This window comes from Silene latifolia, chromosome Y, assembly GCF_048544455.1.
Source record: "Silene latifolia isolate original U9 population chromosome Y, ASM4854445v1, whole genome shotgun sequence".
NCBI classification, from domain to species: domain Eukaryota; kingdom Viridiplantae; phylum Streptophyta; class Magnoliopsida; order Caryophyllales; family Caryophyllaceae; genus Silene; species Silene latifolia.
Genome location: NC_133538.1, coordinates 329838664 through 329982842, shown reverse-complemented (window position 1 = coordinate 329982842; position 144179 = coordinate 329838664). Strand labels below are relative to the sequence as shown.

Below are 144179 nucleotides of genomic sequence, written 5' to 3'. Positions count from 1 at the left end.
GGGACGAACCTTAGCAGGCAAGTCAACAAGATCCCATACGTTGTTCTCATACATGGAGTCCATCTCGGATTGCATGGCCTCAAGCCATAGCTTTGAGTCGGAACTAGCCATGGCACCTTTATAGGTTGCGGGTTCACTACTCGTTAAGAGCAGAATGTCATCTATGTCATGTTCCTCGACCATACCAATGTATCTGTCCGGAGGAATAGAGACTCTTCCCGACCTCCTAGGTTCCTCAGGAATACTAACCGCAGTCGGGATTGAAGGAACTGGTTCCTCCAATGGTTGCTCGGCATTTGGTTATGGAATCTCCGACAACTCGAAGGTTCTATTACTCTTCGCGTTCTCGAGAAACTCCTTCTCTAAGAATGTCGCACTAGCCGCAACAAATACACGTTGTTCGGTTGGCGAATAGAAGTAATGACCAAATGTTCCTTTAGGATAACCTATAAAGTATGTCTTGACCGATCGCGGGCCGAGCTTATCCTCGTGTCTCCACTTGACATAAGCCTCGCAGCCCCAAACCCGTATAAAGGACAAGTTGGGGACCGTTCCCTTCCATAGTTCATATGGAGTCTTGTCAACATCTTTAGACGGACTTTGTTAAGTATTAGAGCGGTGACAGAAGAGCATAACCCCACAATGAATCAGGCAATACGGTGTGACTCATCATGGATCGAACCATATCAAGTAGTGTTCGATTTCTCCGTTCGGACACACCATTCAACCGAGGTGTTCCGGTGGAGTCAACTCGTAAGACAATCCCACGATCCTTAAGGTGTTGATGAAACTCGTGTGAAAGATACTCGCCACCACGGTCTGATCGTAGTGTTTTAATCTTTCTACCCAGTTGTTCTCAGACCGATTCTCGGTATTCTTTGAATTTCTCAAAGGACTCACTTTTATGCTTCATTAAGTAGACATAGCCATATCTACTTAAATCGTCCGTGAAAGTGATAAAATACCTATAGCCTTCTCGTGCGGTGATTGACATAGGTCCACACACATCCGTATGTATGAGTCCTAATAGGTCAGCAGCGCGCATTCCAACACCTTTGAAGGAAATTCGAGTCATCTTACCTATGAGACATGATTCACACGTGCCAAATGATTCAAAATCAAAGGCCGAGATAGCTCCATTCTGTATGTTTGTTTTAACGCGTATCTCATTAATGTGTCCCATACGGCAGTGCCATAGATAAGTTTGATCTTTGTCACCAACCTTTAACTTCTTATTCATTACGTGCAATATTTCGGTTGTCTGATCTAAAACATAAATTCCATTCATGGAGACTGCCTTGCCATAAATCATATCGTGTAACGAGAAAACACAACTATTATTCTCTATTACAAATGAAAAACCAAATTTGTCAAGTGCAGAAACTGAAATAATATTTTTAGATAAACTGGGTACATAATAGCAGTTATATAAAAATAACTCAAATCCGCTAGGAAGCTGGATCACATATGTTCCCCTCGAGACGGCAGCCACTCGTGCTCCATTCCCAACACGCAGGTCCACCTCACCCTTTACGAGGGGTTCGATGTTTCGGAGCCCTTGCACATGATTGCATAGATGAGAACCACAACCAGTATCTAGTACCCAAGTTCCGTAACTTGCATGGTTAATCTCAATCATATGAACAAAAGTAGAAGAAGAAGAAGACATACCAACAGGAGTAACGCGACCTGCTTTTATGTCCTCATGGTATACAGGACATGTACGCCTCCAATGCCCAGTCTTGTGGCAATGGTGGTATTCCATGTTACCGGTCTTGCTCTTTGTCGTGCCTAGTGAGGTGCTCGACTCACCAGGCCCACTCTTACCCGATCCCGACTTCTTAAACTTCGGACACCTCGCTAGGTCTGCCTGAGCTTTGCCCTTACCCTTGCCCTTGTTTGACACAACGAGAACATCCTGTTTCAGGCTCCCACTAAACTTCATGTCCTTCTCGGTCTGCACGAGAAGGGAGTGTAGTGCATGAGGACTTTTCTTCAAATCATTCATATAGTAATTGGCTCTAAAGAGCGCAAAACCATCGTGGAGTGAATGAAGCATGCGGTCAATCACGATGTTCTCGCTGATCTTACAATCAAGTGCCTCCAGTTTCTCGACATTCTCAATCATGCTGAGAATGTGTGGGCTAACCGGTTGGCCCTTCTGGAGTTTCGCCTCAAAGAAGCGACAGGTATGCTCATAGGTCACGATTATCGGTGCTTTCGAGAATTCCTTAGTGAGCGTGGTGAAAATCTTGTTTGCACCTTGGGCTATGAAGCGTTTCTGCAAATTGGATTCCATTGCAAAAATGAGTACGTTCTTTATCGCACCCGCTTCCATGACGAAATCGCTATACGTGGCGATCTCGTTAGCTCACCGTGGGGCACGGGTTTGGCGGGATGGGCTCTATCGATATTTGAGCTTCCCGCCAAAGAATGAAAGCATTCCGTAATGCCGCCTCCCATCCGCGAAGTTTGATCCATCATTCTTGATCGAGTAGATCGATTCATCCGATTCATGAAGATCCGAAGCCAGGACTCACGGTCCAATGTGGCACTTGGCATTGGGTCGTCCGTACGGCCAACCATTTTGTTATTAGCAGTTTAAATGATCGTGTTCTACACTGAAAAAGAAAGAAAAACAAAACGAAATAAGCAACTCATCGAGGTGATTTAAGTCTAATTAAAATTCATTTTAACGTGTAGACTCATTGCACTTGTATAATCGATCTACCTCAAGAATTATACAAAAGATCCCAAGACTCAATTTCCGTAAATTGATAAGCCAACTGTTTGGCTAGTTCTACCGTTAGAACTCTTGGTCGATAGATTTCCGTAAATCCTATCTTTAATCCAGCATAATCACAGGATCGTACGAGTGACCATAGTGTTGAGATAAAATAGGTCAATCAGTTCCAACTTACCCGACGTAGAAGGGGTCATATTATGCCTACCGACGAAGAAGGGGTTCATTGGAGTTTGACCTATAAAGACTATTCTCAATTTTTGGTTATACGAGGAAGATCCCATCAACTTAGTTTTAATTCATTTAAAGTGAACGAAAATCTAGCATTACGTGAATGAATTAACTTAGGTGATGGCTTATTAAGTCCGTGTGACATCTGTATGTCATAGAAAACTAACGCGTAACCTCTATATGAGTCAGTTTTCATGCAAATATTAGGTGGTTTGGTTTTAGGCGGAAAATGATGCAAACTATCGTTACGATGAAAAACATAAAAAAAACAAAACGTAAATAAAAGTCCTAGTGTGGCCTATCCTAGCAAGATAAACATAATACAACTTTGGAATCCACCGTTGGTGTGACACCTCTCCTTCTAAGTTTCGAGGACAAAACTTTTTAAAAGGAGGGGTGACATAACGCTAATTTTTAAGGGTGTCACAGTTGGACCCGAGAAGCTTGTCTTGATGTTCCATCTTGATCCATGCAGCGGGAGTGAGCATCCGATCTCCATCTTTGGTCTTCTCAAAATTACAATTTAAAATTTACAAAATATAAACCTATTTACATTCTAAATTAAAACTGTAACTACAAGGAAAAATCCAAAACGGAGATGCGAGATCTCAAAATACAACCAAGACCGTGTTCCATCATTACGGTAACACATTCTACTAAGGCCACACTAAGTTACAACCGTTTGTAAAATTAAATACGTAATAAAAACATTCATGGCATTCAAAAGTAACGATAAATAAAAGATGCATCAACTAAAACAAAATTATTCGTGACATAATTCCGTAATTATGTTAAATTTATCCAAACCACCTTTTAACGCTTAAAATTATATGACAAAACCGCTTTTATCAACTTAATTTTAATCCATTACAATCCGTTACTTTAAACCGCTTTAAAATAACTAAATGGTACGTGTGTGAACCGTTTCACAATCAAGTGAGTGCACAAAATCCGTATTATTTACATTGTATGGCCGAAAAAAAAAAAAAAAAAAACACGAATTTTTTTTTTCTTTTCACCGCGGCACTCAAGAAAACGATTTGACAAAAACAAAACCAATTGCAATTTTGACCTAATCCGTATTAAATTAAAACTTCAATTGACAAAACCTTAAACATATTGCTATAATAATCGTTTATAATAACAATATGCAAAAACAAATCGAAAACAAAACCAATCGATCGAGACACAAAAGTCCTCGATCGACTGATCAGCCGTGAACATGCATTTCACGGTTTTCAAGGCAAAAAAAAATATCGATTCAAATCGTTTTATGAAAATCACGATGAAAAATTTACGTGGCCTCGCTCTGATACCACTTGTAGGGTAATATCCGTATAAAACCCCTTAAAATTAAGGACTATAACGTAATTTATCATGTGATTAATGGTCATAAACGAAAAACTAGAGAAACGATAAAAGAATAAGAATCAACCTCGGGTCCTGTGCAAAACGGCCTAAGAACAGAAATCAACGCAGATTTCCTCCTAATCGTTGCACCCAAGATCGTCTGAGACTATGCCTCTTGTGCTAGAAATTGCTCTCTGATTGCCTTGCAATATTGAGAGAGCTTTTTGTGAGGTTTTTGATGTGAGATCTAGAATTTCAGAGAAAAAGGCTCCAAAACCCTAATTTTTCTTCAAATGAGAAGGATTAGGTCAAAAGGAGAGAAGGACTCTCCTTTTGTTCTACTCGGTCGACCGAGTGCTAAGGGAGGGAGTGGGCTTTCCACTTTCTCCTTATTTAACTCGTGGTCCGACTCGTTTTGCTAAATGTATATGACGGGTTTTAATCATAAATTGTTATCCGTTATCGGATATTAAAATATCGACTAATAACATGAATCAGTCGACATGTTAATACTTGTCCGACAATGACAATATTGTATAATTAATCAATTCAATATACATTAATTAAATATAACCGTTTATATTCAATTTACGAATTAACCGCTTAATTCACCTTAGCCAGTATTATTTAATCCGTATTAAATAAATATCTCAACATCGCGTTTGACTAATTATTAGTCAATAACTCCGACTAACCGCTTAGTCATATTAGGCATCAACATGACTGTATTTTCATGCCGTCACATCTCTCAAACGTATCCTATAGGTGTGACTTTTAGGGACCAGTTGATCACCGCCATCTGTATGACAATAACGTCAAACTTATCTAGCAAGCCAACCGTTATTGATAAACGTGGACCAACTGATAATAATACAAAAGTATACCCTTTGATCCTTTTAGAGATTTATATGTCATTGCACTAACTGTGGAGGACACCAGCCCCAACACCGACTACACCCCGAAGGGTGTAGCCCTGCCAGATTACCCATCGCAACAGGTAATCCTCGCCGCCAGTGGGTGACCGCAGCCCATCCCACCTAGTCCAGCTCATCAACGAGCGACTAACAATCCCTGTCCCTTAATGTGCACATCCCCTCCCGTGGCGGGTTCCACGGAGGGCGAACTAGGGTGTGAAGTCACTCCCGCAAGTGACTCCACCACCATCACAACACACACAGCCTCACAGCTGTCACGACACCATATCCGTCACAACACCGCCACAATACCACCGTCACCACTATACCAATACTCCGATGATCAGCAGATAACAATCATACACAGTACAATTACAATCTAAAATCAATTAACAGTAAACTGAGTAGGGAAACCCTACCTCGTCGTTAAGCATGTAAGACCTCCATACACAGCCACGCACGGCTCCAATACGCATCCTAACCACGATAACCACCTCCTATTACACAGCTATACTCAAAGAATCACTCAAATGAACACAAGGCAGAAACTTACCTAACATTACGCATCGACGACGACATAGGCGACCACCACCCACGTCATCCTTCCTCAGCGAATCCCGTCATTCCCATGGTGGAGGTTTAGGCTAATTCCATTAAAGTGTGAAGCTATGGAGTGATAGAGGAGGGAGATAGGCTAGGGTTAGAGAAAGAGAACTGTCGAGGAAATCAGAAAATGAAATGAATCTCGCGAACTTGCGTTTATATTAACGTATCGACAGCAGCCATACTCGGTCGAGTACAGGAGTACTCGGCCGAGTAGGCTCTACTCGGTCGAGTATGGGTGATACTCGGCCGAGTAGCCTCAGCTAGGTCGAGCAACTAATCCTATAAACCTCATGTTACAAGCCTGATCCCTCCCCATTCATCCCTAAGGTCTGTTTGGTCAACAAGATCGGTCAACAACGTTCCTATATATCCTGGGTGTTACATTGATGGTAGGATGTTGGGCTATATGGGAGCGTAGAAATAAAGCAATCTTTGAAGATGGTGAATGGCGTGCTGACTGGGTTGTTAACCGGACGAGGGAGTTGATGGGGGAAATGATGAACGAAGTTGAGGGACGGAGTTTAAGAGGTACGGGGAGGTATGGTGTGGGTATAGAGAATAGGGTGGATGAGGTGGGTGAGGGAGGTGGACGTAGGCAGCAATGGGAGAAGCCGATGTATGGTGTATTAAAGGTGAATGTGGATGCGGGTTTGATGAGGGGTAAAGGGGTTGGATGGGGTGTTGTGTGTCGGAATAGTTATGGTCAAATTACTTGCTGCACAGCAATACAAGAGAAGGAGGAGAGGTCCCCGAAATATGCGGAAGCAATGGCGGTTTTCCATGGTGTGCAGGAGGCTCGGAGTATGGGTGCGAGAAATATTATTATTGAGAGTGATTGCTTGGAAGTGGTTGAAAATTTGAAGATGGGAAATGAAGGACGAAGCGACATTCATCTCGTTTATTTGGATATTTTTTCTATTTGTTCGTTTTTTGATTCCGTTGTTTTTTCTTTTACTCGTCGTTATTTCAATATGGTAGCTCACTCGGTTGCTCATTACTATCCGTGGTCTTTAGGACGAAGGGTGTGGTAAGACGATGTACCTTATGACATTATGGCTTTAGCTGAGAAGAATGTGAATGAAATAGTATAAACCTTTTTTGGGTTCTTTCAAAAAAAAAAAAAATGTAAACTATTGACTGAAACAATTAAAAAAGAAAATATAAACTATTGTATAGAGAAAACAACCTATTTGGGCCAGGCTGAAATCACAACTCAGTCCAATATAGTAACCGAATAAACAAGACTCCTATAATATCCCCCCTCCAAAGCCCTCTCTCATTCTTTTCCTCTTCTTCCTCCCAAACTACTCCTCTCCGTCGAAACCAAATCTCAAAACCTTCGCAAACCTACAAAAATGGCGGGAGGAAAGATAAGGAAAGAGAAACCAAAAGGAGGAAGTAGCAGCCATTTTCAAGGAGGAATACCATTTCACAAATCAAAAGGACAACATATTCTTAAAAATCCAATGTTAGTTGAATCAATTGTTCAAAAAGCTGGTATTAAACCTACTGATGTTATTCTTGAGATTGGTCCTGGTACTGGTAATTTAACTAAGAAACTTATTGAAGCTGGTAAAAAAGTTGTTGCTGTTGAATTGGATTCTCGTATGGTTCTTGAACTTCAACGTCGCTTTCAAGGCACTCCTCTTTCTAATCGTCTTCAGGTTCGTTTGACTGTTTTTGGTGTCGGAGTTGGGATTTATAGTTGTGTTTTCTATTACTCCTTCTGTCCTGATCATTTGTTTACTTTTTATTATAAAGGTGAATAAATGATTAGGAGAGAGATAGTATTGTAGTAATATTGTTTATTAATTCCCCTTGGTCTTGATCATTTGTTTACCTTTTATAATAAAAGGTCAAAAAATGAATGGGACGGAGAGAGTAATATTGTTTATTAATTCGTGTACGAGACGGTCTTGCAATAATGTGTGAGGGTAAGACCTTACTTCCTACGTCAATCATTTTAATTAAAGATATACTAATGATTGGGATGTAGGGAGGGGATTGATTTATAGTTATGTTTGCTGAATTGTTCACTGATTCTCATGTTAAGACGGTTTTGCAATAATGAATAATTGTTGTCCCGAACTAATTTAATATGAGATGGGATCTTAGGAGACTTGCGCAAAATTGCTAAAAGGCGCGAATTAGTGATAGGATAAAGTAAGTTAGGAAAAGAAAATCGATAGTTTTAGCTAAAGTCTCGATTTTTTTCATTGTTTAGGGAGCGATCGTCTCTGCTAGCCTCCAGTTGTTTTTAGCTCAGATACTTTTAATTTGATGTTTGTATGTTTTGGTATAGGGTTAGTTTACTGTGTTTGGAAAATTAAATTTCTTGATTGTTGTTTATTGTGAATATGTTAAGAAGAGGGGATTTTTGGAGCTTAACTTGTATGGCTTGTCGAAAGTTCGGGTTGGTTTGTTTGGTGTCAATTAAGATTTGAGTAGGGTATGCATTGGGTTGTGACTTGTGATGTATGATTAGCGACATTTTGTGTGATTTTGTTTATGAGTCTCTGAACTACTAAGCTGGTGTGGGAGCGGAGAGGTGGTTTTGTACCTGCAGAAAGACTTCAGCTTTCGTGTTGTTTAGAGTAATACCAAGCTGCTAAATGTGTGTGATGATCTCGAGTCGTTGATGTTGGAGTTTGGATTGGGATTTGGGAAAACTATATGGAGCGTGTTTGGCTGGTGGTAGTGTAGCAGCTTGCTTTCATGACAGTGTCATTGTAAAACATTAGATGTAATGCAATTGACAGGCTTTGCAGTCGTGCAATTAGACTTGCTTGAGGAGGACTTTGAACAAAAATACGAGTTTGTAACAGAAAAGTTAGACATCTATCTCAGTGAGTTATGCCCCCTTTTGACTGTTTTCTCCTTTAAAAAAAGTAGCGTTGGGCTTATTCACTTAGATGGAGGGAGTAGCCTGTTAAATGGTTGTATAGGTATTGACTAGCATGCTTCACGTTTGTCTAAAAAAAACTAGCATGCTTCACACCCACTATCGTTTCGGAAAAGTATTTAGTTCTTAATACTACAACATTACAGTATTTAGCTTTTGAGAAGCTTTAACACTATGATAACATCTGTGATTCACATTCAACTGTACTACCATAGAATAGACGATTGCTTGCCATTAATGTTAATGTGATACAGAACCGGGATTTATAGTTATGCTTGCTAATATTGTCCACTTATCTCGTGTGAGACGTATTCACAATAATGTTAGGGTGAGACCTCTCACATTATAGGAGACTTGCTCCCTAATTTAATGTGAGACAGTGCTTGCTCAAAATTGTCAGGGGCACAAACTAGTAATGGGATAAAGTGAGCTAGGAAAAAAGGGATAGCTTTAGCTGGAAGTTTCGAAAATTTTCAATTGTTTAGGAGGCAATCGCTCGTGTTAGTCCCCCTTATTTTCAACGCTGGTAGTTCTGCCGGTAGTTCTTATTTGATATAGTGTAGCTTGTTGCGTTTGGATAATTGAAGAACTTGATTGTTGTTTATTGTGATTATTGTTAAGCGGAGTTTTTTGGAACTTAACTTGTATAGCTTGTTGAAAATTCGGAAAGTTTTATTTGCTGTTGATTAAAACTTGAGTAGGGTATGCATTGGGCTGTGATGTATAATTAGTGACATTATGTGTGATTTTTTTTTATTTTTTATTTTATTTTATGTGAGTCTTAACTACTAAGCTAGTGTAAGAGCAGAGAGGTGTTTTGAACCTGCAGAAAGACCTCAGCTTTCGTGTCGTTTAGAGTATTACAAAGTCAGCATATGTCTATGATGATCTCTGTGTCTTTGATTTTAGACTTTGGATTGTGAAAGCTATATGGAGTGCGTTTCACTAGTGGTAGTGTTAGCAGCTCTCTTTCATGACAGTGCCATTGTAAAAACCATCAATGTAATGCAATTGACGGGGTTTTGCAGTCATGCAATTTGAGTCGCTTGGGGACGAATTTGAACAAAAATACCATTTTTTGCCAGAAAATTACTGCATTTATCTCAGCGAGTTATGTCCAATCAGACTGTTTTCTCCTCTTAAAAAGTTAAATGGGGCATATTGACTTAATTGAAGGGAGTAGCATGTTAAATGGTTTGATAGGTATCAACCAGCATGTTTCAGGTCCACTATTGTTTAGTAAAAGTATTTAGCTCTGAATACGGAGTAATACATTACAATATTTAGCTTTTGATAAGGTTTAAACATTGGGATAGAATCTCCGATGCATATTCCACTGTACTAGCGAAGAAATAGATGATAGCTTGACATTTAAAGGTCATTTTTAATTAATTTTGTTTCAAGATTACAAGCTATGCATATCGTCTCTTATAGTTTGCTGATCAACTGCTTCATCCATCATGATCTGCAGGTTATCCAGGGCGATGTCCTTAAGTGTGATCTCCCATATTTTGATATTTGCGTAGCCAACATCCCTTACCAAATCTCGTCTCCACTAGTGTTCAAGTTGCTAGATGTCAACCAGAGGCAGAACTTTAGATGCGCTATCATAATGTTCCAAAGGGAGTTTGCCATGAGGCTAGTTGCTCAACCCGGTGACAAACTGTACTGTCGTTTATCTGTTAACACTCAACTCCTTACTCGTGTTAATCATCTCCTCAAAGTCGGGAAGAATAATTTTAGACCTCCACCTAAGGTTGACTCCTCTGTGGTTCGTATCGAACCTAGAAGACCTCTTCCTATTCCGGCGGGTAAACTCAAGGAGTGGAATGGAATGCTATCACTATGTTTTAGCAGGAAGAACAAAACTCTCGGTTCAATATTTGCGCAGAAGAAAGTTGTTGCAGCTCTAGAAAAGAATTACAAGACATTGGAATCATTAGGGCAATTCAAGAATGAAGACGACGATACTGTGACTATTGATATCTCTGACTTAGTCGACGAAAACGTTGATAAAATCCTATTTATAGATCAAAATGGGGACGAGGTTATGGAGGTTGATGGCGGAAAAGAGGGTGACGATGAAATGGAGGTAGAAGCTTCGGATGACGAAGCAGATGATTCGAGTTTTAAAAGTAAACTTGTGGGTGTGCTGAAGAAGTATGATTATGCTGACAAGAGATCCTCCAAACTCACTCAAAATGAGTTCATACATCTACTCTCAATATTTAACCAGGCTGGTATTCACTTTACAAGCAGTAAATAACGGTACTCTGATACTCAACGATGTTAGAGCATTCTTATTTCGACCGGGTTAGCTTTTTTATGGTGTTTTTCAGGCGATGTACAATAGTATATTTCCCAGTGGCGTTATGACTACCCTATATATTATGTCGAGAATTCAGCATATGTTTGTCTCAGTGAGAGGCTGTTTCCAATTTTGTTTCATGCTTTGCTAGTGTGTTTTGATTATTAATTCTATTTAGCAGCTCTATATTGGAAATTAATTCCTTTTTCTCGGTCTTGTTCCCTATTGCGTGATTAAAAATATAGGGTAGTTAATAGACCCTCTAATATCAATAGGAGAGTAGAAATTTTTAGTGTCTTTAGGATTCATCCGGTAACTCTGGATAGAATTTTACCTAAATATACTCCCTCTGTCAAATCACATAGCCCCACTATGATCCACAAAAGGTTGCCAAAAATATAATAGAAATAGATAACAATTAAAATAAAAATAAATAACAATTCAATGATTATAAGATTTCCAAATTCCATCGAGTTTATTATACACTCAGCTGTTGTTATATATTCATAGATGGACGCCAAAAATTAGAAAATTTCCGTAATTTTTTTTAAATATCGAAACTTTTTAGAAGTTTGGCGGTAGCCTTGCTATATCTTTTCAATTGATTTTCTCGCCTCCGCCATTGCTGTCGATCCCATAATGAAGAGAAAGACAAGTATTGTTGTTGAAGCTAAGACGAGTATGGTTGTTGAAGCTGTTAAGGACGAGCACAATATGTATTCATACGCAGCCAGGCGGCCTCATAGTTTAAGGAAACAACGTCGATCAAAGGGGTTCATGATGTTAGCTCGACTCCAGAATCCTATACCTGCTTCCATGATGCGATTCCCTACAACAATGCAGCCATTTATTATCCCGCCCTTCTCCTGATTTCGCAACAAATATCATCTCAATCAACGACTTGACCTCTAGAAAATCGTGTCAGCCGACCGCAAAGAAACCACTAGTTTGTTTCAAGTCTTTTTTTTTTTTTTTTTTTTTTTTTTTTTTTTTTTATAACGGTGTTTGGGTCTTGTTTCACCGGCTCGAAGCATTGACGGCACTGCTGATTGCTAGTTTAGTTAGGACTTGGTGATAGAATAGAAATCAGTTGTATAAAGTAAACCATGTTAAAATCAATTACATGAGTTTTTATGATGCGGTTAGTCGGTTACCATGTCTCATAATTAACGAGTTTTTCTTATGACGGTTACTAGCTTGTGGCGTAGAGTTCCTTTTCCTTTTAACATTATTTATCGACTGTAACTTGTGAGAGCTGTCATAACTTGTGACCGTCACAAGTAAGAATTTGTGTTTTACTGTTATTATCTCTTAAATTATTATTACGTGCTTTAGGCAAAATAATCTTACGATATTGTTTTAAGATGGTCTCATACATTATTTTGGTGACACTATACAAGTATTTGTGCCACAATCGATCACCAAGCCCATCAATTGTAACACAAATTCTCATTATAGACGTACACTATCCGTTTATACGTATAGACGGATATCACTTTCCCTCACAAAATACTCATTTGCCATAAAGTGGGAAGCACATGGGGGTGCCCCACCTTGTCCCCCTACCCATTTTATTAGAGGTCTTTACCCGTCTGTTCGCCCCACCCGTCTATACCAAGACCTATTGCAATTGTAAATTTAATACGTGCCAATTAGCAATCACTTTCTTTTACATACCAGTTTTTAAAAATAATTAGTCTCATTATAGACGGGCATCCGTCTAAAGATGTAAACGGGTCAAATATATCACCACTTTCATAATAGACATAATAAGACAATCCCATCATCCCACTTGTTTGACATATTTAACCCGTCTACAAGTTTAGACGAATAGTGTCCGTCTAAGGTGAGATTTTGTGTTTCTAAAATAACTCCCTCTTTATTTTTTTATTTTTTTTTAAAATTACTCCTTCAAAATACACTTTTATCAAAAATTTATTCCGTCTGTTTTTTGAACTTATTATGTCAATGGATAATAAGTTACAATGGATAGTAAGTTCAAAAACAGACGAAATTTTTTTATAAAAGTGAATTATTTTAGAAAACTGGTATGTAAGGGTGAGTAATTGTTAATTAACTCTTATTAAAACCTACTTTTAGTCAACAAAAAAAGTAACACATCCTTTATAACATTATTTAAATCGATGTGAGACGTTAGAAGCTTATAAACGTCACCAAATAAATATTCGGAATTACTTTTTCACATACGAATTTTACTCTTTCAGATACATTTTTTCATTAATTTTCCATTTATTACCCTTCTCACCTAAAACTTAACGAAATTAACCGCTATGTTAACATTCCCTTAATCCAATCGTTTGGTTTGAGGACTTGCTTGCAATTTCGAAAAATTACAAGCTAGTAGCTCAACCATTGGAGGCTTCCATTTATACTAGCTTAGTTTGGTCTAGTAGCTTTATGAAGCTACTAGCTTAAGTTGGCCCACAAAAATAAAGCAACCAATAGGAAAATAGTGTTCACTTAAATAAATAAGAAAATATGATATGTGGTTTTCATCTAAGCTACTAACATTGGCTAAACCATTGGAGTAATTTGTATCTTAAAATTATTGTAGCTTAAAATCTAATGTGGCAAAGTTAGGCTAGTCGATAATTGTTCAACCATTGAACTTGTCCCTTTCTATAAAAGCTACTCCCTCCATTCAACTCCACTTTGCAACTATGCTTTTTGCGCGGGTATTAAAAAACGGATTAAAAAAACTATTAAAAGTACATAGGGAAAGAGAATGGTGGGGTTAAAGATACTAAAAAAATATAAAGGTGAGTTTTATGGTGGATTTGTGTGGGGTATGAATGACATTTTTTGTAAATATAGATTTTCAATAAGGATAAAAAGGTCTTTTACACGTCCAAATAAGGAAACCTGTAAAGTGGAGTTGAATGGACGGAAATAGAATACTTGTAAAGTGGAGTTGAATGGAGGGAGTAAAACATTTAGCTTCTTCCTATAGGTTCCTGATATTTTGGAATGGATTTTTTTTTTTTTTCTTGCAATGTAGGGACCCCACTATCTTTAGTTGATTTAATTACACTCCTATTCTTCTCTTACTCTTATTTAATTAATGATTAAATATTCACACCAAACTATACATTATACAATTACAAACTATACATTATATAAATACAAATTAATAAATTACAAAATAAAAATTACAATTACCAAAAAATTAATAAAAACTTCAAAAAACAATTCTTTTTGACTTCTACCCTATTTTTTTCGGGGAAAAAAATTACAAAATCAGTTCTTATAATCTTTAAAAAATTACAATTACACAATTTATTCAAAAATTCATCCTCTTGATTCAAAAAATTACAATTACACCAATTTATAAAAAAAAGAATTATACGAGTATAATCTTTAATTTCTGTATTTTATTAAAAAAATTAGTTTGATGAGAGTTAACATAATCAATATAGTAGATCTGAAAATTTTCGGAAAAAAATTGATATGAGATGATTAAAGTCGAGTATTATTTTTAATTTTTGTAGTTTATAAAAAAAAAATTGATGAGAGTTAACATAATCAATATAGTAGATTTGAAAATTTTCTAAAAAAAAAATGATATGAGATGATTCAAAATCAGAATAAAAAAATCAAAAATAATTAATGGGGTTTTTGCATGAGAGATATTGGATGGAGAAATTAATCTGCAAGTGAACAAGAAGCGGTTGAGTGTTAGTGAACAAGGAAGGCGAATGACGAATGAAAGAGATGTGATTCAACTGAGGAAGGAATTAGAATTCTAATTTTGGTAGAAATAAAAGAGTAAATGATAGCAACCTGATTTCTGAAGAGTTAGATCAGTTAATGTATTATACAACCAGTTGTATATACAACTTATTTAGTGTTGTGGAGCTTTGTTACAAAGTTGTCGAGCTCTATTAACAAAATTATCGAGTTATGTTACAAAGTTGTTGAGCTTAACAGAATAATTATTAAGCTCAATAAGTTCGTAAAATAGCTCAATAACTTTTAAAATAACTCAACAACTTTGTGTGAGAGCTCGATAACTTTGACGCGGTTGTACATAGCTATTATACAACTAGTTGTAGGATAGTATTTGTGGAGTTAGATAGGGTTGGAAATAGTTTAATGTGTACCTATTTATGAAGAACTTCAGGCCCTATTTGGTAATCAGCAGATTGATATTAGCAGAAGCAGATTGGTCAAGTAGATTATAAATGACAGATTGGATTAACAGGTTTGGCTAGTATATTTCAATTAGCAGATTTAGTAGAAATGTTTGGTAATTAGCAGATTTTGGTTAATAGAATGTTGTATCTATGTGTAGATTGTTGACGGATTCATATTTCACAATCTACTAATGTGAATATGCTGGGTAGAGCAGCATATTGAAAAGCAGTAGATTGAGCTCCAATCTACTATTTCAATATGCCATTTACCAAACACTCAAAATAGTAGATTGGTGAGTCAAACATGCTAAAAGCCTTGAATATGCTGAAAATTTTTCAATCCGCCATTTACCAAACACCCCCTTAATATGAAGTAGATGATTGGGCTTTAACCTATTTTTTTAAAGGGTTATTTTATAGGAATAATCCAACCTATTACCCATCTTCTCAAAATAATCTCAATTACATTTAATCCCATATTAATCCCAACTTTGTGTATCCTATTCTCAAAATAGACTTGGTGACTTGCAACCTGATAACTGGTCATCTCCAACTGTTACTCTAAACACCTCCCTCTCAAAATCAGTCATCAGTCATCACTCATACTACTCCCATCATCCTTGTGAACATCCCTACTTTTCCAACCATCATGAATAATCATTGTATATCGTTAATCATGTCCCTCTCAATGACATCCGTACACCTCCTCTAGTCATAAACAAGTAAGAAGGCAAGTCACCGTAATTTGCCTGGGATTGGGAACAATGCAAGTGATGAAAATCAATGCTAATAAATCTATCTAACACAATCAACAAATTGAGGAGGAGATAAGTAACCGTGATTTGCCTGGGAATAATCAAATGTATCTTTAGCAACCAGGTCATGGCCGCCGACATTACATGTGGCCACCACAGACGCGGTCAGATCCGATCACTACAAGACCTCACAACATCAATCAGGTGGACTGAGCCACACTGCTGGGGGCCACGCCGGCGACATCAGGGAGAGAGAATAGGTGACACATTTCATGGTGGTGAAAGTGGATGCTTTAGAGTCACATCAAGGTGACGGAGGCTGAAGTGGTGGCGCCTGGTGATTTAGGTGAGATATGGAGTGAGTGCAACGACGGAAAGGTAAGACGAATCTGGCCCGGAGCATGGAGGTGGAGTGATTCACGGCAGCCGGAGAAGACATGGGGTTTGATGGTGTGAGGTGGTGTCAATGGAGGGAGGTGTTGTAATGGAATTATTGTAGAAGGGGATTGCGGTAACTGGTAAGGGAAGGAGAAAGGGGAGATAGAAAGAGCCAGTCACTTTTAACCTGATATAACAGGTGGAAATTTAATGGGTGTATTATAAGAATACAGTATCGAAAGTTGGGATTAATATGAGGTTAAATGTAGTTGGGATTATTTACAGAAGATGGGTGATAGGTTGGATTATTCATATGAAATAACCCTTTTTTAAATATAATTTTATGGGTTAAGTCGGATGAAGAGCTTTAATATGTGTATTCTTATTGTATTCAAATATTAAATCCCGTGTATTTACATCTCCACGAGCTAAAATTTGTAACAATGTTATTATTATTATTATTATTATTATTATTATTATTATTATTATTGTTATTATTATTATTATTATTATTATTATTATTATTATTATTATTATTATTATTATTATTATTATTATTATTATTATTATTATTATTATTATTATTATTATTATTATTATTATTATTATTATTATTATTATTATTATTATTATTATTATTTATGCATCATATTATTTTATCGTCACTTGAAAATATTACGTCTAACTATATTCGTATTATTAACATACTTAAATTATATGTACGTCGAATCTCTAATCATAGACTTATTTTTATTGTCATGACGCCTATTTTTACGACCCGCGCATTTTTTGCACAAGAATTGTTGAGTTTATCGATCCGGTACTTAAGAGGGGGAGGGGATGAATTAAGTACCCTTTTTAAATTAAAGCAAAATTAAAGCACTAGGTCGTTCACGAATTTCCTTCTGAAATAATACACAGGCTAATTGAACAGTCTCGGTGACTGTTCAAACAATTAGAGTTGTGCTGTATTGTTCGTTTGAGTAAATACGTGAACCCAAAAAGGAAAACAACTAAAAACAAGAGCAAACGAAATAAAAGAAAGCAAGAGACACACGATTTTTAACGCGGTTCGACCTACTTTCTAAAGGTCTACGTCCACCCTCTCTCTTATTAATATTTCCTTTATAACCAAACTCGATTACAAAGAAAGCCCCCACGATCAACCCCGATCGTGCGACTCGAGTACAACCTCGTACCCCAATAAACGCTCTCTCACAAAAAGAGAAAATTACAACACAAATTGTCTCCTTATATGGTTCAACAATTGGAACAATGGAGAACAAAAAAATCCTTATGAATATAAGAACTTGTGTATTCAAGAACAATCCAAAACTCACGGCTTTTGAAATAAACTTTGCAAATAAAAATAGAAAGGAATGTTTTCACCAAATTTGCAAAAGACGATTTAAAAACCAGTTCGACAAAGTTGACTTTGCGTTAAAACCTTTTGGATTTTTTTAACTCTCCGTATATGCTGCGCACTCTTGCAACCAAGATTTGTCCATCTTATATATTTTCAGATATTGACCAAATCAAATCTTTTTAATCAAGCAACCAACTTTAAACAGAATCTTTGACTATGATATTTTAGTTGCCTTCAAAGACACGAACTCCTCAAAAAAGTTAAGATATTATTTAGAGAAAATTGAGGAAATTCCAACGGATTGAATTTTTTCAAAATAATTATTTAGAAAAAATATTTTATCTTGAAATTATTTTGTCTAAAAAGATAAGCCGTGATTTATTGGACCGAATAAGAATAAGCACAAGATATATATTCTTACAATTTTTCTAGACACGAACCAAGACTCATCCAACGCTCTACCCGTCTTCATTTCCGAGCAAATATGAAATACTTTTGGACCTGTCAGACACAGGTCTAGCACACACCATTAATTTAGAGGGATACATAAAAGTGAAGGACTTGTCATCATCAATAAAATAGATGCAACAAATTCCCCCTTTGAAGATGGCAAGTCCCTAAAAAAGTTCCCCCTCAATAATGGAATACTTCTGCAAACATTCAAAAAAATCCAAGACAACAATAACAATAGAAGTAGGAAACAACACAATCAGTAAAATAACTAAACCAAAGTTCATGAGAACGCAGTGAGAAAGATCGTCACAATCAAAAGTCTAAGTCCAGATAGCTACTAAGTACTAGAAGTCCTAAATATTTCCCCCTCTTGACATCATCAAAAGGAGAGGGACGATCAAAAAATGTTAGCGCAGAGTACCGAAGTCAAGGAGGTCTCAATGAAACTACCGGACACAGTCAAAATAGACATCATCGTAGCTAGTACCGACCATGAGACAGAGTATTAAACATACAGTCTTAGCATAAGAAAGCATAATCAAAATAAAAGGGTGAGGTCAGGACAAATCAAGGTGGAGGGGGTAGACGAGCTATAAAACGCTCAAGAAGGTCAGGTAAGGCAAGGAGTGGGGTAAGGGCAGATTTGATAAGCTCGATGTCAGTTGCAATTGTTCCCAAGCGACCAGCCAAGATGTCATGAAAAGCCCTAAACTGAGACGAGATACCACGAATGGTACTAGCACTGCAACCCGCCCCTGCATAGCCATCTCCACTAAACCCAACCAGCTTATCATCAACAATGCGAAGATGCATTTGACCCAGCAACCCATCCGTCATACAATCCTTCATAGAAACACAGTATCCATCAGAAGGCAATACTTTTTTCTGCCACATGATGTGGGACAACCACATACCACACGGGAGCTCTCTTTTAGTCTGAGTCACCTTCCTCGACTTCTGCTTAGTGACAACGATCACACCCGTCTGTACCTTGGCCGCAACTTCCTTTATGTGGAAGAACATGAGAGAAGCCAAGTTCACAGGCCGCCCCGTCGTTAAGCAAAACAGAACCCACAGATCGGGGATAGAGCAATAACCGCGAGAGTGTGTGCGGGGTAAGATAGTGCGACGAATGCAATTAAACAAGAACTGATGTGGTCCATACAAACGACTAGGAGGAATACGGGTTTCCATAGTAGCAGACGGGTCAAAAGATCGTAAGACAACCAGAGAACCAAGACCGTCTATAGGAGGCCACCCGTTTGAATCGGACAGCTCAAGACCCGTATTTGGAATATGTAATATTTGGGCAACCTCATCAGTACTGACCATAAACGATTTCCCATTTACCACCGCGATAAAAAATTCACCAGAGGGATGCACAGTAACAGACTGGTAGAATTGAATAATTTCGGGAACAAAAACCACAGAATAAACAGAAAACATACCAACCCAGTTTTGAGCTTTAAGAATTTCCAAGAAAAAATTAAAAGCTTGCTCAGATTGTAGCCAATGTTGCGGGTAGTAGCGACCCGGAAGGATAGAATGCTCAACTAGGCGAATGCACTGTTGTAGCACCGTCTCTGACAGTCCCACACCTTTTAGAATTTCAATAACTCGGTCTTGATCAACCGAGGTGCAAAGAGTAGCAGATACATCATCATCCGAATCATCTTTAGCCCACTTTCATTTTAAAGATCGGCCCTTGCTTTGAAATCATCTTTAAGCACATCATCGTTATTGTCATCATCCCAATCTTCATCACAAATATCCTCTTCCTCCACAATTTTTCCTTTCCCTTTACCCAACACAACCAGATCTTCCTTTCGGTTCTCAGACTCAGTGGGTTCATTTATGATAATCCCTTTTCTTACCCCCTTTCGAGTTCTCGTAGCTTTTGTGACTATGGGTGTGGTGCTCCTTGAATCTGGTGCAGACGGCTCCTCGACTTCTGTGACTGGCGGCTTAGTTTCAATTGCATGCGATTTTTTCGAGCGAGTGAATACAAAGGAGGGTGAAGGGTTGGGTTTTGAAGTTGGGATTTTTGATTTGGGAGAGGTGTTGATGGGTATGGTTTCGTTTTTTTGTGACGGGGTGGTGTCGGGTTCAATTGGAGTTTCGGGATTGTCGGAGGGAGGAGTGTTATTGGCGGTTTTGGTGAAGGCGGCTTTGGATCTGGTGGTGGTGGTGTTTTTGGGGGTGGTTACTTTGGTGGTGGTGGATTGGGTTTTCCTCTTGGCCATGGCTGCCGTCGAAGAGGTTAGGGTTTATGATAGATTTTTGTGGTTTATTTGATTTTAGGTGGAGAGTTATGAGGGCTATGGTAGATGGAGAGTTATGAGGGTATTAGGTGAGGTTTTATGAGGTGGGTCAGCTGGATGGCGTGTTTAGGAAGGATTTAAGAGAGATTTTTATTTTGCCATAAAGATATATGCATAAGACATGTACATTAATATTCAACAATGGTCAACTTGCTACTAATCTATATGAGACACAAGAACGACTAGAGTAAGAAGATTGCACCTCAACCTTAATGACCTAGGACAAATTGCAAACACATAATCACGATTGCTCCAAATTAGTCAATCATTGGGATATAGATTTTAGGAAAAAATAGACTACGAGCTATCATTAAAAAGTCCCAATTCCAACCGAATTTTCTCAAATTGTTCTCTAGCCAAAGGTTTAGTAAAAATATCGGATAACTGATCTTCTGTTTTACAAAATTTTAAGCTTATGTTTTCTTTTTCTACGTTATCACGAAGAAAATGATGACGAATGTCAATATGTTTTGCCCTGGAGTCTGAACGGGATTTTTAGAAATATTAATTGCGCTAGTGTTATCACAAAGAATGGTTCACACAATTAATGATCATACCGTAATCCCGCAGCTGTTGTCTTACCCATAGGATTTGAGCACAGCATTGAGCAGCAGCGACATATTCACTCTCAGCAGTAGATAGAGCAACCGTATTTTGTTTCTTGGAAGCCCAAGAGATAAGACACGGTCCTACAAAGGTGGCAATACCATATGTACTCTTTGTTTCAACTGAGCAACCTGCATAATCTGCATCTGAATACCCCGTGAGAATGAAATTATAGTCCATAGGATACAATAAATATAAGTCCTGAGTACCAATCAAATATCGAAGAATACGCTTTACAACTGTTAAGTGTGATTCTTTGGGATTTTATTGGAACCGGGCACACAAACATACACTATAAAGAATATCCGGACGACTAGCTGTGAGATATAAAAGTGAATCTATCATACCTCGATACACCTTTTCATCTACACTTTTACCTTTTTCATCTTTGTCAAGCTTGAATGTAAAACACATAGGTGTAGGAAATGGATTAGCTGTAGTCATACCAAATTTTTTTAGCATCTCCTTGATATATTTTCTTTGATGGATCATTATGCCATGTGTGGTTTGCTTTATTTGAAGACCCAAAAAGAATCCTAGCTCGCCCATCATGCTCATCTCGAACTCCGATTGCATAAAATTGTAAAAATATGCACATAAAACATCATTAGTTGATCCAAAAATGATATCATCTACATAAATTTGAACAACTAATAAGTCCTCCTTCACCGGTTTTAGAAATAGTATTTTGTCAACGGAACGTCTTTGAAAACCATTTTCAATAAGGAACTTTGATAGTCTATCATACCAAGACCTAGGTGCTTGTTTAAGACCATAAAGTGCCTTATCTAATTTATAAACATGATTAGGAAAATTACTATCTAAAAAACCGGGAGGTTGTTGAACATATACTTCCTCTTGCAAATAGCCATTAAGAAACGCGGTCTTAACATCCATTTGAAAGAGTTTGATACCCATATGAGCGGCAAAAGCAATAAGGAGAAGAATGGCTTCAAGTCTTGCCACGGGTGCAAAGGTTTCATCGTAATCGATCCCTTCCTGTTGATTGCATCCTTGAACTACAAGTCTAGCCTTGTTTCTCACAATCACACCTGCATTATATAATTTGTTTCGAAATACCCATTTCGTTCCTATGATGGAACGATCTCTTGGACGTGGTTCCAAATGCCACAACTTGCTTCGCTTAAATTGATTTAGCTCTTCCTGCATAGCAATAACCCAATCAGGATCAGTTAAGGCATCATTAACATTAGAAGGTTCCAATTTTGATAAGAATGAGTAATGAGCACAAAAATTTCTTAGAGAAGATCTAGTTTTGACTCCCTCATGGATGTCAGTCAGAATGTTATCCATTGGATGTGAACTTTGATGCTTCCAACGTCGAGGAACAAATGTTTCTGTTTCTGGTGTAGCTTGAACAGTACTGAATTCTGTTCGATTTTGCTCGACATTCGTATCTGTAAATTGAACATCACTGTATTCTGTTCGATTATGCTCAACATCTGTATTCGTCTTTCTTGACGTATCTGAGCTACTGGAAGCCTGATTTGTCTTATTAGACGGTGCAGATGTCTGTTCAGATTCGCCTGAACTTGATGATTTTTCACGACTGGACAGATCTGTTGTAATACTACGGTTTTATGAGTCTCTGGGTACTCTATCGAGTAGGCCTTACTCTGTCGAGTAAGGGTGTCTTGCGTTTTAAAATAGTTTCTGACTTGTTGGGTACTCGATCGAGTAACGTAGATACTCGATCGAGTAAGGGGGCACTCGATCGAGTACCTTAGCTACTCGATCGAGTAGCCGGTTTACGGGGAATGATTTGACGGGTTTTGCTAATAACGCGAGTTTGATATAAAAGGTTTCCGTCAGTTTATTTAATCACTTTTAACCTTTCTAAACCCTTCAAAAGAAAAAGGAGTTACGTAGTTCTCTCTCGTCGCGTTGTTGGCAAATCCCCAAGGCTAGTAGTGTCGGATCATCTTGTTCTTTGCATCATAGTGTTCCTTGCGTCAAGGGTAAGATCTACATACCAATTTTATACTGTTTCTTCGAGTTTGTTTAAAACCCTAATTGGGTAGATTTGGAGGTTTTGGGAGGGTTATGTTGATTAGGTGATAATTGTATGATTATGTGTATAGGAGAAGGGTTCGTAGAGGAAAGGTTTTGAGACAGCTGCTAGATCGTCTGATGTTTGTGTTGCATTCCAGGTAAGGTTTCCCTACTCGCATTATTAGTTACATAATGTGTGGTGATTGTCTTGTAATTAGTGCTTGTTGATTGGTTTCGTGACGGTTGTTGATTGATTGTTGTTGATGGATGTGATTGTTTGTCTCTGGTTCTCGAGATGCGTTCTCGGCTGAGTGGAGTCACTTGCGGGAGTGGCTTCACGCCCTAGTTTCGCCCTCCGTGGAACCCGCCACGGGAGGGGATGTGCACATTAATGGGACAGGGTTATCGCTCGGTATGATGAGCGGGGCTTAGGTGGGAACGATCGCGAGTCCCCCGCGCGAGGGTGGTCCAGTGGACAGTCGGTGACGGAGATTGATTGGAGTGGGTGTGATTGTGTGTGTGACTGTTTGAGCTATGTTGTTTGTTGTGTTGTTGGATCATATAAATTGTGTGATTAGTACTGACCCCGTTTTAAATGTTTTAAAACTGTGGTGATCCATTCGGGGGTGGTGAGCAGTTATTGAGCAGGTATGAGACGATGCGTATGGGATAGCTGGGATGAGTCACCACGTTGCAGTTTAGAAGTCTTCCGCTGTGTCTGACGCTTGATAGTATTTTGATAGTAGATAGTTTTGAGAACTTGTTTTTTTTTTCCTTTTATCAGTTTTGGTTTTGAGCATGTAATCACTTAAACTATAATTAATTTTAAAGTACGTTTCTTTATTGTCTTATGATATTCATTGCCTCGGGCAACCGAGATGGTAACATCCTTATACCTGGGTGGTCCTGGTAAGGCACTTGGAGTATGGGGGTGTTACAAAATGGTATCGAGCGACGATCCCGAAACTCAGTAACCAATGAACCCAATAAACATAGGGAGTCAAATAAAATGAACCCGGGGTAAAAGTTGTAGGAGCTAATGCAAAGACTTGGGAGACGTCCTAAAGTCGCGAACTCGCCCTACAATTTTGAACCGGTCACTATGGGATATGAGTCGGGATCGTTATGTGTTTACCTTGTGTATTGTGTACCTATGTAGTGATGTGTGGCATGAATCAGTGGATGTACGTATGTTGAGAATGGGGAATGTGTAGAAAAGATGGTGATGATGTGATCTCGTAAGTTATTGATTGAAAGTATGATAGTTGTTTTACGATATGGCATTATAGAAATACGGAAAGAAAATTTGTTTGACTGGAGTTATACATAGAGTTATGTATACATATATGTTGTTGGTAGTATTGTACGAGTTTATATAGCTGAAAGTTTGAGTAAGAGCATGAATAATTGGTGGAAAAAGATGATAATTGTTGCATGATAATATGATTTTTTTTTTTATAACGCATGTTGTATGATGAAAGAGATTTTATAGGGTTATTATGCTAGTAACATGTGAATATGATACTTGATGTCATATAATTGTGATTTTGTTTACGTAAAGTTATATAATAAAAACATGTGGGTAATATGTGATTGGTAAGTTGAATGATATATGTGCATCGAGTTATTTGTTGCTTGGCTTTTGAAGTTAGTAACATGTGGTTAGGGAAACTGGTTTTATGAGCATCGAGTTGTTTTTGTTTACCATGTTGTCGTTTAAGTTGTTGGGAAGTAAAATCAAGTAGTTGTGTTTTCGATTATAGGGAGGTTGTCTTTAAACTGTTATAACTTGAGATGCATAAATTATTTTAATATGATTCCAATTGGAGGTGATAGCTTGTCCTTTTACTATTCTAACGATAGGTCACACGCCCAAAACGACCAAGAAATGAGTGAGTTATGACTGCATTTCTAAAACTGGACAGTCTTTGAGAAATGCGTAGGTACTCGATCGAGTAGCCTTGGTACTCGATCGAGTAGGGGGGACTCGATCGAGTACGTTAGTTACTCGATCGAGTAGCCTTGGTAATTTGTTTTATGTGCTTCTGATCTTCACCTACTCGATCGAGTAAGTCACTTACTCGAACGAGTGTCCTGTACTCGATCTAGTGACCCCTGTTTTGGGTCATATGCTTATCTTTTGAATTCGTTGCATATTATGTTTAATTCAAAGTTGTTATTTTGCTTCTTTATGCATTGTTTTACATGTACGTTGGTCTTGACGCGTAAGTTACCCAATCTTGTGGTGTAGTGAGTGGCACCTGTGGTGAGTATGAGTTCGGTGGGAGGACATGAGTTATACGTGGTTGTGATAGATAGTGGAAAAATAAAAGGAAGATCGTTATGGTTTATTGAGACATAGAGCATGTTTTGTGAGATGAGATGAGCGATATGTTTGTACGTTGAGTAATGCAAAAGTAATTAAATGTGGGCAAGGGATGATGTGAGTTGATGGAACGTTAGAATGAAAAGATTGAAATGAGGGACGCAAATGGTGACATCTTGAGATGTGTAAAGAATCATGGAGGGGGATGGTTAGGAGTCGTGTGGGTTAAGAATATACATAGTGAAAGTTCGTTTTAAAAGGGTTGAGAAGAGTAGTATATAGTGAACTTTGTAAAGACATGTCGCGAGGTGGATTTGTAGACAGTGAATGAGTTTGGGAGATTTGGTTTATTAAGAGATGAAACTACTGTGTGATTTCCTTGGGCAATTAGCGGTATGAAAGGAATTTTGATTTCTAGAGATGTAATTGTTGAACAGTAAACGTTGATTATATGGATGGATTAGTGGCAAGGGTGATTGATGACATAAGAAGAGAATATTTGTGGTAAGAAAGAGTGAGATGATATCGATATGAAATAATTAGATGTGAGTTTTGGAGCAGTGAGAAAGTAACCGGAACACTAAAGAGTTAGGTAGAAGTGATAAGGAGTTGAATGGTTAATTGATTTTGTAGAGTGTAAAAGAAAAGAATGAGGGGAATAAAACTAAGAAAATGTTGACCGGAGTTATGTGGTATAGAGATAAGGAGTCATCGAGATGTGTGTTACCAATCATGAGGATGTTAGTTAATGGTTATAGAGGAGTTTCGGGACAACATGATTAGTCTTGAGTTTTGAGGAATTCAGGAAAGTAAGAAGTTGGTAGAATATCTGCATGATATGAGATTTTGGTGGAGATTTAGATGATGATACAGTTAAGAATGGTATTGGGAAGAATGTTGAAGTAATTTTGTTGATGGATTTGATGTTCGTTATTTGGGATGTTAACCAAAGATAGGAAAGAAATCGTGATATTTAGAGATGAGTGTAAGGATTTGATGTCCGGACAGTGGTAGTGTTATGGTTTGTGACTAGTGGTTAAGGGTGATGGTATATTAGAAAGGTAACAATTCTGAAGCGGTTGATTTTGCAGAGACCAGGTTGATATGTATGGTTGTGAGAGAGTGTAAGAGGTGGTTATATGAGGCGGTTGTTAGTAGTTGAGTATTAATAGTATGGTTACATTTGGCAGGGGGTGATGGATATGCGAATGGGAGAATATGTTATGATGGGCATATGAGTTAAGCTCGGGCGACAGGTAACCTTTGTTGAGTGGTAACTTACGTGACCAGGATTGACTAGGTGGATGTGATTACGGGTCTATGATACGTGTAAATGTTTGTGTGAGGTTCTGACCTCACAAGAAGTTGTATGGTGTGATAACTATAAAGTTGTTATATGATTGTTTTGTAATTTATGTTGGGTACGGTATACTAATGGAATGAGGTTCAAAAGGTAATAATGTGATTGATCTGGCATGGATAGTTAAAATTCTATGTGTATGGATGATACTTGTTTATTCCGTGAAATGGTAAGGATGATGTTCATGAGATTATTATCTGTTTAATTCATATAACATGTTGCATTGTGATTTAGTAAAGTGGATTTGAGTAAGTTTTTCTTGTCCGAGAAGTTATGTTGGGTCAGTGTTTATGGGATTGTGTCTGTTGTGATGTCTATCGGTGTAGTTGTGGTGCCTCGGGTGATGATCCGGGCACGGTACCTAGTGTTGTGATGCAGGTATTTTCGCACTGTGGTGTGGCTGTTGGTGGTGGTGTTGCGATGTCGTCACCGGTTGTGGTGGAGTAGGCGGGATGATTATGATTCGAGTTTCGAAAGTACATACCAGTTACACATAAATTGTTGTTTTGTTTGATGTTGCTTCCTGTGAGTTTCGGTTTTACAGATAGATAGACGGTTGTTTTGTTTATTGATGTTTCTTACCGGTTAAGTTTTGGTATGAGGGTAGAGTATGATATGAAAGAGAGTTGTATATGTTTTCGTTGTTGTCATGGTATAGTGACATTCTGTTGATGGGACACGGTTGTCGAAGTTGTTCTGATACTTTTGATCTTGTTTTAAGATGAGGCTTTAGACATAGTCATGGTAAGTGATTGATAGAACATGTGTTGTATTGATCGGGACTGCAGTGGTTCATAATCGATTTTGGGACAGTGAGTGTAGGGTGTTGGGAATTAGTGTCATGTTATGTTTTGTATGAGTTTTGCGGTAATAAAGAAAAGAACTTGAGGATTTAGTGTGAGTGTACGTAACGAGTGTAGATCGTGAGTTATGCTTTTGGGAGATAGGTGCCTTACATAGAGAGGTATGTTGTTTTGCAGTAAGAATGGAGAGTTAGTATGGTGATTTTGCTACGAGTTTTATGGTATAGGTTAGGTGGTGTGCCGTATGAGTTGAGGTACGAAAAATGTTTAAGTAAGAGAGCCTTGGATATGTTCATGGCGAGTGTTTAGGTTATAGGTGGTTATCTTTGACATGCGGTGGTGATGAGGATAATGAAAAGATATATCTAGGATTTAGTATTAGTGAGTTACGAGGACGTAACATTTATCGTAAGAGGAGTAGGATGCGATAAAAGAGATTTTGATGGTTGTTCATATGGTAGTATATTTGGAAGTAGAGTGTTGGTGTAGCATAAGATATGGATTTGTATATGTTGTGGTTGATAGTGTTAAAAGGTCATGGACGTGCTTCTAGTAGTTCGATGTTAGGAATGCGAGAATACTTCGATATCATTGATTGAGTTGGATGATGAGGTTATGAGTGTGAGTAAGCTTCGAGGACGAAGTTCCTTTTAAGGGTGGTAGAATGTAACATTCCGTTTGATGTTTATGTAGTTGGTTATGTATGGAGTTAGTGTTGGGAGAGTTTATGATGTAGTTGATACGACATCGTGAGCGAGGTGTGGAGGTAGGAATAGTTGGTAGAGTTGGTGTTAAGAGTTCATGGTTTCATGTTTTGTAAGTTGGGGTTTTGTTTTGAGTTCTTAGTAGCTTTGTTGCGTTTTGACCGAGTTAGTATGTTGTTTTTATGTATGGGTTGAACTTCGGGGACAAAGTTCTTTTTAAGGAGAGAAGACTGTAATACTACGGTTTTATGAGTCTCTGGGTACTCTATCGAGTAGGCCTTACTCTGTCGAGTAAGGGTGTGTTGCGTTTTAAAATAGTTTCTGACCTGTTGGGTACTCGATCGAGTAACGTAGATACTCGATCGAGTAAGGGGGCACTCGATCGAGTACCTTAGCTACTCGATCGAGTAGCCGGTTTACGGGGAGTGATTTGACGGGTTTTTGCTAATAACGCGAGTTTGATATAAAAGGTTTCCGTCAGTTTATTTAATCACTTTTAACCTTTCTAAACCCTTCAAAAGAAAAAGGAGTTACGTAGTTCTCTCTCGTCGCGTTGTTGGCAAATCCCCAAGGCTAGGAGTGTCGGATCATCTTGTTCTTTGCATCATAGTGTTCCTTGCGTCAAGGGTAAGATCTACATACCAATTTTATACTGTTTCTTTGAGTTTGTTTAAAACCCTAATTGGGTAGATTTGGGGGTTTTGGGAGGGTTATGTTGATTAGGTGATACTTGTATGATTATGTGTGTAGGAGAAGGGTTCGTAGAGGAAAGGTTTTGAGACAATTTTGCTAGATCGTCCGATGTTTGTGTTGCATTCCGGGTAGGGTTTCCCTACTCGCATTAGTTACATAATGTGTGGTGATTGTGCTGTAATTAGTGCTTGTTGATTGGTTTCGTGACGGTTGTTGATTGATTGTTGTTGATGGATGTGATTGTTTGTCCCTGGTTCTCGAGATGCGTTCTCGGCTGAGTGGAGTCACTTGCGGAAGTGGCTTCACGCCCTAGTTTCGCCCTCCGTGGAACCCGCCACGGGAGGGGATGTGCACATTAATGGGACAGGGTTATCACTCGGTATGATGAGCGAGGCTTAGGTGGGAACGGCTGCGGTCCCCCACTGGCAGGGCTGGTCCAGTGGACAGTCGGTGACGGAGATTGATTGGAGTGGGTGTGATTGTGTGTGTGACTGTTTGAGCTATGTTGTTTGTTATGTTGTTGGATCATATAAATTGTGTGATTAGTCCGACCCGTTTAAATGTTTTAAAATCGTGGTGATCCATTCGGGGGGTGGTGAGCGATTATTGAGCAGGTATGAGACGATGCGTATGGGATAGCTGGGATGAGTCACCACGTTGCAGTTTAGAAGTCTTCCGCTGTGTCTGACGCTTGATAGTATTTTGATAGTAGATTGTTTTGAGAACTTGTTTTGTTTTTCCTTTTATCAGTTTTGGTTTTGAACATGTAATCACTTAAACTATAATTACTTTTAAAGTACGTTTCTTTATTGTCTTATGATATTCATTGCCTCGGGCAACCGAGATGGTAACATCCTTATACCTGGGTGTTCCTGGTAAGGCACTTGGAGTATGAGGGTGTTACATCTGTGTTCTGTTCAGTTCCCCCTGAATTTATGGACTGTTCTGCACCTGTTCCTTCCAACGATGAAGGCTCCTCCTCTAGTTCAGGTGGATCATCTCTTACAAATCCAATCTCAAAGTCATCATCATCCTGCAATTCAGCGTTAAACACATTAGTTTATCGAAAATTACATGTACACTTTCCTCAAAACACATAGTTCTTTTATTGTAAACTTTATAGGCCTTGCTTTCGTTTGAATATCCAATGAAAACCGCCTCATCGCTTCTTGGATCAAATTCTCCCAAATTATTTTTGCCATTGTTATGAACATAGCATTTTGATCCAAAGCAGCAGAAATGTGAAATGTTTGGCTTTCGCCCATATAGAAGCTCATAAGGCGTTTTCTTATGCATAGATCTAATAGCCACACGGTTACGAATATAACAAGCTGTGTTCACAGCTTCGGCTCAAAAGTTTCTGTAATACTCCGTATTTATGAGTCTTTGGGTACTCTATCGAGTAGGCCTTACTCTGTCGAGTAAGGGTGAGTTGCGTTTTAAAATAGTTTCTGACCTGTTGGGTACTCGATCGAGTAACTAGGATACTCGATCGAGTAAGGGGGCACTCGATCGAGTACCTTAGCTACTCGATCGAGTAGCTCGGTTAGCGGGTGATAATTCGACGGGTTTTGTTAATAACACGGATTAATATATAAATCTTTCCGTCACTTTCATAATACACTTTTACAAACCTAATAACATTAAAAGGGAGATTCAAGTTACGTTCTTCGCATTCATCCGTGTTGTTGACAAATCCCGGAGCTTGAGAGGTCGGATTCCATCGTTCTTTATACCTTTGTGATCCTTGCGTCGAGGGTAAGATCTACATACCAATTTTATAGTATTTCGTCAAGTTTCGTTAAACCCTAATTTTGGGATTGGGGTTTTGTGTTAGTTTTGTGATTGTTAGTAATTATGTGATTATATGTTAGGAGGAGGATTCGTAGAAAATGATTTGTGATACAAATTTGTTGAGACCGTCGATTGTGTTCTTTGTTCCGTGTAGGATTTCCTACTCGCATTAGTCCCATAATGGGATATTGGTTGATGTGTTGTATTTGGTTGTTTGATATAATAATTGTACCGTGTTTGTGGTTGTGATTCTTTGTTGATGGTTCGCGAGGCGTGGCCTCGGCGAGTGAGGTCACTTGCGGGAGTGACTTCACGCCCTAGTTTCGCCCTTCGTGGAACCCGCCACGGAAGGGGATGTGCACATTAATGGACAGGGTTATCGCTCACTATGTGGAGCGGGGATTTGGTGGGTACGGCTGCGGTCCCCCATCGGGGTGGTTGGTCCAAAGTGGACGTGATCAAGATTGAGATGATGGGAATTGGTTGGTTGTGTGTGTGTGTGTGTGACAGTTAAAGCTGTCTGTGTATCTTATTGTTGTTATACCTATTGATTGTGTGATTAGTACTGACCCCGGTGTTGTTTTGTAAACCTGCGGTGATCCATTCGGGGATGGTGAGCAGATATTGAGCAGGTAATGAGATGAGTACTGGGATAGCTGGGATGCCACGACATGATGATAGGAGTCTTCCGCTGTAGCCTTTAGTTTAATTACATTTCAGTTAGAACAGTCATTTTGAAATAATGTATCGTACTTTTGGTTTGGTTTTGAGGATTGTAACTATTCGCTAAACTATTTATATTAAACGTTGTTTCTTCATTGTTGTTTGATTATCATTGCCTCGGGTAACCGAGATGGTAATGTCTTCATACCTGAGTGGTCCTGGTAAGGCACTTGGAGTATGGGGGTGTTACAAATGGTATCAGAGCGACGATCCTGAAACCTGTAACCAATGAACCTAATGAACATAGGGAGTCAAATAAAATGAACCCGGGGTAAAAGTTGTAGGAGCTAATGCAAAGGCTTGGGAGACGTCCTAAAGTCGCGAGGTCGCCCTACAACTTTGAACCGGTCACATGGGGGGAGTGTTTGTCGAGTCGTATGTGTGTTTGGTTAACTTGTGTAAGAATGTGATGAAGTATGTGTAATTGTTGGATGTTTGGAGTAGAAAGTTGAGAATGTGAAAGAAAGATTGATGAGATATATAGAACTGTGGTTGGAATGAGAAACATGATGGATGATTCATAATGTGACATAATAATAACATGTGAATAGAAATGTTGTGTTGTATACGTATATTTTGTTTGCATAGAGTTGTATGATAAGTTTATGTACTTGTCCACGATTGTTCATGGGTATATGTTGTAAGAAGTGTGTAGCTGTAATGGATGAATTAGTTGGAAGAGATTAAGTAAGTAATTGCATAAGAATATGAAATTCATGCGTGGAGCATATTTATGTGGGTAATGGATTGTATAATATTGCGATGTTAGTAACATGTGAATAGGGGATTTTATGTCGTATATTATATTATTGTGTACGTAAAGTTATAAAATAAAAGCATGTGGGTAAATCGTGATTGACAAGTTAAATAACCTATGTGCATGATGAATGTTGTTGCTTGGCTTTTGAAAATAGTAATATATGATTATGAATACTGGTTTTATGAGTTTTGGACTGGTTTTGTTTGCTTGGTTGTTGTTTAAGTTGTTTGGAAGTAAAATCAAGTAGTTGTGGATTATAAAGAGGTCGTCTTTAAACTGTTATAACTTGAGATGCATAAATAATTTTGATGTGATTCTAATTGGAGGTGATAGCTTGTTCTTTTACGATTCTAACGATAGGTCACACGCCCAAAACGACCAAGAAATGAGTGAGTTATGCCTGTTTTACGAAAAACGGACAAAGTCTTTGAGAATTGGGGTACTCGATCGAGTATCCTTGGTACTCGATCGAGTAAGGGGGTACTCGATCGAGTACGTTAGTTACTCGATCGAGTAGCCCTGGTGATTTGTTTTACGTGCTTCTGATCTTCACCTACTCGATCGAGTAAGTCACTTACTCGATCAAGTGGCCTGTACTCGATCTAGTGACCCCTGTTTTGGGTCATATGTTTATCTTTTGACTTCGTTGCATATTATGTTTAATTCAAAGATGTTATTTTACTTCTTTATGCATTGTTTTACATGTATGTTGGTCTTGATACGTAAGTTACCCAATCTTGTGGTGAAGTGAGTGGCACCTGTGGTGAGTAGAAGTTCGGTGGGAGGATATGAGTTATACGTGTTGTGATAGATAGTGGAAAAAGAAAAGGAAGATTGGTATGGTTTATTGAGACATAGAGCATGTTTTGTGAGATAAGATGAGCGATATGTTTGTATGTTGAGTAATGTAAAAGTAAATGAATGTGAGCAAGGGGTGATGTAAGTTTATGGAATGTGAGAATGAAAAGATTGAAATGAGGGACGCAAATGGTGGCAGCTTGAGATGTGTAAAGAATCATGGAGGGGGAATGGTTAGGAGTCGTGTGGGTTAAGAATATACATAGTGAAAGTCCGTTTTAAAGGGGTTGAGAAGAGTGGTATATAGTAAACTTTGTGGAGACATGTCGCGAAGTGGATTTGTAGACGGTGAGTGAGTTTGGAGAGATTTGGTTTTTTAAGAGGTGAAACCACTGTGGGATTTCCTTGGGCAATTAACGGTATGAAAGGAATTTTGATTTCTAGAAATGTACAAGGGAGATGCAATTGTCAAACAGTAAACGTTGATTCTATGGGTGGATTAGTGGCAAGGGTGATTAATGGCATAATAAGAGAATATTTATGGTAAGAAAAAGAGTGAGATGATATCGATATGAAATAATGAGATGTGAGTGTTGGAGCAATGAGAAAGTAACCAGAACACTGAAGAGTTAGGTAGAAGGGATAAGAGTTGAATGGTTAATTGATTTGTCGAGTGTAAAAGAAAAGAATAAGGGGAGTAAAAACTAGGAAAATGTTGACCGGAGTTATGTGACATAAAAGTAAGGAATCGTCGAGATGAATGATACTATCAAGAGTAAGTAAGTTAATGATTATACAGAACTTTCAGGACAACATGATTAATCATGAGTTTCGAGGAATTAAGGGAGTAAGAAGTTGGTAGAATATCTGCATGATATGAGATTTGAGTAGAGAGTTAAGATGATGACACAATTAAGGATAGTATTGGGAAGAATGTTGAGGTAGTGTTGTTGATGGATTTGATGTTCGTTATTTGGGATGTTAACCACCGATAGGAAAGAAATCGTGATGTTTAGAGATGAGTGTAAGAGGTTTGATGTCCAGACAGTGGTAGTGTTATGGTTCGTGACTAGTGGTTAAGGGTGATGGTATATTAGAAAGGTAACAATTATGAAGCGGTTAATTTTGCAGAGACCAGGTTGATATGATATGTAAGGCTGTGAGAGAGTGTAAGATGTGGTTATATGAGGGGGTTGTTAGTAGTTGAGTCTGAATAGTATGGTTAAATTTGGCAGGGGGTGATGGATATGCGAATGGGAGAATATGTTATGAGGGGCATATGAGTTAAGCTCGGGCGACAGGTAACCTTTGTTGAGTGGTAACTTACGTGATCAGGATTGACTAGGTGGATGTGATTACGGGTCTATGATACGTGTAAATGTTTGTGTGAGGTTCTGACCTCACAAGAAGTGGTATGGTGTGATAATTATAAAGTTGTTATATGATTGTTTTGTAATTTATGTTGGGTACGGTATATTAATGGAATGAGGTTCAAAAGGTAATAATGTGATTGATCTGGCATGGATAGTTAAAATTGTATGTGTATGGATGATACTTGTTTATTCCGTGAAATGGTAAGGATGATGTTCATGAGATTATTATCTGTTTAATTCATATAACATGTTGCATTGTGATTTAGTAAAGTGGATTTGAGTAAGTTTTTCTTGTCCGAGAAGTTATGTTGAGTCAGTGTTTATGGGACTGTGTAAGTTGTGATGACTATTGATGTGGTTGTGGTGCCTCGGGTAGTGATCCGGGCACGGTATTGAGTGTTGTAATACGGGTATTTTCGCACTGCGGTGTGGCTGTTGGTGGCGGTGTTGTGATGTCGTCACCGGTTGTGGTGGAGTAGGCGAGATGATTATGATTCGAGTTTCGAAAGTAAATACCAGTCATACATAGATTGTTGTTTTGTTTGATGTTGCTTCCTGTGAGTTTCAGTTTGTACAGATAGACAGTTGTTTTGTTATCGATGTTTCTTACCAGTTAAGTTTTGGAATGAGGGTAGAGTATGATATGAAAGAGAGTTGTACATGTTTTCGTTGTTGTCATGGTATAGTGACATTCTATTGATGGGACACAGTTGTGAGAAGTTGTTACAGTAATTTTGATCTTGTTTTATGATGAGGCATCGGTAGTCATAGTCATGACAAGTGATTCGTAGAACATGTGTGGTAATGATCTGATATATGCAGGTGGTTCATAATCCTTTGTTGAGACAGTGAGTGTAGGGTGTTGAGTAATTAGTGTCGTGTTAAGTTATGTACGAGTCTTGCGGTAATGAAATAAAGGAACTTGAGGATCTAGTGTGAGTGTACGTAACAAGTGTGGATCGTGAGTTATGCTTTTGACGATAAGAGTTTTATGTAGTTTATATAGAGAGGTGTGTCATGTTGCGGTAATAGGGAACAAGTGAAGTTTTGGATTAATTTAAGGATTTTGTGGTATAGGTTAGGTGGTGTGACGAGTGAAGTGAAGTATGAGAGTTGTTTAAGTAAGAGAGCCTTGGATATGTGCATGGCGAGTGTTTAGGTTCTAGGTGGTTATCTTTGACATACGGTGGTGATGAGGATAATGAAAAGATATATCTAGGATTTAGTATTAGTGAGTTACGAGGACGTAACATTTATCTTAAGAGGAGTAGGATGCGATAAAAGAGATTTTGATGGTTGTACATATGGTAGTATATTTGGAAGTAGAGTGTTGGTGTAGCATAAGGTATGGATTTGTATTTGTTGTGGTTGATAGTGTTAAAAGGTCATGGACGTGCTTGTAGTAGTTCAATGTTAGGAATGCGAGAATACTTCGATAGTGTTGATAGTTGGATGATGAGGTTATGAGTGTGAGTAAACTTCGAGGACGAAGTTCCTTTTAAGGGTGGTAGAATGTAACATTCCGTTTGATGTTTATGTAGTTGGTTATGTATGGAGTTAGTGTCGGGAGAGTTTATGATGTAGTTGATACGACATCGTGAGCGAGGTGTGGAGGTAGGAATAGTTGGTAGAGTTGGTGTTAAGAGTTCATGGTTTCATGTTCTGTAAGTTGGGGTTTTGTTTTGAGTTCTTAGTAGCTTTGTTGCGTCTTGACCGAGTTAGTATGTTTGTTTTTATGTATGGGTTGAACTTCGGGGACGAAGTTCTTTTTAAGGAGGGAAGACTGTAATACTCCGTATTTATGAGTCTTTGGGTACTCTATCGAGTAGGCCTTACTCTGTCGAGTAAGGGTGAGTTGCGTTTTAAAATAGTTTTCGACTGTTGGGTACTCGATCGAGTAACTAGGATACTCGATCGAGTAAGGGGGCACTCGATCGAGTACCTTAGCTACTCGATCGAGTAGCTCGGTTTGCGGGTGATAATTCGACGGGTTTTGTTAATAACACGGATTAATATATAAATCTTTCCGTCACTTTCATAATACACTTTTACAAACCTAATAACATTAAAAGGGAGATTCAAGTTACGTTCTTCGCATTCATCCGTGTTGTTGACAAATCCCGGAGCTTGAGAGGTCGGATTCCATCGTTCTTTATACCTTTGTGATCCTTGCGTCGAGGGTAAGATCTACATACCAATTTTATAGTATTTCGTCAAGTTTCGTTAAACCCTAATTTTGGGATTGGGGGTTTTGTGTTAGTTTTGTGATTGTTAGTAATTATGTGATTATATGTTAGGAGGAGGATTCGTAGAAAAGGATTTGTGATACAGCTGTTGAGACCGTCTGATTGTGTTGCTGTTCCAGGTAGGATTTCCTACTCAGTATTAGTCCCATAATGGGATATTGGTTGATGTGTTGTATTTGGTTGTTTGATATAATAATTGTACTGTGTTTGTGGTTGTGATTGCTGTTGATGGTTCGCGAGGCGTGGCCTCGGCTGAGTGAGGTCACTTGCGGGAGTGACTTCACGCCCTAGTTTCGCCCTTCGTGGAACCCGCCACGGAAGGGGATGTGCACATTAATGGACAGGGTTATCGCTCACTATGTGGAGCGGGGATTTGGTGGGTACGGCTGCGGTCCCCCATCGCGGTGGTGGTCCAAAGTGGGATCGTATTGAGATGATGGGAATTGGTTGGTTGTGTGTGTGTGTGACGATTAAAGGTTGCCTCGTGTATCTTATTGTTGTTATACCTATTGATTGTGTGATTAGTACTGACCCCGGTGTTGTTTTGTAAACCTGCGGTGATCCATTCGGGGATGGTGAGCAGATATTGAGCAGGTAATGAGATGAGTACTGGGATAGCTGGGATGCCACGACATGATGATAGGAGTCTTCCGCTGTAGCCTTTAGTTTAATTACATTTCAGTTAGAACAGTCATTTTGAAATAATGTATCGTACTTTTGGTTTGGTTTTGAGGATTGTAACTATTCGCTAAACTATTTATATTAAACGTTGTTTCTTCATTGTTGTTTGATTATCATTGCCTCGGGTAACCGAGATGGTAATGTCTTCATACCTGAGTGGTCCTGGTAAGGCACTTGGAGTATGGGGATGTTACAGTTTCTAGGTAACTCGCTACAAAGTAACATGGATCTGGTCATGTCTTCCAAAGTTCTATTCATTCTTTCCACTATACCATTTTGTTGCGGTGTCCTAGGAGCAGAAAAGTTATGATCAATACCATGTTCCCTGCAAAAAGATATAAACGAATCATTCTCAAATTCTCTTCCATGGTCGGTTCTAATGGAGATCAATTTGTGACCAAGTTTGTTTTGGAGTTTCTTAATCAAAACATGGAATTCTTCAAAGGTTTCACTTTTAGCATGTAAAAATAAAGTCCAAACAAACCGTGAATAATCGTCCACTAGAACACATACATAAAGACTTCCACCTCGGCTTCTAATCCTCATCGGACCACACAAATCCATGTGAATGAGTTCTAGAGGCTTGGTGGTGCTAACGAACCTTTTAGATTTAAAAGAACTTCAGACATGTTTGCATCGAGCACAAACATCACAAACTCCGTCAATTTCAAACTTCATAGGAGGTAGGGCTTCCACTAAATCGAGTTTGTAAAGTTTGTTTAGAGATGAAAAGCCAACATGTCCAAACCTCTTATGCCATAGATTCGGATCGTTTTGCCTTACGAATAAACATTTAATGGTTTCCCTAGGAATGCTTCCTAAGTCAGCCACATAGATGTTATTAACTATCTTACCTTGAAGAACAATTTTATTAGTACTTTCTTTTATTACATAACAAAGGTTTGCATGAAACTCGACTTTATTTCCTTTGTCACATAATAGAGAAATACTAATCAAGTTGTGTTTGAGACCCTTTACAAGCAGCACATCATCAATGGAATGTGAAAGAGACTTACCGACTTTGCCAATACCAATTACTTCACCTTTTTTGTTGTCTCCAAATGTCACATTTCCACCATCGTAGGCCGATAATGAGAGGAATTGGTTTCTATTACTTGTCATGTGTCGTGAACATCCGCTATCAAGATACCAATGGCTGCCTCCTCTCATGTGGCCCTGCAAAAGAGAATTAGTTAGATGATTTAGGAACCCAAACAAGTTTGGGTCCCTTCTTATGACGAACGGTATCTAAAACATCTTTTCTAATCGACATTTTCTTAACAACTCTTATGTTTCGATCCAAATGACCTAAGCGTTTTTTACAAGCATTAAATACGTGGCCGGTGTGTCCACAAAATTTGCAAAGAATGTATTCAGGTAGACCCACATACTTATGCTTGCGAAAATCTCTCTCAATGGGTTTAGGTATTTTAATCTCAACAGTACTGGCGTTAGTCTGAATTGAACAGTCGGTAGGAGTGTTTACTTTCTGTTCAGGGATCCAGACAGTACGATACTGAGAACCGTTCTGCCTGAAATCAGAACGTGAGTCATAGCCTAATCCAAGTTTATTGTTGTTCTTAGATTGATTAACTAGAAAATCAAGGACTGTAGTACTACCTTCCCATTTAGCAACTACATTTCTCGCATTACTTAAATCAGTTTCAAGATTGTTGACTACTACGAGCAACTTTTTATTCTTAGCAAGGAGAGCTTATTAAGTCTATCAAACTTAGAACAAACTTCAGAATAAGAAGTTGAACTAGTAACATGCAATTTTTTAATCTCATCTAGTTCATTTGTTAAGACGTGGATTTTATTAATAAGACACTCGTTTTCAGCAGTGAGTTCAGATTGAACAGTCTTAACTCTATATTCTCCTCCGCAATACTTTCAATTTCAGATTGCATAGCCTCAAGACGCTTGTTTTGTTCATAACTAGTATCCAAAGTCTCATCAAGCAATCTTACAATTTTTTATTTAGACAAAGATCTAATCTTAATTTTGAGATTTGAGAGATTTACCTCATCTTCGAATTCGCTATCCGATGCATCATAGTGAGCCATGAGACACCTTAGAGAGTCGTCATCCCTTTTTCGTTGAGATCTAGGCTTGTAGGTAGACCGTAGGCAGAATTTCTCATCTTTCTCATTTTCAGAAGGTTCCTCGTCCTCTGAATCGGACTCACTCCATACAACAGCTATCATTGCACGTTTGTACTCCTGCTTAGACTTTTCACGTTTATCCTTAGCTTTTTCTTCTTCCCATTTAGGGCAATTTCGGATCTGATGATCCCGTTCACCGCATTTGAAACATCCCATTCTAGATATAGAACGAGATGAGGAAGACGAAGAAACAGATTTCTTTGGTTTATAACTTTCGAACTTTCCTTGATTTTGCTTTCTAATTATTTTGGCAATTCTTTTAGACAGCAAGGCAACTTCCTCCTCAAGATCACTTTCATTATCACTTGAGATGGCATTCAAGGCCATACCCTTAGCTTTGGGTTTCTCTTCGACATCATTTTCAAGTGTTATTTCGTGTGCCATAAGAGATCCCATTAAAGCTTCATAGGTAAGAGTGGCTAAATCTCTACACTCTTCAATGGCCGTGACTTTTTGTCGCCATTTCTTGGTAAGACTTCTTAAAATTTTACAGATAATGTCCTCAGTTTCAAATTGTCTACCAAGATTTGAAAGTTCGTTAGTTATACTTGAAAAACGTGAAGACATGCTTTTTATAGGTTCATCCTCGTGCATTTTAAAGTTTTCATATTGTTGCATTAAGAGATCAATACGTTGTTTCTTTACTTGCACGGTCCCCTCATAGGCTAGTGATAAACTGTCCCAAATTTGTTTAGCGATTTTACATCCCGCACCGACCGGGTTTCGATTCACCAATTCCGGATTGCGGGGAGTGATATAGCCCTAGCATTCTTCTCCGCCTTTTTGTAATCATCGGATGTGTAGTCCTTGGGCTCTTTTACACTAGACGCACCATTGGCATCGGTGGTAGTGATAGCCAGGGGACCATTTTCGATGATTACCTAACATTCATAATATGTTCCTTGTATGAAATGCATCATACGATTTTTCCACCAGCCATAGTCCGTGCCATCGAAGACAGGACATTTGACAGATTTGGAATTCATTGAGAAAAAGAAAAGAAAAACTGATAACCTCAAAAGGATCAAACTCTTTGCGATAAGGCAATCAAGAGCACGAGGCTCTGATACCAATTGTTGAGTTTATCGATCCGGTACTTAAGAGGGAGAGGGGGTGAATTAAGTACCCTTTTTAAAATTAAAGCGAAATTAAAGCACTAGGTCGTTCACGAATGTCCTTCTGAAACAATACACAGGCCAATTGAACAGTCTCGGTGACTGTTCAAACAATCATAGTTGTGCTGTATTGTTCGTTTTAGTAAATACGTGAACCCAAAAAGGAAAACAACTAAAAACAAGAGCAAACGAAATAAAAGAAAGCAAGAGACACACGATTTTTAACGTGGTTCGACCTACTCTCTAAAGGTCTACGTCCACCCTCTCTCTTATTAATATTTCCTTTATAACCAAACTCGATTACAAAGAAAACCCCCACGATCAACCCCGATCGTGCGACTCGAGTACAACCCCGTACCACAATAAACGCTCTCTCATAAAAAGAGAAAATTACAACACAAATTGTCTCCTTATATGGTTCAACAATTGGAACAATGGAGAACAAAAAAATCCTTATGAATATAAGAACTTGTGTATTCAAGAACAATCCAAAACTCACGGCTTTTGAAATAAACTTTGCAAATAAAAATAGAAAGGAATGTTTTCACCAAATTTCCAAAAGACGATTTAAAAACCAGTTCGACAAAGTTGACTTTGCGTTAAAACCTTTTGGATTTTTTTAACTCTCCGTATATGCTGCGCACTCTTGCAACCAAGATTTGTCCATCTTATATATTTTCAGATATTGACCAAATCAAATCTTTTTAATCAAGCAACCAACTTTACACAGAATCTTTGACTATGATATTTTAGTTGCCTTCAAAGACACGAACTCCTCAAAAAAGTTAAGATATTATTTACAGCAAATTGAGGAAATTCCAACGGATTGAATTTTTTCAAAACAATTATTTAGAAAAAATATTTTATCTTGAAATTATTTTGTCCAAAAAGATAAGCCATGATTTATTGGACCGAATAAGAATAAGCACAAGATATGGCTGGGCTAGAATTGGTACCTATTGCTTGGTAAAGTTGGAGTGATTAGGACTGTGGTCTGCTTGTGATTTATTGAGTTCTGATCAAGTCTAGGCTGGTCTAAGCTCAGTCCAGAAATGTCATTGACCCCATAGACTACCTCAAAGGGACTGTGACCAGTAGCAATAGAGGGTGCTCTGTTTAATGTAAATTCAGCTGCAGCTAGCTTCAGATCCCAATCCTTTAAGGTCTTGCTGACTAGACACCTTAGTATCCTTCTCAAAGTTTTGTTAGTGACCTCAGTTTGGCCATCTTTTTGAGGGTGGTGGGTGGTATTGAACAAAAGCTTTGTCTTCAGAAGCTTCCATAGGGTCTTCCAGAAGTAACTCATGAACTTGGTATCCCTGTCTAAGACAATTGTCTTAGGTACCCCATGGAGTCTCACAACTTCCTTGAGATATAGCTCAGTAACACTGGCAGCATCCTTAGTCTTATTGCAGGCTACAAAGTGAGGCATTTTACTGAACCTATCCACAACCACCATGATTGAATCTTTCCCTCTTTGTGTCCTAGGAAAAGCCACTGTAACACTACGGGTTTCTAAGTCTGTTACTCGGCCGAATATGGATTACTCGGCCGAGTAATGCGTCTTGTATTTCTGGTCAGGTTACAGTCCAGGAATACTCGGCCGAGTATGGGAATACTCGGCCGAGTATGGGAATACTCGATCGTGTAGGGGATACTCGGACGAGTATACTCTATACTCGACCGAGTATCCGGTCTGACGGTGATTATTTCCGCCGTTTGATTTAGAGAGGATTAGAGTTATATAAACGAGATTTACAGTTTCTTAATCAGTTTTACCAAAAACCTAAACGTACAACGTAACTAAAATCATCTCAAATCTCTCTCAAGTTCGTAGATTTCTCGCGAGTCTTGTTCATCCTTCTTTTGCGTCGATTGTGTCGGTAAGCCTCTAGTTCTATGAGTTTTGTCATTTTGTCTTTTAGGGTTTGCTTTAGTTTTGTAATTTTGGGGAAATGGGATTTTGTTATGATCGTAATTAGAAGTGTATGGATATTGGTAGGTGGAGATTTCATAGAGGAGCCGTTTTAGCTTACGTGATTGTATCGTTCAGATTGTGCTAAGGTAGGATTTCCCTACTCAGTTTACTGTATAATCGATTTAATGCATTGTTGTGATTGATTAATTTGATTCATGCTGTTGATTGATTGTTGTTGGTAGATTGGAGTATGGGTGTTGGAGTTGAGATGGTTGTTGATGTTGCGAGGTGCATCCTCGGCTGAGTGAAGTCACTTGCGGGAGTGGCTTCACGCCCTTGATTCGCCCTCTGTGGAACCCGCCACAGGAGGCGATGTGCACATTAATGATCAGGGTTACCGCTCGTTGATGAGCGGGGCTTAGGTGGGCAAGGCTGTGGTCCCCCATTGGCTGGGCTACACAATTTGGTGTGTAGTCAGTTATGAGATGTGATTGGGCGTTGAAGGTGGATTGTGAAACAATTGTTTATCTTTATCGTACCTTGTGTTATTTTGATTATGCAGTGTACTGACCTCGTTGTTGTTTTGTATAATCTGTGGTGATCCATTCGGAGATGGTGAGCAGATTGTGACAGGTGATGATGGTCTTTAGCTATGGGGACGAGATGGGGAGTCATCATTCGAGTCTAGCTTCTGATGTCACGAGACTAGTTGTCTTAGATTCAGTTCTTTGAGTACTAGTGAACATTTGTTTTGGATTTGGTTTTGGAACTTGTAAACTTTAACTTATTTGCTTTAATAAATGTTGTGGAATGGTTTCTTTTGATATACTAACCTCGGGCAACCGAGATGTAACAGTCTCTCATGCTAGGGTGGTCCTTGGTAAGGCACCTTGGTATTTGAGGGTGTTACAAAGTGGTATCATAGCGATGATTCTGGAACCTAAACCAATGAACCTAATGAACATAGGGAGTCTAAATAAAATGCACCCGGGGAGAGTTGTTTGGAGCTACCGCAAAGACTTGGAAGACGTCCCGAAGTCGCATTGAGGCCCTTAGGATCTCGAGCCGGTCACATGGGGGAGTCTTGGGAACCGTTGTGTATTTAAAGCTATGTGTGTTGTACTTGCAGTTGTGAATCTTGTGAAGTTGTTGGATGAAATGAAAAGTGAATTGCGTAGTTGAACATGATAGACTTTGAGCATGATATGTGGTTATTACTTAGATTTTGAAAGGGTAGTGAAGTATCGTGTATATAGAAATGTATGTTTAAGTATGTTAACGTAAGTTTATAGCTCGTTTTGGCATGACTCGGCCGAGCAGGGCGAGTACTCGACCGAGCAGGGGATACTTGACCGAGTAACCAAGCACTCGACCGAGTGTTGGTTGGTGTGTACGTAGCAATAGCTACTGGTTGTGATCACTCGGCCGAGTAGTAGGCATACTCGACCGAGTGAGGCATACTCGACCGAGTATCACCCATACTCGATCGAGTATGTTCTCTGTGTTTTTGACGTTGGCTTCTAGAGTGGAACACTCTGTCGAGTAGTAGTATTACTCGACCGAGTAGTCTATACTCGACCGAGTATCTCACCATACTCGGCCGAGTGCTTCATTAACGGAGGGTCTTGTTTATTTTGAGCCGTAGGCTATGTGCTTACGTTTCCTTGCTTTTATCAGCTTAAAATGCCGCCAAAGAAGTCAACAGCATACATCCAAGCCACTGAGATGACTGTGGATGAGGTCGCCCGTATGATTGAGTAGCAGGATGCACTCATGGAGGCTCTTAAGAATGTGAGAAAGGGAGGTGAGAAACTGGTGGATGTAACCCATCTAAGCACCATCATTGCTCACTTCAACCCTTCGACTTATGAGGGCATTGGAGAGCCTAAGCTGCTCGATAACTGGCACCATGAGATGGAGAGTCTTCTTGAGGTTCTGAAGTGTCCGGCGGAGTTGGCGGTCGAACATGTGGCGTACTACCTAAGAGGTGAGGCTGGGGTTTGGTGGCAGAACATGAAAGAGGATGCCAGAGCATACTAAAAGGACGAGGGATACGATACTATACCGTGGTCAGGTCTAAAGAGCGCTATGAGAGAGCATTTTATGCTGGAGCATATCTGCCACAAGCTAAGGGTTGAGTTTGATTGTTTCACCAAGGCTGATGATATAACTGTCATAGAGTACTATCACCAATTCCTAGAGTTGTCACGTTACGCAGAGGATATGCAGCTGGGTCAACGAGGTTTGGCTCTTCGTTTCGAAAAGGGGTTGACACCTAAGATCATGGATAGACTACCAATACTTACCGATCTGAAGGAGGTATATGCACGAGCTGGGCATGATGAGAGGTTGGTGGAGTTGGCCAAGGAGGCTAAGGAAAGAAACACTTAAAAGAGTAAGGCAGAGAGTGAGAGTGGCAACCAGTCGGGCCACAAGAAGAGCAATCATGGGCAGTCCAGGGCTTTTTCTGGAGGGTCTGGGTATACAGGAGGATCTAGAGCGTGGGGAAGAGGTGGTGGTCCGAGTACTAGTGACAACTCTAACCTTACCTGCTTCAAATGTGGCTGAGTGGGTCACAAGAGGCACGATTGTACCAGTGCCAGAGTTGACGGAGGCTTTTGGGAGCTTACCAGGGGAACTTCTCTCAGGCTCCGTGCCAGAGGTTTGCTAGCAACATGCCATCTGGGTCATGGGGCAATCATGGAGGGCAGAACAACAACAATGGCGGTTTCAACCACAATAGTGGAGGATCCTATCAGCGCCCGAACAACAGTGTGACTCAGAACTCGGCAGCTAAGCCGACTACTTCGAATACCTCGGTCCAGGGTAGAGGTCAGAAAAGCAGCGGGAAGCTCTTTATGATGGGCAAGCGGGAGGTAGAGAACGATGCTCATGTAGTTACCGGTACATTTCTTGTTCATAATACACCGTCTTTCATTTTGTTTGACTTAGGAGCATCCCATTCTTTTGTGTGTAGGGGTCATGCCTTAGCTATGGGTTTGGGGGAGTGTTTACTTGTAAAAGATAATGTGTTTATAGATTTTGGGGAGTCGGTGTCTTGATCTAAGTTGTATAGAGATGTGTCCATGTTGGTAGGGGAGGTAGACTTACCGGTCAACTTGTTAGAGTTTCCTATGAATGGGTTTGAGGTCATCGTCGGGATGGACTTGCTGGGTAAGTATGATGCTAAGATAGATTTCAGACTAAAGAAAGTGTCCTTAAAGGGTCCCAAGGGTGTCAGGGTATCATATAAGGGGTTTGTTGTGAGACCAAAGTGTAAGTTCATAGCCGTGATGACTTTAAAGTCATGTTTAAGGAAGAAGTGTCCCTTGATTCTTTGCCAAGTGAGAGATACAAGTGTGGAGAACCTGACGGCGTCTGATATACATGTGGTTAGGGAGTTTAGTGATGTCTTTCCAGATGAGATACCGGGGTTACCATCTAAGAGGGATATCGACTTCAATGTTGAACTCAAACCGGGGACGGGTCCTATATCTAAAGCACCGTACCGTATGGCACCAAAAAAGTTGGAAGAGTTGAAGAAGCAGCTGAATGATCTGTTAGACAAAGGATATATCCGGCCTAATGTGTCACCGTGGGGAGCACCAGTGTTGTTTGTGAAAAATAAAGATGGGAGCATGAGGCTATGCATCGACTATAGGAAGCTAAATCATGTCACGGTGAAGAACAGGTATCCTTTGCCAAGGATTGATGATCTTTTTGACCAGCTGAGTGGTGCACGAGTGTTTTCAAAGATCAACTTAAGGTCGGGTTATTATCAGTTGAGGATAGCAGATGAGGATATCCCTAAGACAGCTTTTCGGTCACGTTATGGTCACTATGAGTACGTAGTGATGCCTTTTGGGTTGACGAATGCACCAGCAGATTTCATGGATCTTATGAACCGGATTTTCAGCCCATTCTTAGATAGGTTTGTGGTCGTCTTCATTGATGATATCTTGATCTACTCTAAGACTAAGGAGGAGCATGAGGAGCATCTGAGGTTAATTTTGCAGACCTTGCGAGATAATCAGCTATATGCCAAGTTATCTAAGTGCGAGTTTTTGTTAGAGAAGGTGGCTTTTCTGGGTCACGTGATATCTAAAGAGGGTGTGTTAGTGGATCCTAGCAAGATTGAGACAGTGACCAAGTGGGAATCACCAAATAATGTTGTTGAGATTCGGAGTTTCTTGGGTTTAGCTGGCTACTACAGAAGGTTCGTGAAAGACTTTTCTACGATCGCGAGGCCTATGACAGCATTGATGAGAAAAGAGACCAGATTTCGTTAGGATGAGAGTTGTGAGACGGCGTTCCAAACCTTAAAAGAGCGTTTGAACACAACTCCTATCTTATCTCTACCAGAGGGAAGTGAGAACTTTGAAGTATACACCAATGCTTCAAAGAATGGTTTGGGTTGTGTTTTGATGCAGAATGGGAAGCTTATAGCTTATGCATCGAGGCAGCTGAAGCCGTATGAGGAGAACTATCCTACTTATGATTTGGAGCTGGGTGCAGTTGTTTTTGCTCTTAAGATTTGCAGGCACTACATTTATGGGGTAACCTTCAAAGTGTTTTCAGACCATAAGAGTCTGAAGTATATCTACACTCAGAAAGAGCTTAACATGCGACAGAGGCGATGGATGGAGTTGATTGGGGACTATGACATGGAGATCATCTATCACGAGGGTAAGGCCAATGTTGTGGCAGATGCTTTGAGTAGGAAGAGTGTTCATTCGTTGTGTGCAGCTATGTCTTTACTGAAGCTGAGGGATGAGATGTCCAAGATGGGGATTCATATGTTTCGGAAAGGGGATACCACCGGGGACTTGACGATCGAGCCAGACTTGTATGACGATATAAAGAGGAAATAAGAGTTTGATCCAAAGATTCAAGAATGGAATTCAAGGGTGGAGAGTGGCACGGTTTCTAGGTTTTCTATCCACATTGATGGGAGTGTTCATTTTGATGGGAGATGGTGTGTTCCTAATGATGCAGATTTGAGGAGGGTGATCATGACAGAGGCTGATTGCACTCCTTATTCAGTTTACCCAGGGAGTGACAAGCTTTATAAGGACATAAAGAAAATGTTTTGATGGCCTAATATGAAGAGGGATGTAGCCGAGTTCGTGGCTAATTGTCTAACTCGCCAGAAAGTGTAACACCTCCATTTATTCAAGAGCCTTTAGCTAAACATCCCAAGTAAGTGAGAGCGTTACCATCTCGGTTTCTCGAGGTAGTGAATAACAAAGTACAACAAAGCAAAGTACTTTAAATAAAATTTTGCGATTACATGTTTATTACAACTCAACCAAACTAAAAATTAATATAAAATTAAATACAACTCGCATCGGAAATAAATAAAGTGATTAATAACTATATGATCTACACTTCTAGGGAGACTGGCCAAATCCTCATGCATTGCATAAGCTCCCAAGTCAACTAATCTTTAGCATCTGCGAATCTTCTCCCCATTTATGGTTCATCACAGATGTTCACGTATACACTGTCAACCACGAGGTTGAGTAGGAATAAACTAAACAACAATAATAATCCAACCAAAATAGACATCCTTCAAGTTCTCATCACTTCATTCGTACAACTCACTTACATCACTGGCAGTAGCACAACCCCCTTAACACCGTGCTATGCTCAACCCAACTGGTAGTGGTACTCTCATACCATGCTCAACTGGCAGTAGTACCCTCCGTACTCTGCACAACTGGGAGTAGTTATCACTTACTATGCACAACTATCTGGCAGTAGCAATCACTTGCTATGTGCAACTGGCAGTAACAATCACTTTTTATCCACAACTGGTAGTAACACAATCCGTTTTATGCTCAACTGAACAACCATCGCACCACACCATATATAACCAACAATAATGAACAATAACAATCCAGTCATACGGCTCCGTCAACAACTTAGCATACACATATACTCCGTCTCCAATACTCTTTCATAATATTAACATTAACCTCGTCATCCATCACAATTCAATATATGTTCACATAATAATATCATACGAGTTGAGTAGGAAATTCCTACATGATAAGCAATATTCCAGTAAATGCAATCCAACCAAATGAAGCCTTTCAACAATTCCGTCACCTATCATAAATAATTATTCCATTATTATGAACTCATTATTATTAATTATCTGTGGACATGGGCCACCCGCGCCGCGCGCACCCGCGCTTTGGTTTCGAGGTGGAAGCACTTCTCCCATGGAACCTTGATTTGTCAAAGCACGTCATGGGCCGTTACCGATTGGTGAGGCATTGAAAGCGGTGAAAGGTTGAATAAGCCTGCGTTTGTGGAGTCGCAACCAATTTATTGTGGATAAATTGGAAACCGTTCGAATAACTCGCGTCATGTCAAGACACAAAGTATTGACTTGAACACTAATAACTCGTTACCCTTAGCATTCTATGTCTTGAATGACTCTCAAAGATGCCAATGGACACGGATGTCCAGAGATAACTGGAGTAAGGGGGTGAGGGTACGTATTAGGAAGTTCTTTAATTCGAGCACCTAATCCCGCCCGCCTCGATTGCGGCCTCTACTAATGATTAAGGAAATTGTTCATATTTGATATGTCGTCGATGTAATTCATGCAATACAACAAACATAGATTAATCCTAGCATGTGAAATTAGACTATGTCGGTTAACACGTGTTTTAGCAAATAATTGGGTCAAAGTTGGAAGTTAGATTCAATACATGTGAATGCCATGCAATTAAATCATACATAATAATAATAAATAAAATTACAAGCTTTATTTGATCTACGCCAAAAGCACGCTCAAAGATGGGATTTCAAAGAAGAAAATAAAAAGGAAAATAAAATATGAAAATACGTCAGATTAGAGGTGATAATATGAATAATAGTTGATTTAAACCGTAATTAGGAGCTACATCAAGGCGAAAAAGAGTTCAGGGACAGAAACCAACCCAGAATAGGCGCTGCATCTGCTGCATCCTCTGGAAGAGGCGCAACACTTCATGCGTCTGTTCTAGAGCTGAGTTCTGGCTGTGAAGTCAAAACCGCAACACTGTTATCGTTTGTTGGTAGATTTAGGAGGAATTATCGATATTATACTCGAATTGAAGTGTTTTAACCGATTATATTTATCTGGGCAAGTCATAAAACGAATTAAAAACGAGAAATTACAGCGGTTTACATGATTATGATTAACTCGTGTCGGAAATACAAAAGGAAGAAACTTGAGGTTAAATTAAGACGAAATTAGACAAACAAAACTTGAAAGAAAACTTATGTATCAAGTTAGGATTCCAGAACCTCGATATGAACAAGTCGAAGGTCGATTTGAATTAAAACGGCGAAAACTCGCAAGTATTGGATTACTCGGGATTAATGATGAATTAAACATTGTAATAAAAAGGATTTGTTAAAAACACGATTTATATACTGAACAACAAAGAAACAAAGAAAAACGAAAGAAATAAGAAAAAAGAGAAACTTGCAGGAAGTCGAGGAACGAGATGAAGAGCAGGAGCAGCAAGCAGCCTCTGGAAGAGGCGCAGCTGTTGCTGCGTTTCTTCTCGACATCTGATCTCTGCTGTTTCGTAAAAAACGGTGTTAAAAGATGGAATTTAAATAGGTTTTCGAACGTGGTTTTGATATAGATCTACATTAATTGATACAAAATAAAAAGGTACAATAAAAAAAATGGGATTTACACCCTCAGACTTACATGTTTGATGAAACGAGATTGACTAAAGTTATTGTTTTAGTGATTGCTTGACTCGAATATGCGTGGAAAGTGCCCTCATTAGAGGATTTAGTAGATTGATTAGGTTGATTAAAGGTGGAGTTGGTGAAATTGGTCGGTCTATGCAACGTGATTGGGACTCGGAATGATCTGAGCTTACGTGGTCGATTGATAAGTACGTAGGCGTCGAAAGCAATAGCGTAGTCTAGAATGAAAAGAGAGAGAAAGAAGGGGCGGAACACTCGCGTGCCAAATATGGAGGCCGGGGGCCTGTATTTATATTAAACATATAGAAGAGTTTAGGAATGCCACGGATTTGGAAACAAATCACGGAAATATTCTGGAAAACGTGAAAAGAAGGATGGAGAAGAGGCACAACCTCTACTGCGACCATTGGAAGAGGCGCAACACCTGCTGCGTCATTTCCCCAGAGGTTTCCTCCTCAGCAAGAAAGATTTCCGCGTTTTATTATGGAATTTCGGTAGATTTACACTTCCTTATTCCATAAAACACAATATACGGAATATATTTACTTAAAACATATATTTTAATTAGGAATAAATATCTAGAGAATTCTAGAACATTCCGGAATATTCCGACTCGACATTTAAACGGTTTTTAGAAAATGAAGTTGTTTTTTACCCGAACTCCAAATGAACTCTAATTACTGTCAAAACAACCGTATCGGTACGTAGATGACGACCAAGTGGTTGACTCGAGTGTTTGAGCTATCACTTGTCGATGGACTTAGGGACTGTCATAAATCGTTCCTCGTAGCAAACATGCGGCCCAATCATCACTGGGTGGTTGGCGGGAAGTGTAGAAATGAGGTATCTACAGAGCCCCCAGTTTGACTGAGGCTTGGACAAGGCAAAAGTCAATGTATAGCCATCAGGTTAATCGAAGATTACAACCTGACGACTATGGCGACGCGAGGCGGCTCAAGGGGTCTGAACGAAGGACTTGTCGTCGGAAACATTTTAGAGTTTGTCGACTATCGGGGAGGGTCATTTAAATTCAATTAAACTACGTAAAGAAGCTCTCTAGCCATAAGAAGAAATCATAACTGAGACACTCCTAGGTGAAGGATTTGAAGGTACTCATGCTCTCCGGAGAATTTTATCTTAAACTTCGTGGAGAAGAATCATATGTTGAGTCGACAACGGCGCGCCCTTGTTACTCCTAAAGAGAAAATAATAGATTGACAACGACGCACCCTTGGCATCGCTAAGGAAAATAAAGGTGTTTGATCGACAACGGCGTGCCCTTGGCACCGCTGAGCAGAAAATCCGCTCGGCTCGTCGTAAGCGAAATTCCGATAAAGAGGAGAAGCCCATGAACTGTATTTAGTGATCATGAATTCTTGCTGGGGAACCAAAATGTGGTGGTTGTTTGCAGTCTGCTGAAGAGAAAATGCCGATTCGGATGAAGAGAACACCCAAAAAGGAGCCATATGTTGAGGAAGAGGCGCATGAAGCCCGGGCCCACAAATAACGAACTTATAACGAACTTTATCAAAATTCTGAGGAAACCCACTGAGGAAAAGGCGCAGCAAAAGCTACGAACTTTGGAAGAGGCGCAGCAAGTGCTGCGTCTTCTCCCGAGCTCACCCATGTCTGGGTAAAAACCCGACTTAAGCCGTGTTTTGTTTTCATTTCAAAACACAAAACTATTTCAAAACTCAACCAAATCCCAACCAAATTTAGTCAAAACTTGATCAAAACTTGCCATAAACGATGACTAATCGAGGTATGTGTCTTGTACTTGCTTTATTTTGCATTTGAGCTTTGATTTTGGAGTGAAAATTAAGGTTTACACACCCATTTATTTCGAAAATTTAGGGCTTTCGTCCCAAATGAATTTTTCTCATGAAATTGACATTAGAAATGAGTAATTGATCATGTTAAGAACATGACCATGTATCCCTTTTGAATTTTCATCGAGTATTAAGGATTTGAGCGCGAAATGTGACGATTTCTTGCTAAACCATAAAACCCTTTGAAAATGGCCCTACACTAGCCCATTTTTGATGAAACTTGATGTTTTGGAACCCTTGAATAATGGGTAAACTTTCTATCATGCCGGATTTTCAATTCGTGACAGCTCCTCCGGGACACTTTTGTACGACATAATTGCTATTGTAGCGAAATGCTGTCGAATTTTTGACTCAAACCCGCAACTAGGCTAGAACTTAGACTCTTCTTGACTTAACCTACCACATGCGTGGTCGGGCTTTGAAAATATGGGCCATGGCTAGAAATGCCGTTTTTAAATGCTTGAAACGCTTGAAAATGCTTGAAAAAGGTTGACATTGCTTTGTCTACTTCGATTTGCAGAGGATACGCCTTTTACATCGGGGAGAGACCCCATGGACACTACGTTGACCCTTCCACTGATCCGGGAGCGACCCAGGAGATGAAGGAGGATATAGAGGAGGAGGCCGCGTAGAGGGCCAATGTAGGACGAGGCGGTCGTCAGCTCGTAGGAGCGCCTGAGTGGGTCGAGAAATGGGATGGTAGACATCTCATTTGGGCAGCGGAGAGCCACCTGTCGTACATGACGGCGAGGAGCATGGTAAGCCTTCAGCCTGTCATTCCTTTATTCATTTATTTCTTTTACATTTCTATGCTTAAGAAAGCTTTCTTTTGAATTGACGCAGGAGGCTGGGAACATGATATCCTTTTCTGGTTACACAACGATGATGGATGCCTTTGGGAAGCTGTCGGAGGAGGATAAGGCTATCATTGAGCGGGGAGCCTTTGTTGCCTTGGTACGAGGCTGGAGGGAGATCAAGGAGAGGAAGATTCGGGCTAACCTTAGCCTGATTCGAGCCATTCTTGATCGGTTCTGGGACACGACCTCGACTTTCCATATGCCTTTTGGAGAGATCGGGGTCACCTTGGAGGACTATGGCATGATCTCGGGTCTTCCGTGTAGAGAGGAGCCGTTAGTGTGGCCGTTGAAGGTGTGGACGTGGGCCCACCTGCACGCCCAGCCGATTTGTGGACATGCAACGGTCTTTTGAAAGCCACGCTCAGCGGCGTAAAAATATGCTTTCGACCGGATCGTTTTAGATCGGTCGGTTTCGTCTCGGCAAGGGTCTCAAAACGATTAGAGATGTTCGGAGTCGCCACCAAGCATTTATGGGATGCTTGGAACCCGTTCGAATCCACTTTATACCTTGGTCAAACGAAGCACAAAGCAGTGTTTGACATAGGTACTAAAGACAAGGAATCGTCTCTCTTTAACATCCTATCTCTAGAATGACTCTCGTACGCCCTGGATAAGGTCGTCCACTATTCAAAGTTTCTGAGTAAGAGGTGAAGGTATGTATTGGGAAGCCCTTTAATCGGACACCCAATCCCGCCCGCGGTAGCGGCCTCTATTGATCAATCTTGGTTGGTTAAATGCAAAAGTTGATAAAATGGGTAAATGCATGAATGCGCGATCCACAAGTTTAAACCTAACATGTGAGCTCTCTATCGCAGTTGTTTATCCAAATATCAAGTAATTGATGTCAAGTTGGATTTAATGTTGATTTGCATGCAAGACAAAAATTAAACATCCATTTACCGAGTTAGGTTTATGGTGCATAACGTGATCCATTTGTCTTAGAAAAGCGTTTTGCAAATACGGTTTTTCAATGAGCAAATTAGTCGTCTGATCCGTCCTATATCCGGGTTAGCCAAAGTCGGGATCGTCCTAGACCAATGCTGGAAGGGGAACAGACCCTGCATCAGGCAGCCAGAATTGGCGCGAGCCTATTGGTGATGTAAATGGGTCTCCCCTGGTTTGAAAATAGGAAAAGAAGTGGCCTGTTTAGGCGCGGGTCAGTCAACGGTATATGACGTGTTCTGACCATTGAAAAACGTTTATAAAACGTGTTAAAAGATGGGTATTTGAACCTGTTTTGGTTTGAAAGGGACTGTTTAGGCCGTATTCGCGTTGATTTGAAGAACGAGACTTGAATAATCGTCATTGTTTTGATGATATTCGATGTCGGGTTCGACTTTGTAAGCTTGACATGAATAGTTTTGAAAATGAATATGGACTAATTGTTTTAAGTTCATTTGAATATAACTAGTCGATACTCATCATCGTAATCGGATTAAAATCCGACATGGTATGTAGAACCAAGGATGACTTTGTGTTGGTGACTAATACATTTATTTTGAAAATGTAAAGAAATGATGAAAGGCTTTAAAATACCTTCCAAAATGTAAAGAAATGAAATAAAAGACTTTAAAATACCTTTTAAATGTAATTAACCAAATATTATCACCGAAACACGGACTAAACCGTCATGGTATTAAGAACCAAGGGTGAAAAATATTTTATGGTTAAAACTTGTAGAAAATAGTTTGAACATACTTGAAATGGTAAAAACCGATTACAAATATGAAAATGAAAATAGAGAAAAAGAAGAGACCAAACACGGATTGGACTTAAGGCTGGGCAGGGTGCTTTAGGCGCGAGCCTATGTGCTACGTAAGTAGCCTCTACCTCAACCAAAAGTCCGGTTTTGGCTCATTCTTCCCATGTTTTGGACCATGTTATGCATGATTTAGCATGTTAAAATCATAAAACAAATGAAAACATGATAAAAGAAAATTTTTACACCCTCATACTTATATGATTGGCTTATGGCGAGAAATCGACGTAAGTGTATCAACTCGTTTGGTCGGAAAACTCGGTTTAAAACCGTTTTAGTAAGTAAAAAGAGTGTTTTGTTAAGTTTAGTGATGGTGTAGTGGTCGAGATGGTCGGTCAAGTGGTTTAATGCACGATGACGGTACCAAACAATGTGTAAGGCTTGTGTTTACGATCGGTAGGTTGTAAACACGTGTCGGATTGTGACTTAGGAAGTCGAGTCGACAATTTTAATGGAGAAAAGAGGGGGCGGACGCTCGCGTAACTCTTAAATGGTTGCATTTGAGGGGTATTTATAGGAAAATGAGTGGTTGTGTGAGTTTTGAGCAACGTGGCCACCTGGACTGCTCAAAGAGGCGCGAGCCACATCGCACGTCTTCGAGGTGTCTTGTCGCTTTCACACAAACGCAATCATGATTTGTTCTATCCTAGGATTTGTATGCACATGTTTGGTACTTGACCATGCATGATCCCGGGAAATCTTAACATGGAAGCATTTGAATGGTTTGTTTTTTGTGTTTGACTCGGTTTGACTCGTTGTTGGAGTCGGGATTTGAATTTTTGAGTCGGTTTTTGGTCCGGTGTCGGGTTTGACTCTAGTTAGTGTCATTGCGACCCCGTCGTCATGCATTAAACACTCCAGGTACTTTTGAAAAGTTTTGAAAAGTTTTATTTTCGAAATCGTTTTTAAGTTTTCCGACGTAAAGTTATACACAATCTGTCGATCGAACGCCGCGATTCCAAAGCATGTTGTAGTCCGATAATCATCGGGTGCTTGTTAGAGTCTCAGCAGATACTGGGGCATCTACAGAGCCTCGACTTTGACTGAGGCTTGGATAGGGCTAAAGTCAATTTAGAGCCCCCAGGTCAATCGTAGATTACAACCTCGAGACCCAAGCGACGTCAAGGCGGCTCGAAAGGATTCGGGCCAAGGACTCGCCGTCGAGAAGGGCGACGCCAAGGCTACTCGAGGGTACGAGCCAATGAACTGTCGTCGGGAACAGTTTAGAGTCTGTCGATTGTCTATGCGGGTCGTTTAAAGTCCGTTAGACTACGTACAAAGGCTCGCCAGCCATAAGAAGGAGTCATACCTGAGGCCTATTCGGATATGTCCTCGCGTGTTTGCGGACAAAGGCTCGCCAGCTGTATTACGGATATGAAGGGCTTGGCCCGCCGCGGTGCGTTGTAAGGCTCGCCAGCTATGGTGCGTACATGAGGAGGGCTCGCCAGCCGCGGTGCGTACGTGAGGAGGGCTCGCCAGCCGCGGTGCGTACATGAGGAGGGCTCGCCAGCCGCAGTGCGTAGTAAGGCTCGCCAGCCATCGTGCGTACATGAGGAGGGATCGTCAGCCGTGGTGCGTTGTAAGGCTCGCCAACCATGGTGCGTACATGAGGAGGGCTCGCCAGCCGCGGTGCGTTGTAAGGCTCGCCATCCATGGTGCGTACATGAAGAGGGCTTTGTGGTAAATATCGGTATACTTCCATTAACATAATAAGGATTATAACGAAATTATTAAAATGAAAACTAGTCATAAAAGAAATTTGCATAAACAAAATAGAGAGATTATGAAATCAACCTTCGGTCCTAGCAAAATCGGCCTAAGAACAATATCGCAATGATATTCACCTATCAGTTGCACCCAAGATGATACGAGATATGCCCTTTTCTTCTTGCTAGAATCGACCCCCTTTTACTTGAAGAGGAACCCTAATTTCTAAAATAAAATTTAGGGTTTTTTTTTATGAGAGTTTTGTGAAAAAAAAACAAGTAAGAAAATAATCCTCCTTTTACTCCTATTATAACCGAAAATATGGAGTGAAAATAGGGAAGATTTTTTTTCTTTTTTTCCTTCTCTAATTTGGCCAAAATGGGAGTGAAATGGGAAGCTTTATTTCTTCCTTTTTTATCTCCCTTTGATCGAAAATTCACCAACAATAAGGAGAAAAATATCTTCTTATTTTTGGTTGGTTTTCTAAATGTACAAATGTGTATTAATTATAAATTGTCATTAATGTCGTCCTGTATTAATAAGTCCACACACTTAACACCGATCCGTCATCATTTATTATGACAATATCGTATAATATATACATTAACTATAAATATCGCATATTTATAATTTGCTAATTAAATATAATTGATTACATTTAATTACGAATTAACATCTTAATTCGTTTAAGCTAACATTATATACATTTATTAAATATAACCTATTATATTTAATTTACGAATTGACAATTAATTCGTCTCAGCTTATATTATTTAATCGGCATTAAATAATCGTATCAACACGTTGACTAACTGTTTAGTCAAATACTTGAACTAACCTTTTAGTCATATAAGGCATCAATGTGATTATATTTCCATAATCACATTTCTCAAACACATCCTTTAAGTGTGACTTTTAGGGACCAGTTGATTACCGCCATCAGTATGATAATAACGTCAAACTTTCTAGCAAGCCAACCGTTATTAGGTAATCGTTAATCAACTGATAAAATACGAAGTATACCCTTGTGAACCTATAAGAGATTTATAAATGTTATCACACTAATTTGTGGAGGACACAAGCTCCAACAAACTCCCACTTGTCCTCACAAGTGTATGTGCGATAACCGATTCTCATATCCTAAAATTTCTCCCACTCAATGTAAAACAATTTGCAAAATCTGTATTCACAAAGGTCGTATTTTACAAGTGATCTGTATCAAGAGTGGTTTCCCCGACTAGAGAGTAACTTAACTGATAAATGAATCTTCATTCGAGTATGGCCATGCATTTCAGTTACAACTCCTCGAGTGGCCCTGAGAAATAATTATACCTGATAAGGGTTGGATATTTTCTTCAACTCGAATCCTGCAGATGTAAGCACAAAGATGAAATGACCAGAAAAAATCTACTTAGTCTCCGATTCTGACGGACCATGAGAAAGAAACCAAGGTCACCCAAAAACTGCCTTAATCTCAAGAGACAGTCGATAGTCAAAAGAATCGACTCTAGGAACACAATGGACGTCCAATCCACGACCTGGCACCGAATGTTTTTAAACATTTAGGACTCCAATACGTTGTCACCAAAAAATAATTGTCCTACGAGGTATCGTTATAACCCGTATTTGTGATCGATCAGCCAACTGATTGATTATGGCTCGTTGAACCCACCATCAATCGACTGCACAATATAATAGCCAGAGTTATCAGCTTATTAAGGCGATTACGGACCAAAACAAATATAATGTAATTCAGTTCACTTTGTGGCGTTCAATGTTGTCAGTACAATCCACATGAAAAATAGAATATTATAAAAACGATGAAGTTATAAATAGTATATGAAAAAGATAATGTATCAAATCCATAATCAACTACTACAACTCAGGAACACGTTTAATTCCCATGGAAATAACGTTCCCTTCATGCTTATAACAATTCAACGGTTTAGTGAGAGGGTCCGCGATGTTATCATCCGAAGCTATCTTGTCAATCACTATCTCTTCTTGCTCCACATAATCACGGATCAGGTGAGCTTTCCAATGTACATGTCTAGATTTGTTGCTAGACTTAGGCTCCTTAGCCTGGAAGATGGCACCTCTATTGTCACAATAGATGGTGATCGGGTCATTCGAACTAGGAACTATCGTAAGTCATTGTAAGAATTGACGCATCCATATAGCTTCCTTAGCTATTTCCGAAGCGGCACATTACTCTGATTCAGTGGTAGAATCTACTACAACACTCTGTTTGGAACTCTTCTAGCTGACCGCAGCACCATTAAGAGTGAAGACGAACCCGGACTGAGATTTTGAATCATCTCGATCCGTTTGGAAGCTAGCATCTGCGTAACTGATTGCGCATAGCTTAGTATCGCCTCCATAAGTCAATACCCTATCCTTAGTCCTCCGTAGGTACTTGAGGATGTTTTTAAGAGCTATCCAGTGTGTTTCACCTGGATTCTTTTGGTACCGACTCGTCATACTCAATGCATATGCCACGTCTGAACGTGTGCATATCATGGCATACATGATTGATCCTATTGCAGATGCATAAGGAACACGACTCATGCGCTCAATCCCTTCAGGCGTCGTGGGTGAGTGAGACTTGCTCAACTGCATCCCAGACGTCATTGGAAGGTTCCCCTTCTTGGAGTTGGTCATGCTGATCCTCTCAAGAATCTTATCCAAATAAGACTCCTGACTAAGTGATAACGTCCGTCGTGATCTATCTCGGTAGATACGGATTCCCAATATGTGTTGTGCCTCACCCAGATCTTTCATCTGTAAATGGTTCTTCAACCATCCTTTAACCGAAGATAAGAGAGGAATGTCTTTCCCAATCAAGAGTATGTCATCGACATACAATATCAAGAATACAATCTTGCTCCCACTCGACTTGATATATAAGCATGGTTCCTCGACCGATCGAGTGAAACTGTACTCTTTTATCACCTGGTCGAAACGATGATTCCAACTCCGAGAAGCTTGATTAAGTCCATAAATGGAACTCTTAAGCTTGCATACTTTCTTAGGATGTTCAGGATCTATGAAACCTTCGGGTTGCACCATGTACAACTCTTCCTCTAAATAACCGTTTAAGAAGGCGGTTTTCACATCCATTTGCCAAATTTAATAGTCATGAAAAGCGGCAATCACTAAGATTATCCGAATGGAACGTAGAATGACTACAGGTGCAAAAATTTCATCATAATGCAATCCGTACACTTGAGTGAAACCTTTTGCCACTAGTCGTGCCTTATAGGTATCTGGTTGCGCGTCTACAGAATGCTTTATTTTGTAAAGCCATTTGCACTGTAGAGGTTTTACCTTATTAGATAAATCAACAAGATCCCATACGTCATTCTCATACATGGAGTCCATCTCGGATTGCATGGCTTCGAGCCATAGCTTTGAGTCGGAACAGGCCATAGCACCTTTATAGGTAGCGGGTTCATTACTCTCTAGGAGCAAAACGTCATTCTCCTTGACCATACCAATGTATCTGTCCGGAGGATTAGAGACTCTACCCGACCTCCTAGGTTCCTCAGGAATATTAACCGTATCATCAGTTGGAGGAACAACTTCCTCCATCCTGTTCCTCGGTTGTTGGTTGGAATCTCCGAGCACTCGAAGGTTCTATTACTTGTCTTGTTCTCAAGAAATTCTTTCTCTAAGAACATCGCACTAGCCGCAACAAAAACTCGATGTTCGGTAGGCGAATAGAAGTAATGACCAAACGTTCCTTTTGGATAACCAATATAGTATGTCTTGACCGATCGCGGGTCGAGCTTATCCTCGTGTCTCCACTTGACATAAGCCTCGCAGCCCCAAACCCGAATAAAGGACAAGTTAGGGACCGTTCCCTTCCACATTTCATATGGAGTCTTGTCGACAACTTTAGTCGGACTTCGGTTAAGTATAAGAGCAGGTGACAAAAGAGCAAAACCCCATAATTAATAAGGTACTACCGTGTGACTCATCATGGATCGAACCATATCAAGTAAGGTTCGATTTCTCCGTTCGGACACACCATTTAATTGAGGTGTTCCAGGTGGAGTTAACTGCAAAATGATTCCACAGTCTTTAAGGTGTTGATCAAACTCATTTGAAAGATATTCGCCACCCCGATCTGAACGGAGTGCTTTAACCTTTCTACCCAGTTGGTTCTCAACCTTGTTCTGGTATTCCTTGAATTTCTCAAAGGACTCACTTTTATACTTCATTAAGTAGACATATCCGTATCTACTCAAATCGTCCGTGAAAGTGATAAAATATCTATAGCCATCTCTAGCGGTAATAGACATAGGTCCACAAACATCCGTATGTATGAGTCCTAATAGGTCACTAGCGCGCATTTCAACACCTTTGAAGGAAATTCGAGTCATTTTGCCAATGAGACATGATTCACACGTGCCATATGTAAAAAAATCGAATGTGGGAATAGTCCCATTATCGACGAGTTTCTTCACGCGTTTTTCATTTATGTGTCCCATTCGACAATGCCATAGATAGGTTTGATCTTTGTCACCAACATTTAATTTCTTATTATTCACGTGTAATACTTCCGTGGTTTGATCTAAGATATAAATTCCATTCATGGAAACTGCTTTGCCATAAATCATTTCATTGAAAGAGAAAATACAGCTATTATCCTTTATTAAAAATGAAAAACCGTCTTTATCAAGTACGGAAACTGAAATAATGTTCTTAGACAAACTGGGTACATAGTAATGTGATTATTTAAAAATAACTCAAAACCACTAGGGAGTTGGATTACGTATGTTCCCTTTGAGACTGCAGCAACTCTAGCTCCATTCCCGACTCGCAGGTCCACATCACCCTTTCCGAGAGGTGTGATGTTTTTTAGGCCCTGCAAATGATTACACAGATGAGAACCACAACCAGTATCAATTACCCAAGTTCCGAAACTTGCATGGTTAATCTCAATCATATGAATATAAGATGACATACCAACAGGAACGACGCGGCCTGCTTTTATGTCCTCACGGTACACGGGACAATTCCTCCTCCAATATCCAGTCTTGTGACAATGGTGGCACTCAATGTCACCGCCCTTGCTCTTTGCCTTGCCTTGTGAGCTACTAGTCTCACCAGGCCCACTCTTACCGTTTCCTGGCTTCTTGAATTTCGGCTTACCTACAGTTAGGTCGCCTGGAGCTTTGCCCTTACCTTTATTCTTGTTGGAAATCGTGAGAACATCCTGCTTCATGCTCCCACTCAATTTCATATCCTTCTCGGTCTGTACGAGAAGTGAGTGTAGCTCATGAGGACTTTTCTTCAAGTCATTCATGTAGTAGTTCGCCTTGAAAAGGGCAAAACCATTATGAAGAGAATGAAGCATTCGGTCAATGACTATGCTCTCACTGATTTTGCAATAAAGTGCCTCCAATTTCTCGACATTCTTAATCATGTTAAGAATGTGTGGGCTAACCGGTTGGCCCTTTTGGAATTTCGCATCCACGAAGCGACAGGTATGCTCATAAGTAACGATTCTCGGTGCTTTTGAGAACTCGTTAGTGGGCGTAGTGAAAATATTGTTTGCACCTTGGGCAATGAAGCGTCTCTGCAAATCGGTTTCTATTGCAAAGATGAGTACGTTCTTTATCGCACCCGCTTCCATGACGAAATCACGATAAGCAAGTGACTCGTTAACTCCTGCATTGGGGCCTGGGTTTACCGGTATTGGCTCAGTTAAGTACATGAGCTTACCGTCAGCAATGGCAGCATTCCGTAGTGCTGCCTCCCAGTCCGCAAAGTTGGACCCATCATTCTTCAGTCGTGTGAACTAATTCATGTTGTCCATAAAAACTTTAAGCCAGGACTCGCGTCCAAGTGTGGCACTCGGCATTGGGATTTCGTTATTTCCAGCCATTTGTTGTAACAGTATTATCAAAATAAACGTATTCTACACTGCGAAAAGAAGAATAAAAATAATAAGCATATGCATCGTTATGATTTTAAGTCTTAATGCAAAACTGTTATAAGCGAAGACTCAAGCATTTATATAATTGACCTCCCTCAAGAATTATATAAATGATCCCAAGACTCAATTATCTGTAAATTGATAAGCCAACCTTTTGGCTAATTCTACTGTTAGAATTCTTGGTCGATAAATTTCTGTAAATTTTATCTTTAGTCCATCATAATCACGAGAAACTCTTCGGACTATAATGTTGAGATAAACTAAGTCAACACAAACTACTTACCCAACGTAGAAGGGGTCATATTATGCCTACCGACGAAGAAGGGATTCATAGTTGTTTGCCCTTATAAAGACTAATCTCAATTTCCGTTTTAGAGGAAGATCCCATCAACTTTATTTTAATTTATTTTAAGTGAACTAATATCTAGCATGCGTGAATGAATAAACTAAGGTGATGGCTTAAACTGAGTGACATCTGTATGTCTATGAAAACTAACATACAACTATATGAGTCAATTTTCATGCATTTTAGTAGTAGGTGGTTTGGTTTAGGCGGAATATGATGCATTAACTATCATGTGAATGAAAAGCAATAGGAATGGAAAACGTAAAAGCAATAAAAAGTCCTAGTGTGGCCTATCTACCAAAACGAACATTAAATACAATTTTGGAATCCATCTTTGGACCCGAGAAGCTTGTCTTGATGTTCCATCTTGGTCCATGTAGCGGGAGTGAGCTCCAATCTCCATCTTTAGTCTTCTCAAAAATTACAATTTAAAATTACATGATAAACCTATTTACATTCTAATTTCAAAACCGTAATAAATAAAGAAAGCCAAACGGAGATACGAGATCTCAAATTACATTAAAAATTATGTTTCCATCATTACGAAAACATAATTTAACTAAGGCCACACTAGGTATTACAAATTACAACCGGTTGCAAAACAAAATACGTAAATAAATCCATTCAACGATTCATTCAACAAAAAAAATACATCAACTAAATAAATTAAACATGCAAGACATAATTCCTTAATTATGTAGATTAATTTTACCCAAACCACCTATTTAAATGATCGAATTAACTGACAATTCCTCAATTACACACATTAATTTCAATCTTAATTCATATTAAACTTGTAATATGAATTTAATCCTTCAATATTTTAAACTTCTTTAAAATAATTAGGTATCTTAAATTGTGAACTTCTTCACAACAATTAATCATACATTATTGATTTAATATATAATCATTATTGGCCAAAACAAAAACAAAAGAAACATCTTTTTTTTTAAATTGTCACGGCAAAAGCAAAAAAAACAAAACAATTTTTTTTTTAAACTCTCGGTAATTCCTCAATAACCGAAACAAAACAAAAAAACAGAATTTTTTTTATTTTCCAGCCCTCGACATTAGCCAAAGAAAAACCCTAAAACCTTTTTTTTTCTTTCGGCAAAATGCCCTAACAACAACAAAAAAAACAGTTTTTTTTTTTTATTGTACTCGGCTAAATAAAAAACAAAACAGCCCAAAAATTTTTAAGATGAACAAAATTGTTTATAGTTGCTATTAGAACAAGATTAGCATATTAATTAATGAAACATGATTAACCGTATATGCCAAAAACTATATAGCAAAAACAATGTTAACATCATCAACAAGACGATTTCCATTTATATTTTAACTTAATCTTTCATTAAATCAAACATCTACAAATTCTTCATATAATCATTTTAACTGAATAAAACAACAATAGGAAAAATCTAAATGGAAATAAATCACCAAAAAAAAAAAAAGCAAACGGCAAAAAAATGAACCCTACGGCCCAAAAAATTTTTGACAGCCGAAACCTCCCTTTTTTTTTTTCTCGAAAATTTGTTTAAATCAATTATGATAATCATCAAAATAATTTCGTGACCTTGGCTCTGATACCACTTGTGGAAAATATCGGTATACTTCCATTAACAAAATAAGGATTATAACGAAATTATTAAAATGAAAACTAGTCATAAAAGAAATTTGCATAAACAAAATAGAGAGATTATGAAATCAACCTTCGGTCATAGCAAAATCGGCCTAAGAACAATATCGCAATGATATTCACCTATCAGTTGCACCCAAGATGATATGAGATATGCCCTTTTCTTCTTGCTAGAATCGATCCCCTTTTACTTGAAGAGGAACCCTAATTTCTAAAATAAAATTTAGGGTTTTTGTTTTGATGAGAGTTTTGTGAAAAAAAAAAAAGTAAGAAAATAATCCTCCTTTCACTTCTATTATAACCTAAAATATGGAGTGAAAATATGGAAGATTTTTATTCTTTTTTTCCTTCTCTAATTCGGCCAAAATGGGAGTGAAATGGGAAGATTTATTTCTTTCTTTTTTATCTCCCTTTGACCGAAAATTCACCAACAATAAGGAGAAAAATATCTTCTTATTTTTGGTTGGTTTTCTAAATGTACAAATGTGTATTAATTATAAATTGTCATTGATGTCGTCCTGTATTAATAAGTCCACACACTTAACACCGGTCCGTCATCATTTATTATGACAATATCGTATAATATATACATTAACTATAAATATCGCATATTTATAATTTGCTAATTAAATATAACTGATTACATTTAATTACGAATTAACATCTTAATTCGTTTAAGCTAACATTATATACATTTATTAAATATAACCTATTATATTTAATTTACGAATTGACAATTAATTTGTCTCAACTAATATTATTTAATCGGCATTAAATAATCGTCTCATCAACACGTTGACTAACTGTTTAGTCAAATACTTGAACTAACCTTTTAGTCATATAAGGCATCAATGTGATTACATTTCCATAATCACATTTCTCAAACACATCCTTTAGGTGTGACTTTTAGGGACCAGTTGATTACTACCATCAGTATGATAATAACGTCAAACTTTCTAGCAAGACAACCGTTATTAGGTAATTGTTAATCAACTGATAAAATACGAAGTATACCCTTGGGAACCTATAAGAGATTTATAAATGTTATCACACTAATTTGTGGAGGACACAAGCTCCAACAGGCTTGCCAGCCACGGTGCGTTGTAAGGCTCGCCCGCCATGGTGCGTATATGAGGAGGGCTCGCCAGCCGCGGTGCATTGTAAGGCTCGCCAGCCATGGTGCATACGTGAGGTGGGCTCGCCAACCGCGGTATGTAGTAAGGCTCGCCAGCCATGGTGCGTATATGAGGAGGGCTCGCCAGCCGCGGTGCGTACATAAGGAGGGCTAGCCAGCCGCGATGCGTTGTAAGGCTCGCCAGCCGTGGTGCGTAGTAAGGCTCGTCAGCCATGGTGCGTACATGAGGAGGGCTCGCCAGCCGCGGTGCGTATATGAGGAGGGCTCGCAAGCCGCGGTGCATTGTAAGGCTCGCCAGCCGTGGTGCGTATTAAGGCTCGCAGCCATGGTGTGGTCGGTTGATCAACCGTGAGAATAGCCGCGTTGGATGGGCTTGTTTTAAAATAGCGGACTCTTGATGCCGCCGTAAAATAGTGAATTTTGAATTTCACTATTACTGTTTTTGAAGTGACGGATTATGTTGCCGCCGTTGACATTTGAAGGAATAGTGAATTTGAATTTCACTATTTGTTTTTGAAGTGACGGTTTATGTTGCCGTCGTTGACATTTGAAGAAATAGTGAAATTGAATTTCACTATTATGTTTTTGAAGTGACGGTTTATGTTGCCGCCGTTGACATTTGAAGAAATATTGAATTTAAATTTCACTATTATGTTTTTGAATTTGAAGTGGCAATTTTAATCGCCGTTTGTTTGAATTTTGAAGGAATAGTGAATTTTCACTATTATCGTTGAAATGACGGTTTTAATTGCCGTCGCCGAAGATTTAAGGTTTGTTATGGGAAATTGGGCCAAAGCCCAAAGTTTCACTGAATGAAGCAGGGAGCACCCCATTGAGGCGCGAGCTACTTGGCGAGGTAAGGGGGCTTCCCTATTTTTCTGTAAAAGACGCGAGAATGGCTTGCTCGTCATTCTCACTTTGTCTTCTTCATCCTCTCGACAAAACCCAAACAAATCGCCATTGTTGGTCTTCTTGCTTGCTTGAGTTCGTGCCATCATCAACATGTCATCTCAAGATATGTATTTCCTCTTGAATCCATTTGAATTTGTTGGTCTTTTTGATTAATTAAATTAGGGTGAAATTTGATACCCCTAAAATCGATTTGGGGCTTTTTGATTGAGCCTATTTCGAGTGAAATAGATGATAACAGTAGGTTAGAAACCTGTTTAGGAGTATAGGGGTGCTTTTAGTTTGCATTTTGTTCCCCGTTTACGTCCCCTATGCTTGAAAAACGTTAGTGAGGCAGAGAAACTGTCTCATTTCACAATGCCAAGTTTATTTGCTTGGGTAATGGGTCCCAATAGGTTGATTGTAGTCGGGAAAGACCGTGTTTGCCATTGTGGACCTTTATTGGGTATTGTGGGAAAAATGGGAAGTTTTGCCTTTTGTGACGGTCTTATGTCTGACCAAATAAGCGTCTGTTTGGGCTTGAATTGAGTCATTTTGCCTTAAAATGGACCTTATTGGTAGTTTAGGTCGCTTTGAGATGTGATAAAATCACGTTGCCTAGTTGTGGTCGCATTTTGAAGTTTTGACCTGTTTGTGCTCAAATTGGCGTAAAAATTGCCTTTTCGAACTGTAGAAAATACCCCATTGTGTCGGGAATGTATTTTGGTTTGTTGGCGGACCTTGTGTGGGTCCTGAGGTGCCGTTTTTGTTGTGGTTGTTGTTTTGACTCGTCTTTTTCTTGAAAAGAAGGGCGAGTCATTTTTTGTGCGTTTTTTGTTAATTGTTTTGTTTGGTTGGGTTTGGACGGGATTGCCCTTGTTCTGCTTTGCAGGTTTTTTTTTGGATTTGTCCATTTTATGCCGTCATAATGCCGAAATTTTGGCTGACGTTCTTTGATTGCCTTTGATTGCAGGGGAGCGTTCGGGGCCTACGGGGTCTGTCGTTGAGGTCTTGGAGGAGGAGGATGATCCGGGAGGAGCAGAAGCGACCGGGGAGGCTGTTAGAGCCGAGGTGGTGGTAGAGGATGCTTCTGTGGAGAAGGGGAGGCGGCTGACGTGGCCGACTTGTCCTTTTCATTGTGGCTTATAGACAGGATGACTGATGATTGGGTGTCAACACCAGGGTGGTGCGCCGCATCATGGTTCTTGGCCTCCTTATCATCCAAAGTCTGCCAGACACTGTCTTCTTTTTTGTCGTGGAGTAGGAGCGAGGTATTACCGTCGTGTTAACCACCTCTGCTTCCGTTGTTACTCCTCTGTTTCCTGTGTTGCTCCTTTTCTTTTCTGAGCGAAAGGATAGGGAGTGCTTAGTTCGGTAGGTGGCAGATAGCCCCCAGTTCGTTGTTTTAGGCCAGTGTCTGTATGATAGATGGTTGTTTTGGGCCAGTGTCTGTATGATAGATGTTTGTACTGGCTCCTGTTTGTATGGTCAGTTGTTTGTATCAAACGTGCATCGATGTAATTTGCGTGAGGTGGTTTGTATATATGTGTTTTTGGATTGTGGTTTATTTTGTGATTTTGGCTTTTTTATGTCGTGTTTCGGAGGAGCGCTATCGGCTGTCAATTCCCCTTTTACTTCACACTAGTTCCTTCATCGTTAGTGTAGAAAACATGCAACAGGTAGCATATATGCATAAACGCAAACACGTAGAAAGTACTTCAAAGCGAAATTAATCACGGTGACTCAAAGTTAAAATTGAAATTCGAAATTTGAAATGATATTTTCAAAATTCCGTGACAAATCGTCACGTTTGGATTTCTCGAGGAATTGATTTGAAAATTCGAGCAATTAACTCATGTCTTGAATTAAATTGCTTCGAAAATGTTGAAATTGATTCGTGACTCGAAAAAATTCAAACTCAAACTGCCAGGGGTGAATTTTAGTATTGATTTTTTGAGTGTATTTGATTTTTGATTTTTGTGAGATCAAGACTCGGATTTGTGAGTGCTTGAATTTTTGAGGAAAACTGATGCCGTGTTATCAATTTTCGATTTTATTTTTTGCTGAAAAAAGTGCGAAAAAGCGAAAAAATTTCGGAATTTCGATAGACATGGAAACGATCCGTCATGGATCGGGGCGACTACCCCCCCTCCCCCTAAAAAAAGAAAGAAAAATCCGTATGCTTAAAGCCGCGTCATGGAAACCGTGTCGGATTTCGTAAAATGCGAAAACAAGGAAATGTGAGTGTGAGAAAACACAAAATGTCCTGGACCATCCCAAAGAGGCGCGAGCATTCTGGCGGGAGGTTTGAGGTGTCAGGATAAAACACAACTTGAAAGGGACAATTCAAGGTGGGAATCCTGAGAACAGGCCCAAAGAGGCGCAAGCTACTTGGCGATAGTAAGCAGCTCTCCCTTTTTCTGAAAAACGCGCTGATTGTTTCGTATAAATAGTGATGTTTGTGCTTCATTGTTTCATCATCCGAAACACGAAAAACATCTCTACAAAACATCTTCTTCTTCCACAAAAATATTTCATGGATGCCTTTGAGAATGCGTTGCGACAATGGTGCCGAGATTTGTCACCTCCCGAAAAGTATCAACTCGTTTGTATGAGAGTTGGAAAATTGTTGGTGCTCCGTCAAGTCAAGGTGCAATCCTCATTTATCGAAGCATGTTCTCGTTTTTGGGATTCGAAACATCACGTTTTCGTTTTCCCGAAAGGTGAAATTTGTCCTCTTACCGAAGAAGTTGGTGTGGGATTTATCTGTATGCATCCCTTTATATTTAAGGATTATAACGAATTATAAAGTGATGATAACTAGTCATAAAATAAATTGCATAAACAAAATCATAAAGGATTAAGAAATAACCTTCGGTCCTAGCTTTTATGGCCTATGAACAATATCACAATGATATTCTCCTATCAGTTGCACCCAAGATGCTCCGAGAAATGCCCCTCAAATTGCTAGAATGAGATCCCCAGTTTTCTGTAAATATTAGGGTTTATTTGTGTGATTTTCTGATGAGAGAAAATGATGAGCAAAAATTAGGTTTTTAAAAAAAACCTAACTCTCCTTATAACCGAGTATATGGAGAAATAGGGTTGATTTTCTTTTTCCAAAAATCGGCCCATATGAACCAAAATAATAAGGATTAAAATCCTATTTTCGGTTATTCCAAAAATGTATAAATGTGTTAAAGATAAATTGCCATCTAGTGAGGATCGAACCCATGACCTCTTGGTTTGAGTACCCTCACTATTACCACTATGACACATTCATCTTGTTGATATTAAATATAACCGATTACATTTAATTACGAATTAATGATTAATTCGTCAAGCTAACATTACATACATTTAATTAAATATAACTTATTATATTCAATTTACGAATTGACAGTTAATTCATCTCAACTAATATTATTTAATTTTCATTAAATAATTGTCTCATCAACACATTGACTAACTGTTTAGTCATATTAGGCATCAATGTGATTATATTTCTATAACCACATCTCTCAAACACATCCTATAGGTGTGACCTTTAGGGACCAGTTGATCACCGCCATCTGTATGATAATAACGTCAAACTTTCTAGCAAGCCAACCGTTATTAGGTAATCGTTAATCAACTGATTAAAATACGAATTATACCCTTGTGAACCTTTAAGAGATTTACAAATATTATCATACTAATTTGTGGAGGACACAAGCTCCAACAAACTCCCACTTGTCCTCACAAGTGTATGTGCGATAACCGATTCTCATATCCTAAAATTTCTCCCACTCAATGTAAAACAATTTGCAAATCCGTATTCACAAAAGTCGTATTTTACAAGCGATCATTATCAAGAGTGGTTTTCCCGACTAGAGAGTAACTTAACTGATAAACGAATCATCATTCGAGCATGACCATGCATTTCAGTTACAACTCCTCGAGTGGCCCTGAGAAATAACTATACCTGATAAGGGTTGGATATTTTCCTCAACTCGAATCCTGCCGATGTAAGCACAGTATGAAATGACCAAGAAAAATCTACTTAGCCTCCGATTCGGCAGATCGTGAGAAAGAAACCAAAGTCACCAAAAAGCGCCTTAATCTCAAGAGACAAGTTGATAGTCAAAAGAATCGACTCTAGGAACACAATGGATGTCCTATCCACGACCTGGCACCGAATGTTTTTAAACATTTAGGACTCCATTACGTTGTCACAAAAAGTTGTCCTACGAGGTATCGTTATAATCTCGCATCTGTGATCGATCAGTCAACCGTTTGACTTATGGCTCGTTGAACCCACCATCAATCGACTGCACAACATAATAGCCGGAGTTATCAGCTTACATTGGCAAATACGGACCAAAACCAAGATAATGTAATTCAGTTCACTTTGGCGTTCAATGTTGTCAGTACAATCCACATGAAAAACAAAATATTATAAAAACGATGAAGTTATAAATAGTTTATGAAAAAGATAACGTATCGAATTCATAATCAACTACTATAACTCAGGTACACGTTTAATTCTCATGGAAATAATGTGCCCTCCATGCTTATCATATTTCAATGGCTCATAGAATCTGCTACAACTTCTGTTTGGAACTATTCCGGTGACCATGACAAAGACCATTAAGAGTAACAACGAATCTAGACTGAGATTTCTAATTATCTCGATCCGTTTGGAAGCTAGCATCAGCGTAACCGATTGCGCATAGCTTAGTATCTCCTCCATAAGTCAATACTCTATACTTACTCCTCCGTAGGTACTTGAGGATATTTTTAACAGCTATCCAATGTGTTTCACCTGGATTCTTTTGGTACCGAATCGTCATACTCAATGCATATGCCACGTCTGGACATGTGCATATTATGGCATACATGATTGATCCTATTGCAGATGCATAAGGAACACGACTCATGCGCTCAATCCCTTCAGGCGTCGTGGGTGACTGAGACTTGCTCAACAGCATCCCAGACGTCATTGGAAGGTTCCCTGTAATACTCCGTATTTATAAGTCTTGGGGTACTCTATCGAGTAGGCCTTACTCTGTCGAGTAAGGGTAAGTTGCGTTTTGGAAAAGTTTCTGACCTGTTGGGTACTCGATCGAGTAGCTGGGGTACTCGATCGAGTAGGGGGTACTCGATCGAGTATCCTTGGGTACTCGATCGAGTAGCCGGTTTCTGGGAATTTTCTCGGGTTTTGTTAAATATGCGATTAAGGTATATAAGCTTTGTCGTCATTATTCTAAATCACTTTTGCAAAACCTAAATTACTGTTTAAGAGAGAAAGGAAACAAGTTCTTCATCCTAATCGCATAATTAGCAATCCCCGGAGTTTGGAAGGTCAGTTCTTAGCGTTGATTATACCGTTGAGTTCCTTGCGTCGAGGGTAAGATCTATGCACCCTTTTTATTGTCTTTCCTTTGAATTGGTTAAACCCTAATTTAGAGATTTGGGGGTTTATGTGTAGTATGTGATTTGGTAGCCTTTATGTGTTGTATGATAGGAGGAGGGTTCATAGAGGAGGCTTTTTGATTCAAAGAAGAGAGACCGTCGATTGTGTGCTTACAGGCAGGATTTCTACTCGTATTAGTCCCATAATGGGATATTGGTTGATGTATTGTATTTGGTTGTTTGACATAATAATTGTATTGTGATTGTGGTTGTGATCGTTGTTGATGGTTCGCGAGACGTGGCCTCGGCTGAGTGGGGTCACTTGCGGGAGTGGCTTCACGCCCTAGTTTCGCCTTCTGTGGAACCCGCCACAGAAGGGATGTGCACATTAATGGACAGGGTTATCGCTCACTATGTGGAGCGGGGATTTGGTGGGTACGGCTGCGGTCCCCCTCGGGCAAGGCGGGTCCAGTGGACGATCGGTGATTGAGACGATTGGATCCGGCGTGATTGCGTGTGTGTGGCGATTAAGTCGTCTGTTTGCCTTATTGTTATTATATATTGAATTGTGTGATTAGTGCGACCCGGTGTTGTTTTATAAACTGCGGTGATCCATTCGGGGATGGTGAGCAGATATTGAGCAGGTATTGAGATGAGTACTGGGATAGCTGGGATGGCCACGACATGATGATAAGAGTCTTCCGCTGTAGCTTATTAGTTATTTATATTTCAGTTAGAATAGTCAGTTTGAGAACATGTATTGTACTTTCAGTTTGGTTTTGAGGATTGTACTTCTTCGCTAAGTATTTATAATTAAACGTTGTTTCTTCATTGTTTATTTGATTATCATACCTCGGGCAACCGAGATGGTAATGTCTTCATACCTGAGTGGTCCTGGTAAGGCACTTGGAGTATGGGGGTGTTACAAATGGTATCAGAGCGACGATCCTGAAACCTGTAACCAATGAACCTAATGAACATAGGGAGTCAACTAAAATGAACCCGGGGTAAAAGTTGTAGGAGCTAATGCAAAGGCTTGGGAGGCGTCCTAAAGTCGCGAAGTCGCCGTACAATTTTGAACCGGTCACATGGGGGGGAATGTTTGTCGAGTCGTATGTGTGTTTGGTTAATTTGTGTAAGAATGTGATGAAATGTGTTAATTGTTGGATGTTTGAAGTGGAAGGTTGAGAATGTGAAAGGAAGGTTAATGAAATATATAGATTTGTTGTTGGAATGATAACATGTTGGATGTTCTACAATGTGGCGTTTAATAACATGATGAAATGATCTCGTAGATCGTATGAAAAGATGCGTAGCATGTTAGTTATGATGTGATGTGGTTTTATAAAGTTTAGCATGTTTTCATATGATATAGCATGCGGGTAGCGTTTCTGAATTAGCATGACTCGATCGAGTGGGACTGACTTGATCGGGCGGGTTTTTGATAATTTTGAGTTCAGAATCGAGTTTTGGGGCACTCGATCGAGTAACTAGGGGTACTCGATCGAGTAGGGGGTCACTCGATCGAGTAGCTATGTTAGAGGTCAGAAGGTCTGTTTAGGGTCTGATGTTTGGGTACTCGATCGAGTATGTTGGGTACTCGATCGAGTAGCCTGTTACTCGATCGAGTATGTTTGGGCACTCGATCGAGTAGGTTCTGGGTGGCGTGTTTTCGTGTTTTGAAGTTTAGTACGTTTGTTCATATCTACCCTTTCTTATATATGTATAGTCTCAAGATGCCGCCCAAGAAGACTGCTTTGTATGCGAGAGCTGAGCTTATGACCATGGATGACATCGTTAAGATGTTAGAGCACCAGGATGCTCTTACTGAGACCCTAAAGAAAGTGAATGAGGATAAGAATAAAGATAAGGAGAAGGAGGTTGATCACTATAAAATCAGCCTCTATATAGCGAGGTTTAACCCGAAAGAATATAAGGGAGTTGGGGAGCCTAATCTTCTTGATAGTTGGCTGAGAGAGATGGAGAACATATTAGACTTGCTTCACTATCCTGATGAGATGAGAGTGGAACAGGCTGCGTTCTATCCGAGGGAGGCAGCTGGCAAGTGGTGGGATACAGTGAAAGTGAGTGCCAAGGAGATATATACAAACCAAGGGTTATCTGCTATACCTTGGGAGGAGTTTCGTAGGGTTGTGAGGAAAGAGTTTGTACCGGAGCATATGAGGAGTAAGTTGAGGGAAGAGTTTGACAGTTTTAAGATGACCGCTGAGATGTCTGTAGCCGAGTACTACAGACAGTTCAATGAGAAGTCTAGGTATGCTGAGGATATGGGTTTGAGTGAGGAGAACCTGGCGTTGAGGTTTGAGAGAGGGTTGACCCCTAAGATTATGGACAAGTTACCCGTGGGAGTCCTTACTGATGTTAAGGAAGCTTATGAGAGGGTTGGGAGAGCTGAAAGGTTGGTGGAGATGGCTCAGGAGAGGTTAGGTGGTGAGAAGAGGAAGTCTGAGAGCGAGGGTGGTGGCCAATCTAATCACAAGAAAGGCAACCACAATCAGTCTAAGGGATTTTCTTCTGGGTCTGGGTTCAGTGCTGGGGCTTCCTTTGGGCGTGGCCGTGGAAGTGTGAAAAATAGTTGGGGAGTGACCTGCTATAGCTGTGGTGGTGTAGGCCACAAGAGACATGAGTGCACAAGTGCACCGGGATCTTTCCAGAGATCTGCACAGAGCTTCGCGAGCAACAGACCGGCTGGATCATGGCCAAACCGGGAGGTCGAGTTGCAGTGGAGGCAACCGCAACGGCGGTAATTCTTATCGAAACCACCAAAGAACAACAACAATAATCAAGGGTCGGGTGCTAAGCCGACCACTTCAGCCAAGATCTTGTCCGGGAGGTGGGCGGAAGACCGATGTGCAAGTTATTCATGATGGAGAAGAAAGCGGTGAGGAAGATGCGCACGTTATCACCGGTACATTCCTTGTTAATGGTATTCCTACCTTTGTTTTGTTTGATTCGGGGGCTTCTCAGTCGTTTGTGTCTTCGAGTCATGTTAAACAGTGGGGTTTGAGAGTATATGAGTCTGTTAGTGAGCAAGTTTTTATACCTTCGGGTGAGTCTGTATCTTGTGGGAGATTGTTTAGAGATGTATCCATGATAGTGGGGCAAGTTGATCTACCTGTAGACTTGCTAGAGTTTCCTTTTGACGGTTTTGAGATGATAGTCGGGATGGATTGGTTAGGAAAGTATAAAGCTAAGATAGACTGTCATCAAAAGAAAGTGTCTTTAAGAGGTCCTAAGGGTGTTAGTGTGTCTTATCGTGGGTTTCTAGTCAAACCCAAAGTTAAGTTGATTGCAGCTGTCACCTTGAAGTCTTATCTAAGGAAGGGATGTCCTTTGATCTTGTGCCATGTGAGAGATGACCGGGTAGAGAGTCCGACAGTTGATGAGATACCAGTGGTGGGAGAGTTTGCAGATGTTTTTCCAGAGGAGATTCCGGGGTTGCCACCGAAGAGGGAGATAGATTTCACCGTTGAGTTGAAGCCAGGGACGGGGCCGATCTCTAAGGCACCGTACCGTATGGGTCCTAAGGAGATGGAGGAGCTTAGGAAGCAGTTGGATGATTTGATAGAGAAGGGATACATTAGACCAAGTGTATCGCCGTGGGGAGCACCAGTTCTTTTCGTGAAGAAGAAAGATGGGAGTTTGAGGTTATGCATAGATTACAGGGAGCTGAACCGAGTGACGATAAAGAACAAGTATCCTTTGCCAAGGATAGATGACCTGTTTGATCAGTTGAGTTGTGCATCAGTCTTTTCTAAGATTGATTTGAGGTCGGGGTACCATCAGGTGAAGATTAGAGAGGTGGACATACCAAAGACAGCTTTCACGTCGAGGTATGGCCATTATGAGTATGTGGTGATGCCGTTTGGGTTGTCTAATGCGCCAGCAGTGTTTATGGATTTGATGAATAGAATCTTCAGACAGTTCTTGGACCAGTTTGTAGTGGTATTTATCGATGACATCTTAGTCTACTCTAAGACTAAGGAGGAGCATGAGGAGCATCTGAGGATCGTGTTGCAAACTTTGAGGGATCATGAGTTGTATGCTAAGCTATCCAAGTGTGAGTTCTGGTTAGAGAAAGTTGCTTTTCTGGGGCATGTAATCTCTAAAGATGGGGTAGCTGTTGATCCGGCGAAGATAGAGGCAGTGACAAAGTGGGAAGCACCAAAGAATGTTGCCGAGGTTAGGAGTTTCCTTGGGTTTAGCTGGATACTACAAACGGTTCGTGAAGGATTTCTCCAAGATAGCTAGACCTATGACAGCGTTGATGAGGAAAGAGAACAGGTTTCGTTGGGATGAGAGTTGTGAGACGGCGTTCCAAACATTAAAGGAGCGTTTGACCACAGCTCCTGTCTTAGCATTGCCTGAAGGGACCGAGAACTTTGAGGTTTATACAGATGCCTCAAAGAATGGGCTGGGATGTGTGTTGATGCAGAATGGTAAAGTGATTGCCTATGCTTCTAGGCAATTGAAGCCTTATGAGGAGAACTACCCTACTCATGATCTGGAGTTGGGTGCAGTGGTGTTTGCTCTCAAGATTTGGAGACATTACCTTTATGGAGCAATCTTTAAGGTATTTTCTGATCACAAGAGTCTCAAGTACATCTTCACACAAAAGGAGTTGAACATGAGACAGAGGAGGGGGATGGAGCTGATTGGCGATTACGACATGGAAATCATCTACCATGAAGGGAAGGCCAATGTTGTTGCTTATGCTTTGAGTAGGAAGAGTGTACATTCTCGTGTGTGCCTCTATCCTTGATGAGGCTGAGGGATGAGGTAGCGAGCTTTGGGATACATATGATGCAGAAAGGAGATGCCATGGGTGATATGACATTACAGCTTGAGTTTTATGATGATATTCGAGGTAAGCAGGCTTTGGATCCTAAGATAGTTGAGTGGAGAGCTGGAGTAGAGAAAGGGACAGTGTCCCGCTTTTCTATTCATACAGATGGTAGTTTGCGATTTGATGGTAGGTGGTGTGTTCCTAATGATGAGGAGTTGAAAAAGACTATCATAACAGAGGCGCATTGCACACCATATTCAGTTCATCCAGGTGGAGACAAGCTATACAAGGATTTGAAGAAAACGTTTTGGTGGCCTGGGATGAAGAAAGAGACAAATTTGAGTTTGTGTCCCGTTGTTTGACATGCCGTAGAGTTAAAGGGGAACAATGACGACCACAAGGTAAGATTCAGTCTTTAGAGGTACCTGAGTGGAAGTGGGAATCCATTTCCATGGACTTCATTGTGGGTTTACCAAAGAGTCAACAAGGTAACAACATGATTTGGGTAATAGTGGATCGACTGACCAAGTCAGCTCACTTTGTTCCAATGAAAGATACATGGACTAAGGCACAATTGGCTATGGCCTATCGAAAGAACGTGCTTAAGTTACATGGAGTCCCTAAGGACATAGTGTCTGACAGAGATGCGAGGTTTATATCGAGGTTTTGGAAGGAGTTGCAGGAATCGTTGGGAACAACTTTGAAGATGAGTACAACATTTCATCCTGCGACAGACGGGCAGACTGAGAGAACAATCAAGACTCTTGAGGATATGTTGCGAGCTTGTGTGATGGATTTTGGTGGTAGCTGGGAGCAGAGGTTGGACTTGATAGAATTTTCTTACAATAACAGCTATCACACGAGTATTGGTATGGCACCGTTTGAGGCTTTGTATGGGAGAAGATGTAGGAGTCCAATCTGTTGGGACGATAGTGCTGAAGCAGTGGTTTTGGGACCAGAGATGGTGCATGAGATGGTGGAACAGATTAAAATGATCAGGGAAAGGATGAGAGCAGCTCAGGATCGACAAAAGAGTTATGCAGATCTACATCGCCGGGATATAGAGTTTCAGGTTGGGGATAAGGTTCTTCTGAAAGTGTCTCCTATGCGTGGGGTTATGAGATTTGGGAAGAAAGGTAAGCTGAGTCAGAAGTTCATCGGTCCTTATGAGATCTTAGAGCGAGTGGGAGAGGTTGCTTATCGTCTGGCTTTACCTGCTGCGTTAGAGAGAGTACACAATGTGTTTCACGTATCGCAGCTGCGGAAGTATGTGAGTGACCCGTCACATGTGTTAGAGGCAGAGAGCTTAGAGCTAGATGAGTCCTTATCATATCTTGAGGTGCCTAAGCATATTCTAGACCGAAAGGTTAGAAAGACTAGGAGTGGTGAGACAGTTTTGCTTAAGATCCTTTGGTCTAACCACGAGACCGAGGAAGCTACATGGGAGCCAGAGGAAGCTATGAAAGAGCGTTACCCTTTCCTTTTTGATCAGGTATGTATGGTTACGGGGACGTAACCTTGTTTCTTTTAGGGGGGTAGGAGATGATCGCGAATAGTTTTTAAGAGTTTTATACCCCTTTTATATGTTGTGTCGGTATGTTTGTCGGGATGAGTTGGGTTAGTATCATGTTTTATGTTGAATTTTGTTTGATTGTTGAGTCGGGAATGTTGTGGGAGTACCTTTGTTTAGTAGTGGTTTGAACTTCGGGGACGAAGTTCCTTTTAAGGAGGGAAGACTGTAATACTCCGTATTTATAAGTCTTGGGGTACTCTATCGAGTAGGCCTTACTCTGTCGAGTAAGGGTAAGTTGCGTTTTGGAAAAGTTTCGACTGTTGGGTACTCGTTCGAGTAGGGGTACTCGATCGAGTAGGGGGTACTCGATCGAGTATCCTTGGGTACTCGATCGAGTAGCCGGTTTTACGGGGAATTTTCTCGGGTTTTGTTAAATATGCGATTAAGGTATATAAGCTTTGTCGTCATTATTCTAAATCACTTTTGCAAAACCAAAATTACTGTTTAAGAGAGAAAGCAAACAAGTTCTTCATCCTAATCGCATAATTATTAATCCCCGGAGTTTGGAAGGTCAGTTCTTAGCGTTGATTATACCGTTGAGTTCCTTGCGTCGAGGGTAAGATCTATGTACCCTTTTTATTGTCTTTCCTTTGAATTGGTTAAACTCTAATTTAGAGATTTGGGGGTTTATGTGTAGTATGTGATTTGGTAGCCTTTATGTGTTGTATGATAGGAGGAGAGTTCATAGAGGAGGCTTTTTGATTCAAAGAAGAGAGACCGTCGATTGTGTGCTTACCGGTAGGATTTCTACTCAAAAGTATTAGTCCCATAATGGGATATTGGTTGATATATTGTATTTGGTTGTTTGACATAATAATTGTATTGTGATTGTGGTTGTGATCGTTGTTGATGGTTCGCGAGGCGTGGCCTCGGCTGAGTGGGGTCACTTGCGGGAGTGGCTTCACGCCCTAGTTTCGCCTTCTGTGGAACCCGCCACCGAAGGGATGTGCACATTAATGGACAGGGTTATCGCTCACTATGTGGAGCGGGGATTTGGTGGGTACGGCTGCGGTCCCCCCATCGGGCGTGGCTGGTCCGGTGGACGATCGATGATTGAGACGATTGGATCCGGCGTGATTGCGTGTGTGTGGCGATTAAAACATCTGTTTGCCTTATTGTTATTATATATTGAATTGTGTGATTAGTGCGACCCGGTGTTGTTTTGTAAACTGCGGTGATCCATTCGGGATGGTGAGCGGATATTGAGCAGGTATTGAGATGAGTACGGGATATTTGGGATGGCCACGACATGATGATAGGAGTCTTCATTTGTAGCTTATTAGTTATTTACATTTCAGTTAGAATAGTCAGTTTGAGAACATGTATTGTACTTTCAGTTTGGTTTTGAGGATTGTACTTCTTCGCTAAGTATTTATAATTAAACGTTGTTTCTTCATTGTTTATTTGATTATCATACCTCGGGCAACCGAGATGGTAATGTCTTCATACCTGAGTGGTCCTGGTAAGGCATTTGGAGTAAGGGGGTGTTACATTCCCCTTCTTGGAGTTGGTCATGCTGAACCTCTCAAGAATCTTATCCAAATAAGACTCCTGACTAAGTGATAACGTCCCTCGTGATCTATCTCGGTAGATACGGATTCCCAAAATGCGTTGTGCCTCACCCAGATCTTTCATCTGGAAATGGTTCTTCAACCATCCTTTAACCGAAGATAGGAGAGGAATGTCATTCCCAATCAAGAGTATGTCATCAACATACAATATCAAGAATACAATCTTGCTCCCACTCGACTTGATATATAAGCATTGTTCTTCGACCGATCGAGTGAAACCATACTCTTTTATCACCTGGTCGAAACGATGATTCCAACTCCGAGAAGCTTGCTTAAGTCCATAAATGGAACGCTTAAGCTTGCATACTTTTTTAGGATGTTCATGATCTATGAAACCTTCGGGTTGCACCATGTACAACTCTTCCTCTAAATAAGCGTTTAAGAAGGCGGTTTTCACATCCATTTGCCAAATTTCATAGTCATGAAATGCGGCAATCGCTAAGATTATCCGAATGGAACGTAACATGACTACGGGTGTAAAAATTTCATCATAATGCAATCCGTGCACTTGAGTGAAACCTTTTGCCACAAGTCATGCCTTATAGGTATCTGGTTGCGCGTCTACAGAATGCTTTATTTTGTAAAGCCATTTACACTGTAGAGGTTGTACCTTATTAGGTAAATCAACTAGATCCCATACGTTATTCTCTTACAAGGAGTCCATTTCGGATTGCATGGCTTCGAGCCATAGCTTTGAGTCGGAACATGCCATAGCACCTTTATAGGTAGCGGGTTCATTACTCTCAAGGAGTAAAACGTCATTCTCCTCGACCATACCAATATATCTGTCCGGAGGATTAGAGACTCTACCCGACCTCCTAGGTTCCTCAGGAATATGAACCGTGTGATCAGTTGGAGGAACAACTTCCTCCATCCGTTCCTCGGTTGTTGGTTCTGGAATCTCCGTCAGCTCGAAGGTTCTATTACTCGTCTTGTTCTCGAGAAATTATTTCTCTAAGAACGTCGCACTAGCCGCAACAAAAACTCTATGTTCGGTAGGCGAATAGAAGTAATGACCAAATGTTCCTTTTGGATAACCTATAAAGTATGTCTTGACTAATCGCGGGCCGAGCTTATCCTCGTGTCTCCACTTGACATAAGTCTCGCAGTCCCAAACCCGAATAAAGGACAAGTTAAGGACAAAAGAGCAAAACCCCATAACGAATCAGGCACTACCGTGTGACTCATCATGGATCGAACCATATCAAGTAAGGTTCGATTTCTCCATTCGGACACACCATTTAATTGAGGTGTTCCAGGTGGAGTTAACTGCAAAACGATTCCACAGTCTTTAAGGTGTTGATCAAACTCATTTGAAAGATATTCGCCACCCCGATATGTACGGAGTGATTTAACCTTTCTAGCCAGTTGGTTTTCAACCCTGTTCTGGTATTCCTTGAATTTCTCAAAGGACTCACTTTTATGCTTCATTAAGTAGACATATCCGTATCTACTCAAATCGTCCGTGAAAGTGATAAAATATCTATAGCCATCTCTAGCGGTAATTGACATAGGTCCATAAACATCAGTATGTATGAGTCCTAATAGGTCACTAGCGCGCATTCCAACACCTTTGAAGGAAATTCGAGTCATATTGCCAATGAGACATGATTCACACGTGCCATATGTATAAAATTCGAATGCGGGAATAGTCCCATTATCGACGAGTTTCTTCACGCGTTTCTCATTTATGTGTCCCATTCGACAATGCCATAGATAGGTTTGATCTTTGTCACCAACCTTTAATTTATTATTATTCACGTGTAATACTTCCGTGGTCTGATCTAAGATGTAAATTCCATTCATGGAAACTGCTTTGCCATAAATCATTTCATTAAAAAGAAAATACAGGTATTATCCTTTATTGAAAATGCAAAACCGTCTATATCGAGTACGGAAATAGAAATAATGTTCTTAGATAAACTGGGTACATAGTGTGGTTATATAAAATAACTCAAAACCACTAGGGAGTTGGATTACATATGTTCCCTTCGAGACTGCAGCAACTCGTGCTCCATTCCCGACTCGCAGGTCCACATCACCCTTTTCGAGAGGTATGGTGTTCTTTAGGTCCTGCAAATTATTACACATATGAGAACCACAACCAGTATCAAGTACCCAAGTTCCGAAACTTGTATGGTTAATCTCAATCATATGAATATAAGATGACATACCAACAGGAACGACGCGTCCTGCTTTGATGTCCTCACGGTACACGGGACAATTCCTCCTCCAATGTCCAATCATGTGACAATGGTGGCACTCAATGTCACCGACCTTGCTCTTTGCCTTGCCCTGTGAGCCACTAGTCTCACCGGGCCCACTCTTACCGTTTCCTGGCTTCTTAAACTTTGGCTCACCTACAGCTAGGTCGCCATGAGTCTTGCCTTTACCTTTACCCTTGTTGAAAATCGTGAGAACATCCTGCTTCACACTCCCACTCAATTTCATATCCTTCTCGGTCTGTACGAGAAGGGAGTGTAGCTCATGAGGACTCTTTTTCAAGTCATTCATGTAGTAGTTCGCCCTGAAAAGGGCAAAACCATCGTGAAGAGAATGAAGCATTCGGTCTATGACAATGCTCTCACTGATTTTACAATCAAGTGCCTCCAGCTTCTCGACATTCTCAATCATGTGAAGAATGTGTGGGCTAACCGGTTGGCCCTTCTAGAGTTTCGCATCAAAGAAGCGACATGTATGCTCATAAGTAACGATTCTCGGTGCCTTTGAGAACTCGTTAGTGAGCGTGGTGAAAATCTTGTTTGCACTCTGAGCAATGAAGCGTCTCTGCAAATTGGTTTCCATTGCAAAGATGAGTACGTTCTTTATTGCACCCGCTTCCATAACGAAGTCACTATAAGCGAGTGACTCGTTGACTCCTGCATTGGGGCCTGGGTTGACCCGGTATTGGCTCGATTAAGTACCGAGCTTACCGTCGCAATGGCGCATTCCGTAGTCTTTGCCTCCCGAGTCCGCAAAGTTGGACCCGTCATTTTTCAGGCGTGTGAACTGATTCATGTTGTCCATAAAAACATTCAGCCAGGACGCGCGATCAAGTGTGGCACTTGGCATTGGGATTTCGTTATTTCCAGCTATTTGTTATAACAGTAAAATTAACGTGTTCTACACTGCGAAAAGAAAATTGAATAATAAGCCTATGCATCGATTTGATTTTTAAGTCTAATGCAATCTTTTTGTTATAATGCGAAGACTCATGTATTTATACAATTGACCTTCCTCAAGAATTATATAAATGATCCCAAGACTCAATTTCTGTAAATTGATAAGCCCACCTCTTGGCTAATTCTACCTTTAGAATTCTTGGTCGATAAATTTCTGTAAATTCTATGTTTAGTCCATTATAATCACGAGAAACTCTTCGGACTATAATGTTGAGATAAACTAAGTCAACACAAACTACTTACCCAACGTAGAAGGGGTCATATTATGCCTACCGACGAAGAAGGGATTCATAGTTGTTTGCCCTTATAAAGACTAATCTCAATTTCCGTTTTAGAGGAAGATCCCATCAACTTTATTTTAATTCATTTTAAGTGAACTAATATCTAGCATGCGTGAATGAATAAAATAAGGTGATGGCTTAATAAGTATGTGACATCTGTATGTCCATGAAAACTAACATACAATCTATATGAGTCAATTTTCATGCATTTTAGTAGTAGGTGGTTTGGTTTAGGCGGAATATGATGCATTAACTAGCATGTGAATGAAAAACAATAAGAATAGTAAAATGTAAAAACAATAATAGAGTCCTAGTGTGGCCTATCCTATCAAAATGAACATAAATACAAGTTTGGAATCCATCTTTGGACCCGAGAAGCTTGTCTTGATGTTCCATCTTGATCCATGTAACGGGAGTGAGCTCCAACCTCCATCTTTAGTCTTCTTTGAAATTACAATAAATAAAACGGAAAATTCACGTGGTACCCTCGAACTTTGCCATTTTGCACGTGGTACCCAACTTTTTAAGTTTGTGCACATAATATCCTTGAGATTTGATTTTCAAGCACAACGTGCCCTTTTTATCGTTCTTAAAATTTTCAATTGAGCATAAATCATAGACCAGAAATCGGAATTGACTAATTTTTTTTTTTTCAAATTGATTATCTCTTCGAGATCTATAAAATGATAAAACAAAAATGGTTATTCGGAAATTTAAGATCGAAGATATGGTTGATTTGATATTTTCGTTAAAAAAAGCCCTATAAAATGTCAGTCGACAAATTTTTTTTCCACAAATCGTAGATTATGACGAGATAATCATTTTAGGGAAAAATTTAGCCGATTCTAAATTCCGGTCTAGGAGTTATGCGCAATCGAGTTTTCTAATAGCGACAAAAAGGGCATGTTGTGCATGAAAATCAAACATGAAGGGTATCATGTACGCAAACTTAAAAAGTTGGGTACCACATGCAAAATGGCAAAGTTTGAGGGTACCACGTGAAATTTCCGTAAATAAAATTACATAATAAACCTATTTATTACATTCTAATTTCAAAAACCCAAAACTAAAGAAAAAAAAAGGAGATTCGAGATCTCATAATTACATAAAAAATATGTTTCTTTCATTACGAAAACATAATTTGACTAAGGCCACACTAAGTATTACAAATTACAACCGATTGCAAAAATACGTAAATTAAACCATTCAAACGATTCATTCAACTAAATAAAATGCATCAACTAAAAAAAATTAAACATGCAAGACATAATTCTTTAATTATGTAGATTAATTTTATCCAAACCACCCATTTAAATTATCAAATTAAGTGACAATTCCTCAATTAATCACATTAATTTCAATCTTAATTCATATTAAACTTGTAATATGAATTTAATCAAATCAAAATTTTAAACTGCTTTAAAATGATTAGGTATCCATGAATTATGAACCGCTTCACAATAATTAATTGGCCACAACAAACCCAAAAAAAAATTTCTTTAAAATTTATCTTGGTAAAACCGAAACAACCCAAAGAAAACTTTTCTCGATTTTACAGCTAAAACCGAAAAAAAAAACAATTTCTTTTTTTTAAATCGGTCCATAACGTGAACAGTAACAGAAACAATTTTTTTTTTTTTTTTTTTTACTTTTCTCTCGGCTGGATAGACAAAACAACAAAAACAGCCCGTTTTTATTTCTTTCTTCTAGCGGTTTTTCTGTAAAAACCATAACAAAACAAAATTTTTTTTTATTCGCCACCTTTGTGAAACGAACAGGAAAAAAATTTTCTTTTCTCGGATGCTTTTCAAATCGGCATAAACAAAAAAAAGTAGTAAAAAACTTTAATCGGTTTTTCAGGAGAAACCGAAAGGAAAAACAGAATTTTTTTTTTTTAAAAGTACTGTTCATCCGTGAACAGTACGGAAACGAAAAAAAAAAAATTCCACGGCTCAAAAAAAAAATCCAGCCGATTACCTTTTTTCGCAAACCCTAATTATAGTTTACAAACAATTTTATGAAAATCATCAAAATTAAAATTCGTGGCCTTGGCTCTGATACCACTTGTGGGATTTATCTGTTTGCATCCCTTTATATTTAAGGATTATAACGAATTATAAAGTGATGATAACTAGTCATAAAATAAATTGCATAAACAAAATCATAAAGGATTAAGAAATAACCTTCGGTCCTAGCTTTTATGGCCTATGAACAATATCGCAATGATATTCTCCTATCAGTTGCACCCAAGATGCTCCGAGAAATGCCCCTCAAATTGCTAGAATGAGATCGCCAATTTTCTGTAAATATTAGGGTTTATTTGTGTGATTTTCTGATGAGAGAAAATGATGAGCAAAAATTAGGTTTTTAAAAAAAAACCTAACTCTCCTTATAACCGAGTATATGGAGAAATAGGGTTGATTTTCTTTTTCCAAAAATCGGCCCATATGAACCGAAATAATAAGGATTAAAATCCTTATTTTCGGTTATTCCAAAAATGTATAAATGTGTTAAAGATAAATTGCCATCTAGTGAGGATCGAACCCATGACTTCTTGGTTTGGATACCCTCACTATTACCACTATGACACATTCATCTTGTTGATATTAAATATAACCGATTACATTTAATTACGAATTAACAGATTAATTCGTCCAAGCTAACATTACATACATTTAATTAAATATAACTTATTATATTCAATTTACGAATTGTGATTAATTCGTCTCAACTAATATTATTTAATCTTCATTAAATAATTGTCTCATCAACACATTGACTAACTGTTTAGTCATATAAGGCATCAATGTGATTATATTTCTATAACCACATCTCTCAAACACATCCTATAGGTGTGACCTTTAGGGACCAGTTGATCACCGCCATCTGTATGATAATAACGTCAAACTTTCTAGCAAGCCAACCGTTATTAGGTAATCGTTAATCAACTGATTAAAATACGAAGTATACCCTTGTGAACCTTTAAGAGATTTACAAATGTTATCACACTAATTTGTGAAGGACACAAGCTCCAACAGTTGGAGCCATTGGTGGGTGGTCAGGTTGTGTTCCGGTGCTTCCTCCGACTCGGTTGTGTTATAAGGAGAAATTCCGTTTCATGTTGGGCTTGTCAACAAGCCAAGTCAACTTCCTCCTTGCTTCGCATGGTGTGGATATGTTGGCTCTTATCAACATCTTCTCAAACCGATTGGATGCCAATGTTTCGGAGGTGGCTAGGAGAAGGGGTCTTGGCTTTTGCCTTGTCCATGTATACCTCTGTGTTAATGGTTTGAAGAAGGAGGGGCCAAAATGCTATGGTAGAATGACCCTTGTGCATGTGGTTAAGCAAATGGAGCATAGTAGGGATCCATCATGGTTTGTACTTGGCGAGATCATCCAAGCCTTGGACAAGAAGGGCTCTTGTGGAGAAGCTCCCTCGTTTGGATCTCCAAGGATCTTTCAAGTGTGGCTATTGGAGAGGCTAAGGTATGTAGAGCCTCCGGTTGATTCTTCTTCTTATTCCTTCCGTGACCTTACTATGAGGAAGAAGTTGTACTCGGATAGCTTTGCTTCCACTGAGGCCTATTGGGCCTCGAGATTGGCGGAGGAGGGTGGTTCTCACATCCGTTGGGTGGTGCCATGGTGGCACTTGAGGTCCTTCACAGGGTTGCCCGCTTCGGGTGCTAGTCCTCATTCTTTGATGGTGGTGGGTTTGAAGGTTGCTTCCTTCATTTATCCCGAAAGTCTCATGAGGCAAATGGGGCGTCAACAAAAGGTGCCCGCTCAAGATACTCTCGTCCAAGAGAATTTTTTCCGAAACTCTGAGCTTGTGGGGGTCTTCGAAAGATGGTGGGCCACTCGACCGCTTTTGGAGGTACCAAACCCCATTGCCACGACATGGGTGACTCCCTCTTATGTCAAGTGGTCAAGAGCTTCATCATTGGAGGAGAGGTCCAAATCCCGTAAGGACGAGGTTGTCGACTTGAAGTATCGAGAGGTTGGCAAGGCCAACCGTGCCTTATTTGAGGATTATGTTGATGGAGTTATCCCGGAGGTGATGAGGCCACCAAAGAGGAGAAGCTCGGGTCCCAAAAATGTAGTGGGCCGTGTATGGGCTCGTTTTGGGCCGAACATGGGGTCTTGCAATAGACCGGAGGCCGTCGCCATTGTAGATCCATCAAGGATCCGTTCTAAGGAGGAAGTTCATGCTAGGCGGGCCAACAGGAAGAACAAGGGGAATATGTACCCCGAGGGAAAAGGCAAGGGTAGAATGGAAGAATGAAGACCTCCATTACCCACTTTATTATTATGTTGTATTAGCGATGTGAGTTTTTATTATGTTGTACTAGCTATGTTTTGTGTGTTTTGTGCTAGTTTTACTATGTGAGGTATTTTAGTCGACACCTTAGCTTTGACAAGTTGTAGACTCGTCGAGCTTTATTTATTGTTGAAATTATAATCCCTCCTATTATTAATTAAATAAGTGGATTGCTCGTGTCAAAATTGTGATCGCTTGTTTCTTCCATCCATTTTGTAAAGGCAATTCGGTTTGAATCGCCCTAAACATTTGCACTTGGGAAAGTGGGATTTTTGTAGGAAGGGAGAAAGGCTTCGTTTTTGTATTTTGTGAGAAAGGGAATGTTCTTTCCCTCTTTTTTTTGATGGGGATGATATGGGTGATGTTTTTTTGATTATGGGGATGTTTTTTTTTTATTATGGGGATGGTTGTATCCTTCTTGTGTAAGAAAGGATTGCCTACGTATCCACCTGAAGAGGTGAAATCAAACCATGATCGTAGTTCGAAATGTTTTGTAAATTTGATTGGGTTTGGTGGTTGTATCCCTCATGTATAAGAGGGTCTACCTACATATCCACCTGAAGAGGTGAAATGAAACCATGCTTGTAGTTCAGGGGTTTTTTGTTTTAGTGCAAATAGATGTTGCCTTTGACAGATCAAAGGGCATTCGAAACGGGCAAGGTGCCGCAACTTAGACTCGATAAAACATGCAATTTCAAATCAGAATGCGTTGAGGAAGTTGACTTGAAATGGGTTAAGGTGGTTGCTAGTTGTAAAACTAGGGTTAGGTCGTTGGTTGCTACGGTTCAAGGGTAGTATTTCTTGAGTTGGTCGGGTTTGTAAAATCCTCTCCGTCTAGGTCACTCAGTCTCAATGCACCCCCTGAAAGTAGACCAGGTACGGCCCGACCCAGTTGGGTTTGAATTTTCCCCTCGGATCGACGGGTAGTGGTGCTCAAACCGACTTGAGGACCAAGTCGCCCTCCTTGATGTTCCTGGGTTTAACCTTCTTGTTGAATGCCCGTTGTATATGTCGTTGGTATAGGTGGACGTTGTGCAAGGCGTTGAGCCGCCGCTCGTCTAGAAGAGTGAGTTGCTCGTACCTTCGGCGGGTCCATTCCGCCTCAAGGACTTGACTCTCCAGTAGGATGCGTAGAGAGGGGACCTCTAACTCTACCGGTTGAACTGCCTCCATACCGTATGCTAGGTACAAGGGTGTGGCACCTGTTGCGGTTCGAATGGAGGTTCGGTATCCCCAGAGTGCGAATGGGAGTTTGTTCGGCCAATCGCGGTAGTTGTCTTGCATTTTCTTGATAATGGTGACAAGAGTTTTGTTAGCTGCCTCCACCGCTCTGTTGGTTTGGGGATGGTAGGGGGATGATCGATGTCGTTTGATCTTGTATTTGTCCAGCAAGGTTTGTGTTTCCGCCCGGAAGTGAGAGCCTTGATCGCTGATGATTTCATGGGGTACCCCATATCGGCAGATGATGTTGTTTTGGATGAACTTGGGCACTTGTTTGGCGGTCAAGACTGCATATGACTGTGCTTCCACCTATTTAGTGAAATAGTCGATGGCGACGAGGACGAAACAATTCCCATTGGTGCCTGTCGGGTTAACTTTCCCGATGATGTCGATGCCCCAGGTTAAGAAAGGTCAGGGTGATGTCATGGTGTATAAAAGGGATGGTTGTATGTGTTGTATAATGGCGAAGATTTGGCAATTGTGGCGATGTTTGACGTAGTTACGGCAATCAGCTTCCATGGTGGTCCAGTAGTAGCCTAGCCACATGATTTTTCGGGTAAGCATCATTGCGCTCATGTGAGGCCACATTCTCCATTGTGGACCTCTCCAATGACTTTTTTGGCTTTGTGATGGTCAATGCAAAGGTGGAGAATCCCTTGGGGTGTTCTTTTGTATAATTGGTCTTGGTTTATCACGAATTGTGATGCAAGTAAACGGATGGCTCTTTGTCCTATTTGATCAGATTTAGGAGGGAATTCGTTTTTAGTTTTGTAGTTGAGGATGGCTTGGTACCAGGGTTCATCATGGTTTTCCTCGTCGTTGTTGATGGCACAGATGTGAGCTGGCTCGCTCCTTCTCTCGACACATAGGGGCATCGATATCATGTCGTCGGGTATGTTGACGAGTACGGCGAGTTTTGCTAGGGCATCAGCAAATTGATTTTCCTCTCGTGGCAAGTGGAAGTAGTCGACTTGGTCGAAGAACTCGGCCTCTTGATTGATTTTTGCTCGGTAGGGAGCTAAGCTGTCACTTCGGATTTTTCATAATCCGGACACCTGATTGATGATGAGCGGGGAATCGCCATGGTCCCTCAGTCTCTTGATGCCAAGTGTTATGGCTGCTTGTAGGCCGATGAGGCACACTTCATATTCAGCGGCATTGTTGGTGACAGCGAAGTCTAGCTTGACCGAGATCGGAACATGTTCTCCCTCTGGTGATATTAGAAGGATTCCTACCCCGAAGCCTCTCAGGTTAGATGCACCGTCGAAGTATAGGTCCCATGCGTCAGTGTCGGCACAAAGGATGTCCTCGTTAGGAAGTGAACATGTGTTGGTCGTTAGATCCTCGTTGACGGGATTCTCTGCTAGGAAATCGGCGACTGCCCTTCCTTTGATAACCTTGAGGGGTACAAACTTGAGATGAAACTCGGACAGCATGAGTGTCCACTTAGACAGCCTTCCGTTTAGTACGGGTTTTTCGAAGATATACTTGACCGGGTCCATTTGGAATAGACGTGGACCGTGTAGCTGAGAATATAATGTCGCAGCTTCTTTGTTGACCATACTAGGGCAAGGAATATCTTTTCCAGTTGGGTGTACCTTGTCTTGACTCGATGAACTTCTTGCTGATGTAGTAGATGGCTCGTTCTTCACCCTCGACTGTTTGTGCTAGCATTGGTCCTATGGCTGTGTCGGTGACAGTCAAGTATAGGGATAAAGAAATCCCTTGTTGAGGTGGCATGAGGACAGGATCTTTAGATAAGATCTCTTTATCCTTTCGAAGGCCTTTTGGCAGTCGTCGTCTCAATCGGTGTGATCGGAGGTGCGAAGTTTCTTGAATATTGGTTCATAAATCATAGTGAGCTTGGCCATGAAGCGGCTGATGTATTGAACCTGACCGAGAAATCCCCAAATCTCCTTCTCGTTCTTAGGCCGAGGCATTTGTTGAAGGGCTTTGATTTTGGTTGGATCAATCTCAACGCCTCTTTTGCTGACGTCATGTCCCAAGAGTTTTCCGGAGTTGACCTCGAATGCACATTTTTGAGGATTTAGTCTCATGTTATATTTCTGCAGACGAGCGAAGAATTTCCGTAGGGCGTTGATGTAGCCGTCCCGTTCTCTTGATTTGACAATCATATCATCGACATATACCTCTACCTCCTTGTGCATCATATAATGTAGAAGAGTGGTAGCGGTTCTTTGATAGGTTGCTCCGACATTGATGAGGCCGAAGGGCATGATCGTGTAGCAATATGTACCCCACTGTGTGGTGAATTCAGTCTTGTGCATGTCTTCCTCAGCCATTTTGATCTTGTTGTACCCAGTGTACCCGTCCATGAACGACAGGAGGGCGTGCTCGGCGGTGTTGTCCACCAGAATGTCAACATGTGGCAAAGGGAAGTCGTCCTTGGGACTTGCCTCATTCAGGTCCCTGAAGTCGATGCAAACCCGAATTCTCCCGTCTTTCTTCGGTACCGGAACAATGTTGGCCACCCAGTCAGAGTATTCCGACACTTTGATGAAACCGGCCTTGAACTGTTTATCCACTTCTTCTTTGATTTTCAGGGCCCATTCAGGACACATCCGGAGCAGTTTTTGTTTCATGGGTTTAGCTTCGGGCATAATGGGTATCCGGCGCTCGGCAATTTCCCTGTAGGACCTGGCGAATACGTCATTGTATTCGTGTAGGAGGTCAACGAACTGTTGTCTTTCCGAGGGGTCAAGGGTTGTCACTATCCTAAGTTCTTGAGGTGTGTTGTCGGTTCCTACGTTAATAGGTTCGGTCTCCTCAATGATGGGGGTCCTGGTGAAATACTACGTATTTATGAGTCTCTGGGTACTCTATCGAGTGGGCCTTACTCTGTCGAGTAAGGGCGAGTTGCAGATTAAAATAGTTTCTGACCTGTTGGGTACTCGATCGAGTAACGTGGATACTCGATCGAGTAAGGGGGCACTCGATCGAGTACCTTAGCTACTCGATCGAGTAGCCGGTTTACGGAGGATGATTTCTCGGGTTTTGTTAATAATGCGATTAGAGTATATAATACTTCCATCATTGTTCTTAAAACACTTTTTAAAACCTAATCACTGTGAGAAGAGAAATCAAACTACGTCATTCGCTTTAATCGCATTGTTGGCAAATCCCGGGGCTTGGAAGGTCGGATTCTACCTTTCTTTATACCGTTGTGATCCTTGCGTCAAGGGTAAGACCTATATACCATTTTTATAATGTTTCTTTAAAGTTGGTTAAACCCTAATTTGGGGATTTGGGGGTTTTGTTGTTTGTATGATTGGTAGTGATTATGTGCTTGTATATTAGGAGGAGGATTCGTAGAGGAAGCGTTTTGATATCAGCTGTGAGATCGTCTGATTGTTGTGCTTTCCAGGTAGGGTTTCCTTACTCAGTATTATTTACATAATGTGTGGTGATTGTGCTGTAGTTAGTAATTGTTGATTGGTTCAGACGGTTGTTGATGTTGTATGGTTCTCGAGATGCGTTCTCGACTGAGTGGAGTCACTTGCGGGAGTGGCTTCACGCCCTAGTTTTGCCCTTCGTGGAACCCGCCACGGAAGGGTATGTGCACATTAATGGGATAGGGTTATCGCTCGGTATGATGAGCGGGGATTTGGTGGGTACGGCTGCGGTCTCCCCTTTGGCGGTCGGGTCCCAGGGGGTCGATCGGTCGGGAGATTGATTGGAGTGGGTGATGTGTGTGACCGCTGAGCGGTCTTGACATCGATCGTTGGTTATATAAATCGTGTGAATAATCGACCCGGTTTATTGTTTTAAATCCTGCGGTGATCCATTCGGGGATGGTGAGTAGATATTGAGCAGATATGAGTTGAGTACTGGGATAGCTGGGATGTGCCACGGTCTGATGATAGAAGTCTTCCGTTGTAGCTTAGTAGTTTCCATAAACATTTCAGTTAGCTGATTAGACAGTTGGTTTGAGACATGTATTCGTATTTTGGTTTGGTTTTTGGATTGTAACCTTTCACTAAAGTATTTCTATTTAAACGTTGTTTCATTATTGTTTATTTGATTATCATTGCCTCGGGTAACCGAGATGGTAACATCCTTATACAGGTGGTCCCTGGTAAGGCACTTGGAGTATGGGGGTGTTACAAAATGGTATCAGGGCGACGATCCTGAAACCTGTAACCAATGAACCTAATGAATATAGGGAGTCAATTAAAATGAACCCGGGGTAAAGGTTGTAGGAGATAATGCAAAGGCTTGGGAGACGTCCTAAAGTCGCGAACTCGCCCTACAATTTTGAACCGGTCACATGGGGGGTGTATGTCAAGTCGTATGTGTTGTTTGTTCGCTTGTGTGTGGATGTGATGAAGTATGTTGTAATTGTTGGATGTTTGGAGTAGAAGGTTGAGAATATGAATGAAAGATTGATGAGACATATAGAACTGTTGTTGGAATAAGGAGCATGTTGGATGTTTACTATGTGGCGTTTGATAACATGATATAGTTGTTTCGTTAATCATATGAAGAGTTGAGTAGCATAGTATGCTTAACTATGATATAATGTTGTGTTTATAAAGTTGTTTTATATGTTGGGATATGATATAGCATGCGGGTAGCATATTCGAGTTATCATGACTCGATCGAGTCGGTCTAACTCGATCGAGTGGGTATTTGACAATTTTGCAACTAGAATCGAGTTTTTGGGCACTCGATCGAGTACCTCGGGCACTCGATCGAGTAGGGGGTCACTCGATCGAGTAGCCTGGCTACTCGGTCGAGTATGTTAGAGATCAGAAGGTCTGTTTGGGGTCTGATGTCGAGGCACTCGATCGAGTATGGTGGGCACTCGATCGAGTAGCCTCTTACTCGATCGAGTAGGTTTAGGCACTCGATCGAGTGTGTTCTGGGCAGTCTGCTTTCGTGTTTTGACGTTTTAGTGTGTATGTTTATATCTACCCTTTCTTATATAGTTTCAAGATGCCGCCCAAGAGAAACGCTTATTATGCGAGAGCTGAGACCATGAACATAGATGATGTTGTTAAGATGTTGGAGCACCAAGATGCTCTCACTGAGGCTTTAAAGAAAGTGAATAAGGATAAGGATAAGGAGGTTGATCACTCTAAGATCAGTCTCTATATAGCGAGGTTTAACCCAAAAGAGTACACGGGAACCGGGGAACCAAACCTTCTTGACAACTGGCATTGTGAGATGGAGAATATACTAGACCTGGTTCACTGTCCTGATGAGATGAGAGTAGAACAAGCTGCGTTCTACCTGAGGGAAGTAGCTGGCAAGTAGTGGGATACGGTGAAGGTGAGTGCTAGGGAGATGTATGCGAACCAGGGCTTACCTGCTATACCCTGGGAAGAGTTTCGGAGGGCTATGAGGAAAGTGTTTGTACCGGAGCATGTGAGGAGTAAGCTGAGGGAGGAGTTTGATGGGTTTAAGATGACATCTGATATGTCAGTTGCTGAGTACTACAAACAGTTTAATGAGAAGTCTAGTTATGCGGAGGATATGGGTTTGAGTGAGGAGAACCTGGCGCTGAGGTTTGAGAGGGGGTTGACCCCTAAGATTATGGATAAGCTACCTGTAGGAGTCCTTATCGATGTTAAGGAAGCTTATGAGAGAGCTGGGAGAGCTGAGAGGTTGGTGGAGATGGTTCAGGAGAGAGTGAGTGAGAAAAGAAAGGCTGGGAGTGAGGGTGGTGGCCAATCTAGTCATAAGAAAGGCAACCGCACCCAAGCTAGAGGGTTTTCTTAAGGTGGGGATTGAGTTTGGGGCTTCCTTTGGGCGTGGCCGTGTGAGTGGTAGTGGTAGTTGGGGGATGACCTGCTATGGCTGTGGTGGTGTGGGCCACAAGAGACATGAGTGCACGAGTGCACCAAGAGCTTTTCAGGGATCGGCTCGGGAGAGCTATTCTCAGGGACCTGCACAGAGTTATACGAGTAACAGACCAGGTGGGTCATGGTCTAACCGGGGAGGTCAGAGCTATCAGGGTGGAGGTAACCGCAATGGCGGTAATTCTTATTAGAAACCAGCTACGAACAACAACAACAACCAGGGGTCGGGTGCTAAGCCGACCACATCACCCAAGATCTTGTCAGGAGGTGGACAGAAGACCGATGGAAAGTCTGTTCATGATGGACAAGAAAGCAGCTGAGGAGGATGCACATGTTATCACTGGTACTTTTCTTGTTAACGGTATTCATACCTTTGTTTTGTTTGATTCGGGGGTGTCTCAGTCGTTTGTATCTTCGAGTCATGTTAAACGGTTGGGTTTGAGGGCATATGAGTCTGTAAGCGAGAAATTTTTTATACCTTCGGGTGAGTCTGTATCATGTGGGAGGTTGTTTAGAGGTGTATCTATGATAGTTGGGCAAGTTGATCTACCTGTAGACTTGCTAGAGTTTCCTTTTGACGGTTTTGAGATGATAGTCGGGATGGATTGGTTGGGAAAGTATAAATCTAAGATGGACTGTCATCAAAAGAAAGTGTCTTTAAGAGGGCCTAAGGGTGTTAGTGTGTCTTATCGTGGGTTTCTAGTCAAACCCAAAGTTAAGTTGATTGCAGCTGTCACCTTGAAGTCTTATCTGAGGAAGGGATGTCCTTTGATCTTGTGCCATGTGAGAGATGACCGGATAGAGAGTCCGACAAGTTGATCGATACCAGTGGTGGGAGAGTTTGCAGATGTTTTTCCAGAGGAGATTCCGGGGTTGCCACCGAAGAGGGAGATATATTTCACCGTTGAGTTGAAACCGGGGACGGGGCCAATCTCTAAAGACCCGTACCGGATGGGTCCGAAAGAGATGGAGGAGCTCACGAAACAGTTAGATGATCTGATAGAGAAGGGAAACATTAGACCTAGTGTATCGCTGTGGGGAGCACCAGTTCTTTTCGTGAAGAAGAAAGATGGGAGTTTGAGGTTGTGCATAGATTACAGGGAGCTGAACCGAGTATCGGTGAAGAACAAGTATCCTTTGCCAAGGATAGATGACCTGTTTGATCAGTTGAGTGGCACATCAGTCTTTTTTAAGATTGATTTGAGGTCGGGGTACCATCAGGTAAAGATTAGAGAGACGGACATACCAAAGACAGGTTTCACGTCGAGGTATGGTCATTATGAGTACGTGGTGATGCCGTTTGGGTTATCTAATGCACCGGCTGTGTTTATGGATTTGATGAACAGAATCTTCAGACAGTTTTTAGACAAGTTTGTGGTGGTGTTTATCGATGACATCTTAGTCTGCTCTAAGACTAAGGAGGAGCATGAGGAGCATCTGAGGATTGTGTTGCAGACTCTAAGGGAGCATGAGTTGTATGCTAAGCTGTCCAAGTGTGAGTTCTGGTTAGAGAAAGTTGCTTTTCTGGGGCATGTGATCTCTAAGGAGGGAGTAGCTGTGGATCCGGCAAAGATTGAGGCAGTGACAAAGTGGGAAGCACCAAAGAATGTTGCTGAGATCAGGAGTTTCTTGGGTTTAGCTGGATACTACAGACGGTTCGTGAAAGATTTCTCCAAGACAGCTAGACCTATGACAGCTTTGATGAGAAAAGAGAACAGGTTTCGTTGGGATGAGAGTTGTGAGAAGGCGTTCCAAACATTAAAGGAGCGTTTGACCACAGCTCCTATCTTATCATTGCCTGAAGGGATCGAGAACTTTGAGGTTTATACAGATGCCTCAAAGAATGGGTTGGGATGTGTGTTGATGCAGAACGGTAAGGTGATTGCCTATGCTTCTAGGCAATTGAAGCCGTATGAGGAGAACTACCCTACACATGATCTAGAGTTGGGTGCAGTGGTGTTTGCTCTCAAGATTTGGAGACATTACCTTTATGGGGCGACCTTTAAGGTATTTTCGGATCACAAGAGTCTCAAGTACATCTTCACTCAAAAGGAGTTGAACATGAGACAGAGGAGGTGGATGGTGCTGATTGGCGATTATGACATGGATATTATCTACCATGAAGGGAAAGCCAATGTTGTTGCAGATGCTTTGAGTAGGAAGAGTGTACATTCCTTGTGTACAGCTCTATCTTTGATGAGGTTGAGAGATGAGGTGGGGAAGTTTGGGATACATATGATGCATAGAGGGGATGCTGTGGGAGATTTGACAGTGCAGCTTGATCTTTATGACGATATTCGAGGTAAACAGGCTTTGGATCCTAAGATGGTTGAGTGGAGAGCTGGAGTAGAGAAAAGGACAGTGTCTCGATTCTCTATTCATACAGATGCTAGTTTGACGTTCGATGGTAGGTGGTGTGTCCCTAATGATGAGGAGCTAAAAAAGACAATAATGACAGAGGCACATTGTACACCGTATTCAGTACATCCAGGTGGTGACAAGCTATACAAGGATTTGAAGAACACGTTTTGGTGGCCTGGGATGAAGAAAGAAACAGCTGAGTTTGTGGCTCGTTGTTTGACATGCCAGAGAGTTGAAGGGGAACAGCGACGACCACACGGTAAGATTCAGTCTTTAGAGGTACCTGAGTGGAAGTGGGAATCCATTTCTATGGATTTTATCGTGGGTTTGCCAAAGAGTCAACAGGGTAACAACATGATCTAGGTGATAGTGGATCGACTGACCAAGTCATCTCACTTTGTGCCAATGAAAGATACATGGACTAAAGCATAATTGGCTATGGCTTATCGAAAGAATGTGCTTAAGTTACATGGAGTCCCTAAGGACATAGTGTCTGACAGAGATGCGAGATTTATCTCAAGGTTTTGGAAAGAGTTGCAGGAATCTTTGGGAATAACTTTGAAGATGAGTACAGCTTTTCATCCTGCGACAGACGGTCAGACTGAAAGAACAATCAAAACTCTTGAGGATATGTTACGAGCTTGTGTGATGGACTTTGGTGGTAGCTGGGAACAGAGGTTTGATTTGATAGACTTTTCTTACAACAACAGCTATCACACTAGTATTGGCATGGCATCGTTTGAGGCTTTATATGGGAGGAGATGTAGGAGTCCGATTTATTGGGACGACAGTGCTGAGGCAGTGGTTCTCGGACTAGAGATGGTACATTAGATGGTTGAATAGATAAAGATGATCAGGGAATAGATGAGAGCAGCTCAGGATAGGCAAAAGAGTTATGCAGATCTACATCGCCGGGATATAGAGTTTCAGGTTGGGGATAAGGTTCTTCTGAAAGTGTCTCCTATGCGTGGGGTTATGAGATTTGGGAAGAAAGGCGAGCTGAGTTAGAAGTTCATCGGTCCTTATGAGATCTTAGAGCGAGTTGGAGTTGCATATCGCCTGGCTTTACCGGCTGCGTTAGAGAGAGTGCATAATGTGTTTCATGTATCGCAGCTGTGGAAGTATGTGAGTGACCCGTCACATGTGTTAGAGGCAAAGAGCTTAGAGCTAGATGAGTCCTTATCATATCTTGAGGTACCTAAGCAGATTCTTGACCGGAAGGTTAGGAAGACTAGGAGTGGTGAGACAGTTTTGCTTAAGATCCTTTGGTCTAACCACGAGACTCAGGAAGCTACATGGGAGGCAGAGGATGCCATGAGAGAGCGTTACCCTTTCCTTTTTGATGAGGTATGTATGGTTACGGGGACGTAACCTTGTTTCTTTTAGGGGGAATAGGAGATGATCGCAAAGAGTTTTTAAGAGTTTTTATACCCCTTTTTATGTTGTGTCGGTATGGTTGTTGTCGTTGAGTCGGGTTGAGTTGGGTTAGTAACATGTTTTATGTTGAGTTTTGTTTTGGTTGTTGAGTCGGGAGTGCGTAGTGTGTGTCTTTGTTTTGTTGTGGTTTGAACTTCGGGGACGAAGTTCTTTTTAAGGAGGGAAGACTGTAATACTACGTATTTATGAGTCTCTGGGTACTCTATCGAGTAGGCCTTACTCTGTCGAGTAAGGGTGAGTTGCAGAATAAAATAGTTTCTGACCTGTTGGGTACTCGATCGAGTAACGTGGATACTCGATCGAGTAAGGGGGCACTCGATCGAGTACCTTAGCTACTCGATCGAGTAGCCGGTTTACGGAGGATGATTTCTCGGGTTTTGTTAATAATGTGATTAGAGTATATAATACTTCCGTCATTGTTCTTAAAACACTTTTTAAAACCTAATCACTGTGAGAAGAGAAATCAAACTACGTCATTCGCTTTAATCGCATTGTTGGCAAATCCCAGAGCTTGGAAGGTCGTATTCTACCTTTCTTTATACCTTTGTGATCCTTGCGTCAAGGGTAAGACCTATATACCGTTTTTATAATGTTTCTTTAAAGTTGGTTAAACCCTAATTTGGGGATTTGGGGGTTTTATTGTTTGTATGATAGGTAGTGATTATGTGCTTGTATATTAGGAGGAGGATGCGTAGAGGAAGCGTTTTGATATCAGTTGTGAGATCGTCTGATTTTTGTGCTTTCCAGTTAGGGTTTCCCTACTCAGTATTATTTACATAATGTGTGGTGATTGTGCTGTAGTTAGTGATTGTTGATTGGTTCAGACGGTTCTTGATGTTGTATTGTGATTGCTGATTATTTGTCTCTGGTTCTCGAGATGTGTTCTCCGCTGAGTGGAGTCACTTGCGGGAGTGGCTTCACGCCCTTGTTTCGTCCTTCGTGGAACCCGCCACGGAAGGGGATGTTCACATTAATGGGACAGGGTTATCGCTCGGTATGATGAGCGGGGATTTGTTGGGTACGGCTGCGGTCCCCCCGGCTTTGGCGGCCGGTCCACCGGACGGTCGGTGACGGAGATTGATTGGAGTGGGTGATTGTGTGTGTTGCTTGAGCTGTCTTGATTCTTTATCTCGTTGGTTATATAAATTGTGTGAATAGTCTTGACGGCCGGTTTATTGTTTTAAAACCTGCGGTGATCCATTCGGGAATGGTGAGCAGATATTGAGCAGGTATGAGTTGAGTACTGGGATAGCTGGGATGTGCCACGGTTTGATGATAGAAGTCTTCCGTTGTAGCTTAGTAGTTTCCATAAACATTTTAGTTAGCTGATTAGACAGTTGGTTTGAGACATGTATTCGTATTTTGGTTTGGTTTTTGGATTGTAACCTTTCACTAAAGTATTTCTATTTAAACGTTGTTTCATTATTGTTTATTTGATTATCATTGCCTCGGGTAACCGAGATTGTAACATCCTTATACCTGGGTGGTCTTGGTAAGGCACTTGGAGTATGGGGGTGTTACACCTGGTTTTCCGTTTTTCAAGTTCTTTGGCTAAGTGAGGTGGGTAGTCACTCAAGTCAAATTCCTCATAGTCATTCATAATTGCATTACAGTTAAATTGAGACGAGTCATAAGCAAACTTAGCGTTCATTAAGTTAACACGAGCTAAAAGCTCGGAGAGGACAGACATCTCATGGTCAGTCAGAAGCGACACAGCAGAGGAGGTGACCCCTAGAACAGGCTCCAGGTTGTCACCTTCCATGGGGGTAGGGATGACCCTAGTAGACTCAGCCTCTGAAGCAGCCACAAGCTTGTGAGAAAACTGCGGGAAATGGGACCTTGACTGGGACATCAGGAGTGTTAGGAGCTAAGACAGACTCTAACTCCTACTCAGACGCAGATTCTTCTTCACTTCCCTCTTTGAACATAGGGCCTTCTCCAGTCGCGATCTTGAGAATGCGGCCTTGGCGATCGGTCCACTCGACGGTTTTCCTCCAGCCATGTGTAGCTTTCTCTGGGTCAGTGTCGGAGATCAAGGCGGTGGGGTCAAATTGGTTGTCCCTTAGAACAATATTGATGATGTCCTCATAGTCGCGGTGATTGATGTTATCTTCTCCAAAGAGGAGAGTGACAACTTATCCGTCGAGGCATGAGGACGACTTAGACTCGATTGATTCAGCTTCAGTGTTGTTGGGGATTAAGTAGAAGTCCTGGAAGACTTCCACACCCGAGTGTCTGACCTTGGCCACAAAGTCATAGATCAGCTCAGGGAAGCCATGGTAGAGTTCGGACTCTCCCTCGGGGACAAAGTATCCATTGAAGGTCAAATGATAGGGACGGAGGATAACTCCATGCTTCTTGCGCTTCCGAATTAGGAGGTTCATCTCCTAGATATGTTCATCGGTAGGTTCATAGCCCAGCCCAAAGGGGATGTTGGGGACCTTAGCCTGTTTCAAGAGAGGTAAGGTGTTCTTCAGCGGATTGAGGGGTAAACCCGGGAAGTAACCCTGGCGCATCAGAATACGATTGACTGTGAGGTTGGCAAATGGGTCACAATCAAAGGGTGTTGATTCATCAGTTATGGCATTCACAGCTTGGAATCCCCACATCTCGTTATCATCCTCCTAAATGGCCTAGGAGGCTATTCCCTTTTTCATGACGGCTTTGATCGGGGAAGCAAGAATCGTGATCGTTTTCCCATTGAAGGGGACCCTGATTTTCCGATGGAGGGTAGAAGTAACTGCCTTGACGGCGTGAATCCAGGGACGTCCCAGAAGTATGTTGAAAGAGGCGTCGATGTCGACTACCTGAAAACTGGTTTGCCTTTCCAGTGGTCTGGTTGCAACGGTTAGAGTGATAAGCCCTGCGACCTTACGACGAGTGACGTTATAAGCGCGTACTCCTTTATTGGTTGGGACCAAATCAGCTTCTTTAATACCCAGTTTGTGAGCCGTTTTAAGGGGAATGACATTCACCGTGGATCCGTAATCCACAAGGACGATAGGCACATTCTTTTTTAGGCACTGTACGGTGATGTACAGGACCAGGTTGTGGTTGGCTCTGAAGGGAGGGATATCTTCGTCAGAGAAGATGACCGGGTTACTCAAATCAGGGACATCCCTTGTCATGTGTGCTACCACTTCTTCCGGAGAGGAGGTAAAGGGCACAGCCAGTTTTCCTAAGGCTTGTAGTAGAGCCTGTCGATGCTCGAAGGACGTGGCAATCAGTTGCCAAAATAAAATTTTGGCTTTTGCTTTCTACAGTTGTTTGAGGATCAAATTCTCGGGAGCCTTGGGTTGAGTGTCCATGTCCGGGATAACTTGGTCATGGCTTTTCTCAGTTTCAGTCAAAGGCGGAGTGTTCTACTCTCCAGTTTCCTTGTTTTCCAGGGTGTCGATAGACGAAGTTGAAGACGGGGCCATGGCTCCGAGGCAGAAAAACGGCTCACATTACAACTTAATCCGACATGGTTCAAAGACTGAACACGGACAATATAAAGGACGGGACAAAGATCAGACTCAACCAGACGACGGTGACCGTGCGTGGTACCTCGGTGCTGACTCGATTTATGACGTGACGGTGTTGACCAAACTTTTGACACACGTGGTGAGACGACTCCTAAGTAAAGACCCATAAGTACGTTTGCTTCGACTCGATACACACGAGGCGGAATTGGAATGGTGGACTGAAGTTTTCGAAAAGAGAAATTTTCAAAAAGATTCGTTTGTCGCTTTATGGACGGCTTCCGAAGATAGGGATCTTCGCAAGTCGGTCAGTTGAAAGGGTTGTCATAAGTTTGTTTGCAAAAGACGGTTTTGAGTTTGAGTCGGCCTGGAAAACAATGTATTGTATCCCAAGACGATTTTTGAAATTCAAAATTGTTTGTTTTGAAAATCGAGTTTGAAATGTTTGAAAAGGTCTCGGGGACGGTGTATGGTCCTCGGGATCTCAAAAGTGTCTCGAGAAAAGGGTGTGTGCTTTTCCCGGATTTTGAAAGAGCCATTGTCGGCACGAAACGGGTTAAAATCCGTGTCTAGATGCGGCGATTATAACGACGGCCTAGGAAGGCGTGTTGAAATGGTTATAAAAACCGGGTTTGAAAATCGTCATTACGACGGCCTAGGAAGGCGGATTAAAATGGTTATTAAAACCGGGTTTGAAAATCGTTATTACGACGGCCTAGAAAGGCGTGTTGAAATGGTTATAAAAAAACCGGGTTTGAAAATCGTCATTACGACGGCCTAGAAAGGCGTGTTGAAATGGTTATAAAAACCGGGTTTATAAATCGTCATTACGATGACCTATAAAGGCGTGTTGAAATGGTTTTCAAAATCGGGTTTGAAAATCGTCATTACGACGGCCTAGAAAGGTGTGTTTAAATGCAACGGTCGGCAAATGACCGAGGTTTGAAACGGCCATTATAATGGCGAAAAGAGGTGTTTTTGAAAGTTTGAAAATGACACGGAAGGACTTATGATCACGTAGCACATAAGCACTCACAGTTTCATTATATTATGCATTATGTTGACACGGGTTTTGGCTTAAGAGGGTGGGTTACACTGTTAGGAATTATTAATCTCATTATATAACAGATTCATATATGTTCAAATTTATTTAGTCATAAAATAAATTCTAGATCTTATGCATGCAAACATAAATAAGATAAGAGAAGAAATCATTATTCTTACTATATGATTTTGGTTTTATGGGCACCAACAAGATCTCCTTTTTGTTAGTTTTTGAGCTTTCCAATAATGGATGAACATTCATGACTTCAAAATAGAAGCCCTCCAATAAGTAGCACCCAAGACTATCCCAACAAACTAACATGTACTAGATATTTGTAATGTGGTTTACCTTAAAATCGATTACTAATACTCATATACTGCTACTCATATCATTAGTGATTGATTGTAATTGATTTGTACAAATTAGATTTATAAAAAATGAATTTTTATGAAGAACAAGAGAGAGAAGGTAGTTTTTATAAAACATGAGAGAATGATAAATTTTTAGAGAAAAATCTCTAATACCACCACCCACAAAAACCGGTGGGTATAGGGTTTATAGACCGCTTTTATTTTTCCTTTTTGTCTTCACAAGACTAAAATGTGTAAGTATTTTGCATAGTCAAGTCACTATCAATTGTCATAGACAAATGAACGAGACAAATGAATAAGATAAAACTACTAAAAAGCCCACCCAATTTCGGTTATCATGTAATATGGAGTCCATTTTATTTTTGTCAATTGTACAATTGTATGTCATGTGACATGCGACATGTCTTATGTCATGTTTTTAATTTAAAATGCATATTTAACAAATTAAATAAATCACATTTAACAAATTGACTAGTAATTCAAAATTACTTTCACATAAAATGGTCATTTAAATACTAGTTAGTATAATTCACAACATCTTGTAATTATGACTACCTTATCATTCTCATCTCGCGTGTTTCGCAAACACCGATTAATTTTAGTAATATAACTTCTTAAATTACTAAATAAAATCTTATTTAATCACATTATAATAAGATGTCATTCTCTCTCTTATGATAATAATTTGTTCAATTTTAAGGAATTAATTAATCTGTATCGACATACAATTAATTAACCTTTTCAATTAAGGGAATCGTCCTTTAGGTGTGACCTCAAGGGTTCAACTGATCACCACAGTTGCACGACAGTAATGTCAAACTCTAGCCAGCCAATCATTGCCGATATGTGTGGACCAGTTGACTATATATGTAATGTATCATCCATTTCGTATTCTTGGTATGAGATTTAAATATGTGATCAATATGATCGACAATTGTGATCGCATTATTGTCGAGGACACTTACTCCAACAATCTCCCACTTGTCTTCGACAAGTGTGCGTCACCAATTATCTTGTCCTATTACTATCTCCCACTCAATGCAAAGTGTTTTTTGGGTCGTACTTGCAAGTGATCATATCGAGAGTGGTTTCCTCGATCTGGAGAATAACTGATTGACCGGAGTTATCTACCATAGATACCGTCCGAGCGTGGCCACGCATTTCCAGTTCATTACTCCTCGAGTGGCCCTGAGATATTGTTTTAACCCTGACAAGGGGGTGGACAATTCCTATCGCACTCATTCCCTTCGACTAGCCACAGCCATCATAACCCAAAATATGCCCATTTGACCCCATTTACGAAGGTTGTAGTAACACAAATCAAAGTTAATCTGAAACTGTGCCACCTTAGGCGAACAGTCTTTAGTGAAAAGAATCAACTCATTAGAATACTATAGTAGCTCTCGCCACGACCAGGCTATATAAATTTGCCAGAACTCAATAAGCGGTCACTGCCCGACAAAGTGTTCCTAACAGTCTGCCTATGTGATCGACTAGTCATCTGACATGACTGTATGGCACTGAACTTCCCATCAATCGCATCACACTCTAATCACTTCGAGACGTCACCTCATACAAGTGACTATAGGCGAATACTATGTTAATCCGGGTTCACTTTAACGGGGTTCAATATCGTCATACAACCCGTTTGGATGTAACAAAGTATAATAAAAGAGTTTTAAAGTAAAACTCGAACGACAAATGCGATTATCACATATGAATAGTCAATGCCTGATTACTACTTCATATTATATCATCCAGTTTGATCTTGAATGTAGTTGTTCATCTCAATTTAATTGAAATGACATGACTCATCATGTTAATCCTATGAGAAGGCTTTGGTTAATAGGTTTTATCAACTTCTTGTACCTTACTCAACCTTACTACATACTCGTTTTCCTTTGTAATGTATACATTTGCATTACAAAACTTTCTGAGTACGTGTCGAGATCCAATCAAGACATAGGCCCTCTAGCCTTAGAATAGCTCCCACTATTTTCACAGTGTACGGGACTCATCCTTCTTGCACATCCCATGATTGCAAGTGTACTCAATTTCCGTTGTAATTATTTCTCATGTTCTTAATTGCCTAGAACGATTCTAGAAAATCTATTTCTTAAATAACATAGCCATAACGGTATCTTAACCATCCTAATGTGTTTTGATTATGGTTTTGTCGGAAACCATGCGCAATCTCAATTGTCAATTGTCACTTGTGTAACACCCTTACACAAAATTGCATCAAAAACACTTTGCTTTACATCCTTAATGCTTCTGCAAGCACTTAAGGGTAATCTTTATGGCTTACTTTGTAACTATTACTTAAATTCGATTTGAAACAATTCATCATACTCAAAGTATATAAAGTGTTATACATCATTTCCTATTTAATTGATTCGGCAGCGGAAGCAAATGGAATCAATCAAATATGTTCAACTTAATTGAACTAGTCATGAATCTTATCAACATAAGACTTCTTGTCTGACGCTAATATCATGTGGATTTATCTCCATAAATCTGGATATTAAAGATGTATTATAATACTCCATAGGTCTTAAATCATTCCCAATGATCAATGTGTCATCTACATATAAGACTAATTAAAATTTTCGTAACTCCCACTAAACTTCATGTACAAACACAACTTCTCGACTTATCGAGAAAAGTTTTATAACATGATCAAAACAGTGATTCCAACTCATTGATGTCCTACTTAAGACCCTCTGTTAAGTTTCACATTATCTTAGGATTGCAAGAATCTACAAAACTCAAGACATGTATTGAATACATTCCTTCTAATTGAAGAAGTGGATTTTAGATTCACTCGCTATATATCTCACAATGAAACACAATCCCTAACAAGATCCAAATAGACTTAAGCATTTCAACTAGTGCAAAACTCTTGGCAAGCAATTAAGCTTTGATATCTAATAATTCACTTGGAATTTATTTCGGATTTTCATGGCTCTAAGCCTTGTATTGAGTTGTGACTTAAACACTCTCATGTAAGTCATATGTTCATTACTTTCTAGAAGTAATCAACTTGAATAAAACGATTTCTTTGTAAGTTATAAGCTCTTTACTTTCTTGAAAGTAGCATGAATTTATCATCTTCAACAAGTGACGAATTTAACCTCCTAGGTTTTGAAGAAACAACGTCTGCCACAAAACGTCTCATGTAGCCAAGAAAGACCAGTTTCTTGCTCTTAACATTCTTTGTGGCTCTTAACATTCTTTGTGGCTCTTGAATAATTTCTCTCACTCTGTCTTCTAGAAATAAACTTGTATTTTAGAAAGACAGCTTCACGAGCCACAAACCCGTTGTACTCGTGATTATAATAAGGAAAAATGAGCATTTGTTTCTTTTTAAAACTTACAAACATGGTACCCTACCATTTCATATCTCATATGACTCGTTTTAGATTTAGTGGGAAAATAATTTAGACAAAATGATAAAATCCCCAAGAGGATCAAGTAACTCAAAGTAACTTGATTGAAGTCCAAACCATATCGAATAGCGTTTGATTTCTTTATTCAACCACACATTATCCAATAATGCGTGTTAAGAGAGATTAATTTGTGATACTATATCACATTTCCTTTGGCTTATATCAAAGTCTTCACTTTGATAATCCCATCACGACTAAATCGTGATTCTTTGAACTCTTTGAACTTCTTCAAAGATTTCTCTATTGACCTTATTAAGTGAACACATTAGCGTCAACTTAAATCGTTGGTAAAAGAAAATGATCAACCCCTTTTGGATCAATGATTTAAAACCTCGATCTCCTTTTCAACCAAAAGGCACGAGACATCTTGCTTCGAATACAAGATACGCATATACAATAAGATTAACAATCTAATGGTTTCAAGAGTACTCAATAACTCTTTGCGTTCATCTTTCCAGAATTTAAGGTTTAATCTTGGGTTACCAATTTGAGTCTTGCATCATCTATATGATATATCATTCTAGTTTGGTTTAGAATATAATTACTGATACCCGTCGTGAGGTGTCAAAATAAGATTTATAATTTCCAACTACAACTATAGCTAGCGGCAGTCGGGTCGAACCACAGAGAGGCAGATGTAAATTCTAGTTGTCTAAATTCAGTCTAAGGTAACAAGTGTGGGAGTTGAGTTGAATTGGTCTACAGCTAAGAGTAAATAATAAACTAGAAAGACGGATTAAACAGATAAAGAAGGGGTACTAGGATGGTCGGTTCATTAAAGCTTGGCGCAAAGATACTAAACAGTCTAAATCGAACACAAGTGAGGCGGGAAACAAGAGGTCCTCTCGGTCCACTCTTAACAAATAGCATCTTTCGATCTCGCTATAGGTCCCTAATATCACTAATACTAACTCTCGTCCTGAAAAGTGACTAACGGTCTAAACTATACCTATCTTTCGATCTCAGCACAGTTTTGTCATCTTAATTGGTTATCAAATAATTTCCCTATATTTCGATCTAATGGACCAGTCATAAATTAAGCATCTAACTGGTCGCATGCATTCGATTCGTTAAATACAACATTAAAATCAATTAAAACGAAGGGTAACCTTACGAGGTCAGTCGATCGACCGAGAATGTCAGTCGATCGACCGACACGCGAATCAGGCCGTGTTCAATGCTTTGCCGCCTACGCTATAATTCGCCTACATCCTAGCACAAACTATTTAGCTACTCATGGTGAAAGTGATAACAACAATAATACTAGGGCAATAAAGTATCGAATTCATGATTAAAGCGGTAAGACAAATAATTAACATGCAATAATAAGATGGTTTCGGGAATCTAACTATCAATTCTATACTAATAACGAAATAGAAGTAAATTGAAATAGGGCAGACTAATACCAAGATTGCAGAGGAACGATTAAGGGCAAGAACGAAATTCCAATGCTAACAATATTCCAAACCCTAATTCTAAAAACCGTATGTAGAACTTAATGTAAAAACTGAATGTGAAACGTAGATAAAAGCGGATGTCAAAATCGAATTCCTAGGTTACGTTATATAGCAACTAACGTAGCTTTATTTCCTAAACCTAACATCACTTTGGGCTTCAAGATTCACGGTCTTTTAATTCTCGCCGGAATAGCAACTGGTCGATCGATGCTAGGATCGGTCGATCGACGGTCTTCGATGAAATGTAGCTTCTGGAACCCGATGGTTGGTCGATCGACTGAAGGTATCGGTCGATCGACCGCTTGAGCTGCTAGTTGACTTCTTTAAACTCGTGGACTTGTCTTTTGGGCCTTGAATTGCGCACCAAGCTCGTTCCTCGGGTGAATACTTCACGTCATATGCAATGCAGGATACTCGGGGACGGATTTAGCTCGATTTCATTTGGATTCTTCACATTTTCGCAACAATGTACAAAAATACGGAAGTAGACGGAAATAGGGAGAAATGTAGCATAAACTACATAAATGAGCTCTGAAATGCGTGTAAAATGGGATATAAAACATCATATAAAAGACACGCATCAAACTTCCCCAAACCAAACCCTTTCTTGTCCCCAAGCAAGAACTAGACTCGATCTAATGACCTAATGGAACGAGTTCAATCTCAGAGCGAATTGCAACATGTGAAGCCTAAACCATTTTAATGCTTTAACCAACAATCAATTAGCAATGCGAATCATGCAAACGAGTTATGGAGTCGTTAAAAACATGCTGAACCGTCAACTGTAGAGACTTATCAAATTGGACTCTCACGGGTCGCTCAAATCACTCAATAAGTACAGGTGAATATATGTAAGATAGAAAGAAGTAATTGTAATGACGCTCACCTAACTACGACCTATAAGAACATGCCTGCAATATAACATGAAAGCAATCTCTACAACCGTACATACGCATTCCAACCAACAAGAGACCATGACACATGCCGAGGTATAGATGTGGATATGTGAGGTATGGGTAAGAAGAGGCAAAACATTTATGGTAAAATGGAGGTACAGGTGATCAAGCTAGTACCAAAACGGAACCAAATGGCAATATCCAACTTCTTGCTCATAAACAAATGGAACGGTGCTATAGCAAGCACAAATCTCACAATTTCCAGAGATAAAATTAATCAACTAACTCCCATAAAATATGAATAATACATGGGAGCAAAAATCGCCAAAATATAAAGGATTGAATTATGTGAATTGATTCTTTCTCTTTCTCGAACCTCGGTCGATCGACCGATAAGGGCAGTCGATCGACTGCTTAATCAGTACAGAACTCTTTTTTTCTTTTCTTTTTTTGAATCATTTTTCATTTTTTTTTTCTATTTCTTTCTTTCCTTCTTTTCATCTTCCCAATATTATCTCAAACATGAGCATATGCCACCAAAAATGAGTAACAACCCCAAGAACACAGACTACTAGCTTGACAAAGGACAGGCTAAATGTAGGATGTAGTAATTAGGACAAAAAAGGATATTTTTGGCAGTGTGGAGTTCATGGGCAAAAATGAGAAAAGGGAAACCTCTACCACATGTGTCAACTAACCACAGACCGAATGCGTACATGTATTAAGAAGATCAAGTTCATATTTATGCACATTTATGTGACATGTCTCGTAAGGAGTACTACTCACATTCCTAAATAAACCGGTCATAGATGTCACCAGTTATAGGCTCTAAATCTCAGAAATATGATGTAGTTTGCCAATTTTCAAAGTCAAGTCTTAAGTTCAGCAAGAAATTTAACGAAAACTCGTAGACTATGCATATACGATTCTACTAATAACATGTCAATTTAGCAAGGTTCAGGCAAAACAGGTGCAAATGCTATATCATCCTTGAAATACTACCGTTCCGACTCGACCTATATGCTAAAATAAACGTGCATTTTACGGAAATTTTTGAAATTTTTCAATTTTTTTGATATTTTCTGTATATATGAGAGAAATGAAATAAACAATGCAAAACAAAATGTAAACGTGAATGCAAGCAAATGATATGCGACGCAAAACCCTTCCCCAAACCAAATCGCACAATGTCCCCATTGTGCAAAATCATGTAATGAATAAAAGAGAAATGGGAATTTGCGTAAATTGAAATAAATAAGACATGAAGTGAAAATCGGGAACTTACAAGACTTTAAGCGTAGCAAAGGAAACCTCCCCAAACTAGCGTGAGCTAGGAGGTTTCAGTAGCCAGCAGTGCTACTAATAAGTACCTGAGAAGACAAATAAAAGCCACGCATAAAATCGAGAAGACAGTTTTGAAGCGGTAAAATTGTGCACAAATGACACAATAGAAGAAATATAGAAATGGACGGAAAATAAAGTGGAGTAGAAAACTCCCTTAAGTCCGCATATCGACCAAACACAGCAGGGGAGAGGTCGTGAATAGGTACAACAGTGCCCTTGGTCGATCGACTAGAAGGGGCAGTCGATGGACCACTGTTTCAGGAACAGTAGCTCCTGGAAAGTGCAACTCAGTCGATCGACCATTGTAGCCAGTCGATCGACTGAAAATACTGCTGTACTCCTTATTTCTTCGTATTTGCTCAATAACTTGAGCTAATGAGGTCTAAAAACCTACAAGTGCACAATAATACGCGCCCAAAATTGCGCAAAACCCAAAGTAAAGTCTCAAACGTATAAAATCCTAAGCAAGCAAAATAAAATGCGTAGTTTTCGCGCACACAAAAGCAATAAAAATTGTCTAACAAAAGCAAATAAATTGAATTTTATAAAGAGCTCGATCAACTAATAGTTGATCAAGAAAGACCACGGTATGGCCCACTTCGTCGGCTTCTGGCTACTAGAAGTAGCCTCAACGGTGCTTATTTGAGCAGCTGCACCCTTCTTAGCTTCCACGTCCGTATGGCTCAACGGATCAACACTCTCATCATCTCCCCATTCAAGGATCTCTTCGGGCCTGTCGAGAATCCAAATCGACTTTCGGCTTTGACAGGCTCGTCATCAACTACCTCATCAATTCCATAACTCGTGCAACCAAGACCTCCTCTTTGAATGATAGGCTTCTTTACAAAGTGGAGCAACTTGCGGCAAAGACTTCCTTCCCAAACCAGCTCTGCAACATCTAAAACAACAGATTCTTCCTCCTTTTTGCTCCCAATCTGGGCGGAGGGGTTAACACAGGAGTGATAATAGAGACAGGCAATTCGGGAAGCACAAAGTACGATTTCTTTTCGTAAACCGTATTACAAGTCACGAGCCACATGGGGTCCTTTTTCTTAGCAGTTGGGCAAAGACAATAGAATGCTTTCCCACTTTGAAAGTCAAGGTTCCTAGACCGACATCTATGACTGCACCAGCGGTGTGCAGAAATGGCCTACCCAAAATAATGGGTATATGAGCATCCTCAGGCATGTCAAGTACAACAAAGTCGACGGGGAAGAAGAACTTCCCTATTTGGACAGGTATGTCCTCTAAGACCCTATTCGGGACCGGACCGCAGATCGGTCGGCCATCCGAATCGTCATATCGTCACTGCGAACCTAGTCTATTTAAGCTTCCTAGCTAGACTCAAAGGCATGACGCTTATACTAGCTCCTAAGTCACATAATGCCTTCTCAATAGAGAAGGTACCTATATTGCAAGGAACAGAAAAGCTACCCGGGTCCTCTAGCTTATGGGGTGCAGTGTGAGACAAGTAAGAGCAAGATTCTTTAGTTAATGCGACAGTGTGGACATGTTCAAGCGACTTTTTCTTTGACAGGAGTTGTTTCATGAATTTAGTGTATCTTTGGCACTTGGTTAACTAACTCAAGGAAGGGTACCGTACATTCAAGCTACGAATAACTTTTTCAAATTTCGAAAGATACTGTTCCTTTGTTGGCACTAGTCTCTCCGGATATGGGGCTGTAAGAAGTACCTTAGCCCTCTCCTCTAAGTTGCGCATGCCGGCATCCGTGGACTTAGGCTGGAAGTCCACTGCTTTCTCCTTGTTAAAGCTCGAATCCTGCTCAGACCGTCTCAAATGTGAGCCATTAACCGTCATCGGATCGAACTTCGGAATTGGAACGGACCCATCAGCACTTGGGTCTGGCCCTAACAATTTCGGAGCTGTCGTGCCTCGAAACAAATAGTCCCTCAAGTTATCGGGCATCGGAGGACGAACAATCTCGCTATCAGCAGTAATCTTGGTCGATCGGCCACTATCCTCAGTCGATCGACCAAGGTGTACGATTCGTAAGCTGCTGTAACCCGCATATCGATCGATCGACGGGTGTATCGATCGATCGACCGATATACCTGGTAGACGCCTTTTTCTTTGAATTATTCGTTTCAGCTTTCTTTTGACTCGGATCTGCCTTGTTCTTTTCAACAGCATCCTCGACCATGGCAGGCGCCTCCAGGGTGGACCCACTCCTCAATGTGATGGCGTTTAAGGTCTCTTTTTGGTCGGTTTGAGTCGGTAAGTGTCCCGGAGCTCGAGAGGTACTCTTACTAGCCAATTGAGCAATTTGGCTCTCTAGTAGCTTCATCCCGGCCTCTCTTGCTTGGGACTCCTTCATTAACAAGTTCTTAAACTCAGCAAAATCATAACTATGGGATTGTTGTTGCTGTTGCGGCACATAAGGCGGTTTTTGATATTGTTGTTGCTTTTGATGAGGGGGCACATAGGGTTGCTGCTGCGGAGGTGGAGTTGGATTTAGAACATTCTGGCTACTCCACCTCAGGTTGGGATGAACATTGGGCTCATAGTAGGTGTTCGTCTGCCTATAGTGTTGAAAGGCAGCACAAGACTAAAAAGGACTAGGGCAATTCTTCGAAACGTGTCCCTCAGCTCCACACCTTTCACAGACGAAAGGACCGTCTGACACAACATTTACTTGGTACATCCCACCTTTAGAAGCTCCTCCCAATTCATATTTGCCAAATCTCATAGTGAGAGCTTCAAGTGCAGCAACAGAGGAAGATTCAGCAGCTCTCCTCTGGTTCCCTCTGGAATTCCCATATTCAGTCTTGTGGGTGGCTAGATCGTCGATTATCTTCCACCCCTTGGTCTCTCCCAAGTTCTCAGCAAATCGGCCATTTGGTCGCAACATCTAAAATAGCCCTCTGATCGTCATACAACCCATTATAGAAATGATTGCACAAGCTCCATTTTTCGAAACCATGGTGCGGTATGGTTCGCACCAGCTTCTTAAATCGGACCCATGCATCGTGGAAGTTCTCATCCGGCCCTTGTTTGAAACTTGTGATTTGGGCTCTAATAGCAATCGTCTTAGAAGCAGAAAAGTACGTCTTGTAGAATGCCAATGCCAAGGAATTCCAGTCAGTGATCCCATGAGCAGCTCGGTCCAGATCTCTATACCACTCCCTTGCAGCATCACGAAGGGAGAAGATAAACATGGTCTCCTTGATCTGGTCATGGGTCACGCCGGCTGGTGGGGGTATGGAACAGCAGTAGTCAATAAAGGTCTCCATATGCTTAGCTGCATCTTCGTTTGCAGCTCTCCCGAACTGGTTTCTCTCAACCATATTAATGTATGAAGGCTTTGGTTCGAACTTCCTGGCATCTCCTGGTAATTCGAACCCCTTATATAAATTTGCAGCTGTCGGCTCAGAATGACTAGCTATACTCGCTTCCTCGGCCATAACTGGAATCTCTGGAGAAGTGATTGTCTCGGCTGAAGAAGTGGAAACGGGTGAAGACCGTGGGTCTTCCTCGAACAGCTCGTTCTCGTGATAGCTTGACAGAGTACTCATCTCTTCCTCTGTCGGTAATACCCTTTGTGATCGTCTCAACTCGCGCAAAGATTTCTCTATCTCAGGATTGAATGGTACTAGTTCACCACCCTGTGACCTGCGCATAAGAAGAAACTACAAAAAGGATATAAGATAAGTTTAAGGAACAGAAGTCCATTAAACTAAGAAAGACTAAAAATAAAACAACTAAAATTAGAACTATTGCCTCCCCGGCAACGGCGCCAAAGTTTGATACCCGTCGTGAGGTGTCAAAAATAAGATTTATAATTTCCAACTACAACTATAGCTAGCTGCAGTCGGGTCGAACCACAGAGAGGCAGATGTAAATTCTAGTTGTCTAAATTCAGTCTAAGGTAACAAGTGTGGGAGTTGAGTTGAATTGGTCTACAGCTAAGAGTAAATAATAAACTAGAAAGACGGATTAAACAGATAAAGAAGGGGTACTAGGATGGTCGGTTCATTAAAGCTTCGGCAGCAGCATACTAAACAGGTCTAAATCGAACACAAGTGAGGCGGGAAACAAGAGGTCCTCTCGGTCCACTCTTAACAAATAGCATCTTTCGATCTCGCTATAGGTCCCTAATATCACTAATACTAACTCTCGTCCTGAAAAGTGACTAACGGTCTAAACTATACCTATCTTTCGATCTCAGCACAGTTTAGTCATCTTAATTGGTGATCAAATAACTTTCCCTATCTTTCGATCTAATGGATCAGTCATAAATTAAGCATCTAACTGGTCGCATGCATTCGATTTGTTAAATACAACATTAAAATCAATTAAAACGAAGGGTAACCTTACGAGGTCAGTTGATCGACCGAGAATGTCAGTCGATCGACCGACACGCGAATCAGGCCGTGTTCAATACTTTGCCGCCTACGCTATAATTCGCCTACATCCTAGCACAAACTATTTAGCTACTCATGGTGAAAGTGATAACAACAATAATACTAGGGCAATAAAGTATTGAATTCATGATTAAAGCGGTAAAACAAATAATTAACATGCAATAATAAGATGGTTTCGGGAATCTAACTATCAATTCTATACTAATAACGAAATAGAAGTAAATTGAAATAGGGCAGAGTAATACCAAGATTGCAGAGGAACGATTAAGGGCAAGAACGAAATTCCAATGCTAACAATATTCCAAACCCTAATTCTAAAAACCGTATGTAGAACTTAATGTAAAAACTGAATGTGAAACTTAGATAAAAACTGGATGTCAAAACTGAATTCCTAGGTTACGTTATATAGCAACTAACGTAGCTTTATTTCCTAAACCTAACATCACTTTGGGCTTCAAGATTCACGGTCTTTTAATTCTCGTCTGGAATAGCAACCTGGTCGATTGACTGCTAGGACTGGTCGATCGACTGGTCTTCATTAAACAGTAGCTTCTGGAACCCGATGGTTGGTCGATCGACTGAAGGTATCGGTCGATCGACCGCTTGAGCTGCTACTTGAATTCTTTAAACTCGTGGACTTGTCTTTTGGGCCTTGAATTGCGCACCAAGCTCGTTCCTCGGGTGAATACTTCACGTCATATGCAATGCAGGATACTCGGGGACGGATTTAGCTCGATTTCCGCTGGATTCTTCACATTTCTGCAACAATGTTCAAAAATATGGAAGTAGACGGAAATAGGGAGAAATGTAGCATAAACTACATTAATGAGCTCTGAAATGCGTGTAAAATGGGATGTAAAACATCATATAAAAGACACGCATCAATTACCTTGATAGTCATAATTAAGGTATAAATATAAACCCAAAACTAGATTGAGTACACAATGACTCTATCTCTCAACATCATTATTGCTAGTCGTCATATTCTAATCATCTTATGTATTAAATACAATGATGAAAACCACCATCGGTTTCTAATATTGACGAAGTAGTATTAGCAAAATTTATGTCAATCAAATAAACATTTAAAGAAGAAGGTCCCATTAGATGTCCCACAACTAACTTGTTGATTCTTCAATAATTTGGTGTAGTTTCCTTTCTAGCGTCCAACAATTAAGACAATGGAAACTTTATCGGTTGGGATTGATAGGTTTAGTATCGTTATTCTCAATAACTTTACTTTTAACATTCCCTTATATCAATTCCATTCTAATTTTACTCTTTGAACCTTATCCTTTTCTTAACGGTTTAAGAAAATGCTCCCACTCATTTCAATGACTCTTTGCTTAGAGAGGCAAAATTGAATTTCATGAAGACTACTCTTCATACGTACGTTTAGTCTTAAAATTTTCATTGAAGTGGTTGCGGTATTTTGGTCAATTTTGATTTCCAACAAACCGAGTTGCCAAAATAATTTAACGTTTCAAAGTACTTAACTCAATTAAGAATATGAGAAACAATTCATTGTAAGTAGATATGTTAGTCCAGAATAAAAAACTGTTTTGATCACGAACAACTTTTATCTATACTCTTCACAAGAGATCCTTAAAATGGATAATACGAGGTTTTTAGAAGAAAATTCAAATTTTGTCTTTAGTTACGATGTTTTAATGGAGATTTGAACTAAAAACGAAATGATATCGTATATGAATTGTGGTAAATAAATAGAACAATATGATAACGGAATAGTGGAAAACTCAACATCTATCGTTTTATTAATACTTGTAAATAACAACTAAAGCATTTACATAGTAACCTCTACCCAACTATGATAAATGATTCCAAAATCCAAATTCACATTAACTTGGGGCACGGTGTGCCGAAATACCCTTTATTAACATAACTCGGTGGATTAACTCTTTAATCGATTCTACTTTTAGAACTCTTGGTCGATAAAATTACATTAATATTTATCTTTAGCCCGAAACACATCCGGAAATCGTCGTGAATACTTTCGTTGAGTTCAACCCAAATTTCGAATAAATGTGTCCATGATCCAAATTCATATCAACTTAGGGCACGGTGTGCCGAAATACCCTTTATTAACATAAATTCGGTGGATAGACATTTATCACCCACTTCCCCTACGTAACAAGGTTTGTACCCCGGTGTGGCCGAGTGCACTCCCTCACAAAATAGGTTTTCATGGTTTCTACTTTTTGGTAAGGCTAAGTCTCAATTGTTTATTTTAGCGAGAGGTCATGTCAATTTATTATCTATCACGTTTTAAGTGAACTAAAGCGGTGAACTATGATAATTGTAATTGACACGGTCGATAAACTCGATTTAAAAATGCATGTTTAGTAATGGCGATTTAGCGATGCATGCAACATATAAATAAAATGCAAAGCATAAATAAAATCCTAGTATGGCCTTCCAAAGTAGTAAATCTAATAAACTATTACAAATTCGGAAACCAACTCCATTGGTCCCTTGAACTTCGGTCTTGGCACGCATTTCAATGCAACAAATTCTTTAATTGATCGCCTTCTCGAGTGACACCGTCTTCTAGGAACTCCGGAATAAATAAATTACATAACAAATTACATAATTTCCTATTATACATTTGTAATTAAAATAAAATAAATCTATTAAATTACAAAACGGTGATACGAGATCACAATAAATTACAACCGAATCGATATTCCCATACATTTCGGATAATATCAATTAAAACTAAGTAAAATTACATAATTCAAAATTACATAAAATTAAAATATGACAATCATAAATAAAATGCAGCATTATAATATGTATGAACATGCCCAATTTTATGCTAAATCGCCTTTAATGAGCCAATATCGTATATTAATCGGTTTTACGGATTTGCGTGATTTAACCTTTTAAAAAACACAATAATTACATAAAATCATATTTATGTACTAGTTAATTACCCTAACCATCTTAGGACTCAAAATTAGTGTCCACTAACATATTGAAAATAATTAACTTATATTTCTTAATATTTTTCATAAAAGGACTTAAAATTACAAATATAATGCCATAAACTTCAAATAAATCATAAAAATTTCAATTAAATTCAAAATTTGAAATTTTAAACTCATGAACATTCTGGAAAAATACCATGACACTCATAATGTTCAAAAAATTAGGTTAAAAATTTCGAAATTTATCGAGAAAAACAATGTTGTGGTTTATCGGATTTATCAATTATAATCATAAAAATATGAGAAAAATTATTTTTATCAACTTTTCAATTTTAGATCTGAAATATGTGATAAAATGCAAAATTTGACGTTTTTCCTTAGTCATGAAGTATGTTTTAACAATTTTTTTTCTAATTAAAGTCACTATTTATGTGATTTTTCATCAAAAATTCATAGATCATGCATAAAGAGTTAATTATATCCAATTATTTTACACACACCTTGTAACATTTAATGTGACAAAATGCTAAATTTCTATGACCAGATTCGAAATATAACTCATATTAACCTATTTTTCCATTTAAATTCGATTTTATCTTGAAAAATACATATTTCGAGCATAAAAACTCATAAAATTATGAATATTTACAGGTCATCAATAGATAATATATGTGAAAACATATCCAAAAACCGCTGGAAAAAACGAAGTTTAGCTATTTTTAGTCCAAAAATGACATTTTTATCATAAAAATCACATTTTAATGCCATTATTATACAAAATGAACAATAAAAAATCCATAAATTAACGAAAATATCCTAAATACATTTTAGGACCAGAAACTTTAACATGCATAATAAATTTCGTGATATATCATAATAAACACAAATTTAAAAGTTTTGTTTGTTAATCGTATAACTCGGAAAAACAATAACCGATTTGCATGCAAACAACCTAAGGCTCTTGATACCGCTTGTTAGGAATTATTAATCTCATTATATAACATATTCATATATGTTCAAATTTATTTAGTCATAAAATAAATTCTAGATCTTATGCATGCAAACATAAATAAGATAAGAGAAGAAATCATTGTTCTTACTATATGATTTCGATTTTATGGGCACCAACAAGATCAACTTCTTGTTAGTTCTTGAGCTTTCCAATAATGGATAAACATTCATGACTTCAAAATAGAAGCCCTCCAATAAGTAGCACCCAAGACTATCCCAAAATCCCACAAACTAACATGTACTAGATATTTGTAATGTGGTTTACCTTAAAATCGATTACTAATACTCATATACTACTACTAGTGTTATTAGTGATTGATTTATAATTGATTTGTACAAATTAGATTCATAAATAATGAATTTTTATGAAGAACAAGAGAGAGAAGGTAGTTTTTATAAAACATGAGAGAATGATAAATTTTTAGAGAAAAATCTCTAATACCACCACCCACAAAAACCGGTGGGTATAGGGTTAATAGACCCCTTTTATTTTTCCTTTTTGTCTTCACAAGACTAAAATGTGCAAGTCTTTTGCATAGTCAAGTCACTATCAATTGTCATAGACAAATGAACAAGACAAATGAATAAGACAAAACTACTAAAAAGCCCACCCAATTTCGGTTATCATGTAGTATGGAGTCTATTTTATTTTTGTCAATTGTACAATTGTATGTCATGTGACATGTGACATGTCTTATGTCATGTTTTAATTTAAAATGCATATTTAACAAATTAAATATCATTTACAAATTAAATAGATCACATTAAACAAATTGACTAATAATTCAAAATTACTTTCACATAAAATGGTCATTTAAATACTAGTTGGAATAATTCACAACATCTTGTAATTATGACTACCTTATAATTCTCATCTCGCGTGTTTCACAAACACCGATTAATTTTAGTAATATAACTTCTTAAATTACTAAATAAAATTTTATTTATCACATTATAATAAGATGCCATTTTCTCTCTTATGATAATAATTTGTTCAATTTTAAGGAATTAATTAATCTGTATCGACATACAATTAATTAACCTTTTCAATTAAGGGAATCGTCCTTTAGGTGTGACCTCAAGGGATCAACTGATCACCACCGTCGCACGACAGTAATGTCAAACTCTAGCCAGCCAATCATTACCGATATGTGTGGCCTCAAGGGAATCGTCCTTTAGGTGTGACCTCAAGGGATTAACCCTTTCGTATTCTTGGTATGAGATTTAAATATGTGATCAATATGATCGACAATTGTGATCGCATTATTGTCGGGGACACTTACTCCAACATACACACCAAGCAATCAAACCCCGATTTGCGAGAGGGATACCAATCCAAACAAAATGTGTAAGGAGGGTGCCCTAGCCTCGTGCTCGAAGGTGATGAAAGCTCTTTGACGAAACAGAAATGTGTATCGTCAACGACATACTTGACTCAATCGGGATTCAAAACGCGGGGATGAGAAAACTCACGCCGACGAGACGAGCCAATTGGTCGAAAAGGGTTAGGTTACAGGCCCGGACAAGGAACCCGACCGTGACCGTAATATCAATTAATGCATTCCAACCAAGACCTCATTCGAGTCTCACCATCTAGGGATCATAAAGACATAAGTGTCCTAGTTTTCCCCAGCGGAGTCGCCAATCTGTGGACGTGGGCCCACCTGCATGCCCAGCCGATCTGTGGACATACAGCGGTCTTTTGAAAGCCACGCTCGGTGGCGTAAAAATATGCTTTTGACCGGATCGTTTTAGATCGGTCGGTTTCGTCTCGGCAAGGGTCTCGAAACGACTAGAGATGTTCGGATTTGCCACCAAGCATTTTTGGAATGCTTGGAACCCGTTCGAATCCACTTTATACCTCGGTCAAACGAAGCACAAAGCAGTGTTTGTCATAGGTACTAAAGATAAGGAATTGTCCCTCTTTAGCATCCTATCTCTAGAATGACTCTCGTACGCCCTGGATTAGGTCGTCCACTATCCAAAGTTTCCGAGTAAGAGGTGAAGGTACGTATTGGGAAGCCCTTTAATCAGACACCCAATCCCGCTCGCGGTAGCGGCCTCTACTGATCGATCTTGGTTGGTTGAATGCAAAAGTTGATAAAACGGTTTAAATGCATGAATGTGCATCCAATAGTTTAAACTTAACATGTGAGAGCTTTCTAAGTCGGTTGATTTAATCCAAGTATCAAGTATAAGATGTCGAGTTGGATTTACGGTTGATTTGCAAGCAAGACGGAAATTAAACATCCATTTACCAAGTTAGGTTTATGGCGCATAACGTGATCCATTTGTCTTAGTAAGGCATTTTGCAAATACGGTTTTTGAATGAGCAAATTAGTCGTCTGATCCATCCTATATCCGGGTTTGCCAAAGTCGGGATCATCTTAGACCAATGCTGGAAAGGGAACAGACCCTGCATCAGGCAGCCAGAATAGGCGCGAGCCTATTGGCGATGTAAAGGGGTCTCCCCTGGTTTGAAAATAGGAAAATAAGTGGCCTGTTTAGGCTCGGGTAAGTCAACGGTATATGACGTGTTCCGACCATTAAAAAACGTTTATAAAACGTGTTAAAAGAAGGGTATTTGAACCCGTTTTGGTTTGAAAGGGACCGTTTAGGCCGTATTCGTGTTGATTTGAAGAACGAGACTTGAATAATCGTCATTGTTTTGACGATATTCAATGTCGGGTTCAACTTTGTAAGCTTGACATTAATAGTTTTAAAAATGAATATGAACTAATTGTTTTAAGTTCATTTGAATATAATTAGTCGATACTCATCATCGTACTCGGATTAAAATCTGACATGGTATGTAGAACCAAGAATGACTTTGTGTTGGTGAATAATACATTTATTTTGAAAATGTAAAGAAATGATGAAAGGCTTTAAAATACCTTCCAAAATGTAAAGAAATGAAATAAAAGGCTTTAAAATATCTTTTAAATATAATTAACCAAAAATTATCACCGAAACACAGATTAAACCGTCATGGTATTAAGAACTAAGGGTGAAAAATATTTTATGGTTTAAACTTGTAGAAAATGGTTTGAAAATACTTGAAATGGTAAAAACCGATTACAAATATGAAAATGAAAATAAAGGAAAAAAAGAGACCAAACACGGATTGGACTTAAGGCTGGGCAGGGTGCTTTAGGCGCGAGCCTATGTGCTACATAAGTAGCCTCTCCCTCAACCAAAAGTCTGGTTTTCGCTCATTCTTCCCATGTTTTGGACCATATTATGCATGATTTAGCATGTTATAGTCATAAAACAAATGAAAACATGATAAAAGAAGATTTTTAAACCCTCATACTTACATGCTTGGCTTATGGCGAGAAATCGACGTAAGTGTATCAACTTGTTTGGTCGGAAAACTCGGTTTAAAACCGTTTTAGTAAGTAAAAAGAGTGTTTTGTTAAGTTTAGTGATGGTGTAGTGGTCGAGATGGTCGGTCAAGTGGTTTAATGCACGATGACGGTACCAAACAATGTGTAAGGCTTGTGTTTACGATCGGTAGGTCGTAAACACGTGTCGGATTGTGACTTAGGAAGTCGAGTCGAGAATTTTAAGGGAGAAAAGAGGGGGCGGACGCTCGCGTAACACTCAAATGGTTTCATTTGAGGGGTATTTATAGGAAAATGAGTGGTTGTACGAGTTTTGAGCGACGTGGCCACCTGGGCTGCTCAAAGAGGCGTGAGCCACGTCGCACGTCTTCGAGGTGTCTTGTTGCTTTCACAAAAATGCAATCATGATTTGTTCTATCCTAGGATTTGTATGCACATGTTTGGTACTTGACCATGCTTGATCCCGGAAAATCTTAACATGGAAGCATTTGAATGGTTTGTTTTTTTGTGTTTGACTCGGTTTGACTCGTTGTTGGCGTCGGGATTTGAATTTTTGTGTCGGTTTTTGGTCCGGTGTCGGTTTTGAATCTAGTTAGTGTCATTGCGACCCCGTCATTATGCATTAAACACTCCAAGTACTTTTGAAATGTTTTATTTCCGAATCGTTTTAAGTTTTCTGACATAAAGTTGTACACAAACTGTCGATCAAACGCCGCGATTCCAAAGCATGTTGTAGTCCGATAATCATCGGGTGTTTGTTGGAGTCTCAGCAGATACTGGGTATCTACCGAAGGCCATGAGAGTAGACTGGGCCGAGGCGAGGAGTCTGATTGGCTGGAACCTGGCTACGAGTGTGGCCCAGGTTCCAGGTTTGGTGCCGAGTACCTATGTTAGGGACTACTTCGGCGGCAGGGTTCTGGCGAGAGTGAGGATGGATGGACGCATGGTGCCTCCACCATCTTGTACTGTTGAGCAGCGGACCCGTTTGTGGTTGTGGTGGTTCTTGTCTTCAATTTACCTCGGAGACAGGGGGAGAGGCTATTAACGAATCTTCTTTCGTTTCTCTCTGACTTGACTAGCCTAGGTCACTGGGACTGGGTTACTCCTAGCTTTGTGGTCCTCACGCGCTGCATGAGGGCCATGGTTCGTTCGGAGTTGATGGAGAAGGGGACTTCACTTATCGCTGTCGGTCCTGGACTTCTCTTGGAGGTATGAACCTTTCTTGCAAATATGAAAAATCATTTTTGAAAATATGAAAGATCATTTTTGTAGAGAATGATTTGTAATCATTATTATTTTGCCTGCAGGCATGGGTGTACTCTTACTTTCCTGGTTTTGTGCCCACGAGGGCGGCGGACGTACCAAGAGAATATCGTGTCGTGAGGGACTGGATAGTGTGTCGTCAGAAGAGCCAGCGGTCTTCTTACGATGTTTGTCGTAGGGGCGTGAATGCCCTGAGTTTAGACAGCGCAAGTGTCTTTGATCTTCATTTTATCTTTCCTTTAGAGACGATCATAGGAATGACCCCTCGTGTTCTTGCTTTAGTGGGTGTCCCGGCCTTGGGAGAGCTACTCTGGGGGCTCCAGCCTTTGTGGCTGAGGTTCTCCGTCTCCGGAGTTCGAGTAGGTTGTTGTTGACGACGCTCATGGGGCGTTTGACTCGGCAGTGCTCCCGTGACACTTTTACGGTTCCCATCGACCTTCCACTGACAATGTTTAGGGAGCCTTCAGAGGCTGAGAGGACAGCTGACCTGGCTGGTGCGAGTGATGATGCTCTCCTTCTCTCTGGTGAGGAGTACGCTAAGTTTGTTCGCCGGAGGCTAGCGTACTGGTCGATCGTGGTAAGCATATTACCGTTTACTTGTCTTTGATAAATCTGATAGATGATGAATGATCAACAAAATAATGAACCATTCGGGTTTTGTAGGAGATCGAGGTGGCGTGTGTCGAGCCCCCAGCTTTTCCAGAGACGTTGGAGTACACTCGGCGGGCATGACAGTGATCTCGGAGATCCGAGATTACAGCGAGGCGATGACTGACGCCGGCTTGGATGAGTGGCAACATGTCGTGAGGAGGGTAACCCCCCAGCTTTGGCTGTCTATTGTATTTTATGCTTTATTACATAGGAATGCATTTGCTTGAACGTTCTCCGTATTTGAATGAAGGTGACACCGTCCAGGCATGTGGAGCTATGAAGGATGGCCAACCGGCTGCGAGCTATAGCCATTGAGGCCCTCATAGGTGGCTCGGGGCTGTAGGTATGAACCTTTTGTTCAAGTCTTTATTTCTATTATCTCCAATTTTTGTGAAGTGAAGTAAAGTGAAGTATCACTCCATTTTTCTGTGTAGAAGGAGCGTGACTTGGAGCGTGAGCTGGCGCAGTCCCAAGAGGAGACGACCCATTTGCTGAGAGAGCTCGAGGTCATAGATGCTGAGATCGTTGCCCTTGAGGCGACAGTGGCTGAGCTGAGGGGTCGTCAGGACTAGTTTGCTGACTGTTTGTACATTTGTACAATTTAGATGTCATTTTGGGCAGGAGCCTGTATTTTGATGTATATTCTTGCATTTTGGTTGTGGCATTTGGTCGTATATATGACGGTCTGCGTGCCTTTGCTATTGGGTGTTTGTTGTATCTGCAGGTTAGCTTTGAAAAAACAGGTTTGGCATGTGACGGTTTGCGTCGTCATGCTACCGAAATTCACGTAGGAAATCGCGACAAAAACACATAGCAAAGAAAATTAACGTAGAAAATTAAAATGGGCTAAATAAGGGCGAAAAAAGAAGAAAATAAAAAAAAAGTGCCCGAAAATGGACAAAATGACCCGAAAATGGACAAAATGACGCGATCGGACGGTAGGGAGGGCTACCCCCTAAAAAAAGAATTTAAAAGAAATGTCTAAGTGTATCAGAAACATTTTTGAAAAGAGGGAGTGAAATATTTCCCCGAAAAAAAAAACGAGTAAGTGTGTGTATTTGTCGAAAATGTCGATTTTGCCTCGAAAAGCGAACCCGTTAAAGATTAGGAAACATAAATTTGGTAGGGGGTAGCCCTTAATAAACGACGCAAAATGAAAATCACGGCTTGGAATTCATGGTCCATACTTTTTCGGAGAGATTGATGAGGCAAGTGGGCCTAAGACAGAAAATCCCGAAGCTAGACACCGTCCCTCAAATTGCCTTGGCGCATACTTCAGAGTCTTGTCGAGAGTGGGCTATTCATTGGGGCCAAAGGAATATGTGGTTCATACGCGTTCGGGTTGGCTCGTTATGGGTATCTGACTCATATCTGTTGTGGAGGAAAGCTGGCACCCTTGAGGAGCGTGAAAAGCTGAGGAAGCATGAGCCCGTAGACTATAAGATCCGCGAAGTGGCGAAGGAGAACCAAAAGTACTTAACTGAGAAGGAAGAAGAGGCCGGATATCGGGTCGTCTGTCCGTCGAAGAAACCAAAGAATGCTCCTGTCGAGGAGATGGTGGTGGATCGAAATGGGAAAGCTAGACCGCGAGAACGACCGTTGGTGATTAGGTCGGAAATAACGCAAGAGCGTCCCGCTCTTGGTCGAGACAAGAAATGAGACAAGGGTGACAAAGGCAAGGGGAAAATGTAAGAGTAGCCTTAGTCATTTTATAGTATTATTTATTATTATGAGTTGTAATAAATGGCGGGGTTTTTAGAATCCTAGCCTAGCATTTTAATTTTCAGCATTTTAAATCTATATGTATTTGGCGTATTACTATTATTTAAGGAATAATGAATAAAAGATTTATTAGTTAAGAAACTTTCACAAATTTTCTTTATTTATTCTTGTCGAATTTCAAATGCAACATGCAAATGTCCTTCTATTTACATTTTGAAATGACGGGTTGTATCCTGTGAAGGATTGTCTACGTATTCATTAGAAAAAATGAAATCAAACCCTGTGCGTAGATCGAAAAAATGTAAAAGAATAAATGTTCAAAGCAAGAACTTGTAATGAACTTAGAAAAACAAGCGTGTGTTTTACTTACTCCTAAGGAAATGCAATTCAATTTGATGATATGAGGTTGTCAAAAATGTCAAAATGCAAGAGCGAAATGTCATAAGCTTTTTAGCAGGCCAGGGGCCGTTTTATTTCGTGTCGCAAGAGCGACACGTGTGTGGCGCGAGGTTCATTTTATCCTATTTCTAAGGGTAGTATCATTTCAATTGGTCTAGGTTAGTCGGATTAGAAAACTCATTCCCGTCTAGGTCTGTGATCTTGACCGCACCCCCTGAAAGTATGGACTTGACTAGAAATGGTCCTGCCCAATTAGGTTGAAGTCTTCCCCGTGGATCGACAGGTAAGAGAGCTCTGACTGACATGAGCACTAAATCCCCTTCCTGGATATCTCTGGGTTTGACCCGTTTATTAAAGGCTCGTTTGATACGTGCCTGATATGTCTGCACATTATGTAGAGGACGAGTTCATCATACCTATCTCTATTCCATTCAGCTTCTAGAATTTGACTTTCGAGTAAGATGCATAAGGATGGGATCTCTAGCTCTACTTGTAATACTACGGCTTTCTATGTCTATGGGTACTCTATCGGGTGGGGCTTACTCTGTCGAGTAACTATGTTTTACGCAAAACAGTAGCTGACCTGATGGGTACTCGATCGAGTACGTGTGACAGTCGATCAAGTAAGGCGCACTCGATCGAGTAAGTCATTTACTCGATCGAGTAAGTGTGTCTTACGGGTGTTTTAGCCGGGTTTTGTTAATAACACGAGATTAATATATAAGGGATTCCGTCACATTCTTAATCACTTTTAACCTTTCTAAAACCTTTCAAAGAAAAAGAGGAGTTACGTAATTCGTGGTCTTCGCGTTGTCAACAAATCCCAAGGTTAGGATCGTCGGATTATCTTGTTCTTTATACCGTTGTGATCGTCGTGTCAAGGGTAAGCTTCTTGTATAATTTTTATATCATTTCATTTATTTTAATTGAAATCCTAATTAGGTAAATTGGGGGTTTTGGGAGTATTGTTGATGTTAGATTGTGATTGTATGATTGTGTGTTTATAGGAGGTGATTTCGTTGAAGAACGATTATGATTAACTGATTGTGACAATCTTGGTGATTGCCTTTCCAGGTAGGGTTTCTCTACTCAGTATTGGTTACATGGCATTGTTGGTGATTGTTTTATTGTTGTTGATTGATTATCATAAAGGAATTGGCATTTGATGATTGTGATTGTTGATCTTGGTAATTATTTGTGATTGTTTGTTTGTGATCTTTGCGATGCGTCCCTGGATGAGTAGAGTCACTTGCGGGAGTGGTTTCACGCCCTTGATTCGCCTTCTATGGAACCCGCCAGAGAAGGAATGTGCACATTAATGAACATGGGCTTATCGCTCGGATGAGATGAGCGGGGCTTAGGTCGGAATGGCTGCGGTCCCTCCATTGGCGGTGAGGATTACCTGTTGCGATGGGTAATCTGGCAGGGCTACACACTTTAGTGTGTAGTCAGGTGTGTGGTAATGTGATGGAGTTTGGGTTGATTGAATTGGTTGTGGTATTGTTTTATTGTAGCTGTTTGTTTTGTGTAATCAGTACTGACCCCGTTTAAATGTTTTAAAAACTGTGGTGATCCATTCGGGGGTGGTGAGCAGTTGTCTAGCAGGTATACTGTGGATGCGCATGGGATTAGCTGGGGATGGAGTTGCCATGAGTCTGATAGTAGTCTTCCGCTGTGTTGTCTTTATACCTTTGTTACTTCAGTTGTAATTTGGTTGTAGAACAGTTGTACTTTACTTTACAGTTGGTTTTGTTATGTAATCACTTAAGCTTATTTATTAAAATACGTTCATTTATGGTCTATTTGATATACAGTGCGTTGAGTAACCGAGATGGTAGCATTCTCATGCTTTGAGTGGTCCTGGTGAGGCACTTGGAGTATGGGGGTGTTACAAAGTGGTATGAGAGCGACGATTTTGGAACCTATAACCAATAAACCCAGTGAACTTAGGGAGTCAAAATAAAATGAACCCGGGTAGGAGTTGTATGAGCTAATGCAAAGACTTGGGAGACGTTCTAAAGTCGCGAACTCACCCAACAACTTTAAACCGGTCACTGTGGGGTGTCATGGGATCGCTATGTGTTTACTAATGTTCTATTGCGTATGTTGGATGATGTGTTGTATAAAAATGTTGGAAAATGATTGTGGTGGAATGGGGAATGTAGTAAATGATAAAGTATTGTGAATAAGCATGTTGCATGATAGTTGGTTTATAATGATGTTTGGAATTGTTGGAAAAGTATATGAGAATGATGAATGATGTGGTGGAAAAAGGAAGTAGTTCATATATGACAATATGTGATGAATAATGATGTTGCGGGATGGATGATTTAAAATGTGGCTATACTAGTAACATGTGATTAGGGGATGTGATATGATTATGCATAATTTTTGTTTGCATAAAGTTATATAATAAGTTCATATACTTGTCTATTGTTGTATTATATACACTTATTAGATGAAGAATGTGGTTGAAATGGGAAGAATTGATTGGAAAAGATGAAGTGTCAATTGCATGAGAATATGAATTTTGTGATTAAGAATATGTTTAGGTGATGAAGTGGATTTGTAATATTGTTGTATTAGTAACATGGAAATAGGATTTGTAAGGTATGAGTATGTTTTGTTTTACGAAAAGTTATAAAGTTAAAGCATGCGGGTAGTATATGATTGATAAGTTGAATGTTGTATGAGCATGATAGATGTTATTGTTTTGCTTTTAGTAGATAGTAACATGTGGTTAGGGATAGTGGTTTTATAAGTATCGAGTCGCTTTTATTCACTTTGTTGATGTTTAAGTTGTTTGAAAGAGAAAATCAAATAGTTATGTTGTCTGATTACAGCGAAGTGGTCTTTAAACTGTTATAACTTGAGATGTATATATGATTTTGATTTGATTCCAATTGGAGGTGATAACTTGTCTTTCTACTATTCTAACAATAGGTCACACGCCCAAAATGACCAAGAAACGAGTGAGATATGACCGTTTTACGAAAATTGGACAGTGCTGAGAAATGCGTTGGGTACTCGATCGAGTGGCCCTCACTCGATTGAGTGTACCCCTTGTTACTCGATCGAGTAAACCTTACTCGGTAAAGTAGTCCTGGTAATTTCTTATACGTGCTTCTGACCTTCACCTACTCGATCGAGTAGGTTGTACTCGATCTAGTGACCTCTGTTTTGGGTCATATCCTTATCTTTTGACTTCGTTGCATATTATGTTTAATTCAAAGGTGGTATTTTGCTTCTTTATTCATTGTTTTACATGTATGTTGGTCTTGATGCGTAAGTTACCCAATCTTATGATGTTGTGAGTGGCACCTTATGGTGGGTGTGAGTTCGGTGGGGAGGACATGAGTTATATGTGGTTGTGATGGATAGTGGAAAAAGAAAAGGAACTTTGATGAGATGGTTGAGGCATGTTGCGAGTTTTGTGAGACGTGGTGATATATTTGCGAATTTGAGTAATGTAAAGGTAAGTGTATATGAGCAAGCAGGGATATAAGTGTAAGGAACGTGAGAATGAAAAGGTTGAAAGGAAGGATGTGGGTAGTAGCAACTTGAGAAGTGTAAGGAATTATGGAGGGAGATGGTTAGATTGTGTTGGTTAAGAATATATGTAATGAAAGGTCGTTGTAGAGGGATTGAGAAGAGCGGTATATAGTGAACTTAATAGAGACATGTCGCGACGTGGATTTGCAGATAGCGAGTGAGTTTGGGAATTTGTATTATCAAGAGGTGAAACTAATGTGTGATTTCCTTGGGCAGTTAACGGTATGAAATGAGTTTTGGGATTCTAGCAAAAAAAAGGTGATTGGTGATAAGTGTGAGTGATAGCATGATAAGAGAAGATCCATGGTAAAAAAGAGTGAGATGGTACAAATATGAAATATTGGGATTTGAGTTTTGGAGCAATGAGAAGGTAACTAGAGCACTAAAGAGTTAGGTAGAAGTAATAAGGAGTTGAATTGTTAATTGATTTTGTCGAGTGTAAAAAGAAAGAATGAGGGGTGTAAACTAAGAGAGTGTTCACCGAAGTTATGTGATATAAAAGTAAGGAATTGTCGAGATGTATGATACTATCATTAGGATTTGAGTTAACGGTTATATAGGAGTTTCAGGACAACATGTTAGCCATGACCTTCAAGGACTTAAGGGGAGTAAAAGTTGGAAGAGTATTTGCACGATATAAGATTTTGGAGGTGAGTTAGGTGGCGATACAATTAAAGGCAAAATTGGGATGATTGTTCAGGTAAATGTTGTTGATGGATTTAATGTACGTTATTTGGGATGCTAACCGAAGATAGGAAAGAAACCGTGGTATTTAGGGATGAGTGTAAGAGGTTTGATGTACGAGCGGTGGTAGTGTGGAGTTGTTGTCACTAGTGGTTAAGGGCGATTATAAGCAGGAAAGATAGCCATTTTAAAAGGGTTGGTTTTTGTAGAGGTTGGATTGGTATGTATGGTTGTGAGGGGGTATACGATGTGGACATAGGAGGCAGTTGCAAGTAGTTGAGTATTAACTATATGGTTATATTTGGCATGAGGTGATGGTTATACAAATGGGAGAATACGTTATGATGGGCATACGAGTTAAGCTCGGGCGAGAGATAACCTTTATCAAGTGGTAACTTACGTGATCAGGATTGACTAGTTGGATGCGATTACGGGTCTATCATGTGTATAAACGTTTGTGTGAGGTTCTGACCTCATGATAAGTGGTATGGTGTGATAGTTATAAAGTTGTTATTTGAATGTTCTGTAATGCATGTTGGGTACGGTAATCTAATGGAATGTTATTCAAAAAGGTAATAGTTTGGGTGATCTGGCATGGCTAGTTATACTTGTATGTGTATTGATGATACATGTTTATTTCGTGATATGGTAGGGGGGTGATATTCATGAGGTTCTTATCTGTTTATTCTGTGTAATATGTTGCATGGTGATCTAATAAAGTTGTTTTGAGTAAGTTTTCTTGTCCGAGAAGTTACACCGAGTCAGTGTTTATGGGATTGTGTAAGGTGCGATGTCTATCGATGTGGTGGTAGTGCCTCAGGTGGTGATCCGGGCAAGTTACTTCATGTTATGATGCTGGTATTTTCGCGCTGCCGTGCGACTGTTGGGGGCGGTGTTGCGATGCCGTCATCGGTTGTGGTGGAGTAGGTGGGATGAGTATGTTTTCAAATGAGTATACCATTCATATAGATTGTTGTTTTGTTTATAGCTGTTTCTTGTGAGTTTCGGTTTGTACATATAGACTGTTGTTTTATTTATTGATGTTTCTTACCAGTTTCAGCTTGGGAGTGAGGGTAGAGTATGATATAGAAGAGAGTTGTGTATATTTCCGTTGTTGTCATGGTATAGTGATATCTTGTTGATGGGACACAGTTGTGAGAGGTTGTTATAGTACTTTTGACCTTGTTTTGGATGAGGCATGGGTTGACATAGTAATGGCAAGTGATTTGTGCAACATGTGTTGTACTGATCTGAAAGCTGCAAGTAGTTCATAATCTTTTATAGAGACAGTGAACATATAGGGTGTTGGGAATTAGTATCATGTAATGTTATGAATGAGTTTTGCGGTAATGAAAGAAAGGAACTTAAGGATCTAGTGTGAGTGTGGGTAATAAGTGTGGATCGTCAGTTATGCTTTTGGAGATAAGTGCTTTGTATAGAGGAGTATGTCGTTCTACAGTAATGTGGATGAATTGGAGTATTGGTTATGCTAAGGATTTTGTGGTATAGGTTAGGTGGTGTGCCGAATGAATTGAGGTATGAGAACTGTTTAAGTAAGAGAGCCTTGGAAATAGGAATGGTTATAGGTGTGTTTATCTTTGACATGTGGTGGTGATAAGGATAATGAGAAGATATAGCTAAGGATCTATTATTAGTGATTTAAGAGGACGTAAGATTTATCTTAAGAGGAGTAGGATGCGATAAAAGAGAGTTTGATGGTTGTGTATGTTGTAGTATAATTGGAAGTAGAGTGTTGGTGTAGCATAAAGGATGGATCTTTATTGTGATTTTTTATTAAAGGTCATGGCCGTGCTTGTAGTAGTGTGATGTCTAGGAGTGTGAGAATACTTCGATAGTGTTGACAGTTGGGTGATGATGTTTATGAGTTTGATAGTGTTGACAGTTGGATGATGATGCTATGAGTGGGAGTAAACTTCGAGGACAAAGTTCCTTTTAAGAGTGATAGAATGTAACATTCCGTTTGATGTTTATGAGTGTCTTGATATTGGACTTTCTAGTGGATAATATGTAGTGAGACGAAGCTAGCGACGTTGGTGGATGGTATGTGGAAATGTATGGAGTTAGTGTCGACAGACTATAATGTGGTGGATACGATATCGTGAATCATGTTGTGGAGGTAGGCATAGTTGGTGGAGTTGGTGTTAAGAGTTCATGTTGTATAGGTTGGGGTTTCGTTTTGAGTTCTTAGTTGTGTTGTTGTGTTTTGGTCGAGTTAGTATGTCTGTTTTGAGTATGGGTTGAACTTCGGGGACGAAGTTCTTTTTAAGGAGGGAAGACTGTAATACTACGGTTTTCTATGTCTATGGGTACTATATTGAGTGGGGCTTACTCTGTCGAGTAACTATATTTTACGCAAAACAGTAGCTGACCTGATGGGTACTCGATCGAGTACATGTGACACTCGATCAAGTAAGGGGCACTCGATCGAGTAAGTCACTTACTCGATCGAGTAAGTGTGTCTTACGGGTGTTTTAGCCGGGTTTTGTTAATAACGCGAGATTAATATATAAGGGCTTGATACCGTCGTAAAGTATCAAAAATAAAATTTATAATACCGACTACTACTATAGATAGTGGTAGCACGGGTCGATCCGCAGGGAGGTAGGGAATTTATAGTTGATCTAAATTTTAGTCTAAGGAAGTTGGGGGTTTTGGATTTTAAACTATATCTAAATGCGATTAAAAATAAATATAACTAAAATGCAAATAAATAAGGCAAATAAATAAGAAGATTGTTAACTATAATTAAAAGAATGCTAAGACGTTTGGTTCATCAGAGGCTGATTTACGACGGTATCTAAGTAAGTTTGATAAATCACGATAGGTGGGCAAATAAGAAGTCCTCTCGGTCCAACTTAACAAGTAGCGCCTCTCAGCCTATGCTACTGGTCCCTAGGTCTCACTAATACTATCTCTCGCCCTGAAAAGTGATTCCTAATGCCTAAATTACTTATCTCTCGATCTTAGTGTAATTTAGTCATTTCAATTTAGTCTATTTCCCTTCCCTATCTCTCGATTTATGGGTTGGTCAATTCCTCAGTATTTAACAAGTCTCCTCTCGGTCTCGTTGTCAAATATTGCAATTAAAACATTGAAACGGTGCTAATCTATCGTGCGTCAGTCGATCGACCAACGGGTCCAGTCGATCGACCGACTAGGTCAGTCTATCGACCAAGGTCCGACATCAGGTTTACTAATCTACGTCGTCTTCGCTGCAGATCCCTTCACACCTTAGCACGGGGTAATTAGCTACGCATATTTAATCTAACTATAACTACGAGATTGATAATAACGATAAAAGGGTGCATAATTGAAGTAATTAAATGATAGAATTGCATAAATTAAAACTAGGGCTATAGGAACTAACTACCAATTCCATACTAATGAAGGAATTAAAGTAAAATAAACTGAAATTAGGAAGAAGAATACCGAAATAAGAAAGGCAGGAACTAAATCCGAATGCTAAAGATAACTTTATTGATAAAACTAAACTAATTGAAATCCGATGTAAAACTAAACTAATCTACCGTTCTTTTCTCATGCCAGAGAGACCTCTCCCAAACTGATGAATGATGTTTTGTTTTTATAGAGAAGTCCCGTAACTTATTCCTAAACCTAATTACAAGTGGGCTTCGGAATTCTAATTTTTATTTGTGCGTCAGAGTCGTGGGGTGGTCGATCGACCACTGAGACCAGTCGATCGACCAAGGGTGATGTACAGTAATGCATTCTGACGAATTCTGCAGCGCGCAACAATCTTAAAACGGCTGCCATTTCTTCGTTACTTGGTCAAATCAGATGTTCTACGCGGCGTTAGAAAGCTAAGAGAATAAGGTTTCATATACAGGTGGAATAAGTCGATTATCTGCTCTAGAATTAGAGATATATCTATCTGAATAAGGCTGCAACGTCGAGAAGCACTTCTTCGCTTGTTTAAGCTTTGCAACTTGTACGCAACCAAGCTTTTGTTATCTTTTAGGCCTTGAAACACGCACCAAGTTCGCTTCCCGAGTCACTACTTCATGTCAAATCCTATGCCAAGCACTCGGGGACGGATTCGGCTCGATTTCCGCTGAATTCTTCACATTTCTGCAATATTACACAAAAACACGAAAGTAGACGGAAAAAGGGAATATAGTAGAATAAACTACACATTTGAGCTCTGAAATGCGTGTAAAAGAGGGTGGAAAGCATCATATTTTAGACACGCATCAAACTTCCCCAAACCAAACCCTTGCTTGTCCCCAAGCAAGAAATAGACTCGATCCTAGGACCTAATGGAACGAGTTCAATCTCAGAGCGAAATGCAACTATAAAGCCTAAACCAGTTTAATGCAACAACTAACAATCAATTAGCAATATGAATCATGCAAACGAGTTATGTAGTCGTTAAAAACTGCTGAAACCGTCAACTATAGAAACTTATCATTATGGACTCTCACGGGTCGCTCATATCACACATAAGCACAGGTGAATATATGTAAAAGATAGAAAGAAGTAATTTTGTAATGACACTCACCTAACTACGACCTATAAAAACATGCCTCCAGTCTAATATGAAAATAATCTCTACAACCGTACATATGCATTCCAACCATTAAAGACCATTGACACATGCCGAGGATACAATTTGGATATGTGAGGCTATGGGTAAGAAGGGGCTAAGACGAATTTGGTAAAAACAGAGTTATAAGCCAAGCTAGTAACTATGGGAACCAAATTAATAAATCATTCCAACTTCTTGCTCAAGATTAAGCGATAGAACGGTGCTAATAGTAAGCACAAATCTCACATTCTCCATACAAACTTAATTCCTCAAATGATATTAAATTGCGATATGGGAATATAAAATCACCAACTAATGAAGATTCAATCATGTGATTTTTTTCTTATTTTTTTCTTTTTCTCATTCCTTTTTTTCTTTTTTTTCATCTTTCTTTAAACTTTTCCTTCCTCATCTTTCCAAAATCATCTCAATAAGAGCATATGCAACCGAAAATGAAGTAACAATCCAAAAAACTAAAATTACTAGCTTGACAAGGGCAGGCTAAATATAGGATGTAGTTAATAGGACAAAAAGGCTATTTCTGGCAGTGTGAGGCTTATGGGAAAAATGAATAAAGAGGTGGCCTCTTCTACATGTGTCAACCAACCACAAACCCGAATGCATACATGTATTAAGCAGATTAAGTTTATATTTATGCATATTGATATAACATGTCTCATAAGGAGTACTACTCACATTCCTAAATAAACCGGTCATGGATGTCACCAGTTATAGGGCTCTAAAACTCAGAATATAATGTAGTTTGCCAAAAATCTAAGTCAAGTCTCAAGATTCAGCGAATAAATTAATGAAAACTCGTAGACTATGCAAATGATTCTACTAATAACATGTCAATTTAGCACGGCTTAGGCATAAACAGATGAAAATGCAATGTCATCATTGAAATACTACCGTTCCGACTCAACCTATATGCTAAAATAAACATGCATTTTTTTGGATTTTTGAAATTTTTCAATTTTTTTGGATTTTCTGTATATAAGAGGAAAATAAACAACAATGCAAGACAAAAATGTAAACGTGAATGCTAAACAGAATGGATGCAACGCAAAACCCTTCCCCAAACTAAATCACACAATGCCCTCATTGTGCAAAATCATATGAGAAAATAATCAAGGGAAATGGGAATTTGCGATAATATTTACTAAAAAGACATGAATGAGACATGGGGAACTCACAAGACTTTAAGCGCAGCAAAAGGAAACCTCCCCAAACCAGCGTGAGCTAGGAGGTTTCAGTAGCCAGCAGTGCTACCATAAGGACGTAAAAGGATAGAAAATACCGTGCATTATCCGAGAAAAAAAAGTTGAAGCGGTAATTATGTGCAAAGAATTAAGCTGAAGAAAGCGATAGATGAATGAAAAGGAAAGAAAATAAGGAGAAAACTCCCTAAAACTCCCTTTTGTGCTCCGCAAAATGACCAAACACAGCAGGGGAATGATCGAAAATAGGTACAACAGCGGGAAGCGGTCGATCGACCACACAGGCCAGTCGATCGACCAGGGCATCTGAAACAGAAGCTCCTGTAGCTGCAGTGGTAAGTCGATCGACCACACAGGCCAGTCGATAGACTGATATACCTAACGAGGACAGTGCTTTCTTCGAATTAACTCAAATAGCGTGAGTCAATATGGTCTAACAACCTGCAAATGCACATAATACAGCGCCCAAAATTGCGCTAAACCCAAATGTAAAGTCTATAGCCTAAATAAATCCTAAGCAAACCAAATTAAAGCGAAGTCTCGCGCACACCAAAAAACAGTAAATAGTCTAAAACGGAATAAATAGTCTTAAAATGGTTTATAAAACTAGATAGATCAACGGAAGCTGCGGAAAATCTCCGACCAAGGCTTCTGACTATATGAAGTATGATGTGACCATTATTTGCGCACATTTAGTCCCCTAATTGAGCCTATTTTGCATACTATTATAGCATTCTATGGCCATTTTATCCGTCAAAACCTTCCTATTTGCTTTTCTATCGCATTTCATATGTTTTGCAGAAAAGGAGATAATAAGGCGGAAATTCCCGTCTTTCGTGCATATTTGGAAGCTTATTGATGATATTAGATGGACTAGTATGAAGAGGAGGCAAGAATGATGACCAAAGATGTAGGAATAAAGAGTATATAGAAGGGTCATAAGGTTTAAAGCAAGGAGGAAAAGCAAGGAAGCCATTCATGAAGAAAATTGCTCGGAACGCAAAACAAAGGCTTCTCCTTTGGCTCTGAGAGTATGCTAGTTGGAACGGCGTCAAAAAAACAAGTGATCTAGGCTTTTGAATCACTCCAATAGGAGTCCGGATGAGAAAATGACGTCCGTTTTACAATCCGAGGTCAAACAAAGAAGCTGTTCGGGAATCCGCGCGTCCCGAGAAGAAGACGCCCGTCTTTCCCAAGACGCCCGTCTTCCCCACAAGACGCCCGTCTTCTGGCTGGGAAAAACAAGAGAATTCACTGCAGGAGAATCCGCCCGTCTTCTCCCAAATCCGCCCGGATTGCATCTTCAGAATCCGCCCGTCTTCTCCCAAATCCGCCCGGATTGCATCTTCAAAATCCGCCCGTCCCGACTCCAATACGCACGGATTCCTGCACAGCACAATTTCGTCTTCTCCAAGCTACAAAAAAGAAGCCCTTCCTCCAAAAAATACCGGCTCCTCCCTGCTCTAAACTCAAAAGTGTAATTACTAGTTTAGCCCTTAGTTAACCCTAAATGCATCCACCTAATTTCCACTATAAATATCCCATTTTGTAAATCAATAAGGGTGTGTGGTTTTTAGGAGGAAATTCTCTTAGATTAGATTAGGAGTAGATTAGAATAAATTATCATTTAATCTTTCCACAATTTATACATTAATCTCTCCTTAATTGTTGTTCAAGTTTATTATTCAAGTTTATTTTTGGGTAATTGAAGATTATTGGGTTTATTGGGAGATTGACCACCTTCCATCAATCATCAAGTTCTTCTATTATTCTTTGCTTTATTGTTTGGATCATCTTAAGTTGGTATAATTCCTTTACTCTTTACTCTTTATTGTTCATTTCTTCATTCCATTATCATGTTTATACTTGTTGTGATGATTGACACCATTAATGACATGTTTCCCATGATAATGAGTGAGTAGTTCTTTAGCTAGGATTAGTGGGTAATTAGGGGAAACCAACATGGGATTGATTCATGCTTAATCTAATATGTTCACATGATTAAATTGCTTGCTTGTTGTGATGTCAACTTTATGCACATGTTATGTTTGATGAAATGCTAAGCCTATGAATCCTTCCATTTTTACCATCTCTTATCTACTCAACTTGACTCGTAAGATATAAACCAACTCGAGTCTTGTTAGACCATGCATAAAAGTTGAATAGGAGGAAAGTAAGTCGACTTGTAGGTGTTGTACAATCTAATCGATTCGGCTCCGGGACCCAACCCTTCCTATGAACCGTAAGACATAAACCAACTCGGTTCCTCCACAACATTAATTGCTTGCATATAATTGTAAACATGTTTGTATGATCAAAACCATGAATCCCCTATGACCCATGACGTCCTAGCACTTTTAATCATTTGTTTACATCTTTCCTTCTTTTATTACTTGTTTTACCTTATTGCTTGCATTAGTCTAGACACAACTACAAACCCAAACAAATCGTGACACTAGCATAAATTGAGATAGATAGACTTAGAACCCAAAGCACACCGTCCCATGGATCGACCTCGACTTACCGCTAACTAGTTGTATGTTGAGTATTATAAATGTGTTTGATTGGATGAGTGACGACATCAACCGGATCAAAATGGCGCCGTTGCCGGGGACGGAGCTATGTGATTACGTTCTTACTTGTTTGTCTATTTTGATTTTGCTTTCACCTTGAAGAACTTGTTCCCCAAGGTTTGTTTTTACCGTTTTCTTGTAGTTTCCATGTTTGTAGTTGTATCTCTATCTTGACCAATGATGATGACCCAAGACTTGACATATGGAGTATGTGGTAGATTCTTGGAGTATGACTATGGGTATGGGGAGTTTGAGGAGCAAGTCAACACAACCCTACCTTATTAATTGTACAACGAAAATCCTAACTATTACCCCAATTTTTCCCACCAAAATCACCACACCCAATATCAACAACAACCACCCACCCAATACCCATTTCACAATGAACTTCAATTGCCACAATACAACCACTTTCACACCTACCCACAACAAGAAGATGAACCCATTGAAAATGTGATTCTCCAAATGATGGGAGATCAACAAAACTTCTTCAAACAAATGCTAGAGGAGAGCCAAAAGAGGGACAATGTTCTTCAAGGCATTGTTGCCCAAGGTGAGGAGTTGGAGATTCAAATTGCCCAAACGAGAGAATCCCAAGAAACCACCCCCCACCACTCCTTGAACATTGACCATGAATGTGAGTTTGAAGGAGTTACCTTTGATGAGAAGTGGGAAGAGCCAACCTCTTTGGGCTCTTGTGAGTATGAAAGTGTGGTATTTGATGATGAAGACATGACGTTGAGTAAGCCAAATACTCTTAGCCTTTGTGAGTATGAGGGTGTGTCATTTGAAGTAGATGTTGAGGGTTGGAGAATGAGTTGGTGAAGAAGAGTGAAGCCCCTATTTATGATTCATATGGAGAAAGCGATGATGATGCATCTGTGGAAGAAGATGATGAGGGAAATATGGACTCAAATGATGAAGGGAGTTATGGGATTAGCTTTCTTGAGGAACCCATCCTTGAGAAGTTTGAAGATTTCTTCGATGAAGAGGAGGAATGCCTTCACGATAACCTTTTCGCACCCACTATGGAGCCCATGATAGTTGGAGATGACATTATGGACCTTCTCACGAAAGTCAAATCGTCATACAAGAATTACTTAGTGGGGAAGCTCAAAGAAAAGGTTAAAAAGGAGTCTATATGTGGAAATTTGGCATCCACTATCCCAACTCCTAAGACATCCCATCATTAATGCCATGAAAGTTTGCCTTCTATCCTTGGAGAATTGACTAGTCCAAGCATTCGCATCATCAACTTTGGAAGAAATAGGAGCAACCGGAAAAGCCCCCATGACAAGAATCTCAAGTTTGCTATTTTTAAGAGCCGGGAAGGCCATCATCACAAAGCAAAAGAGAAGGGGAAGGAGTTCAAAGGGAGGTCCCTCATGGATTGGCCCTACTTCATTTTGAAATGGTTCAAGACTTATTCATGCTTACTTGAGGACCATTCACAAACCTTTGATCAACTATTGAGAGCATTGAGCTCCATGGATAATGGAATTGACGAGTTTGGTGGAGTCCTATCTCAAACCACCATTTGTAAGATATCATTTCCTTTCACTTTGCATTACATTTACACTTGCATTTAGTTATATCTATATACATTTAGCTTGCATTTGTGAAATATTTCATATTGCATTTGCATTAGTTAGTTCATATAGTACAGTTTGCATTGTATTATATCTCACATGATTCATGTAGATAGTTGCATATAGACTAGAATTCATGCATAGTCACTAATGACTAATCCTATTCTTTTCTACACTAGAAATAGTGTTTAAATTGGTTTGGGGAGGTTTGATCATAAGTGACTTAAGCATCTAGCATGCATCATATAGTATAGTTTATATTGCATTCATTTGTTATATATGTCATATAGAATTGCATTTAGTTAGAGCATGCATTCATTCATATCATATCATTGCATTTGTACTCTATTTCAAAAAAAAAATCAAAAAAAATCAAAAACATGTATTTCTTTTCATTCCTACTCCTACATGTACATTGAGGACAATGTCCAAAATAAAGTGAGGGATGGGAATTTATATTCCAAAAATGCATAAAAATTGAAAATTTCGAAAAATCACAAAAATATGTCTTTTAATTTCATAAAAACAAAAACCATAAAAATTTGAAAAATTTAAAAATCCAAAAACATGTTCATTTCCTTTGTAGTGTAGTCTTATATATATTATTGTATATATTATGTTTGTCTATCCTTGTTCACATTGATTGACTATGCCACATCCGAGATATGAGGATATTGAAGACCGCATGGTATGATCTTTCCAATCTCCTTTTTCCTCTTTATGTTGATGACTATGTGGCTTTATTTTGATTGATGCGGTATAAATAATGTGAATTTAGGACTTGCATTTAGTGTATATGTCATATTAGTTGGTAGAATCATTTGCATTAGGATGTATATATGCTAGTTGCATCATGGCATGTAGTTGCATGTTAGAAAAATTTTGCGAAACCGTCTACTTGAGAAGCTTGACAAGTGTATATAGGCCCTAGTAGATGCTTTTTCTTCTTAAGACTTTGCTTGTTAGAATACTTGTAAAACTCCCTAGGATGTGTCATACTAGTATCCTTTGACCCATGGATTAAGGCCTAGTCAAGAGTACCTTGTGGTGTGATAACTCCTTGGCTACCGTTTATTCCAAGGTGACCCTTGAAACCATGCATCCATCCATCCATCATCCATGTTCTACCACATTTTTGTCATCAAAGGGAATGGGCACAAAAAGAAGTCAATTTGTATTCAATGAAATGAAAAGTGAAAGAAAGTTTGCAAAAATGCATCTAATGAAAAGAGGAGCAAAAAATAGAACTCCTAAAGCTTCAAATATAAGCCACCCTCACTACATATGGGGTGACTTTGAAAATGTTCAAAAAGAAATGCAAAGAAAAATTGAAAGTTGTCAAGTGTTGAAATGCCAAAAATCAAAAAGAAATGGGAAAAAGAAAGTGTTCTCAAATGTTATATGCCACAAGAAATTGGGGAGAAAAACAACAATGAAAGCAAACTCCCAAAATGAAACTCAAATACTATCGATCCCTTTTCCATCTTATCCATTTTTGTGCATGGTAGAGAGGGGACGACCCTTCTTCTTGTCTAGGCAAGAGGGGGAATTCCGCGATCCTCCAGTGTTTCTAACACCATAGGGAGTCTACTCTTGACAAAAGCATTTAACGATTAAGGACAAAGGTACCCTAGCTTGACACAACTTGGAGGTGATTTATTGGTATCCTTCTAGGCTTAGTAGTTTGAAGAAATTGTATCTATGAAGGAGTGTGTACCCTTGAATTGCTTCCCTTGTAGATAATTTCCGCCACTTAGATGAGGAAAGTGGCTATTCTTTTGTAGATGCATCCATTATGTGATTTTGTGTGCTTAATGTTTGGATGTGTCGCCATTTTGGCAAGACCCACCTTGCCTTGCAAGAAGGCATCCTACCTCATGGTTGTCTTGTTGTGAGTTGAAGGGGCGGAGTGAGACCCGCTAATTGTCTCATATCGGTTATATTAGTAGGATAGTTTAAATAAAGGTCTAGTTTTAGTCACCTCTTTACTCGGGACGAGTAAAGGTTCGGTTTGGGGATATTTGATGTGACCATTATTTGCGCACATTTAGTCACCTAATTGAGCCTATTTTGCATACTATTATAGCATTCTATGGCCATTTTATCCGTCAAAACCTTCCTATTTGCTTTTCTATCGCATTACATATGTTTTATAGAAAAGGAGATAATAAGGCGGAAATTCCCGTCTTTCGTGCATATTTGGAAGCTTATTGATGGTATTAGATGGACTAGTATGAATAGGAGGCAAGAATGATGACCAAAGATGTAGGAATAAAGAGTATATAGAAGGGTCATAAGGTTTAAAGCAAGGAGGAAAAGCAAGGAAGCCATTCATGAAGAAAATTGCTCGGAACGCAAATGAAAGGCTGCTCCTTTGGCTCTGAGAGTATGCTAGTTGGAACGGCGTCAAAAAAACAAGTGATCTAGGCTTTTGAATCACTCCAATAGGAGTCCGGATGAGAAAATGACGTCCGTTTTACAATCCGAGGTCAAACAAAGAAGCTGTTCGGGAATCCGCGCGTCCCGAGAAGAAGACGCCCGTCTTTCCCAAGACGCCCGTCTTCCCCACAAGACGCCCGTCTTCTGGCTGGGAAAAACAAGAAAATTCACTGCAGGAGAATCCGCCCGTCTTCTCCCAAATCCGCCCGGATTGCATCTTCAGAATCCGCCCGTCTTCTCCCAAATCCGCCCGGATTGCATCTTCAAAATCCGCCCGTCCCGACTCCAATACGCACGGATTCCTGCACAGCACAATTTCGTCTTCTCCAAGCTACAAAAAAGAAGCCCTTCCTCCGAAAAATACCGGCTCCTCCCTGCTCTAAACTCAAAAGTGTAATTACTAGTTTAGCCCTTAGTTAACCCTAAATGCATCCACCTAATTTCCACTATAAATATCCCATTTTGTAAATCAATAAGGGTGTGTGGTTTTTAGGAGGAAATTCTCTTAGATTAGATTAGGAGTAGATTAGAATAAATTATCATTTAATCTTTCCACAATTTATACATTAATCTCTCCTTAATTGTTGTTCAAGTTTATTATTCAAGTTTATTTTTGGGTAATTGAAGATTATTGGGTTTATTGGGAGATTGACCACCTTCCATCAATCATCAAGTTCTTCTATTATTCTTTGCTTTATTGTTTGGATCATCTTAAGTTGGTATAATTCCTTTACTCTTTACTCTTTATTATTCATTTCTTCATTCCATTATCATGTTTATACTTGTTGTGATGATTGACACCATTAATGACATGTTTCCCATGATAATGAGTGAGTAGTTCTTTAGCTAGGATTAGTGGGTAATTAGGGGAAACCAACATGGGATTGATTCATGCTTAATCTAATATGTTCACATGATTAAATTGCTTGCTTGTTGTGATGTCAACTTTATGCACATGTTATGTTTGATGAAATGCTAAGCCTATGAATCCTTCCATTTTTACCATCTCTTATCTACTCAACTTGACTCGTAAGATATAAACCAACTCGAGTCTTGTTAGACCATGCATAAAAGTTGAATAGGAGGAAAGTAAGTCGACTTGTAGGTGTTGTACAATCTAATCGATTCGGCTCCGGGACCCAACCCTTCCTATGAACCGTAAGACATAAACCAACTCGGTTCCTCCACAACATTAATTGCTTGCATATAATTGTAAACATGTTTGTATGATCAAAACCATGAATCCCCTATGACCCATGACGTCCTAGCACTTTTAATCATTTGTTTACATCTTTCCTTCTTTTATTACTTGTTTTACCTTATTGCTTGCATTAGTCTAGACACAACTACAAACCCAAACAAATCGTGACACTAGCATAAATTGAGATAGATAGACTTAGAACCCAAAGCACACCGTCCCATGGATCGACCTCGACTTACCGCTAACTAGTTGTAT

At 39.8% G+C, this 144179-nt stretch overlaps 2 protein-coding genes and 1 pseudogene across 2 annotated transcripts; all 3 read left to right on the top strand.

The window, feature by feature from the left end:
• The first annotated feature begins 6230 nt into the window (after window positions 1-6230).
• Window positions 6231-6875, top strand: LOC141631377 (uncharacterized). The gene has a single exon (XM_074444056.1). It carries the CDS (start codon window positions 6231-6233, stop codon window positions 6873-6875), a length of 645 nt encoding a protein of 214 aa, XP_074300157.1.
• A 208-nt stretch (window positions 6876-7083) lies between these two features.
• LOC141634308 (ribosomal RNA small subunit methyltransferase-like) lies at window positions 7084-11222 on the top strand. Its single transcript, XM_074446532.1, has 2 exons — window positions 7084-7508; window positions 10218-11222. Exons 1-2 carry the CDS (start codon window positions 7200-7202, stop codon window positions 11010-11012), a joined length of 1104 nt encoding a protein of 367 aa, XP_074302633.1. The 5' UTR covers window positions 7084-7199; the 3' UTR covers window positions 11013-11222.
• A 41628-nt stretch (window positions 11223-52850) lies between these two features.
• On the top strand, window positions 52851-124550 carry LOC141631376 (uncharacterized; annotated as a pseudogene).
• Window positions 124551-144179: the final 19629 nt, after the last annotated feature.

Bases quoted from the DNA above. Each gene is read 5' to 3' on its own strand.
- LOC141631377 (XM_074444056.1), top strand. From the start codon at position 6,231: ATGGTAGGATGTTGGGCTATATGGGAGCGTAGAAATAAAGCAATCTTT.
- LOC141634308 (XM_074446532.1), top strand. From the start codon at position 7,200: ATGGCGGGAGGAAAGATAAGGAAAGAGAAACCAAAAGGAGGAAGTAGC. The intron at 7,509-10,217 runs GTTCGTTTGACT...CATGATCTGCAG, and splicing joins CTCTTTCTAATCGTCTTCAG to GTTATCCAGGGCGATGTCCT.